General features: G+C 34.6%; 7 protein-coding genes and 2 long non-coding RNA genes across 11 annotated transcripts; 3 read left to right on the top strand and 6 right to left on the bottom strand.

The window, feature by feature from the left end:
• Positions 1-4,741: 4,741 nt before the first annotated feature.
• On the bottom strand, positions 4,742-5,564 carry LOC120329398 (uncharacterized). Its single transcript, XR_013479717.1, has 2 exons — positions 5,076-5,564; positions 4,742-4,938 (listed from the first exon to the last, which is right to left on the bottom strand). It is a non-coding gene; the product is annotated as an uncharacterized LOC120329398 (long non-coding RNA).
• A 13,816-nt stretch (positions 5,565-19,380) lies between these two features.
• LOC120329395 (uncharacterized) lies at positions 19,381-20,605 on the bottom strand. The gene is made up of 2 exons (XR_005567741.2): positions 20,001-20,605; positions 19,381-19,777 (listed from the first exon to the last, which is right to left on the bottom strand). It is a non-coding gene; the product is annotated as an uncharacterized LOC120329395 (long non-coding RNA).
• Positions 20,606-36,024: 15,419 nt separating this feature from the next.
• On the top strand, positions 36,025-36,912 carry LOC120330443 (uncharacterized). The gene has a single exon (XM_039397404.2). The coding sequence runs from the start codon at positions 36,025-36,027 to the stop codon at positions 36,910-36,912; it is 888 nt and encodes a 295-aa protein (XP_039253338.1).
• Positions 36,913-44,460: 7,548 nt separating this feature from the next.
• Positions 44,461-46,236, bottom strand: LOC120329363 (homeobox protein ceh-32-like). Its single transcript, XM_039395970.2, has 2 exons — positions 45,297-46,236; positions 44,461-45,004 (listed from the first exon to the last, which is right to left on the bottom strand). The coding sequence occupies exons 1-2, from the start codon at positions 46,070-46,072 to the stop codon at positions 44,542-44,544; spliced, it is 1,239 nt and encodes a 412-aa protein (XP_039251904.2). The 5' UTR covers positions 46,073-46,236; the 3' UTR covers positions 44,461-44,541.
• Positions 46,237-50,077: 3,841 nt separating this feature from the next.
• LOC120329362 (uncharacterized) lies at positions 50,078-52,010 on the bottom strand. Its single transcript, XM_039395969.2, has 2 exons — positions 51,196-52,010; positions 50,078-51,008 (listed from the first exon to the last, which is right to left on the bottom strand). The coding sequence occupies exons 1-2, from the start codon at positions 51,981-51,983 to the stop codon at positions 50,555-50,557; spliced, it is 1,242 nt and encodes a 413-aa protein (XP_039251903.1). The 5' UTR covers positions 51,984-52,010; the 3' UTR covers positions 50,078-50,554.
• Positions 52,011-61,908: 9,898 nt separating this feature from the next.
• LOC120329335 (zonadhesin-like) lies at positions 61,909-86,913 on the top strand. Of its 2 annotated transcripts, XM_039395933.2 has the most exons (44): positions 61,909-62,108; positions 62,593-62,710; positions 63,003-63,202; positions 63,455-63,600; positions 64,088-64,229; positions 64,414-64,596; positions 64,905-65,050; positions 65,152-65,253; positions 65,690-65,858; positions 67,587-67,713; positions 68,058-68,202; positions 68,394-68,523; positions 70,535-70,626; positions 70,705-70,852; positions 71,224-71,486; positions 71,841-71,993; positions 72,269-72,438; positions 72,894-73,038; positions 73,321-73,484; positions 73,565-73,683; positions 74,068-74,178; positions 74,605-74,724; positions 75,144-75,329; positions 75,737-75,913; positions 76,242-76,418; positions 76,898-77,086; positions 77,777-77,959; positions 78,251-78,439; positions 78,931-79,050; positions 79,321-79,370; positions 79,456-79,591; positions 79,935-80,111; positions 80,582-80,675; positions 80,935-81,118; positions 81,296-81,475; positions 82,232-82,387; positions 83,147-83,263; positions 83,563-83,668; positions 83,749-83,928; positions 84,153-84,207; positions 84,536-84,673; positions 84,850-84,976; positions 85,373-85,521; positions 85,701-86,913. In XM_039395933.2, exons 1-44 carry the CDS (start codon positions 62,030-62,032, stop codon positions 86,014-86,016), a joined length of 6,558 nt encoding a protein of 2,185 aa, XP_039251867.2. In that variant the 5' UTR covers positions 61,909-62,029; the 3' UTR covers positions 86,017-86,913. The 2 variants fall into 2 exon arrangements, with proteins under 2 accessions (XP_039251867.2, XP_039251868.2); XM_039395934.2 differs by lacking the exons at positions 83,147-83,263; positions 83,563-83,668; positions 83,749-83,928; ... (3 more) ...; positions 85,373-85,521; positions 85,701-86,913 and having other exon boundaries at positions 81,296-81,470; positions 82,232-82,374.
• Positions 86,914-89,298: 2,385 nt separating this feature from the next.
• Positions 89,299-95,000, bottom strand: LOC120329378 (popeye domain-containing protein 1-like). Its single transcript, XM_039395986.2, has 6 exons — positions 94,813-95,000; positions 94,489-94,690; positions 92,485-92,633; positions 91,104-91,212; positions 90,332-90,463; positions 89,299-89,666 (listed from the first exon to the last, which is right to left on the bottom strand). The coding sequence occupies exons 1-6, from the start codon at positions 94,947-94,949 to the stop codon at positions 89,523-89,525; spliced, it is 873 nt and encodes a 290-aa protein (XP_039251920.2). The 5' UTR covers positions 94,950-95,000; the 3' UTR covers positions 89,299-89,522.
• A 1,492-nt stretch (positions 95,001-96,492) lies between these two features.
• LOC120329371 (popeye domain-containing protein 3-like) lies at positions 96,493-102,875 on the top strand. The gene is made up of 7 exons (XM_039395979.2): positions 96,493-96,881; positions 97,710-97,844; positions 98,405-98,496; positions 99,589-99,697; positions 100,011-100,122; positions 100,321-100,497; positions 102,700-102,875. The coding sequence occupies exons 1-7, from the start codon at positions 96,504-96,506 to the stop codon at positions 102,729-102,731; spliced, it is 1,035 nt and encodes a 344-aa protein (XP_039251913.1). The 5' UTR covers positions 96,493-96,503; the 3' UTR covers positions 102,732-102,875.
• A 1,168-nt stretch (positions 102,876-104,043) lies between these two features.
• Positions 104,044-129,074, bottom strand: LOC120329266 (histone-lysine N-methyltransferase SETDB1-B-like). 2 transcript variants are annotated; one of them, XM_039395829.2, is made up of 28 exons: positions 128,882-129,074; positions 127,683-127,793; positions 127,124-127,262; positions 125,524-125,598; positions 124,817-124,986; positions 124,159-124,451; positions 123,287-123,368; positions 122,930-123,076; positions 119,825-119,948; positions 119,269-119,382; positions 118,154-118,431; positions 117,254-117,420; positions 116,796-116,939; positions 115,622-115,749; positions 115,270-115,397; positions 114,679-114,830; positions 114,089-114,255; positions 113,514-113,596; positions 112,799-112,920; positions 112,094-112,151; positions 110,866-110,946; positions 109,625-109,664; positions 108,236-108,328; positions 107,904-107,985; positions 107,306-107,381; positions 106,490-106,560; positions 105,902-106,060; positions 104,044-105,269 (listed from the first exon to the last, which is right to left on the bottom strand). In XM_039395829.2, exons 1-28 carry the CDS (start codon positions 128,933-128,935, stop codon positions 105,152-105,154), a joined length of 3,456 nt encoding a protein of 1,151 aa, XP_039251763.2. In that variant the 5' UTR covers positions 128,936-129,074; the 3' UTR covers positions 104,044-105,151. The 2 variants fall into 2 exon arrangements, with proteins under 2 accessions (XP_039251763.2, XP_039251764.2); XM_039395830.2 differs by lacking the exon at positions 110,866-110,946.
• Positions 129,075-144,179: the final 15,105 nt, after the last annotated feature.

Raw genomic sequence — 144,179 nt, 5'->3', positions numbered from 1 at the left:
TTTTTTGCAGAGTAGACAGAGATCTGAAAATGGCATTTCAATGTTACATAGATCGATGGAAATTTTCAGACCTACTTTTTTGAGATCGGAAAATGAATAATTATTTTAATAAATTCAGTATTTTGGTCTGACAAGAATACATGGTAGAACAAGAATACATTTTTGCAAAACTTATACATGATATTAACATACGTCAGGATCGAATGTAGCATAGAATTCTTCAAGATTAACTTCTTTCTTCTTTCTGTCCCCGCAGACTCCAGCAATCAGGAGAACGAAGATTACAATCTTCATTGTTTAATATTTTTTTTATACAAGCTTTCTGAAACATAAGTATAACATTACAAAAACAAGTCCTAATTGACTATTTTAAACTTATAGTCCGGCAGATAAAGGGCTTTTTTGGGCCCAACCTTGTTTTCAGACATAATTTTTTTTTAATTGTGATTATTCATCTTGGGGGTCGTTGCCCATCATTTCTACATGGGTGTGGAGTTTGCAGCCTTGTATTCGTACCAAGATGGCGCACAACCTGAACATTGTATGTGTACCAGGGTAGTGTTCAGGATGTGCGTCATCCTGGCACGAATACTTTCGGAGCGCCTTAATCCACTTAGAAAAAATTGCTCAACATTAAATATTCCACACCCACCTGGGTATCATTATTTATGTCATCGACATTATATCCAAACAATAAAAAAAAAACTCAAACTCAAAACAACCTTCGGCCACGATTCTTCCGGACTAATACACATTAAAAGCCAAATGTGCGTAAAACGAAATTCACAATAAATTTGATATCTTCTAATCAACTTTTTCTAGTAAATTTGAGCTAACTAAACGAATGGCGTTTATTATCAAAAATATCCATCGAGTCGATCCAATATGAATGAGTTATCGAGACAGACGAGAAAAATATTTAATATAGACAAAAAATACGACACATATTCGTGAGCCAATTGGAGACTGTGTCAGTGTCTCATGATTAGTTGGAGATTGAAAAAAGGTGATTTTCGTTGAAAGTTTCATTTCGTAGGTCGTGAACATCAGATTTTATTATCTTGTTGTCGATCAACTAATATCGTGGTTCTGAGGTTTCCTGATCTTATGGAACTCATCCTGTTGTGGAAATATTTAAAGTAGTGATTGCGGTATGATAAACAGATTTTTCATGAAAATGTTGAATTTATTTATTTAGAATCTGCATTCATAGCCACAGGGGATAAACAGTACACTGAACTGAAGTAATTAAGATCATTCTTCCGCATTCTCCCTACTATGTACCACTACGAGATAAGATAAATATAATTTTTTAATATATTATCAGAATGTCATACATATTTTAATATATTTGATAAAATGAAGATCTATATTTTCTTTTGTAAATATTTATACTTTTCTTATTTTTCCACCGAAGGGCTTTGATAAAATTCTCACGTTGTATCGTATAAACAATTTTAGAAATGCTGAATATTTTATCATTTTCCCCAAGAATATAACACACAATGAGGTAAAGTGACAACATCAATCACCCCATCCACAAAACCATCTTCTCGTATGTTTGTAAAATTTCTAATGCCTCATTCTTACTAAAGCAATTATTTGCTTTCTATTTGTGTGCAGTCGCAACCGCAGTGAGTTAAATATGTTCAAAACATTATACAGCTCATTCTTGTTGTTTAATATCGACCAGAATCTCCCTTAACGCTGTGTGCAAAGTTTCTTCATTAATTTCTGATCAATCATATGAAATAAGTAAGACGAGACTAATTACGAGACACAATACTACATTTGGTTGTAATTTGCAAATAATTCAAGTCATTCATATAGTCAGTCATAAATTGTATATGAAACAATATTCATACAGATATTCAATTTCTTTGAATATTTTATGTAGTCATATCCATGATATTCCATTCTGCAGTCGCAACCACACGGTATCCGAAAAAGGGGTGATATTTGGTAAGTTTGTTATTGGTATTAAAAATAGGATGTTCGAGACAAGCTGGCATGGGACATACGTAGTAACATTTCACTGATAGAAGTACATTTTAATTCAAAAGACTTAAGTCTATAATTGTACATGAAACAATATTCATACAGATCTTGTATTTCATTGAATATTTTATCTTTTCTTTTTGTAGTCATAATCATGATATGCCATTCTGCAGTCGCACCCACACGGTATCCGAAAAAGAGTTAATATTTGGTCAGTTTGTTACTATTATCAAAAATAGGATGTTCGAGACAAGTTGGCTATAGGACATACGTAGTAACAGTTTTCTGATAGAAGTATATTTAAATCAAAAAAAGATCCATATCGGAATAAGCATTCATATAGATTGCTTGGAATGGAAATGAAATTGAAATCCTTGTCTTAATTCTTTGAAATATTGATAATTAAATTTTCAATATTTGAGATGTCAGTTTTGATACCATTGTTTTCGACGCGACGGAATGTTGCAAAAAAGTGTTGTAAATTAGTTTGGTAAGATTAATTTAAATTGAAAAAGTCAAATATTGACTCTATCTTTCATGAATATACAGTGACATCAAATAATGCATTACTTAATTAAAAAATACACAAAATGTTCAGAATTTCTCTTTGCAATTGAAGGTTTCCATGAAGTTGATCTGATTTTTCTTGGAAATACTTGCTAAAAAAGATGCTTAGATTTTTAAAGTGTTGACTTATAAAAGCAAATTACTTTTTTGTGTCAACACAAGCATTTGTCACGACCTTTTGCAAACGTGGAAACGTAGGACCTTTGACAAAGTTTGGTTTACGCATCAACTGGAGTTAAAACTCCTAAAATAAATGCGCAGGTATTCGTCAATGCCTTTGCAATTTAGATATAATATTGCAATATATTTGGCAAACCGGCAAGTTGGTTGACGCGAACGCGAACCGGCGAAGGGCTCATGGACCAGTAGAGTAGGATTATTACTCGCAAGGACAGTAAAAACGTAACAACCCTCACCAAAAATAGGTCTAGTTAAAAATTTGTAATTCGTCTTCATTTCGAATATATATAAATAGTTGGTAATTAAAGTCTGAAAATGTTCATTGATCCAAATGTTCGTTGGTGCAAATGTACATTGCTGCAAACGTTCGTGGGTCCATATGTACATGGGTGCTGATGTCCACGGGTGCAAACTATATGCGGGTGCTAAAATCTATGGGTGGAAATGGATGGATGCAAATATAGCTGGATGCAAAGGTATGCAAGTGCAAATGTATTGAGTGCAATTTACGGGTGGAAATGTATGTGGGTGTATGAAAGTATATGGCGCTTTCAACAATTTAAGTTATTTGCGCCAGACAATTTAAATCAAACTTTGTATATGCCTATGGTACTCTTGATACTTCACAAAATCAACAATACAATAGCAGGGAAAATGCTAGGGTTGCTTAAGACAGCTCTGAGTTAAAAATCAATGCCATAATCGCGGCATTTCATCTTAAGTATGTGCCTTTCCTTTCCATATGCACGACAGTTCATTAGAAAATGTTCTACCGTCTCTGGAACATCACAGAAATCGCATAGTCCTTTACTATGACATCCTATTATATATATGATGTTGCTTATTTAAACGGCAATATCCTGGCTGAAGTCAAAATAAAATTTTGTCCAATATTCGTGGTGACCAAGTGGAATTCTTGATGCTGTCTTCAATTGCGGGGAAAATTGTCTTATAATTATAATAAAACGCTTGGTCACTGTGTATAAAATGTTGATCCCATTTATTAGCGCAGAATTGTCAAATTTGGGAATTGATTTCGTTTTGTGATTAAGATAATCCTTTGTCCACATCGACTTTCGCCGCTGATACCTTGCTATTTTGTCGGCGATATCATTACCCGGAATGACAACATGCCCTGGAGCCCATAGTAATGTGATTTTGCATCCTTGTTCCTGTAACTTAAAAAGACAAGTCTGAATATTTGAAGATATATTACTAATTTTATCCGAGTTATTATTTATAACATGATCAAGTAAGTGATAAGTATATTCCATTTATAGTTATTTTTTGACCATGCAATGGCAATATAGATTGCGAAAACTTCGCAATCAAACGAGGAACAGTCTTTGTTCAGCCTAAAACCCATACGAGAATTATCATATGAAACATAAACCGCAGCAAAAAGTATATTCGATAATGTATCGTTGATGTTAATTTCATCCAAATACCATGGAGGAATTTCTTCGTTTTCAATAATACTGATGTCCAATTTGTCAATATCGAAAGTCCTTGCAATCACACCAAATATACGAAATGTTGGAGAGTTGGGAAATATCTCATGCCATGAGTGTTCGATGACTTCGTGGCAAGGATGGTCAACAAATGTTAGCAGTTTAGCTTTATATAAGAGCCATAATTGTAGACGTCGTATACTCAACGGCATCTCGTAACAACAAACTTGTAAAGCAAGTTTAGGCGTACTCATCATGCCACCTGCAGCGATGCGTAAACATTGAGATTGGATAATTTCGATTTTTCTTATGTCATATATTGATGTTGAAAAATACGCTTCCATACCATATTCAACAAGAGAGCTATGCTCAAATATATGGACACGTAGCGCCACCCAGTGGCAATAATTTTGATGACGCCATAGCGAAAAAAAAAGTAATAGCCTTCTGGAGAAAAATTTTATCTTTAACCACTGAAAATATCAAAGCAATTGGTCCTGTATTCGAAGAGAAAAGCGATTTTTTAAAAATGGAGACGGAGACAAATAACAATAACAACAAGAGAGCAATGCTCAAATATATGGACACGAAAACTATTTGCAATAATTGCATCACGCTGTTAAACCGGCAAATATTTTTTGCATTGATGAAACCGCGACCACCATATTTCATAACATGTTGAACACTATTGGAAAGATTGTAATGCTTCTTTATTAGCATATTGATGTTGTTTACCGCAGAACTGTAATGAAAAAAGGCTAAAAGAAGAGCATAAACATTGCAGCTGTGCAAGCGTACAAAAAAATGGAATAAGTTAATTTGACTGCAAATGCAGTAAGAGTAAACATGTAAATAAACTTGATATGATTTGGCACATACCTACGTCATTGACTGTACAGTGGTCATATATTTCATTCTCACATCTGCAAATTGCAACAATTTGATTTTTAAAATAGGTGAGTAGGCTATCGATCAATTTATATTTGATAAAACTGAACAATATACCTAACTAATCCCATACAGCCATACCAGACTTGGAATGGTACCTTACCGGTAACCAGACAAGAGGCTGTGGTTCGCAATATGGTTAAGCCGTTCTATAGGCTTTCCTCTCCATCGGGATAATTATGTAAATCTTATCCTTTTTGTAAAGTCTCTTCCTCTGCATATTTCTGTATTTACTGATTTATGTACACTAACCTGCTGCACATGTTGAAATTTTTGTGAAGTTTCTTCCTCTGCATACGGTACCATACGTATTTATGCAAATGTTGTTTCCAAAAAAATGTAACGAAACAGCGAAAAATTAGAAAGGCATAGCAGCTGTGCAGACATGCTGGCTAATTACAAAAACTTAATTTCAATGCAGGCACACACTCTAAAGTAAACAAATATAATTAATGCAACTAGTACAGTAATACTGTACTAGTCTACCGATATCGTACCTGTACAGCTGTACCGGTACGTACCGTAACGGACTACGGTACCGGTAAGACGGTACGTGCCGTACAGGCCACAGGGACTGTCATAGCTTTCCCAGCTATCGTACCGGTACCAGGGTACCGGTATCACTTTCGCTTAACACGGGAACCACAGTCTACAAATACTGAAATATATGGAAAGTGAACATTGATTGATTGATTGAACACCGAGCGAAACAGTACCGGTAGTTTAACTTAACCTCAAAAACCTTTCATTGCGGGTACCGGTAACCCCAAACATCTCGATTCCCCATAAACAACTCTTAGCGGAGCAAGAATTACGATCGCTTCTCAGTTGATATGCCTTCGCGCAATCGCCACAAGGTGTCACTATTTTTTTATTCTGATCACTTCTTTGAACACAAAAAACGAATCTCTCGAAGTCCACAGGCAAATTTTAAAATAAATAAAAGTAATAGCCTTCTGGAGAAAAATTTTATCTTCAACCACTGAAAATTTCAAAGCAATTGGTCCAGTATTCGAAAAGAAAAGCGACTTTTTAAAAACGTGTCAAAGAACAAGAACAACAACAACAACATAATATTGAAACGATCGTTATGTCCACTTCGTGTCCAATAACAACAAAATTTTGAAACAATCGTTATGGCCACTAAACGTGTCCAATAACAACAAAATTTTGAAACGATCGTTATGGCCACTAAACGTGTCCAATAATGGGTCGAACCAAGGATCTGTACAATAACAAAAGGGGTGATTTGTTAGCTCTCCAGCTGGTTCCAATAAGCAAACGTAGCGGATTAATCCGTTTACTGCATTTTTGTACAACATATCCGATATGTCTCTTATAATTTAATCGCCTATCGAAATAGACTCCGAGGTATTTTACATCATTCCTGACCGGTAGTATTACTCCGTTTATGTGTAGTTGTATTGGTGGTAATTATCTTTTTCGGGTGAAGAGTACAACTATTGATCTTGTGACCGAGATCTTAAAACCCCATTGGAGCCCCATTCGCCAAACTTCTTAAAAAGCCGCGTTTACGAGCACGTGACCTTGTCTCTCAAAAACGCAGTTACGAAATCTCGTTAAGTGTGATTCACGAAACATCTCGTAAAAACCTTACGCACGATCACACAAGTTCTCTCAAAATCTTACGCACGGTTGAACAAAAACCACCGTATGATCGCTCAACCGTATCATTCACTGCCACTAGCCACCCGGCGCGTATAATCCTATTTTGCAACGATCTCTGTTCTACTTTTTGCAGCCTGTGATTCAAAATTCAGGGTATATAGCAGTAATCTATGGATAAATGAAATAAATTTTGAGATACATATTGTGGAACTACTTCTGTAACAGACAATAAAATAGATGAATATGTAATACCATATTTGATGTTTGTACGGTGTTTTTGTTGGCGTATATAGGAGGGTCTACAGCTACTAGACTACAGTCACTCTTCTCTAAGTTAGGCATTTTGATGATTTTTCATACCAAATTTTCACGAATTATGCAAACACCACATTATTTGTTGGGATGCATGTCGCGCCTACTTGTCTTAGGCCAGTAATGTATTGAACATACATCTTTACAAGACGTCTGTTTTGGCGCGCAAAAAATTCTCTCGAATCATTTCTCTCGAATATTAACGATACTTCGAGAATACCATTTTTGCCTTTTACCTTTAACGAGAAAGTGGGTGCTTTGCGAACACGTTAAGATTAAGCGATAAAGAAGTTTGGCGACAATCCAATGAGTTCTGAGAGAAAATGATTGAATCTTCAGATTTGAGCCCAATAGAGCGCTATCGTCTGCAAACAATCCAACATTATCTGATGAAATAGTACTAAGCATATCGTTTCTCATTATATTGAAAAGCAGTGGACTGATTACGCTCCCTTGAGAAATTCTGTTTTCTAATGAGAAAATATTTGAAAGACGGCCTACTCTAACCTGAAATGAACGATTTGTCAGAAAAGATGCAACGAAAAGCCAAATTTTCCCCGTGACACCAATGTTATATAGTTTGTATAACAGTCCTCTTTTTCCTACCATTTCATAAGCTTTTTCCGTGTCTAGGAAAAAGTACAGATCTTTTATTTGGTAAAGCTTTATATATGTCATCGTGTAATTTAAGATATGCATCAGTCGTAGATTTCCTTCACCTAAAACCGCTCTGTTCTCTACATAATGTGTCATTTTTCTCAACAAATCACTTCAGTCTGCGAACTATAATTCTTTACAAGACCTTACATAAATTGTATGTTTGAAATATATAGGCCTATATGAAGATGGTTGGTGTTTTTTGTTTGTTGAATTTAAGAATCGGAATTACAACAGAGCGTTTCCAGGCATCTGGAATACTCCCTTTTAGGCCGCGAGCCGAGGCCATGAAAAACGACTAGAAAGTGAATTTCGTAGCGCACATCAGGTAACTACCTGAAAATGATTTTAAAATGTTCCTTAAAAAAATTTAGTAACAAATATTGTCTTGTTCCCACTTCCAAAAGTTGCACGTTTTACGGAAAAGACGCTTTTACTACAAGAAATCTGTGCTATGATCTGTCCTATATTTTCTGCATTTTCGACAATGAACAATGACTTCTGCATGACGTAACAATTGAATCGAATCAGCTGTTAGCGAGCGGATGAATATTAGTTATTACTGCTCGACCTTGCGTTGAGTTGGGCTGCCTTTCCATAGTTCTGTTTAGTTATTATTAGTTAAGTTATGCTAAGACGTTGTTGAAAAATGTATAAGTAAATTATTAAACACTTGTAGATCCTTACCACGAATATGGGCCGTGAGACGAAGCCTTGAAATCGCCCAGAAAATGAGTTTCGTATCGCACATCTGGTAACTAAATAAATTCTTCAGTTTTGTGTGAAAATGAACATACTGAACGCATCACAGCTTGTTCCACAATCCTGATGCGAAATTGAATATAAGAGGTTCCCGGAAATTCAATAACCATAAGTTCACAACACATACATAAGAACTATGCAATTCGAGAGCTCTACAGCACACTAACACAAATGTATTCCTGTAATGTTTTGCCTGACCAAAATCGGACTTCCTCAGTCAATCATAATTTATTGGGTAGATTACAAAAAATATGGCATATATGTAACCAACAACAAAAAATACTTTAATTGTGTGATAGGAGTCGCGAGTGACCTCGGAAGCAGCGACACTAACAACGCTGATTCACATTAGCGAATAAATTTTAGGTAATAACCACAAGCAGTTTACAACAAGAACAGCATAAAAAGCTACATCCATTTTACAGAAGCTATCGAACGTATTTTTTTTAAGCAATGAAGTCACAAATTTACATTGTGAGCACGAAAACACAAATAAATCAGTTATTTCTCACTTAGAAATTTACCAGAAAAGTCAAGAAAATTAAATGAATGTACAATATGTACATAACATAGTAAACAGAAATATTACAATTAGTCTTTTTTTAGTTTATGTGGTTATGTTTAATCCATTTTATAGCACTGATATTAGCAGGGATTAGAGCCTGCGTTAGGTCGGATTGGTGGAACATTGCCGTCTTCGTTTGTAGTACAGTATCTAAAATGAGGAAGAAAATCATATTTGGAACAGCAGGAGTGAAAAATACCACTAAATACTAACTAATACCTCGAATACATACCGTAATGCATTTTATCTGATGTACTCAATGAGCGTATGTACTACAGTCCAGCAGTGTTTGCATACCATTACTAGACTATATCTACACTAAATTTTGATATATCACAGTCTGAAACTGCCCTATGACAGTATGGGTATGGACTATAGGCTTAGACTATATTTTAAAACATCAACTGTCTGTCTACAACTTGATTTCTTACCTCTCAATCGTTTCCAATGCTACTTTCTTTCCACTCCGGCATAACTTACCGTATCATTGCTTCCCAGGTTCTTGTCGACTCTATGAATTCAGATTTAGACCAACCGTTTAAAATTGATTATTTTCTTCTCTTTCACACAACCGTGCATTACAGAAACAGCCATTAACTTCTATTTACAATCATGCTGTGGCCTATATAGTAGTATAAGTCTGCTGAATAGTCAAGAAGAGTCATTAAATTAATCATAAACATTTCATGCAAGCCAGAAAATATCGTTGTTTGTGACATATTATTAGGTCTAGCCTTCCTTGGAGTTACCGCGCCGTACCTATTTAACAACGTCTTATGAGCTAGTGCTCAACTAAAATTGACATTTATGGTAAGGATATACAAGTGTTTAATATCTTACTTATACTTTTCAACACCTCCTTAGAATAACTGAACTAATAATAACTGAAAAAAAAAAAAAAAACTATGGAAAGGCTACTCAACGCAAAAGCGAGCAGTAGTAGTACATCTGATATTCATCCGACCACTGGGGATTCACCAACAACTGACTAATTTGATTGTCACCTCATGCAGAAGTCTGCGTTCATTAGCCCATGATACCGAAAAAGCAGAGAAAATAGGACAGATGGTAACACATATTTATTGTAGTAAAAGCGTCTTTTCTGTAAAACGTGCAACTTTTGTAAGTGGGAACAAGGCAATATTTGTTACTAAATTTCTAAGGAATATTTTAAAATCATTTTCAGGTAGTTACCTTATGTGCGCTACGAAACTGAAAGATAAATGGCCTCGGCTCGCGGCCTATTTGTTAAAAATTAAATTGAACAAATTTGAGTAATAAGTCTTTCCATTCTGCAGGCAATTTTATAAGCATCACGTAGCAAATCTTGTCTAGTCGTGGAGCAGTGCTTTTTCTTGGTTTTAAAACTTGTTTTTTCATTGTGATATTTTTATCCAATTTGTGATTAGCCTTGAAGATTGTTACGTCATGTGAGGATTCGAATGCGATCTTTCTTTGAATGAAATGTCGGGGTGTAGATTTCATTGCTACAGACCGTCGGGAACGAACTCGCCAGAAGCTCAGCTTTTAGGGAATCTTTGATTGCTGTTATACCATTGTGTTTAAGGCCGGGGATTTGTTCGTATACCTTGCTTTTAGTGAAGCGCCTAACCATTTTTACTTATCGATCTTAAGATCAGTAAGTAGGTTGATAGGTATTTGTCTGTCTGTATGTCTGTTTGTTAGATGCACGCGATATCTCACGAAAGCGAGGTTGAATCTGCTCCAAATTTTGCATGATAAGTCTTCGGTTTCTAACCGATATTCTAGTGTATACGTTGCTGAGTTTTTCATATTTGTCTAGTGAGCTACAGTAATCATCCAACTCTTTCTCTTAGCCTTTAATATTATTCTTCTTGCTTCAGATCTACGTTTTTATAAAGTAGCCTATCACACTTTCGATGGACTTCGACATCGACATCAATACGGAAACTCACAAGAAGTGTGATATTTTATGTCATTTACTCCTATGTTTTGGTTGGAACTAGTTTGCTTGAGATTTCGGTGTTGGAAATTTCTCGATTATCTTTGGTATCATGAATTTTTTATATCCGTATTGTTGTACACGTAGTGGACATAACGATCGTTTTGCATTTTATGCTGGTACTCTTCTTATTGTTATTATTCTTCGTCACCATCATTATAAAATCGCTTTTCTCTGCGAATACTGGACCAATTGCTTTGAAATTTTCAGTAGTTAGGGTTTGCTTTTTTTCTCCAGAAGGCTATTACTTTTATTTATTTCGAATATTTTTGTTACCTCGGTGAGATTTGTTTTGTTTGCTATGACGTCACCGAACGTTTTGCGGACGCATGATCACGTGCCATCGAACGTCGGCGTGAAGGCGGATTCTGAAAATCGTTGCTCAAAAATTGTAAGTTTTTTGAGGTTACCGGTGATGCTAAAGATACGGTAAACCGTACTGCACTGCTTCGCTTGGTGTGAATATATTTGTATACTGTGGTATCTGCTGTTATAATACCGTGATAAATCGAATTAGTTGGTTTTGCAAAGAAGAAGCGTCTGGCAGATACGGTACTGCGGTAAGTTAACGTAGCCTACCACAGTGAAATTGACTTATTCCTTTCGCGATCTTACTATTGTAATAATGTAGGTTTTCTAGCAAATTTAGCCTACTGTATTTGTTAATTTTGATAAGAGCAATTAAATGAGTTTTTATATGCCAGAGAAGAACAGTTCCACGTTCGAATAGCAGGCCTACATACAGCAACAGGTACTGCAGTACTGGTGAGGTACCGTGCGGTACCGCAGTGAATTACGCTCTCATCTTTTCGTTACAGTTCTGATGTAAACAACATAAATTTTGTAGCCTACCTCATTTTTTTTATTTGATAAGAGGAAATGAATTGATTTCTGATAAGACAAGGAAGAACCGTTCTGCGAACGAGTTTCGGGTCCTTGTAAGTTACCGTACCGCATATTATTATCGGGGAATCGATATTTTTTTTATTTTGCCCTGGTACTGTAATGGATAAGTGACTTGGATCACTTGGTATTTCAATTCACGTTGAAATTGGAAGTGGGACAAAACAGGCTTTTAGTGGCCGGAGTAGGCTACCTGTCAATCAAGTTATCGATCTAGTCACACTAGACTAGAGTGATTTTGGCGTTTAGAGGCCGTTAATCTCATCTCCGTTCTCGGTGCGGGAAAGCGTTCGCCCGGGTAATGGGAATTTTTTCAAGTGGCATTTGGGGTGAGGGCAGTGCCTCCGCCCCCTCAGTGGTGAGAAAACGTGTGGAAAGCCACGCCCACTAGTTACCTAATCCTAAAAAGTCACTTTTTCGTTTAATTACTGGACCAATTGCTCTGAAATTTTCAGTGCTTGAAGAAAAAAAAAATCGGTGCTCCCGAAGTATGCGAACCAAGATGGCGGACATCGGAACGTAACATGGGTAACAGGTTAGGGCAGTGTTTCCCAACCCGAGTCCGCGGTCTCAAATGAGTCCGCGAAGCGTTTGAATTAGTCCGCAACGAGCCAGAAATTCACTGCGAGTCGCAAACGTTTTTGCCAAAATTAACTATCAGCCAAGTTACGATTTACGTTAAAATTTACATAAAACATAAAACGCAAGTTTATCCACATAACATTAATCAAGTCAATTATTACTAGTTACTGAGTAGGGCTGGGCATATATTCGAATATTCAACTATTAGAATAGCAATTCACTATTCGAAAATTTGGTAACAGGTGACGCGAAAGGTCAAAACGATTGGATTTCACAACTCACTTGCGAATTTTTGACGAAAACACAGCACACGCGTGGTGTTTTTCGCGATTTCAAACAACAAGGAATAATTTTTTTTTATAGTAGGTGTCAATGGTAGAAACCCAAATTTTCTAAATTAAAAATAAAACGGTGAACCCCATAACTTTTGTTTTATGGTTGTACGCGACCGATTAAAAACGCTTCTTTAGAAATTGCAATTCGCAAAATTTCGGATGATACTGTAGTATACGTACCAGGGCATTTTCCGGAATTTCCGTAAGTGTTGTACGAATAGCTCAGATTTATTGAATTTGAATAGACGAAAACGAAAAACGATTCGAAAATACGAATCAAAACAAAATATAATCTGGCAAGGCGAGTTACCATGAACCCAATTAAAATAGAAAGACATTTTAAATTCTCGTCGTTGTCATGGATTGAAAATAGTGGGACGGAAAAGGCCATTACACTAAAAAAAGTCGGCTCTTTTAACGGACGCGTAATTGTGGCGAATTTCCGATTTTGAAATTCGTTCAAATTCCGTTGTGTTTGGTTTTATTGCTTCTTCGCATGGAGTACGGTTGCAATAAACGCACCTTGAGTTCGCAACGGTTTTCGCTGGTGAGAAATTAGTCTGCGACCAAAAAAGGTTGGGAAACGCTGGGTTAGGGTTAGGCAATAATTTTTTTCCAATTTTCCTCATTTTAGTCCTATTATCAGTTCGAAGACTAGCCAAGAGCCTCCCGTAGTATTTATACCTAAAATTATGGCCTAACCCTAACCTAGTACACATATTACATTCCGATGTCCGCCATCTTGGTTCGCATACCTCGGGAGCCCCAAAAAATCTTTAGAAGACTATTACTTTCATTTACTTCAAACGTGTTCATATAATTGAGCATAGCTCTCTTGTTCCATAATAATACTATTCTAGCGCATGCGGCATATGCTTCTTTCACCATGCACTTCACGTTTCGTTATACTGTATCGAATACCAGCTTCATTTTACTATCGGGTTCTATATTGCTTTGAAGCGGTAGTGTAAGTAGCCTACAACACCCATATGGTATAATTACTTATCGATCTTAAGATCGGTAAGTATGTTGCTAAGCATTTGTCTGGCTGTCTCTTAGATGAACGCGATATCTCACGAAGGCGAGATTGAATCTGCTCCATTGCATGTGCATTCATCATATCTCGGATCAGAAGCCTATTTATTTTGGATGAATTATGTCGTATAATTAGCGAGTTATTATTTAATGTTTCGATCTATAAGTCTTCGGTCTACGACCGATATTCTCGTTTTGGTTTTGTTAAGAGCATCACGTGAGAGCTGGGCATCTAATTAAACTTAAACTAACGTACGCCAGATAGGACCATCTCCATGTTGCGACCTAACTGGTTCATTTTTATTTCTTAGGTTATTGAATAATAAGACTAGATGAATAAAACATAAATTGGCAAACAGAAAAGATCTGGCTTGTTGTTCTATCACAGGTGTCTCAAACTCGCGGGCCAATTGCGGCCCGCAGGACGATAGTTTGTGGCCCCCGCCTTGGTATGAAAGATTAATGTTAGTGCGGCCCGTAAGTCACTCAGCTCAGTTAGAATGATTGATGCATTTAATATATGATCAGGACAACTAAAGTAAAACAAAATATTTTATATTCTATCCCCCGAAAGGCATATGCGGTACGGTAACCTACTAGTACCGTGCCTGTAAGAATGATATTCGATGAACCTTTGACCCCAAAGAAAATTATCTTATACCTCACCATTGCAAATTCTTGGTGCTTATTTTAAAGGTGGCTTCGCGAGTTAAAGCCTACAAATTGGGATATGTTTCACGTCATCATTTTGATTCAAAACATTCAACAACCTGTTTTTCAACAGTACCTGTAGAGAAGTTTAGCCTAGTCTATCACAGCTATTTCTAGACTAATTTTTGATTACTGCAATCAGGCTACGACGTTCAAGCAATCAGAATGATCATCGAGTTCTTTGATTCATACTTGAATTTCTGAAACAAAACCCAAAACTAACGAATAGCATGCAAAAACGAGGTAATGTTTACAAACATGCCTGAAAATCTTTTTGAGTGACAAGTGTCTGAGCGTTTGCGAAAAAGTCTATTGTTACGTCACTTTTTGCGTCGTGCTGATTAGCCAATGTTACGGAATAAACAAGTAGATGCTCGGGGAAAGGTCCATCGCGGAATTACTTACATTTATGTTTTGAGATGTTTTGCGAATAGAAAAATAAAGAAAAACATTCAACTTTTTAAGTTTAATGCTTTTATTGTGAAAAACCTGATGCGGCCCGGACCCACTTAGGCTCTGTCTCGTCAGCCCCCAGGTAAATTGAGTTTGAGACCTCTGTTAATAAAATATATCATGTTGTGTCATTTCTCGTGTTATCAACGATCAGCTGTTATGGTGTATTATGACATCATAGATCGGCGTCTATTGGACATTTATCAAGAGATACGCGTCCCAGCAGTTTTATGTTTTATATTTTCCATCATCGTTAATTTGATTATATAGTGGACAGTTTATTGCCAATAGCCAGATAAAAGTTCTCTAAAAAGCGATTTTCATCCGGCAAATTCTCGTGTTATCGACGATCAGCTCTTGTAAATGACCATTGTCTTAGTCTAGTTGCGGTGTTCAATCGGCAAACGCATAGGGATTAAAGAATAAAAGGGTAACGTAACCTTACTTTATAAAAATGTAATGTTTTGGTGCATGTTACGCGGGGTATTTGGAAGTAATGAGAAGTTTAAACTTCAGCTCAATGATTAAAATAATGAAAGATCTTGTGAAAATGCCTACATTTTAAAAATAGGTTAATTGTGAAAGGATGGATTTCTTTATAATTTCCGTTTCCAAAAGCTTGCGAAATACGGAACTCTTGTACAAAGCCCCCGCCAAGAATGCAACAATTTGGGGTTCGGGTTAGTTATTATTTGGAAATTTGAATTTTCAGCGTAATCTGCATTTCTAGCCACAACCCTAACTAGATCATTTCAATTTCATATTTTTTGAGCAACGGAGGTAATGGTGTTTTCTATGGCGGGGGGGCATAGAAATACTCATCTGGGACATTATTACCTATTATTAACTAAAATGAAAATGGAATGAACAAAGCAATTTCAAACAAAAAGCAATTTCAACATTAGCTCTTCACAAAAATGTGGTAACCCTACCAAAAAATTTCATTTTTCAGATTATCATTTAACGTGAACGTGGGCCATTTTACTGATTTTAATATTGAGTTTTTTGAATATTTCAGCAATATTTTTAACATGATAGATATGGTATGGATTTATGGTAAACGTTCATTAATTTTTTTTTGTGGACAGCAATATTAGGCCGCGAGCCGAGGCCATTTATCTTTCAGTTTCGTAGCGCACATAAGGTAACTACCTGAAAATGATTTTAAAATGTTCCTTAGAAATTTAGTAACAAATATTGCCTTGTTCCCACTTCCAAAAGTTGCACGTTTTACAGAAAAGACGCTTTTACTACAATAAATATGCGTTACAATCTGTCCTATTTTCTCTGCATTTCCCGTATCATGGGCCAATGAACGCAGACTTCTGCATGACGTAACAATGAAATTAGTCATCTGTAGGTGGATCCTCAGTGGTCGGATGAATATCAGATTTACTACTACTGCTCGCTTTTGCGTTGAGTAGCCTTTTCATAGTTTTTTTCAGTTATTGTTAGTTCAGTTATTCTAAGGAGGTGTTGAAAAGTATAAGTAAGATATTCAACACTTGTATATTCTTACCATAAATAGCAATTTTAGTTGAGCACTAGCTCATAAGACGTTGAATAGGTACGGTGCGGTAACTCCAAGGAAGGCTAGACCTAGAATATTATGTCACAAACAACGATATTTTCTGGCTTGCATGAGATGTTTATGATTAATTTAATGACTATTCTTGACTATTCAGCAGACTTATACTACTATATAGGCCACAGCATATTTGGAAATAGAAATTAATGGCTGTTTCTGTAATGCACGGTTGTGTGAAAGAGAAGAAAATGATCAATTTTACTAATGTCGGTTGGTCTAAATCTAAATTCATAGAGTTGACAAGAACCTGGGAAGCAATGATAAGTTATTCCGGAGTGGAAAGAAAGGTAGCATTGGAAACGATTGAGAGATGAGAAATCAAGTTGTAGACAGACAGTTGATGTTTTAAAATATAGTCTATAGTCCATACTCATACTGTCATAGGGCATTTCAGACTGTGATATATCAAAATTTGGTGTAGATATATTCTAGTAATGGTATGCAAACACTGCTGAACTGTAAGACATGCAATGAGCATATATTCGCTATTTGAGTACATCGGATAAAATGCATTATGTATTTAAGGTATTAGTTAGTATTTAGTGGTATTTTTACACTCATGCTGTTCCAAATATGATTTTCTTCATCATTTTAGATACTGTGCTACAAAAGAAAACGGCAATGTTCCACCAATCCGACCTAACGCAGGCTCTAATCCCTGCTGCTATCAGTGCTATAAAATGGATTAAACAAGAAGTCTTGAAGCGTAAAGGTATATGAGAATCATAATAGTTGCAAACAGCTTAGATGGGCTATTCATATTGAAATACTTTAGCACTTTTTTATTTGTTCACTGTATCAAGAGGATATCAAGAATGTAAATGATACCAGGGCACGTCTATTTAACACTGGCAAACATAAGGATTATACGTAGTAGTATATATTTACGATTATACTCTGCCACCCAACAATGATTCACTGAAGAAGCAAGTGGCCCTCAAATCAGTTCTTGAGTTGGCAAACTGCAAGTGTAAGAAAAATAGTCAAAATAATTTATGCAAGTGTGCCAAAATCAACTTGAATTGCACAGATTTTTGTTTTTGTATTGACTGCAAAAATCACAGTACACTTATAGAGGAAAAGTCGATTTTCGAGATAGTGGATTTCGAAAACAATTCAGAAGAAAGTGAATTAGATATTGCAGTTGTTCTATTAAGTATCATTTTTTTTTCGGACATTTGTTAGTGCCGTAGTCCTGTTTCTAGAAATAATATTGCCTTTGTTCAAATACATAATCACATAAACTAAAAAAAAAAAACTAATTGTAATATATCTCTTCACTATGTCATGTACATATTGTACATTCATTTAATTTTTTTGACTTTTCCGGTAAATTTCTAAGTGAGAAATAACTGATTTATTTGTGTTTTCGTGCTCACGATGTTAATTTGTGACTTCATTGCTTAAGAATAAATACGTTTGATAGCTTCTATAAAATGGATGTAGCGTTTTATGCTGTTCTTGTTGTAAACTGCTTGTGGTTATTACATAAAATTTATTCGCTAATGTGAATCAGCGTTGTTGGTGTCGCTGCTTTCGAGGTCACTCGCGACTCCTGTCACACAATTAAAGTATTTTTGGTGTTGGTTACTTGTATGCCATAATTTTCGTAATCTACCTAATAAATTATGATTGACTGAGGAAGTCCGATTTTGGTCAGGCAAAACATTACAGGAATACATTTGTGTTAGTGTGCTGTAGGGCTCTCGAATTGCATAGTTCTTATGTATGTGTTGTAAACTTATGGTTATTGAATTTCCGGGAACCTCTTCTGGAACAAGCTGTAATGCGTTCAGTATGTTCATTTTCACACAAAACTGAAGAATTTATTTAGTTACCAGATGTGCGATACTAAACTCATTTTCTGGGCGTTTTCAAGGCTTCGTCTCACGGCCCATATCAGTGGTAAAGATCTACAAGTGTTTAATAACTTATTCATACATTTTTCAACAACGTCTTAGCATAACTTAACTAATAATAACTAAACAGGGCTATGGAAAAGCTGCCCAACTCAACGCAAGGTCGAGCAGTAATAACTAATATTAATCGGCTCGCTAACAGCTGATTCGATTCAATTGTTACGTCGTGCAGAAGTCATTGTTCATTGATAGGACAGATCGTAGCACATATTTCTTGCAGTAAAAGCGTCTTTTTTGTAAAATGTGCAACTTTTGGAAGTGGGAAGACAATATTTGTTACTAAATTTTTAAGGAACATTTTAAAATCATTTTCAGGTAGTTACCTGATGTGCGCTACGAAGCTCACTTTCTAGGCGTTTTTCAGGGCCTCGGCTCGCGGCCTATTTTGGATATAACATTTTAACCTAATAAATAATGTGTTATTTGGGCCAAACGTCGTTCGGCCTCAAATGCTTTTCTGGCGTTGCTACTAAATATCTCAAAGGGATTGATATTTGGTTTCCTCCGTTCATTGAAATGATATAATCGTCAAAAGTTTGAATCATGTCTTTAAGCTTGCGTAATGATATTTCTGTTGCACGAATGATTTCTTCGACCCATTATTTGTTTTGCTCTGTATTTGATGATAGATCGGCCTATTTCTGTCATGTGCCAGAAAATTACATAGGTGGGCGCTTAAGGCAATCAAATATTTAGCTATGATTAGATTCAATAATACATTAAGTTGTTTATGTAAGAGGCGATTTCCGGTTTGCATTAATCTTTAACGTTTCCAAAGTTAATTAAATACACAGCACAACATCCACATGATTATAAAATTCTTTCACATTCTTTTTTCAAATTAAGTCTTATATCAAGATAATAGATCGATGTTGCTCAAATGATGAACTGTTATTGTGACGATAGTATATATTTATATATATATAAAATATGATTATGACATACGGCACGCCAATTGCACAATGTTACTTATCTATGCCACTGGTGAGTAAACATTTTGTTAATGAAGGAATTAATTTTATCAGAATATCGCCTAGCCATTGCTTTCATTCATGTTTATAAACACACATTAATTAACCCAAGTAGGTAGATTTCTCCATTCCGTCTCGGATGTGTGGCCTATACTGCAGATGCGTCTCGAACAAGGTGCTCTCAAATTGTTCATGCTTTCTTACGAAGTTGACGTAATCGCTGGCCTCTAGTAAAAATAGTGTATCAAAATATTTATTTATTGCTAAGAAAGTAGAACAAACGGTTTCTCGTATTTCAAATGTACACCAGACACTTTTCAGCTAGGAGAAGTAATGATCCAATTTCAAGTTATAGTTGGTGTAGGTTGAGTGTTTGCAATGGTAAAGTATATGAAGTAATCTGTGGCCAAGGATTAGAGAAATATCTCTAAATAGAATAAATATAAATACCTGGATACGTTACATTATCAGCAACAACGACAGTTCCCTTTTGAATTAATCCTGTGTCAAGCAATTCAATCAATTCTTTTTTATAATTTGGTGGGTCGTTATCGATTAACACCAAGTCGATTCTTTCTATTCCGTAATTCTCCTTTAATTTTGGTATAACTTCATGTGCATCACCCAGTATTACTTTCACCTGGAACGATAGTTTTTGAACGAAAACATCCACTTAGATCTATCCAATCCCGACCGAGTGCAATAGCTGGTCTGGTGCAATTGTTAAAGCAAATAGAGAAGCGGACAAGCGCTATCTTTACCCTATTATTGACATGCACTACAGACGACACAGAATCAATTCCCCCAAAACATATCACAAAGGCGCAAATGGGTACAGAAATACAGGGGTGTGTACAGAACTTCACACAGAAATTGGGAGTGTTAATGATGGATGTTTACTTTGTATTCACTGATGTTAATAATTCCCTAGATTACAAAAACCCCTTTATTACATTAAAATGGTGATTTTTCGTAATCAACAATGAAGCAACTAAAACTGTAATTACTTTGTCCTAAATGGTTAGTGAATGGGACGTCTTGAACTCGTGGGCATTGTGCTAAGTATAAATCGCCCAATCTTTCTCAGAATATAACTTAGTAACCCGTCGCCGAAAAGGCATTTAGTTGAAATGCAACAAGCGAGCATTACTCAAATATATGTAAACAAATGTCAATTGAATAATTCAAATGGCTATATTTTAGCTGCGAAAACGGAGTGCGAAGTAGTGCATTAACCTTATTCATTATGAGGTCTAAGGCTAAGAAATGCGAAGCCGGAAAGAAGTGAGGAGCTCAAAAGGAATGTGGAAAATCGAAAGCAAATGGACTAAGGGTCTCTAACTGATTCAAATAGCGAAACAAGCGACAAAAACGAAGGCGAGGAAACTATCAACTCTTCAAGCAACCAACGAACGAGAAGGAATGCGTGATATGTCAACACGTTGTTGTAAAAAACGTCGTCATTGTGTCGTCATAATTTCGGGGCTAGCCCCGATCGGCCCCGATGATTTAGTAAAAGAAACAGAAAACAAACGAGACAAACGCGGCGAGTGGAAGATAAAAGAGAGAATACGATATACAATGAGCAACCGGGGCAAAATCGGCGTCGCCCCGTCGACGTTCGGCGAAGGCTTTGCGAGCGAAAAATGAACCATGTCGGGGGAATATGGCTAGTGTAGACAGTCTGTGCAACCGATATTGAGGTATTTTTCGAATATTATACCGAAGCAACAACCGGGGCATTGCCCCGGTTGGCCCTATTGACGCACCGCCACTGCTGAATATATTTCCGAGTCTTAAATCTCCCGGCGCAATTTTTTTTCAATATCACCAATTTCAGAAATTGCTGTGAGTGGGCAAAGTACATTGAAGAGAAACTAAATTGAAAGCGCTAAAAGCAACACAAACGAACTATCTTGATGATTTATCTTTATTTTGTAATAAATTTTGTAAGAACGTCAACTGGAACTTCTGATTGACGCTTTGGAACAGCATAGAACATTCCTCCTGCTCCTCAAAAACAAACCCGGAGTCCTGTTTTTCGGACTCCGAATTGTGCTCAACACTATAGCACATGGCTACTCAACTATTTTTACCAAAGATCCGCATATGAAAAACTTCAAAAATTATTTGGGTCCGGTGTTTTCAGAAATTATATTTCGGCATCCTTAAACGCATACTTCCTTCACCGGCTAATGATTATCAGATAATCGAAATTGTTTATTATAGTGTTATAGTTCTTTTCATACATATTCAAATCAATAAAAGTCATTTTATAAAATGAAAATGAAGTGGGGCTAATGATCCAAAATAAAAAATTAGGTGCGGTCCGAATCAAATACTCGAAAGATCCGGGTTCGGCCCGCTAATGGACCTTTCCCCAACCTTTGACCCCCGAAAAATTCTTCCTATACCATTGCAAAATGTTCGGGGCTATTTTAAGAGTCCTTTTGCGAGTTGGTGCCTGTAAAACGGGGTATGTGTTTCAAACCATCATTATGATTCATCGCATACAACAATCTGTTTTTTAAAAGTACCGGTAATTTTTTTTAGCCTAGTCTATCACAGCAATTTATACATTAAATTTTTATTACTGCAATTAAATTAAAACTCCTAGGAAGACAGAGTGATTATTGAATTATCAGATTTATATTTAAGTTTCCGAAACACAACTGAAAACTAACGAAAAGAGTTCAAAAACGCGAAAACGAGGTAATGTTTACGACCACGATTGAAAATCTGTCCGAGCGGATGCGAAAAAGGAGCATTGTTACGTCATTTTTTGCATCTTGCTGATTGGCCAAAGTCACGAAGTAAACACGGAAGTCGATGCTCGGGGACCATGGACCTGACCCCGGCATCCATACATCCGTATTCCTAACCAATCACAAGCGAGCAGATGTAAACAAGCATTCTCCGCTGAAAGTCGCTCAGACTGGGTCTGGAAAGGATTGTCAGGGATCTAACCAGATCTGCCCTTGAACTCTTTAGTTGAAACTACCTCAAGTGCCGTTGATGAAAAGTACAGCGCTTTATCAGACAGCAGAAAAATGTAAGCAAGCATCATCATCATTTTATTTTGATTCTCTGGCATGGTCAAGTCAAGTTTATTTTTTCCAACCAGTAAATAAATAAAAAAAACAATTGAATACAGAAAATACAAAAAAAGGAAAATTACAGTTTTAATGGGGAAGGGAAGTCGTCGAGCAGTGACACCCAATGTTCAAATATCTAATTTGAATAAGTGAAATTTTAAGAGGTAAAAAACTACTGTTTTAATCTAAAATCGTTTAATAGAGATAGTTAGTTTCTTGAGAGTGCATTAAAGAGTCAGAAAACCAACTGCTGGACGGAGGATTTCTCAATTCCGTAAATTAATTAAAGCAAGGGGTGTTCCGACATTTATGAATATATATACATAAATACACTCAATTCAGTCAGTATTGAATAAAACAACACAAAAAGTCAACAGACAAACAAAATGCAGTGAAAACTGGAAGTCGAGCATAACTTGAATTAGAGTACCCTACCCACTAAAAAAAGAAATTATAATAATAAAAGTGCACGAAAGAATTAACAAGATTCGGAATCGGGCAACAATTTTAACATAATTCAGAATGAGAAAACACATACTTTTAGCATTGGTCATATTTGCTAACTGTAAAAATGATGAATAAAAAAGAAAATTAATATTGAAAACTTGGGACTTCATGCAGAATCTTTCACAGTAAATTGGTGATAGAATGAATGATGTTACTTGATGGAGTAAGCTTTGCATGCATGCCATGTCCGGTGTGACCCTGGTGATTGCAATAACATTTTTTGTTTATCACATCAAGGTGCTCCTGATACCAGAAGTTGGCCCTGCACTTGGTAGTAACTGTGGTGTGTGATAAATATCCTTATTTTGTTAGGTTGTTTTGCATATATCACTGTCATATAAATCACAACTTGTTCATAATCATCTGATAACTTAGAACCAAACCAAGTGGTGTTTGCCCATCTGACAATGAGGTAGTGCTCAGTGAGCGCAATTCTTCTATATTATCAGGAGATGAAACCAGGCAGTTTTACTAAAATAACTCAGTAGTAAAATCATTGTGATACATTATGTCTGTGAATGTAATTGTGAAATGAATCTAATTCTATTATTGTGACGCTCCATTGCTTTCATGGCTTTTGTTTGTAGTGCCTAAAAGCATATATAGGTGCGTCTTTTATCTTATACAACGCAATATCTGGAAAACTGTATAATTTGTAGTAATTTTCTTAGATTTACTTGCTTGTTCCTTTATCATATATATTTTTTATAATGCGTCATCATCAGTGAAATGTTATTTGAAGACCTTCAATTAAAACAAGCAACGTACCATTCTATCGCCCTGCACAAGTCTGAATATTTGCAAAGTTCGTCTGAGCGACCAAAATCAAAAGTGTTGATTTCATCACATGTGCCACTCCCATTCATTTTCTTGATTTACAATTACTTGAAAAAGAATGTGAACGAGTTCTGAAACCTCGCGGATGCTGTGCTGTTTAAACTAATATTTGGGGCAATATTAAGAAATATTTTGTAAGAAGAACTGACTGGAGACATAAGATAGTTTCACTAAATCCGATTGTTGCCGACTTCCTTGTCAATGTGAGAGCACATCTTAATAATTTTGCGGCATTAAAACGAAATTGACAATTTCATGATCAAATCAGAAATTCGTATAAATTATGGCATCAAGAAATTGTATGTGAAAGAGAAATGACCCTTCGTCAATTCAAAAACGTTTTTCGAACTTCAGGTGATTATGCTATTTTTATGAAACATGACAAGCCAACAACAGATCCTCTCGAGATTTTTGATTTGGACATCAGACAGGCACTCGAGCTCGGATATGTCTCTTCGAAAGAAGACCTATTTTTAAAAGTTCAAATGGTGTATCCTATTTTTGTGTTTACAAACATATCACTTCGTGACTCGACAATATATCATGAGGGGAAATTGACATATATATTTAGAAATGTCATATAAATTTTTCCTTTGAATTTACTGAGAAAAAATACCTCATACACTAAGAGGGTTTTTTCATAAATGTCAATTAATTATTTTCTCATATTTCAATACTAAATTGTCAGTCAAATTTAATGTTTTCACAGGATAATGAATTCGACCTTAGTTTAAAGCAGGGGTGTGCAAACTGCGGCCCGCGGGCCAAATGCGGCCCGCAAGAAGAAGTTGTGCGGCCCGCGGAGAAATAACAATTTCGAATGGTGTACCCGCAAAACGAGTATTTATTCTTTCTCGTCGCAAAGCCCATACCAGTCATATTAGCAAAATAAGCTAGCAAAATTCTGTGACAAAATACACGATTTATATTACAAAAACGTGTTTCTCACTGCATTCGTTTGAAGTCGGTGTGACAAAAAATTTAAATAGCAGTTTCTTCAGAAGTTTAAGCTACTATTTCTGCAAGAACCCCTAATAATACCGTAAGATCAATAGCAAATATAGACAATTTTTGTGCTTGCAACTACCAGAAAGCCTAAATTAAATAAAGGTGCGGCCCGCGGCATCACCCAGTTACTTGTATTTGGCCCGCCAATAAAAAAGGTTGCACACCCCTGGTTTAAAGTATAGAATTGTGTTTATACCAGCGAAAAGTTGCCATTCCACGGGATGGGTAAAGGTCTTAGATCACGAGCAAAAAATATTTTAAATTTTCCCTGACTAGCCAAGCAAGTAAAATATCGAAAAAAAGTATTCTTGAGAAGCAATAAGTCTTGTATAAAAATTGAATTTATTATTGATAAGGCTAGATTGTATAAAAGCTAGATTTTATAAAAGGTGACATAATATCATTTAAACTCTCTCCCAGGCATTGTTTATTCCCATTAATCAGATTAGTTCAGCAATAGACACTGCATCGTGAACTGAAACCGGTTGCTGCGCAGACTACGCTCATATCCGTCACATATTAGTGCAAAAAGCAAAAAACTGGGGTTCCGCAGCGCTCCAAGTTCCACCAGTAGCTCACTGTCCAGGGGGTCCGTAAGTTTACATTCAAATTCGAGAGTGTATATTATCATATATATTTATATATATTGCTCAGAAATAATCAAATACTACTATTATTAAACTTGCTTCATCTACAAGATCATTTGATTTGTCGGGAATTAGGTTTGCACATATGTTTATATATTGGAATACTGCAATTATATCTTATCAATCAAATGATGTTTTTCCGTATAAAACCATTAAACTATTGCACATGAGTGCATTGAACCTCGATGTGCGTAGCTTTGAGACATACATTGATGGTGTTCGAATCCAATAATGCATTAACATTCGCTATGAGCTCGTGAAAATCAAACCATCACACTCAGGAAGCTACAATCAATCGCCTCGTTCTCAAAATTTCGATATTGAATTTTGGATGGAATTTCCAATTTTGAAGATATACAAGGAAGACGGATTGATCATGGCCCATCTTGCGAAAAAAATGTAATTCGCCAAAAGTTCATAATTGTCCGGGTATAATTATTAGTATGTATTACAATTTAATTCTGAATATAGATAGGCAAATGACCAATGGGTATTATAGATAAAAAAAAAACATATTGATATATGCAAGAATATGTTATCATGGCTGCGTATTCACCGTTTCAGTCGAAATAAAACTAAACATTGACAACGTGGCAAAATTCGTTGTTTATGCAGGCGTACAATCATTGCACACTTTGTTGACTACTTTTTCTTTATGTGATTTTCTCGCATATTTAGGAATTGACAAGTGATTTAGGAGTAAACGAGTTGATCATAACAATTCATTTTCCGACTATTGGCTCTTTCCAATAATGCAAGATGCATCGCCCGAATCGCAGACTTACTTCGTACTGTGCTTGATAGTACATCAAATTATCAGGGCTATTATTAACTTATTATATGTATCATGGCTTGAATAAGTGAAGGAAGGACAAAACAAACAGTATATATCCATAAGATACTGTAGAATTGAAACAACGACGAACAAGTTGGTAACAATATATCACAATTGCGTCATGAAGAAGTCTGAATTCGCTTGATTCATGGCTGGGTAGTGATGATTAGGCAACCGCAAAAACAGAGTTTGAATATATAAGCCATAAGTTTATGAAAAATGATTTTGCCACGCCCATTTGTGGGAAAACAATTAAATGGACTTCGTCTAAAACCTAGTTCAGCACCATTGCAACTTTCTTTGGATTTACCAATGAGTAAGTACCAATTTTGTTTCGAAACAAGAATCGGGTGACAGCTGAAATAGGATTTAGGAGGAAGCCATTTTGACATCTGTTTGGAAACTTGTCAACGAACTTCCGTGGTTTAATGGAGTCTTATTTTGCAGTTCTCATCATGAACATGAAAGCACTTTGTTTGACATCACATCTGCAATATGGGCCACACATCCGGGATGAGAAATCTACCTACCTGGGTTAATTAATGTGTCCGCAGGGATGGCCAATACCGAATAGTTCACTATTTCGAATACATTCGAAATTATTTTTTTCGAATATGAAATTTCGAATACTTCGAAAATAAAATCCACTAATTGATGCTTATCTAAATGTATGTAGGAATTCCCATATATACAATAAGCAATGGAATAACTGCTATCTACAAGTTACAACCTAGCTATATTACCAGGCATTTCATATTTGCAGATTATTGCAGTATATATTTTATATACCATGAGTCATGTAAACAGAATTAAATTAATACGGCAATAGTGGTATCGATGATGGATTTGAATATTTGCGCAACACAAAATCATCCTAGTGAAACGCCCATACTTTTAACTACCAACCATTATCCAAATTATTTGCCAAAAAGCGGGATAAAGTATGAGTTATTTTTCCGACTCGTGACAATTTTTTCGTGAGTACAAAAATACGAATCAAAAATTAATTATATTCGGGAACTTTACCACACAATTTAAGTCCGCAGATCGCCGTTGTATGTTTGAGTAATAATACTTTTATTATTTTATAAATATGCAAATAGGAATAAAAAACTATTTATAATCGGGTAGTTTACCACACATTCTAAGTCCTTAGATCACCGTTGTATTTTGTAGATACGAAAATAGGAATCAAAAATTAATATTAATCGCGAGTTTTGCCACACAATTTATGTCCACAGATTGCCGTGATATTGTAACGAATATAATTAGTTTTTCATTCTTAATTTCGTAATCACGAAAAAATATGAAAATAGGAATCAATATTTAATAATATCGGTCAGTTTACCCCACATTTTATGTCCACAGATTGTCGATACAACCATGAGTTACGTTGAACAGAATTACATTAATACGGCATGACATTTTAAATGCTGGTATCAGTCATGGATTGGATTATTTTGCGCAACAAAAAATCATCCTGGTAAAGGATCGATACTTTTAGCTATCGTTATCAAAATTATTTGCCAGAAATTATTTTCTAATAAATCGACTTGTTTTTCCAACTTTGACATTTTATTAGATAAATACCGTATTTCCCCGGCTAATAAGTCCACATGGCAAATAGGACGATGTCTATTTTTAGCACTCAAAAAAGGTTTTTTTCCATATAGGCCTCCAATAAGACGGGTAGAAAAATTGTGTCCCTGTTGTTCAGTTATGATGATATGCGCTAATAATTTTATATGTTTAGAACCAGATCATGTTAGTTTGGTAGAATCATACTCACAGAATTAACTATTTTTAACAATTGGGCGGTAAATTTGAGTTGTAATGGGCAATCATTTTGGACAACCTATTAACCCGATTGTTGAAATAATTTTGGAATGTGATAAGTACTACACTGTGTGCACGGGTTATTTCGCAGCTGTGTCGTGTTCTGCTGAATCGGCAAAACGAAAGGGTCGCAAATCACTTTATCTCGGTGGCCGTGTTTCTCTTTAAAGTAACGATAACCGGCCTGCGATTAAATATCATATTTGGCAGACCCTGAGACCCAAATATAGGGTTACACAAATCATGCTTGAGAAGACTTATGCTAATAATAAGCAGGCCACATAGAAATATATATAAACATACTTTCTCAAATGTGTCGCAACACTATGCCACTATGCGACGCACGGTCGCACGGAATATAAACAATCAAAGTGCCGATTCTATTTCATCGTCATTACAATACGTGAGACAGCGTAATAAGTCGTTTAAAGATTCCCGTAAAACGAAACACCACGTTTACGGCGAAAAGTGGCTACTATTCGGAATTATTCGAAAATCAGCCGAAAAGGTATTCGAATACTTTGATATTCGAATACATTCGAATATTCGATTCGTTTTGGACAACCCTGAATGTGTGTGTACAAATATGAATGAAAACAGTAGCTAGCTTACATCAAATAAAACTTAGCATTCTAGTAGTAGCATTTTATAAAGATTGAAATGTTGATCCAGCAGTGGCATAGATTCATAGAATTGCGCAATTGCCGTGCAACATGTTTCGGGTACTAGAATCTGTTTTTCTTCACTCGCAACAAGCACACAACCTACAAATAGGCTACATCCCTTTATTAAGTTATAAACTCATCTATATATTATATCAGGGGTCTCAAACGCGCGACCCGCGGGCCAATTGCGGCCTACAGGATGATAGTTTGTGGCCCCCGCCTTGGTATTAAAGTTTAATGTTAGTGCGGCCCACAAGTCACTTATCTCAGTTAACATGATTATTGCTTTCAATATAACAGCGCTTCCCAAACTGTGTTCCGCTGAACACTAATGTTCCGCGAGCATCTTCCGAGTGTTGCGTGGGAAAGGAATCAAAAATACATCTAAATTGGTCGCCATGGTGATCTCAGAATCACGAAGTTGTTGCCCAACTGACCGTTTAAAATCGCGTCAACGTCGGCCTAAAGTGGACTAACTAAGTTAGGGTAGTGGCATTTTCGTTAACCGTCGGTTTAGCTTTTTGACTGTTAATTTCATTATCAAATTTACAGTACTTCTTTTGGTTTTTTTAAAGACAAACAAGTAAGTCTAAAGAATAAAGGCAAAAGGTCATCCGTTCTTCCTCCATCTCTACCTGGTTTTACTTCAAAATGCTGAAAGTTTGTCGCGAATTTTCAACTCGCCACGGCTAAACCATTGAGAATCCCTACATTGCACCGTTTTTCTTTATCAATTTAACCCTCTAATTTTTGGTGTTCCGTGGCTGAAAAAGGGAAACTCCGTAATATAAGATATAGTCACGTAGTGCAAAACAAAATATTTTATCATCTATCCCCTGAAAGGAATATGCGGTGCGGTAACCTACCAGTACCATATCTGTAGGCCTGATATTCGATCGAGGGACCACCTGAAATAATTTAACAGTATTCCATAATTTTTGACGTCACAATCACTAACGCTTAGTTTTATCTCGATACATTGTAATCATGTTCCCCATGTGGCGAAACATCACTGTCCATCGGCTAAATGCTTTGAAACATCAGCGCAACAGTTATTACAAGATGGAATTTTATAATTTCGCTAATCCCTAAACGTGTCGTTGGAAGTGAAGTTTCAGTAAATAGAAAGGTTGGTGATGAGCACAGACAATTACAAAAAAATGGAAAATGCAATATTTCTTTGTTGAGCATAGAAGCATCACGACATGTTTCATCTGCACAGATAAAGTTGAAGTGCACAAGGAATAAAATTTGAACGAGTTGCTAAGCTTTTGTTGTGGAAAACCTGATGCGGCCCGGACTCATCCAGACTCTGCATCAGCGACCCCCAAGTAAAATGAGTTTGAGACCCCTGTATTATATATAATTAGAATTGCCCACATGGCAATATCTATGTGTTTCGCTATTCCGTACGCAAAATGGCAGTAAAGTGTAATAGCCCTGTCGCACGCGATGAAGGGCTTCCGAATTTAAAATCGATCTCAATCGCAATTTTTTTTTATATTATTTGATACATCATTGCTATCTTGTCACATCAAAAATGTATACTGTTAATTTGACGAATTAATTACCGAATGAAGTAGATAAGTTGGATGACGATTTGTACGACTGAAATTCTTCTTGTCGTTTTGTTGTCGTGCATTTCTGTGAACACGCAATGGCGCTCGTTACCCTCAGGGCCTCAAGATAAAAAAAAAATAATTTCTTTGCTGCTCTTCGCTGACCAGCGCTCCCGGTCATAATAAGGCTAATTTCTTTGACCTGCACTTTTCCCTGTTAGTAGGCCTCGACCTATCGATTCTTGCCTTTTTATACTTACCTTTTTATACCCTCTAGTGGCGAGTATTTCGTCTTGACCAGGCAAAAAGAAAAGAGAAAAAAAAGATGCAGGATGACGAAGTTATGAGATTAGAAAGAAAATGAAGGAGAGGAGGATCCTATGAAGACGAGGTCGGAAAAATACCAGGAAATGACAAAAAATAAAATAAGCGATGGCCAATTAGGTGTATATGTGGCGCTATTATTGTATCAGCTGTGGCCGATCTCGTAAGCAAAACTTGTACCCAAAATTTAGAGCAACAGCTTTTAAATGGATCACTTTCCCTATTAAAAAAACTTGATTACCATTTCTGAAAACCCGACAATTAGCTAGAAATTTGAGTTTATATCTTGCGTAACCGCCCATACATTTCGACCAATAAATTAAAGATATAGGAAAAATTGAATGTCCAATATCTTCGGTGTTTCTCATTCTAACAATCTTGAGAACTGCACAAATTAGTATTCTTGACATGCTATTTCATCTTGATAATTTTATAATTAGACTAAAATGAGTTCAAATGAGGTCAAAAGATCATGAAAATAGGGACTCGGTGGCAACCTGGGCTCGGGATCCAAATAGAGACTGTCAAACAGCGACCGTCATAATGGCGTCTTCGTAATAGCAACGTAATCAAGTGAGCGATGTAATGAATTTTACTGCCAGAATGCAAATAAATAATTAGAAACAGATAAATAATTGGATTTTTTAAGTTATGAAACTTTGAAACGAACGATTCCGTCGCATAATGTAAGAAATATATTTCAACTCTTTGCTGCATCGGCAAAGCAAAAAAGCGAACAACTTAAATTTGTGTACCTTAAAATCAAAAACAGTGCGTAAATCACAAAATCAAACTGTATAGAATGCGTTCTGGCATACGAAACTACCACTCGAGATGCTACTGTAGCGTACCTGCAGTCTATGTAGTAATTATCCAAGTTCAGAATATTTTCCAATATGATCTGACGTCAAGTTTCCTCTCAATATTCACTTCAATTTATACTATTTTGTTCTATTTATTAATTAGCAATATCAACACAACCAAATACTCCAAACAAAACGACAAGCATACAATAAAGCGACAAGTACCAGGCAGCAAAATGGAAGAAAACAGAATATACGATAAAAACACTCTGAACAGTACTGATGATAGCTAATTCCATGACAGCAACCAAAAATACAACGCTCAAATAACTGCAATGGCACTGTACTAAAACAATAATATCGGCTTACTGCCTAGCCTAAAAACATCCAACAAATCCCCATCCCGCAGTCACAAACAAACATCCCTGATAACCCACCGGATACCAGAGGCACTCCGGCAGACACTCATGACCAGAATCCAAACGAAAACCAATCACACTCAGACAACTACCCCCTGCCAACCACAGCACACGCTAACAGCCACACCCAGAAGAACAGAACGACAGTGTCACAGCGTGGTATGCATCTCGTGCCAGTGGTATGCATCTCGTGGTATATGTGGTATGCATCTCGTGCCAGTTTCCTCCACAGCACTGTGGTCGGATAACGGCACCAATGTGGAAGAGTACGGAAATGGAGGATTATAGAAAATTGGAGTTTGATTGTTATTTATTCCCCGGTAGACAGTTTCGAGAAAACCCTGAAGTTACTAGGGGTGAGAGTAGATGAGACGTCTGGTCTGACGACAAACACTCTCGTCCCATCCTGTCGTTCCTGAGGGAAGGACTTTTTCCTATTTTAGATTAGTCCCAGTTCGGACCCGGCTCTTTGGATTTATGATGGCTGCGAATTTTATTACGAAAATACGCGAGATATTCATCAGAGCTCACCTAAAGCTTGGCGATGTTAAAAACAGCCAACTTCCAGCATCTTTCGGAAATCTCATCAATCTCAGTCGGGGGTTGGGTGGATATCCACCGTGACCCGAATATGAAAACTGCCACTATTATTATTAATATTAGAAAGCTCTTTTCTTCTATCATCTTTATTCTCCTCCACCTGTGATTATGGGACCTTTGTTGTTATCTTCGAGAAGCTGTATCTCAAAGTTCTCACCATGGGTTTAGTTGAATGTTTCCCAAGAGGGCTATCGCACGGGGGTTCGTTTTTGCGTGGTACATTATCTCTTGCTGTATTGGTGGATAGAATATTAGGAAAATCGGTGCACTCCCTCTGCACATGCCCGGACTTTTACACAGGCGGCAAAATAGAGGGTTTGAGCACTCACGGGCTAAGTGTCCTGTCCTAAATTAATTCAGACAAGATTGAACATACAAATCCGGGGAAGATAGGTCTTGCAGCGTGTGCCGCCGACGTTGATGAAGTCTGGTTTGGTCGAAGTCATCAACGACGGCCTGGACATACCCGTTGTACACCTGCGTGTTGACTAAATCTCGACTTCTCACCTTAATCATTATTACAGTTTTACAAACAATGCCATAAAACTTACTTAGTTCAGACTTTTTTTCTACTGTATTTGCTTCGCTTCCATACTATTTTTAAGAAAAATATACTAATATTTCATAAATAGACTTGCTTCTTGGAATTATATTTTGATTAACTTGACGACGTTTAATATTTAGCTTCGGGACACATATAAGAAATTAGATTCAACAGGTATGTTTTTAATTGGTACAATTCAATTATGGAAGCAAACAAAAATATATTGAAACCTCAAATATATTTCATAAATAGACTTGCTTCTTGGAATTATATTTTGATTACCTTGACGACGTTTAATATTTAGCTTCGGGACACATATAAGAAATTAGATTCAACAGGTATGTTTTTAATTGGTACAATTCAATTATGGAAGCAAACAAAAATATATTGAAACCTCACATAATTTGGCGCATTCAACGTTTTCACACATTTTACTGTGACATAATAGAGTGACAATAGATGACCTGGGGTGCCGCGGAAACCACCGCTCCAGGGTGACATTGTGTGCGCGCGTTATAATGTAATCCGCCAGTTTATCAGGACTGCTCTAGTCCACCTGTCTTTTTTCAGTCCTACACAGTGTCGCGATTCTGAGCATGCAACGATCGATTGCAGCTTCCTGAGCACGATGATTACAGCAAACGGATACGACTTTCACGACCCCACAGCGATGAAGAATGTTATGGGTATCGGTTTTTAAAGATAAATTTCATATATGATTGCAAAACTTTCAGTCATATGCACTATTTTATTCAAAAATCTCAGTTAGAATTATGGGTTAAGATCACGGTCATGGAAGACAAATGAAACGAAGACTGTTAATTTACGTCTCACAACGACACACAGAATATAAATAAATTGATTAGGTCCCATGTATGCTGAAAGATTGAAATTGTCAAAGCGTCACTGGTAAGTACCAGATTTGCCTGAAAGAATTACGTACGCCAGCGCTATATATCTAGATTATGAATAGTGCACCCTGGGATGTAAATGAAACTTTAAGGGTGTACTGGAGTATATCAAATGTTATGGGCTGTTCACTCATACACGATATGCAAAAAACGTATTTAAAAACAGTTGGCAACTTGTCACAAACAAGCACTCGTATGCCTTTAGTGCACTGAGATTTCGAATGACGATGGCGAAATATAAATTTAAATTAGGACAATTTTAAGTCTATTTTTTATTGTCAGAAATGGGTTTTCTTCGTGAATAATTGACCAATCGATTTTAAATATTCAGTTGGTTAATGATCAAAGTAGTCGCCAGGGGCTAAAACGTTTTTTCAAAATTCTTATGAGATCCGATATTTCACCTAAAATTTCGCCATATCACCAAAATTTTTGTTTCGTCAAGCATGACCGTCGCGGTTCTACTCCATTTCGTGTCGCAAAGATGATGTTGGACACAAACAGGCGTATGTACGCGTCTAACATAATTACATTCTATGTTAAATTACTATAAATCGTCAAATAAAAAATCTCGTATTGGGCTACACTTTTTTGAGTGGATCACTCACAATGCGGTAACGAATGCTACATTACAAACAAAAGAAGAAAAAACACGTATTCACCTTTGAAAACGATAGAACGAAATTAGACTCTTCTTCTACTGCTTTATGTACATGTAAAAAATGACTCGTATAGTACTGAAATTATAGTTTGCAATAACAACCACTCAAAGATAATCTGAGGTTAAAATTAGACTTGCTGGCAAATTGGCTGGCAAATTTTCATCAATTGCGTCTGCTTATCAACAGGTTACATTTGGCTTCGAAGTGGAGGTTGTACATTCTTGGCCATTTTTTGATTTAGGATTAAAATGATAATAGCAGCTCTTGGTTTCTGCTTGAACTGCAAATAGGTTTGACATCTGAAAGTTGTGCAGACCAAAGAAAACAAAAATATTGAAATTGCTTCTTCAGAGTCGTGCGCAAGTTTTTGAAACATTTGAATAAGTATTTGTAAATACTTTATGATGAACGTTTGAACCTTGATATTGTCAAATTCGTCTTTTAACGACAAAAAAAGGTACCCAATTCACGCATGAACTGAAATATCGCAATGAGTTGAGTTACTTCTTGCATACATGTGAGCAAAATAGTATTCGTCTTAGTCGTTTGTTTGCCAAATTGATAGCTGTGATAGCTTACAGAATATAAGCTTTTCTTTTCATTAGTCTTGGTTCTTAAGTAAACTTCGACTGCTAGGTATGCATGTTTCTTTTTCTTTCTGATTGCCTAATGAGTCTCATTCTTAGTCGCCTGCACACATTGTGTATCTTTAAGCGTTTCACAGAACTTTATTCATAGATCAGCTTCATTTTGATAATAATTATTATAAATATGGACGATTGTTGGATTTTGGAAGGTACGATTGTTGGCAGAAACAATCGTACTAAAAAGCGTACTTGGCGTAAAAAGGTGTTGCTTTATACTTTCAACACAGTTATTTGCCTATACAAAAATTTATGTGCAAACTATCATGCATTATACATGAACATTACCTCATACTGCATGAGATATCGTGACAATCTAACAACGCACAACGCTATTGCTTTTTCCTTTATTAAAGTTGGTTTCGTTTCTAACATTATCATTCAATGTCTAACGATTAACCCATCCTTGCCCATCTTCCTCGACCTAGATTGTCATCTCATGCAAGAAATACGTTGTAGAATCACGACAGTCTGTCTGCTTAACAAGATGTTTGATTTATCGTTTACTGAAAACGTGATACATAATTGCAAATAAATATATAGTCATTGGATTAGACCAGTCTCATTTGGCGTCAAGAATGTCGTCGGAAGGTAGCAGTACAAATTTCATACGATTGTATGAAGATCAAGAATTAGCATACATATATGCAATATATCGACCTCCCTACCCGGATGCGCTACGTGAAGCAATCATGAACTATCTAGAGAAGAATCAACATGCAAGAAGAAAAAAAGGAAAATTTGATAAAATGTTGGACGTTGGATGTGGAAGTGGAACATTGTCAACGCAAACTTTTACGTCGCATTTTAAATCAATACTGGGGATTGATATCAGCGAAGCTAAAATCAAAGAAGCAAAACGACTAAACAAATGTAGAAACGTTGCTTTCGAATTGGTAGATAGTTATAAATTTCCTGTAGAAGACAACAGTGTTGATCTCATCACATGCGCCACTTCCATTCATTTTCTTGACTTACAATTACTTGAGAAAGAATGTGAACGAGTTCTGAAACCGCGCGGATGTTGTGCTGTTTATACTATTAATTGGGGCAATATTACAAAATTTTCCGTTGGAGGAACTGACTGGAGACATAAGATAGTTTTACTAAATCCGATTGTTGCCGACTTCTTTGTCAATGTAAAATCATATTCTAATAATTTTGCGGCATTAGAACGAAATCGACAATTTTATGAACAAATCATAAATTCGTCCAAATTATGGCTTCAAGAAATTGTATGTGAAAGAGAAATGACCCTTCGTCAACTCAAAAACGTTTTCCGAACTGCAGGTGAATATGCTATTTTTATGAAACATGACAAGCCAACAACAGATCCTCTCGAGATTTTTGATTTAAACATCAGACAGGCACTCGAACTCGGAAATGTTTTTTTGAGTGAAGACATATTTTTAAAAGTTGAAATGGTGTATCCTATTTTTGTGTTTACAAAACACATCACTTCGTGATTCGACAATGTATCAACTGATTGAAATTGATGCTAAATGTTATATAGATAGATTTTTTTATTTGAGTTTACTGAGAAATAATATCTCTTAGATGGTTTCTTTGCAAATGTCCATTCATCATTTTCTTTATTTTAAACTGTCAGGCAAATTTAATGTTTTCACAGAATAATAAACTTGACCTTATTTTAATTATGGAGTTTTGTATATATTGATGAAAAGTTACCATTCCATGGAATGGGTAGAGTTCTTCGATCATCGGCCAAAAATATTCTAAATTTTCCACTGACTGGCAGAGAAAGTAAACTGTCGGAAAATAGTTATCGTTGAGAATACACAGATACACATTTGCAGAAATAGGTCACACATCCAGGATGGAATGGGAAAATCTACCTACCTGGGTCTGTTATTGTGTGTTTATAAACAGTAAGCATTAAAAACAGTGGCTAGCTCACGGCAAATAAAGCTTAGCATCCTAGTAGTAGCATTTTCTGAAGATCTGATCCAGCAGTAGGATAGATTCATGGAATTGCGCAATTGACGTGCAACATGTTTCGGGTATTGGGATCTGTTTTTTCTTTTTTGTAATAATCACATAAACTACAAATAGCTTACCTTCTCTTGATAAGTTATAAACTTATATATAATAAATATATATTATGAAAAATGCTTGCAGGGCAATAACTATATGCTTCGCTATTCCGTACGCGAGATGGCAGTGAAGTACAATAGCGTTGTCGCACGTGATGAGAGATTTTTGAATCTGAAATCAATCCTCATCTCAATTTTGATTATATTGTTTGATCCTCACTTACCATTGCTTTTTTGTCACGTCATAGATGCACACTGTTATTTTGATAAATGAATGAACTAGATGAGGATTTGTACGACTGGAATTCTTTTTGTCGTTTTGTTGTCATGCATTTCTGTGAATAAGCAATAGCGCTCGTTACCCTTAAACGAAAATAAAAATTATGCTCGATGGCCAGCGTTCCAGGCCATAAAAAGGCGCAATTCTTATTCCTGCACTCTTCCTAATGACCATCAATAACCTTCCAAATAATCGAATATTCATTTGTGCTGGCGACACTACTCTTTATTCTTGTATTGATAAGAAGTCGGATAAACAACTAAATCTTCCGAAACGGACTTGATTCGGGTGACAGGTCTCTCTGAACTCGGAAATACCTAAAATATTATCAATAAATCGTTATAATAATTCTGATGCAGCTCCAATTTCAATTTCGGAGGATATTCTGAGTGAATCATCTGTTTCTCGTCCAGCTAGGCTCAGCATCTCCACGGATTTGAATTGGAATGAATATAAAACGCGTCAATAAAAGTTGGATCTCTTCACCGTGATCCACGACATTTGTCTCGTGAGTGCATACATCAGTGCAGATCATCGATATGTACGTGTATGTAGTATTGTTGTCATATTTGGCCTGTAGCTTTCGTGACCGTACTAAACCTCCTAGACCAGGTGCCTGGGACATTTTTGTCGGTGGGCCATATAACCATCCCCCTACATCTAGCTGGGCTATACAAAAAATTAGTTTTTCCATGCACACAACGAATCAAAATATTAACAACAACTAGAGCGGCGCGAAAAATGCAAGAGAAGAGAAATGCAGCAATCGCTTAGCCTGTCAATAATCAAGGAACCGGGCAAATGGCGAAAGATGTAACGCAGCGCCAAGAGCAAAAAGCATTATGTAAATTTACTCACGTGATCGCTTTTTTAAACATAAACTGTCGGATTACGATTTTATTCTTGATGAGGAAAATCTGAGTGTTATAACGTCTACACCAAGTGGCTTGGTGGGCCGAGTTGTGGCCCGCGGGCCGCCTGTTGCACACTCCTGTCCTAGAATATATTCAAAAAATAATATCAGATATGATTGGCGTCCGAACTGCAAACTCTTTCCCGTCTACAAAATAATGCTTATTTTATAAATATTATAATGAATTGTGTTTTTCTGAACTTTCGGAACTTGTCCCTTCAAAAAGGTTCTCAGTATTCAAACTGGGTTTATGAGCATTGCACCTACCAGACCAAACATTTCATTTGCATTTTTTTTCGAAATACCCTCATTTATGCGGAATTCACTACTGCGTATAGCTGTTGGGATGATTGTATTAAAAGGAATCGCTTCAAACGGTAGGCTATTTACTAACGTGCAGTTCTACACTGAAAAATTATATAATTTCTTAATCGGAGTTGTATTATTCATGTCGTCCTCGTATATGTTTTCTCATTCAATCTAATTGTTAACGAATAACTAATTTCAAAGACTTGGAGTGACTCGAATTGTTAATATAAAGTAATTCTACTCGATTGCGGCCTGGACAAACTGACACACATTTCAACTTGAAAATTTTTTATTTCTCATAAATACTTGATTACTTGTCTACTCGACTGCTCGAGCTTTGAAATCTGTTGATGATAGGACTCGGTTGTTCTAGACAACATAAGAAGAAGATATATTCCGAATATTGCGTTTAATTGAGTACCACAAAAAAAAAAAAAAAAACAGAAGGAATATCAATTTTATTTTCGCCACATAAACTCTTTTAGATACTGCTTATGATATAGCTTCTGTAGCTATTGTTTAAATAAGATACGACAAGTGTCCAGTTCCTGAAGGTGCATACGATCATGCGCAATCTCTGGCAGAGACGTCGCTTGTTTTGTTTTCGCGTCAGACTTGTAATGATTACTTATATCGTCTTAAATTTTGTCCTGCTTCGAAGATACAATGCATGCTGCGTTCAGGTACTATAATCTTTCGAATAATAACCTATTATAGGGTTTAATCTCAATGCACACATGACCTCGTTTATTGATAAAAGTGTTATGTTATGTAGTGCAATTCTCTATTCCAGGCCTGCACAACATACGGCCCGCGGGCCGCATGCGGCCCGCTAGATACTTCTGTGCGGCCCGCGGGTAATTTGGAAACACGCCACTTCTCAGGTCTAACAGCCTAAGCCGGCATTGTTATGCAAGCGCGCCGCTACTCGTATTCGAAATCGTGAGATTTATGTTTTGCACTAGTTTCAATAAATATCGAACGTTGTGTGAAATTGGTGTGCCCTCCGCGACCCATGAAATTCGTCGCTTGACCTCTCGCCCCCCAGTGTGGAAAACCCTGATTTAGATATCTCAGTATTCAAACTGAATCACGCTTAAAACAATATCGGTGTACAATCTCACACCCATTAGTGCATATTAGCAACCTATTATTAGCCCCATTATTTTTTACTGGCAGGTTATGAAACTGAAGTTTTTTTTGAATCAAATTGATTTTTGAACAAAAGATATTGCTATTTATTGTAAAATTTCAAATAAATTGGAGCAGATTTTGTAAAAAAATGTAATTTAACAGTCAAAAAAGTACAACAGAGGAAGATCTATCTATTGCTACTAAACGGATTATTTGTCCAGGCTACAATGGAAATATCCAATAATGGTAGATCTGACTAAATAAATTGTCATACATATATTTGGGACGATTTTACAAAACGGAACCTGAGTGAAATATTTTCCTGCAGTCAGTTTTTACTGCAACACGCAATACCTAATTCTAATAAAAGAGAAATATTGAAAATGAAGGGTGGGTTTTCAAGGTAGATGAACCACTAAATACATATTTGTCATCTCATATGCAAAAATACTGTACCTTGTTTTTACTAAAGAGAATAAGATTTTTCATATTTTTAAGCTCCCCAGTAATGAAAGAGTTTCATTAAATTTAACTGTTTCACAATATTATTTTGATTTGTAGTTCATCTTGTGAAATATGTATGTGGCAAAGTTTGCGGCCCGCCGGGCCTTCAGATTTATGCTTGCGGCCCTCGTGGTAATTTGAGTTGTGCAGGCTAGTCTATTCAGTCATATATCGATCCAGACCTTGCGTAATATACGAGGAATTGATGAGCAAACAATATGAACTGAAGAAATAATAACATGCAAAAAACGGAAATATAGAATATATTGTACTAATTTCGACTTTGTATAACCAATGTAAAATCGAGATATTACATAAATCAGGAAACTCTCTTTCCTTCGTAATAGAAAAACAAATTGTTTTTCGTATTATATTCCAATAATTAAGGTAACAGGTTTCTCGTCCATCTAATATCATACTAAACCTTTCAAATTCAGGTCTAAACACCGAACTCTGGTGGTAATTCAGAGTTAATGAAACTCAATGAAATCTAATCTGTCGATAAAAAGATTTGGGGTCGATTGTAATAATGTTTTCGCTGAGGAGCAAATGTTTTACAGTTGGTAAAACGTTTTAAGCTAATTTGACTCCAACCATGTAATTACTCCCCATATTGACTCCGCACAATCATCGTATATATTGCTCTTCCGTCTAAATGAGATTAACGTTCTCGATGTTTTTCTGTTGAACGCGGATTGCAAAAAGAGTGCAGTAAACTCATCTTTGACAGTAATTTATACCGGTCGTTTTACCGGAAAATGTGAATCTGAAGATAAACCTTCTTTCAGGACAGAGCTCACACATATTTTATAATGCTGGTGAAAGCAGTTTTAATCATAACATCGTTTCACTGTTGATTGAAATTTTATTCCAGTAAAGTACGAAGTTTAAAAAAAGTTGTTTATGTTTTTTTTGGTGTGAATCGTTATAAATAGACACCATTAAGGATGTTTATGAATAACGTCAACATCAATTGTGTTCTGTTTTACGAATTTTTAGATAACAGACTGATTCTTCTCATTTCTCTGTCATTTGGGATCCGTACGACATAGTTCTCTTCTAGTATATTCCAGTTTTGCACCATCAAGTTCGAAACTAGAATTCAGATTATTTACATTAACAAGAGATAATGCGATTTTTATTTTGGGTTTTGTATTTTGTCAAAGGGTTGTTTTAAATCAAATATTTCTTTTCAATTTTTTTGTAAACTAATTTGACATATACGCGTTTAATAAAATATGGTATGTAATCTCCAACCCACAATGCCACTATGGCAAACGAATACATTTAAAGTTAAACCACCCATTGCGTGCACACAAATTTGTGTTACGATAATAACGTTTTATTGATCGAGTTACTCACTGACAAATATGTAAAATTGGCGTCACAAAACACAAATTTGTAACGCTTCTCTGATCCTTATTTTGAAATTACGATTAAGCTTGCTAAGTAGATTTGATAAATGAGCAAGAAATGACATCATGCTGCGACAATATTTGAAGAATATATATATAATATTTAGAGTAATAAGGGAGATATATTAAGCACAAGAATATAGAATATCGGAACGTTCGGAGAGGTATTGATAATTGAAATGTTCACCATGTTTCCACGATGATTATACTTGAAAGGAAACCTTAAAAATCCACAGGAATTTAATTATACCCGGCCTTCAATGTAGAGGGTAATTAAGCATTGCAGGGATATATTATACTTTGACTTCGTTTATTTTATAATTACAGCATCGATGAATTTTTGTTGTTAATCGGTAAAAACTCGTATAAAATTAGTTTTCATGATGAATTTGGATGCTTAATTTTCAAGATGAATTATGCATTAGGATGCTTGAATACTTTATATGTTTTCTATTATAATGTAAAATCTATATATTAGAATTTATTGAATTTTAAAATATGCCATAAATTGGTAATGAAACATATACTGACTAACATAATTAGCAAAACACAATTATATAAAATTTATTCCAGCTGTCGATGCGAAATCAAGCGATGTTTGTATAATAATTAATAATTAAAAGGGATAATTTTATGATAATATTTAGAGTAATAAGGGAGATATATTAAGCACAAGAATATAGAATATTGGAACGTTCGGAGAGGTATTGATAATTGAAACGTTCACCATGTTTCCACGATGATTATACCTGAAGGGAAACCTTAAAAATCCACAGGAATTTAATTATACCCGGCCTTCAATGTAGAGGGTAATTAATATGCATTGCAAGGATATATTATACTTTGACTTCGTTTATTTTATAATTACAGCATCGATGAATTTTTGTTGTTATTCGGTAAAAACTCGTATAAAATTAATTTTTATGATGAATTTGGATGCTTAATTTTCAAGATGAATTATGCATTAGGATGCTTGAATACTTTATATGTTTTCTATTATAATGTAAAACCTATATATTAGAATTTATTGAATTTTAAAATATGCCATAAATTGGTAATGAAACATATACTGACTGACATAAGTGGCAAAATACAATTATATAAAATTTATTCCAGCTGTCGATGCCAAATCAAGCGATGTTTGTATAATAATTGAAAGTAATAATTTTGATAATAGCGAATACGTAATTAACAAAAATAACAGTATAGGTGCAATGAGGATTTTAAGTTTTATTCGTATAATCGTTCAACTAACAAATTTCAAAAACCTATAAAGACTAAGAATGATTTTACTTCATCAATATAAAGTGTTTTGTAAAACTCACACTGAAATGGCATCTAATTATCTGTAAGTTAAACAGCCTTATATATATACATATAGAATTCAAATTATTTTCAAACTACAACCCGCTTTTAACATTCACTCCAAAATGGAACATGTACTTAATGTATTGATGGCGTTGAAAATATGCTTTATTTAGTGAAATTTAGTTCTATGTATTCGCTTGGTTTACTTAAATCAATAAATGCATATACCTATTGGTGCGAAGTGTAATTTGATTATTATTTTGAATAGTAAAAACGTTACGAACAAATCATGTGTGGAATAAATATTACTATTTGTTCATTGTCACCTAACACAAACGTCAAGGATAAATACGAAGATATTTAAATAGACTTTTTTTTATCGCAATTAGCCAATGTGTCCAGGTAAGAACAACAAAATTTCGATTCTTCGGCGTTCCGTTCCAACTCGAAAAAGGACAATTTACCCAGATGTACTATTGCTACTTAATTCCTATTTTATTTAAACTAAAATGCTTTTCTCGACTAGTATTAGATTATTGCATGCATACTAAACTATCACACAAAAGATTCCTACTTTTTCTAAAGAAGTTGAAAGAGAATTTGTGCGATACATCTTCAGTTCATTTTCGGAATTTGTATTAAATTTAATATTAAAACATAAAAATTAATAGTCGGTAATGAACCAACTGCCTTTCTTTCTTTTTTATGCAATCCAAGTGTCATATTCACATTTACTTTAGAGATTCATAGAGACCCATACACATTTTCATTTGTGTACTTCAAATAAATCGAAAGTAATGTTTTAGTATTCGAGGAAGGAAATATGTAATATCAAATGCACACAAAATCTTGTAGATAAAAATATACCAACCAAGAAAAGTATACTTAATGATGATTTTTATCGTTTAAAGTAAAACGGCGAGCTAAAAGATTTTCAAATAGTTTTTCTGTATACTGAAATAGACGTGGTTTCGTTCTGAGACATAATGCACTTGACAAACTGACTTTTTGCTTTGTTTTTATCTTAAGCTATTGAACGTTTTGTGATCGTTTAATTCCATATTCAACTGAAGTACGACCAATGAAAAAATATTAGACACAGTACACAAAGTTTTTATTCATTTTTGAGAAAAAGTTTCAATAATATTTAAAACTATCAAATTCAATCTAAGTCAAGCTCAAACATTTTTGTTGTCATTCATTTCTCGAGCATTTGCCTTGCTGTGTGCTGATTCCAAACATCTCAAGGAATTTGAAAAATGTTTATTGCTTGGATAATCAGATTTGCCGTGATAAGGTAAGAAGGAGTCGAAATTATTCAACACAGTTGATGAATCACAAGATTTGCGAAATTGCACATGTCGTGATTTATCTAGAATCATTGTCATTGGAGAAATACTACAATTGGATCGATATACCGGAGGCAACATTTCGCTTGATGCTTCTGCAAATCCCGCTGCGGCCAAGGAAGGTGTTAAATATTGAGTTGTATGATTCTCAACAGAGCTTTGATCGTCCGAGGTTGACGCTTGTCTTTGATAATTTAGCCGCTCTTCAGACGATTTTTCTTCTCCACCAAGCCTATAAATCCCCGACGTTGGCGAAAGTTGGTCGTCGCCATTTTGTTTGTGGTTCATAAGTCTGAAATAATCATGAGTTAGTTATAGAGTTTTTTTTTGTAGATTGTGCATATTTATTGATAAACGTAGTTAACGTCTTTATTTTTAAAAGTTTAAATATTTTTGGTGGTTGCACACTTGATGTGCCACGCAATCCATATCTCGTAAATTCAAAAAAAGAGCGGAGCTGTTTGTGCTGTAAGTGGCCATTCAACTTGTCACATTTTTGGTGACGCGATTATATTTTTGGAATGACAAGATATTGACATCGACCAGTTTTACGAGAAGCAAAAAAATACTTTTATACAACCAACCTGTTTTTAGCTGCAGCAGCACGGTCCCTTTGCCTTCTGTTTTTGAACCAATTTCCAACTTGAGTAGGCGAAAGACCAGTTAATCTTGCAAGTTCACGCTTTTTGCTCGGATTTGGATATGGATCTCGAAGATAAGATTCTCGAAGACAATTTCTTGTTCTCTCTTTGAAACAATGACTTTTTTGTTCTCCATTCCAAATACTTCTCGGTAATGGAAACTTTTTCCTTATTCTGTATTTGTCAACTGGACCAAGTGAACGGCCTCGTGATCTTTCAGCATCTTGATAATGAGCTTCTAACCACATCGCTTGCAATCGATGGTGCCATGCAGCATCAGTAAATCTATGTTGTTCCAAAATACCATAGACTTCTCTAAAGTTACCTTGATGAAATGCTACAAGTGCTCTTGCTCTTAAAATTGATTCGTCTGTTTGCAAAGCTTCCATAATTACTGGTGTTGCTGGAAGAGACCACAAAAATCTAGAAAGTCTCTCAATGTCTCCATTTTCTGCCAAGGCATCGCAAACTTTTGCAATCTGATTTGAACCGAGGGTCGGAACAGGGAAAGGAAATATCGGAGTTTGCGAAGATCTTTGAAGTAAACTCAACATTGTTCTAATTCTTTCCATGGAAGCAGTAATATTGGCCTGAGAAACCTTTTCTATCATAGGGAAAGTTGAATGAATATCATCGAAAGAGTTTGAGGTAGTTGACGATTTTCGAGAATCAGAATCTTCACTCGATTCTACGATTTCTACGCGTGGAAACAACTTCATGTTTTATAGCCAATATTTTCACTATATACTATAAAATTTTTTAATACAATACATAAAAGAGATTTAACATAAAAGAGATTCAATATATGTGCAAAAACCCCAAGTGACTAACAGTTCATAAAATGGCTGCCAAGCATTCTACAAATAAAACTACTCAGGATACTAATGTCGAAGAATTGCTCAATCATCTCAGAGATTTCGCTTAATATAGTCGAATTTTCGTGACGTCTAATCCCTATTTTTTCTCTCGTAAGCACTAATTCCTTTTTCTGCGTTCTCTTATTCCAGACCAAATGAGTCCTATTTACCGAAGAAAATATCACGCAGAGTATATACGACAGCAACTATAACTTATTTATAAATTTAAAAATCCAAAAAAAAAAATAGATGAACTAAAATGCGTAATAGTTTTTTAAACGTGTTCTCATCAGTAAGTTTTGAATGGGAAGTGACAATATTTGTTGAAATAAAAAAATGAAGCGAGCTTAAGAAAAAAAAAGTAACTTTCGAAAATTGAAATATTTTCATTAACAAACTCAATTGTACATAAAACTTATTATATTCTTTTTATGAACTTTCTTTGTTTTCTCGTACTTGTTAATTTATTTTGAATAAATTATGAAATATTAAATCATACTGATAGTAATTATCAATAACATACTTAGCGCTAAAATAAATTTTACACTTTCGACTTCGACACGCGTATCACTTGCAACTGATAAAAGCATTTTTGTAAATTCAACTGCGAAGACATTTGATCCAACATATGTTTTTGTGAATGTCAAGAGGATTAATTACTTATCTATACTTATTTCTAATTACCAGCACTGCACGATACATCACGGCACAGGGTTGACACGAGAGCTTTGTGTGACATCACACTTCTTACTACAAGTTTCATACAAGTTTATCTGTATATTATCCTCTTATTTTTAATGATGACAACTTGAAGAAGTCAATATAAGTTTACATCAACATTATTATGTATTGTTTTATTGATTAAAAACTCATCTGTTGTGAGGAATTCGAATCTTAGTTATCAATAATATTTACTATAGATAATAACCTGTGAATTGGGTAATACTTCATCAACTAACTTTGCAAAAGTAAAAAAAAACACTGCAGCAAAATCCAACTCCAGATATATCGAAAATTAATGTCTTTATAATCTAAAATTTGTGATTATTTCGTTAACCGAAATACATAAAATTTCGTATTGGGTATTTATATAACACAAGATTTAAAAAGCCCACTTTCAAAACTATGATTAGATGCTAATTCACATTCTCTGACGAATGGCAAAACAATGCCAACTAAGCTTGAAACTTTTGGTTCTGGTTACTTAGAAACATTTTTTTCATAAGTTTCGAACAAACATCACATGAAAATCAACTAAATTGTGAAATGATAATTATTATTCTTTTCACATTTAAAAAAACTCTCCTAGAGCTCATGCGGTGAAAAGATGTTTTGTAGTTACTATTATGCGTACAGTTATTGACGTATTTGCGAGAATACGTACAACAACTTGTATCACCAATAGTATAAATAAAGCAAAAAAAAACTATTTGTCTACATTAAATTTCTGACGCTAAGTTGATTACATTAGTAAGGCAGACGGGCTTCACATTCAACACAAAATTGTATTAGTAATGCAAGATGATAAAATAAAATAGTTTTTAGGTTATAACTTCAAAATGTGAGTATATATTACATTTGGTATTTAATTCATATTTGGCTTGCTCAGAGGTGCTGTTCTTTGATATTTTAATACCATTACTATTAATTAGGATTTTTCTCGCATTCAGATTATATGCCATGATTAATATCTAATCACCCGAAAGCTTTATAAATAAAGATAAAGCACCGTCGGAAACGTTTGTTGTTTTTACTTATTTTTGTTTGATGTCAAGTCGGTAAAACAACATGTTAAGAATTGTATAATCCTAATTTAAGAGACTTAAAATTCCTTAAGTTAGATTAAAACAATGTTCATTCCCAGAAAACTTTATTCACCGAATGTGTTATTGATAATATGAATATTCAATGGACTATCAAAATAATATTTTCTGCATGTATTTAACATGGCTGGTTTGTGCAGTGACAATGAATTTCCTCTCATAATTCGATAAGGACTTTCAATGGATACTAGTTTTAAACATTGTTGACATGATTTGAGATAGATAACTCGATCATCGGAAATTTATTGAAACCAGTATTATTCAGTTTAAGTTAACTTGATACAGTAAAACAACATTTTCAAACATCTTCAAAAACCATCCATTTTGTAAATTCCTTCAAAGTTTTAAATAATATCTGTCACGAAAAAGAAACTGAAAATTGTCTTTCAAATTTTTGTAACTTAATGTCCCACTGCGATAAATTAGCGATGCCTATTCGCTTGGTTTGACTAAATCGATATAAATAGAAATCGATGGAGGTGATGTGTATAAAATGCGGTAATTATTTCATGGGTTAAGTACATCACCTGAGCACGACATGTGTTGAATCTTCACAGCGGAAATAAATTTAAATCCCTAATACCTTAATCACGCATCAACGGTGTTAATGCTATTTATTTCATTTACTTCGAGTGGGATGACAACGGGACGGAATTAATTTTTATTGTGTTTTTATGGGATTAACTTGTTTTCCCAACAATGAAATCAAAATATGTTTAAAATCACAACAATTTAAAGTGTTAACTAATCATCCACAATATACATGTTTACATATTGTGGGAAACAACGAGATTTGGGGATAAATTGAAAAGTACAATTTTATTTATTGTGTATAAAATAAAATGATAGATTACTAATTTTTTATCGCATATAGAATATTGATGCGTTATTATATTAGGGCATGAAATTATGGCAAAATCCTGTATATAGATAATTTGACTAAAGTGTATTTTATTATGTACTGTAATTTAGCACGTTGTTGACATTATACATAACATACGATTTATCGTGTGAATTTAATTTTATAGCTAATTGTTTTCATTTAAAGATTATTTAAAGTGTAATAAATTTGTGTACTAGAATAGCTCAAACTAAGTTTCGTCAAAATAAAAATGCGTCAATGAAATTTAAATCGCAGTAGAATATAGTCAGATTGTCTATCTAAGAGACGAAGCCCTGTTGTTGGTGTTTTACTTCTTTTTTAACGCAGACTCAATAGAAAATCTGATGTCGTTATTACAAGCTCTATGACACATTATATCTGCTCTAAACCTGCTGAGCTCATATTCCCCTCCATTCAATATTTTGATGGAGAGACGCCATATTGTCGATGTTTAAATCCTCAACGACCTTTGATATTTAAGTTTTACGAAACATTGAGTTTGATCAGGGCTCAATCTCTTAACTTAAAAATACCGCCCCGCAACAAATTTAAAAGTCTTATTGTCCACAAACATGGCCGTGGACAGGATGCTATATTTTCCATTAAACTGAGAGTCGATTATTTTGTGAAATGAGCTAAATGTTGAGTGTGGATTGCAAGTTATACTATGCACTTTTGTTCAGCACAAGATACCAAATAAATTTTCCGAGCAGTATTCGAATTTAGGAAATAATTGACTGCGATTGATTGTACAGCAACAAAATAATAGATTATTTCATAAAGCTAAAATTAATATGAATTCTCAATTTTCGTCTGTGGGGACTAAACTTAATCTTTCTTTCGCACGCGTGTTTTAAAGCACTAATATATGTATGGTAAGTAACTGTATTCTGGTATACCTTCTGCTGATCTGCCTTCTCACCAAATAAGAGTATATAAAATCATATTATTAAAAGAAAAAAATATTAAATGATTTAGATACTTTAATAAAGTATTGACAAAAATTTTAGACTTCTGTTTTGGATTAGGTTACACAAGAGTTCGTGTCAATTTTGAATCAAACTGAGATAGAATTTGTGATATATCCTTACCCACTACACCATTACAAAAATTAATATTGATTTTGTTTTTCTGCTGCATGATACTTGGCCAAAACCCAACGTTTTGAATTCGAAACAAACAATTCAAGCAAATAGTTTATTCAACTAAATTGTGATTTTATTGTTATAGCTATAAACTAACGAAACCATTGAATCACGCCAATGCAACTTTTTTGTTCATACATCAGTATTTATTATTATAAAAGTTACCAGTTATATTACAATATGAAAAAAACATTCCAATGAGTGCTCCATTTCAAATTCGACATAATTCATTCAGAAATAAAATACGAATGAATTCTTTTAAAATCTGATAAAAACTACATTATGCAACGCATTCACGAATACAAACAACTCTCATATCTTATTATGACGATTTGTAGGTTGTATATTCAACGTGAAATTATTTTTATTCATTATTATTATTAATTCAAATTATTCAAAATTATTATTTTGAAATTATTCAAAGAAACAGTTCATCCATATGTTGTTATCTGGATATTTGAGTAAATTATACAATAACAAAAATCTTGTAGTATTATTTGTGAATATTCAAATTTTGTGCGTCGGTGTTGTCGATGGTTTTTTCCGGGGATCCGAAAGTATTTCTGAAGTTGGGATTGTTGCGGCTACCCAAAGTGTCTCCAAAGGGTAGAAACGCATGGTGATTTAACATAAAACTCGAAGATTTACTGAATTCAGCAAATGCTGAACGCTCTGAATTCTCCGAATTTTTTTGCGGTGAGGAATCATTAGTTTTTTGACGAAACATCGATGACATCATCAGTTCTGTTGACGTATTTTGATCATTAAGAGTTGGAGATGGCGTTGAAAATCCTAATACATTTTTAGAAGTATCGAGATCGCCTGGACTTGATAGCTCTCTGTAGTGATTCAGTTGTTCTTCGATCGAATTTTGTCGCGTTGTACCTTGCTGAATATTTAATGTCGACGACATGTGATCTCCGCCATTTTGTTCGTGGTGCATAACTCTAAAAAAAAGGTAAAAATATGTATGAGCCATAGAGCAAATACGAATATAGAAATGTGCAAATGGAATAAAGGTATTTATAGTCAAGCTTTTGCGCCATAAAGAAAAAAATATCAAAATTGAAATAGAATGATAATATGGAATTGATACGTTTCAAAGATCTTTTATGTTTATTTAAACAAGCTTACCTATTTTTCGCAGCAGCAGCACGATCCCTCTGTCTTCTGTTTTTGAACCAATTTCCAACTTGAGTAGGCGAAAGACCAGTTAATCTTGCAAGTTCACGCTTTTTGCTCGGATTTGGATATGGATCTCGGAGATAAGATTCTCGAAGACAATTTCTTGTTCTCTCTTTGAAACAATGACTTTTTTGTTCTCCATTCCAAATACTTCTCGGTAATGGAAACTTTTTTCTTATTCTGTATTTGTCAACTGGACCAAGTGAACGGCCTCGTGATCTTTCGGCATCTTGATAATGAGCTTCTAACCACATCGCTTGCAATCGATGGTGCCATGCAGCATCAGTGAATCTATGTTGTTCCAAAATACCATAGACTTCTCTAAAGTTACCTTGATGAAATGCTACAAGTGCTCTTGCTCTTAAAATTGATTCGTCTGTTTGCAAAGCTTCCATAATTGAAGGTGTCGCGGGCAGGGACCACAAAAATCGAGCAAGCCTTTCGATGTCTCCATTTTCCGCCAAAGCATCGCAAACTGTTGAAATTTGGGTTGATCCAAGGGTGGGAACAGGTAGAGGGAACATCGGTGTCGTATTAGAACGTTGTTGCACAAAATTTAACATATTCTTTAATCTTTCCATAGAAGCAGCAATGTTCGGGAGGCTGAGAGGGAAATATTTTCCCGAAACACATGGTGTTTGTTGAATATCTTCGGCAGACGAAATTGAATTGGCTGATTTTTCTGAATCAGAATCATCATTGCTTTCCGCAATTTCTACCCGTGGAAACAACTTCATGATGTTAAATATGTTTCTCGTTATTACCTTGAAAAAAAAGAAGAGAGTCAATATTGAGGAGCAACTTTTCACATTCTCATACTTTGCTGGTAGGTTGAAATTTATATTACATACAAAACTACTACTTGATGCGATTTGACTTCAACGTATGGCAGAACGCTCCTCAAAACTCAAAGTGATCAAGTTTCAATTTTTCGTCCAATAAAAAGAGAAAATGAGGTGACGTCATAATCCCCATTTTTTCTCCAATTCGCTCTGTCAATTCTCTTCTCCGGCGGGTTAAAATAGATTCTCAGAATGAAATCCATCATGCTGAGAAGTACAGGCGATTAATTTAAAATCGTTACACAAGACTTATGAAATTAAGATAGAAATCATAAATTAGTTTCACAGTATTTTGCTTCTTCCATTCCTGATTACGGTTGGCTGGATCAAAAACATAGGAAGGAGTCTTAGAAGGAGCATAAATAAAGATGAATCAATGAATTTGTTATGTAGAAAACCCTGTTTAATTGCATTTTTATTTTATTTTTGCTGTATTTCTACAATAAAAACAATTTCTTACTATGCACTATGCGCGGACTAATGAGAATATTTAACACTGTTACATTTCTTGCTATTCACAGAATGAAAATCTAAGTTTAATATCATAAAAATTATCTATCTATTAGCGATTGTGCTTAAAAAATACTATAAAATAAAAGTTTTGATAAATTCGTAATGTCTTGCTATTTTCGAAAATCTTTATGTTAGTCATGTCATTCTTTCACACCTTTCAATAGCCATGTTTTCACTTCACACCTTGACTAGTACGCGCGTGTCACCCGCTACTGATTACAGGATTTATGTATGTGTATCAACTGTGAAGACACGCGATCAAATCTGCTTTCGTGAATGGATAACAGATTTATAAATTATCTTAATTGATATCAATTAACATCACAACATGATATATACTGGATATATAAATTTGTTTCTGCAATGATATGTCTGAAATGTATAGGCTACAAACAAACTACGATACCTATCAACAAAAAGCCAACAACCGCCTTTGTTGCGTCAATATTAAGTTTGTCGAATTTTAAACATCATTTTGTGTTGTTCGTATTGTTTTACTAACGAAAGTGTCCCGACTACAAGACGGCCATCCTAATAATGTAGCCTTCATTTTAAGCATATTGATATCTCTTTTTGAAGTCATTGAATAGTCGTGGATTTATTGGAGTCAACAGATCGCACTTCAGACATCACATCTCACGCACAACTTCTATTTGATAGGCAGCAAGTCGATAAACTTAAATTTCTCACAGCCTAAGTGGATGACCAATATCTTATAAACCCTAAATCTTGTGATTCTGCACGTATATTATTTTTGTTGTATACAGTATTTTCATAATCAAAATATGTTAGTGCGAAAACATCATGATTCATCAATATGGAGTTACTGCGATGGACCCAGTATGCATTATATACATTGTCTTTTATACATGATTTTTACATGTTATTATGTTTGTTCGTCTGTTTTCTATTTGTGTATCTGCTCCATACTTCCACTTGACTGAAAAATTTTACAAGCAATAAATATGCTTTTGTTTCTAATTTTTCATTTGTTATATACCATTACCAGATAAACGTAACGTGACATCAGTGGCTATTGGCCACGAAAATTTTCTTACTGAGACAATATTGTCAATAAGTATTCACTTGGTTACCCTTCATGAATGGATGTGTGAAATTATTGATTCGCTATGTATTAGGGTAATTACCTAAAACTGAAAACCCTCACGCTATGACAGAAATATTCCGTTGGTCCCTTCCGGCACCAGATTTTTGCACGAATAAGATTTCAGTGGTGATCATTTATTAGTATTCATTCATTTTTAAAGCGACGAAAGTTTTTTTATAGTTTTTAACTAACCAAATCCGATACGTGAGGGAAGTCGGCATAGACATATATCACATAGATATATTTTCCGTATTTTTCCATTTGTTTTTTCATATTTAATGTTTAAATCGGTGAACTTATTTTTTATTATCAAGCTAGTTTCATTCAGTAGTACCAGAACGTAGCTATAGAATAAAATGTCTGAAGTTTTCGATCCTGGGTATACCGGTAATTCAAAAATTAGATCTAGTGTGTAAAACAATTTGAAGAAATGCCATGAATGTGATTACTGGTAATAATTGATGGTATTTGGAATCTATGGCTTTAAATATTCACGCCGAATTAGTCGTGTCTGCTGCATGGATTGAGATCAGAAAGAAAGCATTATTAAACAAGAGTAATAAATATAATGACCTATGGGGCAAACGGTGTTTTTGTCGATTTTAATAAAGTTTTCCAGTTTGTAAAAATGTTCGAAATCTATAGAAGATTTTAAGATAATTAGACGGTTACCTTTTGATTTATTTTTAGACGGATTCTATTTGAAAAGTTTCTGGTGTATTAGAATTAGATTACAATCAACATTTCAAACTTATTTCTATCAATCGTCTTGAAAAAGTTGGAATAAAATAAAACATTTGGTAATAAACACTATACTATGTGTGAAAACTAGATTCAATAAAGTGAGTTGGTTAGATTATTATGTCCATAAACTAACAGTTTTGTAAATCGACGGTATTCATTTTAAGCATCGGATCCTATAATTCTGTTTATCTCTAATTTTGTGTAAAATCAACATATTGACATTGAATTTATATTGCATGTTGATCATTTTTCATCGATGTGCATCAAAAATCTTAGCTTGTATGTTATACTTAGTGTGTGCTTTACTATTTTGAATAATAATTGTTGCATCAACGACAGATATTTCAGAAATAAATTGAGATTGATAAAAAAAATTATACCAATAATTAGAATTTGTTAAATTATCTTTCTTGATAATTATATTTTAAGATATTTCTACCCCATGCTTCGAAATTCAAATAATTCACTGAATAATCAACGCAATGCCGCTGTTCTATTCGTTGTTTCAAATGCACATATTTTATGAATTTATTTCAATATTGATTTTTTTTCTCACTTATTTATGTAGTGTTCGATTTAGTGTTCGAGGGCTGCATGCATGACGATGATTTAGTATGGATAAATTTAGAATTCGCTATATTAAACCTAACCGATATAGTAACTAATTATGTATATATATGACGTTTTAACCAAATGCGTTAAAAATCAATAAATGCATTTGCTGAAGATCATAAAATGATCAGCTTATCGTCGAAAACAACATGTTGATAATACTAATTGTTTTACATCAATGAACTAATAGATTCATGATATGAAGTATTTGTTTATTGATTGTATCATCTGCTTCATGACTTTTATCCCAATCGACTTTTTGAAAGTTGGGTAATAACGGTATGTTATATTTATGTTTATCTCATCCAATTAGTCAATGAAATAAATTAAAAATCATCGCACATCGATACTATTATGAAAATGCTAGATTTTTTTTAAACAGGTACCAGTGAAACTCATTAAATTGATGAAAATTTGATGAAGGAAAAGAATTAACGAAAATTATTAAATTACTAATACTGAAATAAGTTGGAAATATCTGTTAGCTTGGTTCATTTTTGTAAGAGTGTAAGCAGCCGAAACAACAAAGTAAAGTCCTTTTAATCTAGGATTTAGAGTTTATTTTCAAATAAGTATAAATATACGCTTAGAGGATGCTTATTTTTGCGGCGAATACTTGATGTTGTTCGATCTAAATTGTAAAATGAATACAAGGATTTATCCAAATATTACATTCTTATTCTGCTATCAATTTTTGTAATTATTAAATATGTAATTTCTTAAAGAATTGCAATGCATATGATGCGTATTCCCGTTAGTACATTAGTACTAAATTTAGACCATTTATTCATATGTGAGAAATGAACAACATCAATTTGTTTAGCTCAACACAATCGATATGTAATTCTACCTAAGCTCTTACTTCTTAACGAGGTCATGTGTTCTTTAAGATAATATTGGGTAATACGGTAATTATTTCATAGAACAAAACAACTCGAAAACAGCATGTGTCGAATCTTCTCGGCGGAAACTAATCCATAAATACCTTTATCGCTCATCAAAGGTATTATATTATTTACATCAATCGCTTCAGGTGGATGACAAAAGGATGGAATTGGATTTTGTTGTTTTCACAGGATTAGATTAGTCCAATTTCATTGCGCTTTAACAGTCGCTGCTGCTCACCTATTTTGCACAATCAACTAATGGTTTCTTACGCACTTTCATCGTAGTATTTCACCGTGAGCACGCAATAAATTAAAATTCAGTTTTTGTATAATTTTATCCTTTTGAATAAATAAAGCCGTATCTCCAAACATTCAATAATTTTGCAAAATAAATTATTGTAAGAAGACAAGATTATCTATCTGGCTGCGTTTGACAACCACGAAAGAATTTCGATAATCCACTCATGCGTGTAACTAATTGGATGACAAGGTAGGCCCTATTTTGCAAATGATGTCGAAATGGTCTCAAACAATTCACACATCGTCAGTTGTTCTAATATTTCGGATACAATTACCATGTAAACGTAAAAAAAATATACTATAGTAACCCCAAGTTATCTTAAAAATCTTAAGTTAATGAATATTTCAGAAAAACAATCAAGAAAATTGTAGTGCATTTCATTACGGCACAAATAGGTTATTGATGCAGGTTATATTTTTTCAGCAAATTAATCTTAGGGCATTTTTGTTCAAAATGAACTTACAAAATGAAAAAAGAAAAACGATATTTACGATTCGAATTGTTTGATTAAGGAGTTGGCAGATATATTACAACCAGATTATTTTTATATAGGTTCAAACCCGGAACTCAACAATTCCATATAGAATATTTCATTAAGTGATTTCAGAATAAAGCTCAAAGTTTCGGCAATAGCTAACCGTATCGGGAATATTTAATATGGCTACTGCTAATTAGCACCTAAACTATTTAATTACATTTTAATAGTAAGAAGTCCACAATAAATTGTCATATATTTCTATTACTGAAAAGAAGATGACAAAGTAGTTATGTTGTTTAAACGTCTATCATCTATGAGAATGCAAGTTTTAACTTTCTACAAGTGTGCCTGAGATTCATACGGCAATATCGGGAAAGCGTTTTCAGGACCACACAGACAGATTTCACTGAGTATAATTAACTTTTAAATCACGTCAATGACGCCTCATCTCCCAGCGTGATTTCGATTTATAATATTACACAATTTCCGTTTTGTAATCAAAATTAAAGCTATGCCTTTTGTATCATCCAGTTATTATATTATATGATTCAAAAAATATTAAAATACATATAAAAAAGTCGCCCATGGTTACGGTAATTTTTGGCGAATAACTTTATCCCTGGTATAGAGACGGATTGTCGGCATATTAGGTTATAATACGTTTTGTGCGTGCTTTGTTATTCATAAAAATTTAATGGTTTCAGATTCTCCAACTGAAACTTATCATACAATATATATTTATCCGTAACCCGCTGCGTTTGTATTCCACTAAATTAGTTCTTTTCAAGAAAAAGCGACTTCGAGTCGCCACGTGAACCTCAAACAAGTTTATAGATAGGGTATATTAAACCTAGTGACTCGAATTTTTGTTGTAAACAATATAATATAATGCCAATGGATTCATTTGTAAATATTCACATAAATATGGTTCAATAACAAATCAAAATTATCATTTTTACTAATATTTGACTGCTGAAGTTTTACAGAATAAGACTAAATCGAAATAGTTTTATTATTCTACAAAACACTGCAAGATATTTTTGGTTTTCTGTTTTTATTGTCAATTTGAATTTAGGAATGGAACATTTTTTAAGAAATATACAGAGGAAAATTCTTTTTATCTATTAAAATCACCTAAAATCGAACCTACAACTCCTTAATGTAAGAAAGTCATGAAGATTTTTGTAAGTGTAAAACAAATACAATTTATTGCTGGAATAGCAGAGTACCATTATTTTGAAGTTCGATTTTTAATAATGGTACAATTGATACGCTAAAATCCATTAGATTCGAAATAGTTCAATTTCATCATCACCATGGAAAATAATTTTGATGCCCAAAATCCACGTACAAATCCGTTGAAAATTATACTTTTATCGACTTAACGTTGACTCTCAAAAGATCACTATAATTTCACGGTCAGAAGATCAAATGCGTCTAGAGGTTTCTTAGTCAAGAAATGTGGAATTCAACTCGCCATACAGAGTACAATTTGAAATACAAAAAATAATTAAAGAATCTTAATAAAATAATAAAAGCCTTTTAAATAAACATTCAACATAGCACAGTATAGATCACGTGGGAGGCCAAATCTATTTCTTGCATACGTGTAGTTTGCTAGTAATTTTTCTATATTTCCTATAATTTTAGTATAGTAATTTTGACATTAGAGACAAAAACGGCTTTAGTATTTCAACGCCAGTTAAAAAAAAAAGGTTTCTTTTTAGTCTCATTTTTGGTAAGGTTAGAAATTTCAAAATTGGATCTAGCGTGTAACATAATTTCAAGGAAGCTGTATTTGAGATTATCGGTAATAATTGATGCATTTCAAAATGTTATGGTTTTAATATTCACGGTGAATTATATGTATCTGGAACACGTGCCTGGATCACAAATTGCCGTGAAAATACACCTACAGATTTATATATATATTTTGCTGTTAACAAAGCTGTTCCAAAATTATACGAAATAAATATACAGAATTTTATCACTTCATTAAAATACACAAATTGGGAGATGTACAGGATAAGCTAACATATATAAATTAGACCAATTGTTCAATACGTTTTATAACAAAAAAAATAATAACAGGTCAAAAGAAACAACTTTTTATGAAATAATGAATATGCAGACAAGCATTGCTGTTAACTATGACAAGTTGCAATCTTTCGCCACTGTTTATGGCGTACGACTATACTGAGAAAATCCCGTATACTTTGTATACTTTTTAAAAAAAAAATTGTATCTTTGTATAATTTGTACAAAAAAATAAATAAAATTCTGAATACTTTGTATAATTTGAAACGTACCAATGGCCAAAGATACCATTCCACGTAATCTACCGTGAAAAGGATAAAAGCATTTTCGAAACCTGGACTTTTACCCAAGCATCAATTATTACCGTTAATCTCCTCTCAAAGTTCCTTAAAATTGTATTACATGCTAGATCCAATTTTCGAATTATTATTTAGGATTATGATTTGCGAAGTGTCACGCCCTTTTGTGTTGGACTTTTGTTACTCTGTTGCAAGTGATATTACACCACTTACACCTCGTTTTACTCTCATATTCGTCAAGATATTAAAATTCTAAAGTTGAATACGCATTTTAGCATAAAACAGTAAACACGACGCAAACACACAATTAAGTTATATTTTTTTACAAACATCGTTGCGAAACTCTTGAAATTGGCAGGTAACATTTCAAGTCAACACTGACATGGAATCAAGTAGGTGATAGGAAGACCCATAAAGCGAAATTTCATGAAAAAAAATGAGTATAAAATATTATATACCGTATTTCCCGGCGAATAAGTCTCTTTTCTAGGCCCAAATTTTTGGCCTGAGTTTGAGGGGGTCGTCTTATTAGGCGAGTATGATAATTTTCATTTTTTTGGTGTCGCCTCATTATGTATTAGGTAATGTTCTTTTATGGTGGACGCAATCGCGACTTGAACACAAGTAGATTAAAATTTCAAGACAGTTTGAATTCCCTTAGTTATTGGATTGAATATTACGCTACAAGAAAACTTCATTATAGGCTATTTTAATCAATGCGCAAACGCGGCGACCGCTCAAAAGGCATTGCATGGTAATTTGAGATTCCGATGTTGATGTGATTTCACTACCCCGACTTATTAGCAGGTTAAATGCAAAAAAAAATTCAGGCTTGAAAACGGGCCTCGTCCTATTGGCCGGGTAGACTTATTCGCCCGGAAATGCGGTATCTATTTTTGTTATGACGTTCATGCCAATCAAACAAAATACAGTTCACTACAATTGTCTATAGTCTATACCAGGGCTACTCACCTGGCGGACCGCGGTCCAAATCCGGACCTTTCGAGTAATTGATTCGGACCACACCTAATTCTTTATTTTGGATCATTAGCCCTACTTTTGAAGTTTTATATTATAAACTGACTTTTATTGTTTTGAATATATATGAAAAGAACTATAACGCCAAATAAACAATCTTGATTAGTTGATAATCATAAGCCGGTCGAGGAAGTGCGCGTTTAAGAATGTCGAAATATAATTTCTGGAAACACCGGAAGCAAATAACTTTGAAGTTTTGTATGCGGATCTTCGGTAAAAATAGTTGAGTAGCCCTGGTCTATACTATAAATTAGGTATAAATATAGTTGTACATACCTTTGCCAAAACTGCAATTACTTACTAATAAGATTCATTAGTTATCATTTGGTATTTATCTGTTACAAGTTCAATATCAAAATACACACACATTCTGATCCAAAGGGATTATTTTTGTTAGGAAAATAATAGCATTTTGACTTTCACATGAGCTTACATTTTTCTCTTTTTCATAAAAATACACTTGCCAATATGCATTCGTGTATTCCAAACTTCTTGTATGCATGGAACGAGCAAACCTCTACATTACGTAGTAAAAGCGTATAGTATTGATAGATATGTGTTCTCTGGCAGAGATATCGTTGGGGGTTGAAAAAACTTCAATAATCCCTGTCACCTGAATGAACATTCGATAATCTTGCTCTTTAGTGGCAGCTAGAGGCATGATATATTATACAGTAGGATAATATATATAGGGCTCTGTCGTTTGGTTATTTGTTACAACTAACATTTAAATTTAAAACAAAAAGCGATATATTTTTGCCAAAATTTGGCTTATTGAACAATTGAACATAGAGTTTTAGTTTTATACCACAGACCAAAAAAGTATCCAAGTTACGGAACCTTGATTAGTAATATGCATTACAGCAACAAAGTTTTCGAATTACGCGTTTACTCTAAAATTCGGATTTCTTCTGGATATTATATTATATCAGGGAACTAGAAATCGCCAATTTACAAAGTTTACAACGATCGGTATCGCCACATATGTGTCCATCTTACACCCATTTGAGCTCTACTTTATTTCAATATTTCCAATATTCTCAGCTATTTGTGGTTCTATGTTATGGATTCAACAAATAATTTGAATTAATCAAATCAATGATGCTTTTGTATACATAAATACAGTATATTAAGCAGTATTAATTGAAGAATATCGAAATGGAAGAAATGGCGTTTATACAAGGGGTAAATGGGGAAAATTGTCACAAGTTTGTTGAGAAGTGAATTTGATAACTTATTCCTTTGTGTTCAGGGCCTATGTTAATAAAAAATTAAATAGGTTTCAGGTCTGCGACATTTACTTTATTCCCTCCGGGCTTCAAACGTTTATTTATTTTGTAAGACCACGCTGAAATATCACTAAAGGTTCTTGTCAAATTACGCGTTAAGGATGATGGGACGGATTATTCCTTTTAAATTCAACAGTACAGAATTAATGAATACTTTATTGTTTAAGTAACTATTTATAGTAAATGTTTATATAGCAAAGGAAAGAGAACAGTAAATTGAAGTTTTGAATATTATTTAGAAATAATTTATTTCTTTATATTACGATTAAAATATTTGCAATTTCTTGATATTTCTTAAAAATAAGTCAAAACAGAGTAAAATTGATCTAGATTTTCAAAAAAGATGAATATTGGGATAAATACCCCAAAAAGCTGCTTTTAAGTTGGTTTATTCAATCTAAAACGAACTTACAATATACAAATTGTCTTGAAATCAGTTAAATAGCTTTAACACCAATATTACTGAAACTTGTTTCTGTTTTATCAGATGAATTATTCCGATAAATGTGACAATTACTAAGTCTGAATTGAAATTTTGCCTGGGAGCTATTTCACGACGTATTTTGACAATAAAGCAGATTTTTATATGAACTTCCATGTCTAGATAAACTAATAAAATACATTTACAGTGGAATATGAATTACGTTGTTTATTTTCTTTGGACATTATTATTTGCTCTCACATCCTCTCAAAGGAATAACCCAGAAACTACAGGTTGGTAAAACAATAAATATGGAACATGACGAATGTGGTATTTCAAACCACTCATCTCCAGATCATATACAGTATACCTAGAAAACACTAGCTGCGGGCGAATTGTCTTGGAAGAAGCGTTGCCAACATGCTTGGTAACGTAAACCTGGATCTGATGATTATCTTATGTTTTCGATCGAATTATGTTGTGGAGTATTTTCAATCACCAATTATTAAAAATTAAAATTTTATATATAAAGTTATACTGGTTTTTGTTTATAATAATATGGTCGAACATTAGGCATTTATTTATTCATTTTAAACCCACTATAAACACTCTATGCTACTGCATTAAAACAACGAAAAGGTGCTGATTTTCGTTTTATTTTTTATGGTTGTTTTATGTGGTTGCTATGACAATTTTTATGACGGTATGGAATTGTAATAAAGGTACATCTTATGAGTAAATTACATTCACGATACCTATTTTTGATATATTTTCTAGAAAATGAAGTTAAAGTTGAATACATTTGCAACAATCAAAAAGCAACATTAGAATGCAACCAAGATTTTCATTTACTTTCTATTGACCATGCTTATTATGGAAGAATGGAAAGAAATGTGTATGTAACAAATATATTATATAACTTTTATACAATTTGATTTATACTCCGTTACAATAAGTACAAACAACATCTCATTGTCGTTTATAATATAAGTGTCGTAAATACCACTTTATAACATAGATAGCAACAATGAACTTAAATACTATAATTATGTTTTTTCGTGGTGATAATTAGCATTTTTCCGATCGTTCATTTATATATTATATATAATTCGTTTGTAATACAGTCAATCACATGTGTTTATTTTGAACTATGAAGTAATTTAATTTATGTTAATTACTGTTTCCAGGTGTCTGCAGCCAAAACCTGATATTATTTTAAAATTTCAAACATTCCAAGAATGTATGTCGTACTCATCTTTCAACACTATATGGAAAGTTTGCCACGGAAAGCGACGCTGTACTTTGTTAGCTAGCGAAGATGTTTTCGGCAATCCATGTTTGAATGGAAATTCTTACATCTTCGTTAAATATCGCTGTGCCCTCCCAGGTAATATTAAGTTATGTCAAGAAACATTGAAGTCATCAATTCATTTTTTGATACTATGTCAGTTCAGTGAAATTGTATACATGGTCACGTGAGCTAGCTCTTCATTGTATCCGACAAACTAATCAAATGACATCACGTATTCAAACTTAAATGACACGTATACGATTTTGAAACTTTTGGATATAGTTGTAATACACGTAAATAGTAAATAGAAAAATAAAATATTATTCGACTTTATGCATGATATTCTAGGCACCTCACAATTTGGAAGTTGCAAAACCGGGGCTTGGGGTTCGTGGGCGAATGACGATGATCCGAAAGGGGCAGGAGATTTTGAGTTATTCAGCAATCACAGAGCCGAAGGGGTCGTTGAATGTGACAAACCGTCCGGCATGGAGGTATTTACATTTTTAATTTACGCTTTCATCCTATTGTTCCGTAGCGAAACACCGAAAGATTATCGCAAATAAATAAGAATGAATTTCTTAACACGGCCTTTGGTAAACGTATTACGATGATATTATATTTTCAACAACAGTGTGATGCCTATATTTGTCGGACCAGGTTGTTGTTTATTAAATATGTTGCTTCAATTTATACACATGTGTCAACATCTAAACACAGTTTAAGTATTTGGAACGATGCAATTTTGTGATGCCCATTTAGTACAAGAATGATTTAAAAAAATCTCTTCGAAATTTGAAATCTAGGAGAATAATAAAATAACCAACGTAAGTGTTTGAAAGAAAATATGATTGCAAAAGATTTAGGTTCCTGAATGCGCCATAGCTTACAATCGTGGCTATAGGCTTTATTTTGTAGTTTTCTTACAATCTTGCGTACGGAAGAGCGCAAGTTGTTTGAGTGATTATATACTCCTCGCAGGTTCGACTTTTAAACGGGGATCCTTATACTTTGGGAGAAGATGTGATCAAAATTGAGAAAAATTATGGGGCAACTTGTATCAATCAACAACAAGATGATAGAGTTTGCAATGATTACAAAATTAGATATTGTTGTGATTCAAGTGAGTGCATTTGAAAAGTCCTTTGTATATTGTACATAACTGTAAGCCAGAACACTTTATTCAATAACTCGATATGTATATGTCTTAGATAACTAACATAAGTCAATTTGCGATGTTACCTATTATTCCCCTCGGAGGAAAAATTCAAATTGATAATATATACTCATTATTGTATGTTTTACAGAATGCGAACGACCGTTACCACCGACAAATGGTTATATGACTTCTACTGAGACTCAAACATTCTCCGAAGGAGATAGAATACAATTTGCTTGTAATTCAGGATATGAACTTGAGGAATCATCCGATTTTATTTGCCTCTCTTCCTCAGAATGGTCCAGCAATGTTCCAACTTGTGTTGAAAAGGGTGCAACTTTTTATTAAACATTATAGTTTTATGTGAATATTTTTTCGAAATGCATAAGTAATCGTTTTCAAGCAAACTTTTCGTATATACACGTATGTAGATTCCATGAATGTCAGAAAATTATCCTATACGAAAAAAAATCATAATACAATACACAAGTGGACATTGCATCGAAATCATTCGACATTTTTAAGAGAAGTATGGAAAATTAACATGCCGATCAATTCAATAGTTACTCAAACTAACGAACGCTGTCGTGTCTATATTGTAAGCTAAATATAGCATGCATTTTATTTTGTATGTTTCAGATACTAATAATATCAAATACTGCTTTACTACTGGATTTCCTCACTATACAACATTTGATGGAAGAAACTACAAGTTTGGAGGAACTTGTAGCTACACCATGGCAAAATCTACACGCAATGTTTCAATTGAGTCATTTTATGTATCAGTAAGTAAACCACTTGCACTTTCATATGTTTGTTGTTAGAAACTTGTCTTTCTCCTATATTCTTCATTGCACAATATTGAAACTAACATTAAAATTTTCAGATTGAAAATTCAAGAATTTTGAAAAGCGAAACATGGATTCGAAAAGTTACAATTGATATTTTCGGACAACAAGTTGAAATGCAATATGGAAAAAGAATCTTGGTAAAAACAAGAAAAACATTGAATCATCCATTATTAAAAACGTTTGACGCTATCACTACTTACAATGAGTATTGGAAATCAAGGTTTTCACTTTACAATTTAAAAATATTTCAACAAAGAAAATCGTTTCTATTAAATAAAGTTCCTGAATCTACCCATTTTATATGTGCATTTTTTGAAAACTCTGAAAAGACCGAAGTTAAACAAACTTCTGGTGTGCAATTTTAGTACATAATTTGAATACAATATATTGTAAAAGGAAATATATGAATGTGGCTGATCTTATAACATGAATGCCGACTTGCAAAAGTATTGTGACTCCGCCTGTCAGAGTATAAAGATAATCTATCTTATTACATATATATATATATACACTTTTGATATGTACTATCAAGTCTTTTTACATTACTTTTTGTTAAACAAAAAAAAATTGTAGGTGGACAAAGTTGTAGTACGTCTTCCCTTCGAAGTCGAGAACAAATTTGTGATTCGAACAAGCGGAAGATTTATAGAACTTTCAACAAATTTCGATATGACCGTTACATATGATGGACAGGGATATGTTTCATTAGGTCTACCAGACAAATACTCCGGTAACACAGAAGGTACGAGATAGATTCTTTTACATATACTTTAAACCTAATTATGAAGCCTAAACTGTTGATATTGGAGTAACAATACATCAGGTGACACAAAAGGTCTATTTGGTATATATTTTTATTCAAACATCTTATCATATATAAAAATGGCGAAATTATAAACAGTATCTGAGACAAAGAGATAAATTTATTAAACAAACCCACCGAAAGTTGGAATGCCACATCAAATTACAAGCCTGTATGAATAGCGATATTATCTGTTTTACTACAATGATGTGGTAGATTAATTGAAATTTCACACCGAATAAATTGATGTAAAAATAATATTATAATACCTGCAGGCACAAGTGATATTTTGTTATCCTATAACCCAAGTATCAAAATATTTTGATGAACACTACGTACTTTAATTGTTAAAAATTGAGAACCATACAAGTTTTAGAAGCATCCGTTATCAAATAATCGTGTGTCTGCTTTTTTGATTTTATCTTTTTAATTAACACTCTGTCCTTCCTACCTTCAACAGCGAGATTGATAAAGTTAACCTTGATCATGATAGCAAGGTTTCAAAAAATGCAAGAAAACTATTCGATAATGTATGCAAATTCTTGAGGCATCTATTCTGTTATAATTCGATAGCATGTGACATAGATAGTGATATGTGCCTCCAATTTAACTTTGAATTTATTGTCATGATTATAATAATTGCATATACATAATCATATGTATATACCATTTGTGTAGAATACATGTGATAATCGTTCTTGTTGTTTGTACAATTTCCATATAAACACACAAGCCACATTTACCTCCGTTACCACTCAATTACGTGCCGCTGCATTTAAAACAAGAGAGCAACACTCAAATATATAGACACGTAGACGAGGGCGAATCAGTCCTTACCGGTACCTTTGACGCTACCGGTACCGATAGAAAAATCCAAATTTCCAGTAGCAGGAATTTTGCAGAATCAAAACGTACAGCCAGTCATCACGCGGACTAAAATCCATGTTCCTTCCCATGGATGAAAATATTACACAGAATATCGAATTTCATGGAATTCATACAAAATTTAGAAATCAATAAAAGTAATAGTCTTCTAGAAAAAAATTTCATTCTCAATTACTGAAAATTTCAAAGCAATTGGACCAGTAATCAAAGAGAAAAGCGACTTTTTAAAAACGTGTCAAAAAACAAGAACAACAACAACATAATATTGAAACGATCTCTATGTCCACTACGTGTCCAATGAGTTATGTTGAGATGTTCTACTATCATAGTATTGATTATATTTGCGATTGGTATATGAACTGAAAATATATCTCACAATACTTTTTTTTTTCTCTTACGTTTTTTCGTCTTATGTATACATAGATAATAGAGTATTTTGCACAAGCATGTTTGTATATGTTTACGTTTACATTCAGTATCTATTAGGCTACTTTAAATACCGACGATGTTTACACTGCGCCACGTGATGGTACCGTCCGTCGATTTACATTTTTTTTTAAATAAATACAGGTGACTTAAACCTGAAAACCTAATCTCACATTCGGTTATACGAGAAGATTGGGCATTCTCTCAAAAACACAGCGGTTCGATCCAAGAATGAGCAAAATTATTAGCAAGTGAACTAATAATATAATTTTTTACGAGTAGTGTTTTGAAATGAAAAATGCGCCTAGTTGTGTCTGATAAGGTTGTATAGTAAAAACCGTTTATTCCGTTTTGAAGGATTGTGTGGCAATTACAACCATAGTCCTGAAGATGATTTTGCAGTTCAGGGTGGATTAGTTGTTTTAACTGAAACAAACACGTTTGGAAATCACTATCTCATTCCTACCACGAACCCGGCAAAAAGGTGATATGGCTTTTTACAATGTCTCAGCATTTTATGAATGAAAACTAGAAAGTTAACACCTATTTGATGGATATCTTTTAACAACCTTGTCAAATGAACCAGATTTTATCAATTTAATAAATGTATTCACAGAATACATAAGTGAATAATTAACAATACAGTTTTGCATAGTTCGATTGTTATCTGTATTCAAAACAAGATGTGTAATGATTCATGGCATACTTCATCGAAAGTCTGATTCATGACTAGTTTTGAAAAAATTCCAACGAAATTTTACAGAAAATGTTCCAAAATTACTGTTTATACCGTTTTTTTCTAAAGAATGCAATTATTTTGATTTCAAGTTGTAACTCTGTTGATGTCATGATTGAATCATCTTGCTTGGATTCAAATAATTTGATGCAATTTGAAGATGAATGTTCTGTCATCACAAATTCAGATGGTCCGATTGCTGCTTGTTATTCTGTTGAGTCAGAAACTTTTCATCAGGTTTACCAATAACTTATTTTCGTAGATTTGTTTGACTTATTTTTCATTGTATAAATAGAATAACAGATTGCCTGTTTTATAATACGTTAAACAGTGTTATGATAACCGAGAAATGTGTTAATCTTCTTTTAATTGAATACCCTGTAAGAAGATTATTATACATATTACATTCATATCATTCTATTGTTCAGAACTGTCTTTATGACGTATGTTATCACAATGGATCAAATGATGCTTCGGAATCCTCAATAGCTGCGTATGTTGAAAACTGCCAGAGAAGAGGAATTGAGATAAATGAGTGGAGAAGCTCACTCAATAAAAGTGAGTTTAATTTTATTTTTAATACATAAATTACCAACATAATTTATAATAATAATAATAATAATAATAATAAGTTATTCACATGCAGTAATGAAGTGTCAATCACATTCTTCGTACTCGCATTGCACTAGTCGTTGCCCAAACACCTGCTTAGATCCCGATGCCGCTGATTATTGCTTTTCTACAACGTGCGTTGAAGGTAGATTAAAGGTGATATTGGGTGCCTGACGTACTTTGTTGTTTGTAACGTAATCACATCATTTGCAGCAATACTAATTTTGTCAAACTTTCACAGGGTGTAAAAGCATTAAAACATATAGTTCTGTGGTATATATGGATATAATACGCATAAAATAAAATCTTACGAAAATTACGGTTGGCGAATCGCGTCTCTGGTTGTTGTGTGCGGGTTCAAATCTTGTGGTCGTTAATTATGGGCACGAGGATTACTGAACTCCTTGCTGTATTAGGGGGGTTCACATGAACTGGATGGGCCACACGGCTACCATCAATCACATACATCTGAAACGAATAATAACTACTGAAGTAATCACTTGCCCAACTTGGACTTGTAACCGGACGAGAAGCAGTAGCTGTTCGCTATTTGAGTAAGCCGTTTATTCGACTGTTCTCTGCTTCCGGATGAATATAAATATCAATATCTCATATCCTAAATATCATTTTATTCAATATCATCTCATCTCATATCATAAATATCATTTTATTCAATATCATAAATATAAATATCATTTTATAAATATCAATAATTTGCCATGGTTCATTTTTTTGATCGTATCCGGATTTAAGTTAATTTGTATGACGCAGTTAAGTGACGTCATAATGGCGCACTGTGACTTAGGCAAAAATGTGTCTATGACTTGGGGACATACGCAATTTTACAACTGTACTATACGCACCAGTCCTAAAACTGAACATTCCAAAAACGAATGTAATTCTCAGTATCTACAATGTCTAATCCCCAAAATAGCTAATCAGTTTCAATTACATTATTTTTCATGTTTAAAAATATATATTGCATCAATATAACACGTTCTGCACACCCACCGAAATAAGACTAAGATCAAATCTAAGAAATAAAACAGCAATGCACCCAATATAAAAGCCAACCCAGGTGAATTGGACTCGGACAGTGAATATCACAAGTGCACGTCTTCCTATACTGTAGTATAAATTCAAATTAATACGCGCAAAGCTAGAATTTGAGATGCAAAAACTCTAAAATACTTCGCCGAGGTTATTTTGCCTTTGTGATGTCACGTGCATGTCATACTAAATCTCCATTTTTATGGGTTTCAGAATTCTTAAAATAAAATCTGAGTTAACAGACAGGTGCGCAGCATTACATAAATACCTATTTTATAAAAAACTCAAAATCGCCAAAATTGACTCACGCAATTCGGTTATTAGCGTGACGATATGATAAACATATGAAATGACACTCTCAGGAACATTTTCATAACATGATATTGTGTATATTTATTCGAACAAACCACAAATGATGTAAATGTAACAAGATATTATAATGGATTAAAATATTGGGCCGTCACTGCACTGCCAGCATCTGGTTTAGTTTATACTAAACGTCATTCACATCTCACTTACCTACACCTCTGTTTCTTCCAATAATTTTATTTTAAATTTTTTTCTGGCAAATAATTTTCATATTTTACAGATTTTAAGTATTATATATCATTTTTAGTTAACAAGCTTGCAAAATATACATATCATCTGATACTTGTAAACTAGCCTAATATTTAAAAGTTTGAATCAACAATAACAACATCTTCATATATATTAGCATTGTATGTTTAAAAAGTGAAGCATAACTGCAGTTGCACCTACAGTCGTTATTTATATACTTTTTATTTGTCATCCTATTCCAGTGTCACCAAAAATTGTTATTTGCTAATCAAGGATGATTCAAACGTCAGTAAAAAATAATTTTTTAATACTTAATTGTGAAATATTGCATATTTTCCAATTGTAACAGGTTGCGTTTGCGATAAAGATAACGTGCAATCAGATTTAGAATGTGTGCCGCTGTCGGATTGTGGCTGCAAATTTGAAGGAAAGTATTACAAGGTGAATTAAATAAGTGCTAAAAGTTTAATTAAATATTCACAATCGAGTGATGTTTTAACGTTGGACTTTTATATTTAGAACAGAGAAGCACAATTATCTTGGCAATGTACAAGAAGATGCGAGTGTCTTAATGGAGTCACATTTTGTAATTTACATACTTGCAATGAGAGTGAAACGTGTAAGAGAAACATTCTAGGACAAGAAACTTGCGTGAAAGATTTTGAAGGTATCCTGAATTACATGATTTCTGTTTCTACGTTTTCATAATATGTTCTATAATAACGCCCTATACGCGCTCTGATTGACATGTAGGGTACTACGACAGAAGTTTTTTTTTGCCAATTGGCTCGTCTGATACAAGTTTTCAGTAATATTAAAATTCACAAATTTCTCCGATTTCCAATTGGATTGATTTTAAAATAGTTAAACAAGTTAATGATCAATACTCAAACATTGGATCAGTACCACAGAAATATGCTACAACAATATCAAACTTTTTCCTTTTTGAGTATGATAATTGGATCACATCTTAGGAGTCAATTAGTAGCTCATAAAATCTACATTACCATGGTTACCAAATAAAACCTATATGTTTAGATTCGGCACATGTTTGCAGAGCCTGGGGATCACCCCATTACACAACTTTTGATGGAAGTGGTTGGTACGACTTCAATGGTCGATGTGGATATATCATGTCAGCATCATATACCCTACCACCTAATGACCCACGTTGGTTTCTTGTCAGTGCCAAAGGAGGTTCTAGAGATCAAACCCAAAGGATACTATTTCTAGAGTCTGTACAAGTACAACTTCAAGACAAAGCGTTGGACATAGTTATGTACAAAAATGGCACAATCACGGTAAATATACAATAACTTTTAGCGTTTTAACACAAGAATTGTAATTTTTAATCTCCGATACAAATCAGTGTGACAAGCACTGAATGTTAGTAATAATTAAACTTATACTCCGCTGAAAAAGAATAACAGCTAATTTTTTTAACCTGAATGTCGTAACAAGTTTTGCATTATAAAAATATATATATGGATTTTCATTTTAAAACTAAATTTATTTTGTTATGTAAATGAATGGCGATCTCTAGTAGAAATCCCAGTGATATTTTACCATTAAAGCTAATATTACATCTATGTACTATCTGAATTGTAACCTGAATTTACATATCGATATTGGAATATGGAAACTTAAATGTATAGATGAACAATGATCGTGTGTTGGAGGCAAGAACAAAATTATTTACAATATCACGTTCCGGGCGCTCTGCAATTGTTTCAACACCGTATGGTCTGGAAGTATCATTTACTGGACAAGTTATGTATATCAAGCTCAACGAAAGCTATAAGGGACAGGTATGTATGTATATATAGAGGCTTTTTAAAGTAGTTTTAAATATGCTTGTTTGTGTTTCTTTCTCAAATTGAAAATAGAATAATCAACCAGCCAGACATTAGCTTTCGAAACTGCTGAAATGTTCGTCAGTGCTTGAAAACCCGTCGCCAAAGGCTTAGAAATACCACCAACCTAGAAAAGTCACCAACTAATTTCAATTGACATTGTACAAACAACGTATGCTTGCGCCATAATAATTAGTACTGTGATCATATAATATGTTTTTGTGCATTAGGTTCGTGGCTTATGCGGAGATTACAATGGAGACCCGTCGGACGACCTACTCTTACCTTCAGGATCCATGGCAAGTTCACATGATCAATTTGTCGGTGGATATCAGTTGGGAAGTTGTTTAAGTGATCACGCAACATCATATGTTTGTTCTCCTGAAAGAGTAGATATGTGGTGAGATTTATTTGCTAGGCTATATTAATATTTAGGATTTACACATTTATTACAAGGAGACAAAAGCCGATAAGACGGCTTAATCATATGGCGAACCACGGCCTCTCGTCCGGTTACCAGTCTATGTCGGGTATAGGATTAGTTATCCAGTTAATTGATTTCGAAAGCATGGACTTGATGATGGAGGAAGCCGTAACTGACCAGCGGTTACGTGAACCCCACTATGACGGCCCCATTAAGAGTCCAGCAATCCACTCTTGCATAACTATCCCGCATGAGATTCAAACTTGCGATCCAGCCTAGAGTAAGGAGAGGCGCGGTGGCGAGCGTATTTCTGACGCATACCACGATGCGCCACATAACCGAAGAAAATATGATGGCATACTTTGATCGGCTGCCTCGTAATAGATTAATCATAATTAAAACTCTGCCTGAAATTTAACATATTTTGACAGGAAGTCTATTGATTACTGCGGAGCTTTATTAAATCCTGATGGCCAGTTTTCATCTTGTCATCAACATGTTGATCCAGAAATGTTCACAGAAAAATGTTTATTTGATGTCTGTGTAACTGAAGGAGATAAATCCGTTCTTTCACAAGTAAGTTGAATTGTACATTAATCATTATTTTAACAAAAAAGGAAAGGAAAACATTTGAAACTGAAGTAGGTAAACTGAAACTGAAATTTCATCATTTAATTCAAAATAAGTTAGTCCAATATGGAAAAGTCTCCATGAAAACTAGCCAACTAACGAAACTTACGTCACCAAAAAAGCTTTTTTTTGCCTGCCAAATTGTGTTCGCTTTTATGTATACATAATTTATACGGTAATAGTTTGCGTTTTGTGTTATAAATTGTCGAGATTGTTTTGCCACACCAGGTATTTGAAGAATATGTAGATGCTTGCAAAAGGGAAGGAATAGATCTTTGTAATTGGAGATCAGTGACAGGAATATCACAGCTTCAATGTCCCTCACATAGCACTTACAACGGGTGTTCATCATCTTGTCAAGACACTTGTTTTAATCCATCAGCGTCAATCAAGTAAGAAATTTTCACATCGAATGAGAGGTAATTTCTTTCTACACTGACCTCCCCCATTTAATAAATTGTTTTATATTTAGCTGTCGTAACACAACAGTTGAAGATTGTGTGTGTGATGCTGGTTATTTGCTTGAGGGAACAAGATGTGTGACTCCAAGGGAATGTGGTTGCACCAAAGACGGATTGTATATTTCTAACGGTATTTCTTACAATAATGGTTTAAACGTTATTCAAAGAATAGCGCATATAACATAATTATCTGTGTGAGTTTAAATCAACGATTTCTTAGTGCTAAGTGAAAAGCTATATAGCAAATAAACTATGAAAGCTCTTTACGGAGAATTTTATTGCGCCACTACAGGTAAAAAATAAACTGAACTTACAAATTCAGGGTTCTGAATTTAAAAAATATTTACTTAAGTAAGCTCGCTCGATCAAGATTCCGTGCAATCAATATGTATGCGACTTTGGGAACATCATTGATTGTTACAACACTATAGTTTTTGTTATTTTCATGGCAATTGCAAAAGCGACGTCTGTTTGATTCGATATTTTTTCATATCTTTTCTATTTTCAAACACAGGCGATATTATAGTCAATTCTGACACAAATGTTGAATGCAAATGCAACGGACTAGACGATATATCTTGTTATTGTTTACCAGGCTTTTTAATGCAAGATGACATTTGTGAAGGTATTTTAGAATTGTATAGGAGACGTTTAATTTGATTTTTGCTCCCAAACGGGATATTTACATTTAACTTAACTTCATAAGAAAAGGAAGCATATTTAAAATAAAAATTAGTGGCCAACAGCTTCTAACAAAAAATAACTGTTACAATAATAGAATTGGACATGCAAATCATATTCAATTATCGTTGTACTCCCCTTTACCACAGACAAAGTCATAATTATCTTACAAAGCAAATGTTGATAGACAACTCGGTAATTAAAATGTTTCCATTTTGTCATATCATATCCTTGACCACAGCTGGGGAGAATTCCAATTGAGTATATTGTATGTAATATATTATCAATGTGCTGCATTTAACCAATTACATCACGCATTTAATGAAGTGATACATTATCTTGGGACCATTTTTGTTTTTGTTTGTATAAGATGTGAATGAATGCACAGGAGAAAATACTTGCCATAAAGATGCTGATTGTACTAATACCGTCGGATCTTATTATTGTACCTGCAAGGAAGGCTTAGTTGGTGATGGCGCGGAATGCATAGGTAATCACAAATATGTTTGTTTTAAGTATTAAAAAAGTAGTCGGCCAACTTGTTGTTGTGCCTCCTAAAAATGTTATTGTGAATAAAATTAAACTGATGATAGGATTTTTTTTTCAAATATTAGAAAATCCACATAGATATTGTTAATAAAATTAATTTTGGTGTAGAGCGCCTCCCTATTCAATTTTCAGTAAACCTTTCACGCTATTTTTGATGTGCGTTAGGATTTTTTCACTTTAAACTCATATTATTAAGTAAATTTGTGTTATTTTGAGTTACCTCTAACCTGAACCATATTTTCGTATTTCCCTGCACGTAATTTCTTCAATGATTCATATATTTAAAAATACATTCAGTTAAAGAATTTCAGGTGAAGAAACAACTCGTGATGAATAAATTTCTTTTCTTTTTAAAATCAGATGTCATATGCCCGACACCGAATGTAATGGAAAACACAAGAATCTACCCGGAAAAAGAAAGTTATCGAGTAGGCGACAGAATTTTATACTTTTGCACAATGGGTTACGAATTGAATGGATTTCCCTGGAGAGTCTGCGAAAGCAACGGAACTTGGGCGAATAAAGAACCGACATGCAAAGAAAAAGGTATTATTTCGGTATCTTAAAGAAATCGTGTCACACACTCGGATGTACCCCATATCACACTTGGCCATACTATTCCCAATTGTCCCACACTTATTTATCCGACTATGATGAGTTAGGTTAGATTGTAGAGAACGAGTTGAGGTAAGATATGTTCTGGGTTAGGATAGAAATATTACGTTGGCAGAAGGTCAGTGTATTCATATGAATTCATACAACTGGGCCCAGTGTGGTATACGTTAGAAAAAAACTTGGGACAAGTGTGGCACAAGTGGGAAACGTCGATTTTGACACACCCTTTAAAATTCTTTAACAAAACGATAGTTAGATTGAATTTTCGATTACTTTGAGTCAAGTATAAATATCGAAAATTATTAACAACCAAATTTGTTTCCATTCCGTTTTTCCAGTTGTCTGTGCCCAACCAGATTTTATCCGAAATGGCAGATTTACGCCAGAAAGACCGGCATATTTGGTAGGTGAAGCGATTGCATATAGTTGTTATAATAATGTCGACCTAAAAGGAGACAAAATTAGAACGTGTTTAGAAAGCGGACAATGGGATGGTGAAGACCCAACATGTCGAGGTGAGTAAAGATTTTGTCTCATGCAACTCAAGAATTTAATATTACATACAAGTAGTGTTCAGAATTCACATCTTAGCTTATTGGTCTAACATAGCATTGTCAAACAATTTAAGAACGAGCTATCTCGTATTCGAATTTTCTAGTATCTTTAATCGTTGACAGCTTTTGAATTCGAGAGAAATTGGTTTCTTTTAAATTGATTCTGTAACAGACTTCAATATCAATGATGAACGCATTATTTGACGACACACACGCCATACTGATGAACTGAAAATAAGCACTACTTAATACCTATGTGACATAAAATACTTTTAATATATGCATGCAGAAAGATGTCCAACACCGAATGCTCCAAAAAATGGTTTGGTGATTTCCATGAGCGACGGATTTGTGGAAGATGATATTGTGGAATATCAATGTGATAAAGGTTTTCAACTGACAACGATACCGTTCCGTACTTGTTTAAAAAATGGTAGTTGGGCAGGACCTGAGCCCTATTGTGAAGGTATGACAGTAGAACTGACATGGGCAATTCAATCTGGCCCGCCTGATGCTGCCACAACCAAAGTAAAACCTAATTATGAAGTTTTATTTAAAAAATAGCTTAAAGAATTTGTTGAGATTGTGATTAAATTTAGGGTTCTCCAGAAGTATGCGCACCAAGATGTCGTACAACCTGAATCTTAACCGGTACACACACATACCATTTTCAAGTTGTGCGCCATCTTGGTGCGCATACTTCTAGAGGTCCAAATTTAGCTTTGACACGAGGCTTATTGTTTTCCATTTTTGCTTTTGTAACACTGTAAATATTCTTCATAAAATGTAACCTTTCACGTCACACTTACATGGCCGCCAGTCTAGGTGGGCAAAATTTTGGTCCCTTATCCAAAACCCACCCCTGCAGTAGAACCTGTAATATTTGACTTAATGACATGGGCATGTCAAAATTCGAGTGAATGCAATTAGAATAATGATTTTCAGAAAAATTGTGCGATGAACCTCCTTCCATTGATGCGGGGTTCCACATACCGAGAAACCAGGACGATTGGAAGATTGGAGACACGATTGAATACATTTGCAGTTCTGGATATGGATCACCAGTCATGCGAGTAATGACATCAGAATGCTTAGAAAGTGGAAAATGGTCATTCGAGCCTCCGGCATGCTTGGGTATGCATATTTAGGTGGCAATATTGTATGCGATCTCACTTGCTGAACGTGGTATGCGTTTGATCTCATAAAGATATTCTCATGGAATTCCACTCAACCACACCCATCTTTAAACCATAACAATCATTTTGATTATTTTGGAATTCAAGAAAAATTATCTCAAGGGTTATTCTGTATACCAAATCAAAATCACTTTTTAAGCATTGTACCAGGCCCTGAAGTTCGGGCATATTTGATATAATTGAAAGATGATTTATAGCAGGGGTGTGCAACAGGCAGCTTGAGGGCCACAATTCGGCCCGCCAAGCCATTTGGTGTGGCCGTTTTGCCCTTTATTACCGTAAGACTATTGCCTTCTTATTGTGGGCATTTTTCAAATCGTTGTGTATATGAAAAAACTGAATATTTTGTGCGGCCAAGCTAGGTGTCTGAAGTTGGTTATAAGACCCTCAGACAAAAATGCTGCACACGCCTGATTTATAAAAATAATTCTATTTAATAACATCTTGTCTTGAGACATGCACAGTTTAGTTATCCATTCTTCATTCCAAGTCTTCTTATTGATGCAGATTTTTATTGTGCTATTGTAGACGTTATAACTTGGGTGAAAATATTACACATTCAAATCATGACCACAGCTGTCATTGCGATAAAAACGTATTATACCCATTAATACAAAAATATCTTCAGATATTGACGAATGTCGTACAACAATATGCGATATGGAAGGCACTACAAACTACACTAAGATTCGAGACTGCTTGAGGACTGTTCATGACTGTCATCCTGACGCAGATTGCATCAACAGTCCCGGAACTTTTCATTGCGTCTGCAAATTAGGATACAAAGGAGATGGACGTGAAAATTGTTCATGTATGTACGCAATTCACTTCCAGTTAACACTTCACACATCTTGCAAATTTGTTTTCTTGTTGCTGACCTGATGTCACTTATATATATATTGTCGCTCATAATCAGTTCCCATTCTAATTTTTTGAAATTTATTTTCAGTAGGATGAAATAATCAGTACCTGACATGACTTATAAATAATAACTTTACTATTCCAAAAGGCCTGGAAAACTAAATCAGTTTTCCCAACTACAATATAAGTGTTTTGTCCATGTCTTAAATAAAATATTAATAAATTAATTACTATTTTGTAGTTTCTGTTCCTTGTCCTATTCCACTAAGTATTGAAAACGGAGAAGTTGAATTTTGGGCGGAAGGCACATCAGCTGAGGCAGGAGAAATCATATTTTTCAGTTGTAAAAATGGATATGAATTGGAGGGAGATTTTGTCAACACTTGCAGGAATAATGGAAAATGGTTAAAAAGGAATCCAGTGTGTAACGGTAATTGTTTATTCAGAACACTCAATTGGATTAAAACTCTTAGTTGGCAATTCAGTGTGATCTGTGATTATGAAGAAACGAAGAAACAAAAATAGTTTAGATTTAGTAATTTGCAGTTTGACAGTACTGATCAATGTCTTAGATTTAGAACATGAGAGCATTGCTTAAATAAGCAGACAAGATTGCAAAAACGCAGTAGTATCAAGTCTTTCACGGTACCGCTAGTCTTCCTCGTCGATAAAAAAACGAATTTGCTGACCAAATGATCGCTGGAATGATATCGTGGAACCGCCACACGGTGCGCAAATTTCAATTTTGATGACGTCACACACCCAAATAGGCCACCACAACAACAATATTTAACCACTGAAAATTTCAAAGCAATTGTCTCAGTAGTTGAAAGGAAAAGCGAAATAATATCAAGAAGAATCAAACAACAATTTTGAAAAAATGAAAAAAATATTAACAGAAGTACATTCATTATATTGTAGATATCGACGAATGTGCATCACAACCTTGTCACGCAGATGCTATTTGTGTCAATACTCCTGGGAGCTACATTTGTTTTTGCAGAGAAGGATTCAATGGAGATGGATTCAATTATTGTTCAGGCAACATTACGCTTAAAGATTTGAACGAATATGTTATCCAAATTGAAAAAAAGTGAAAACTGTTCGGTTATTGTCGAATAAATCTTTTTCAAACGTTTCACTGATGAACTATTTCCAAAATACTCTAAATCAAATTATATTTTACTCACAAACAAGAGAATTGAGTACATTAGAAGTACATTCATTTGTAACTGCAAATTATAAAAGTTATTTTGAATTTTAGTTTAATTAAATATTACTGGTAACATTCTTACTGATTTTACTTTTCAGGATGTCGAGTTGAAGGTTGTGGATGCGAAAGAAATGGGATGATTTATAAAGTATAAAAAATTTTTTATACCATTTTAGGTATAATATAGAAAAAATTGAAAATGATATTACTTCAATTTATTTTTTATTTTTCAGAATCTTGAACTTTTTTGGACGAAAAACTGTGAGAACCAATGTATTTGCGAAGCAGGAGGTATAAGATGTGCAGATATTCCTTGTGATGAGGACCAAACGTGCGTCCAAGACCCAATCGGATCATATTATTGTCAAGGTAATTTTTAGCTGATTCAGTTGAATTTTGTTGATCAGCACTAGATTCAAAAACCCCAGGTTTTTATGCCTTTGCAGATCGAACTATAATTACTAATCCCAGGTCATTTTAGAATATAGATCCGAAGTTTTAAAAGTTACTAGTTTAAACGAACAACTGCAATGTCAAATTTTCAAATAAGAAAGCATGGGAGTTGTCATTTTGGACTCTATCGTCGACACTTAAAAGTATGATATGGAGGTATTGTATATGTCAGAGGGAAATTATGACGTTGAGTAATTTCCACAATATATCTAACCCCAACAAAATTCTAATCTATATCTTATTTTATATTATATTAAAGGAAAATCTGGAAAATGTGAATTAAGACCTCATTTAATTGAAGTTCCGTATTGCTTCGACAAATACAACCGCACTGTACAATATAATGCCGGGACATGTTCGTATACAGAGTGTTCTTCAAGACAAAATACCTGCTGTGGGATTGCTTTGGAAGATAATGAAATTCTTGAGTGTAAAGGTGAATATGCCAAAACTTCGATATAATTTAATACATAATGGGACTGCTTGGATGGAAATGAATCGCCAGTGATCGAGTGTACGGCGTACATGTTTCTCGTTAGAGCATCGGTAAGGCCTGAGAGCACCAGTTTTCTCTAAATATCGGCAGATAACCAATAGCAATACAAGTACTGAACATTTGAAATCGATCAGCCTGCTAGTTTTGGAAGAAGATTTTTCTCAATAAAAATTACAGGAAAAAACGATGTGTAGATCCACTTCTTGGCCAATAGCTTTTATTGTAGTAGCAGTAGCAGAACAGTTTGATGACTGGTTAATGATGAAAGGTAAATGTAACTCAGGCTCGAACCTGACTGCAACTCTCGAGATACCTGAAACCTGAACTTCCACGAAATCATAGATTCGGCGCACAAAATACGATTGCTAATGATTATACAGAAATTCATACTTCATTCCTCTATACTACAGATGCATTCTACAACGACTATACGATAACTGTTCAGAAGGTTGCCCGGTGTCAATGTCAACAGTGCATTAATTCGAGAACATCGTTCCATGGAAGGTAAACGTGGAATGAGAGAAACGTTTAGTTGAAAGAACTGCAATTTACATTTTTACAAATGAGTTTTTTATAATCCGTATATAGTGATATACTTTCTCGAAATAATTTGATTTATATTTGGAAGAATAATGCTGCAAAATCGTAGAACAAGCATACGTTTGCAATTTTGCACTCCAATTTGACGAAAAACTGGATATGAATGAAAATAACACATTAAAATATATTAATAAAATGAAAGCATTGCTGTATTTTGTTTTAGAGCTTACGGAATCAGTGATAAAGGAAACTATGTCCCATTTTCACACGGTTTAATATATCATGATGGTGAATTTCTCACAACTACAAATGTAGATGGCACATTTACGATATATTTTGAAGCCGGACTACAAGAGTTCTTACTTAGATTTGAAGACAACCAAAAATTATTCTTAACAACAATGAAGGTAAATTTATTAAAAAGGTAAATTTTATCTAATAACCGACTTTGAAAACTGGTTTATCAAAAGTGTTTCACAACCTTGAAAAAAGGTTTGCTAACGCTTAATTTTCTCCTACGGTATCACCGTTGAAATAAAACGTTCATTCTATGTGTTAGATATTTATCAAAACTATATTAACAGATATTGAAATTTAAAAAGAATGGCGGATCCATATTCATAGATATTCAAATACCAATGATATCAGAAGAACTAACGGAAAATAATTCCATGAACGAGTGGACAATAAACTTAGAAAAAGCATCAATGTCAGTCAATCCCGTGTCGTTCTACAAACTGTCCGGTCAACCATATGAGGGTAAGGTGAGAGAAATAAAAAAAATAAAAATAAATATATTGAAAATATTGTGAAGTATACCATAATATTTTTTTTTATATTATAAACACATTTATCAGTTTAGGCAAGTGGTTTAGGCAACGCTTTTTCACCTCGGGTGGCGCCGTGAACCTCCTCTGCAACTGTTTATTTACATTCTATGGATTAAATTAACTATGTCTCTGATACTCTGATTCCCAGGTTACTAGTTCAACTTCTTACATCTTTTAGCTTGGATTTTCTTACCTAAACAATATTAGGAATAAAAACTAGAACGACTTAAAAACACGGAAGAAGAATTAAGAGTATGTCTTTCGCACATTCGTTCACAAATTGCAGCAGTAGTAAAGAAGCACCAGGCACAACAGTCCCACTGACATCCGCCATTATTATTCTATATATAACTGTTACTAAATACAGGGTATGTTGTATTTACATGAATGAAATTCGCTTATCAGATAGATCTTCTTTGTTTTATATTATTTTATAGCAAAATGGCCTTTTGAGTAGAAAATGTTCATGTTTTGTGATGAGTGTGCTGCGAATATTTAAAGAGCTCAATAGTGTGCCGCGATATAAAAAAAGGTTGGGAACCACTGGTTTAGGCGAACATTATTAATAAATCCCATATGAAAAAACAAAATGATTCCAATTACTTGTACTTGCTTATTGCAAAGCAACAATTTGTAAACAACTAAAAATAAATGTAACCTTTAGACTCAACTAATTGTTTTTCTCTATAGGTCACTTATAATGCAAAATATGTCAACGAGAGGGGATATGAAATTGAAACAACACCAGGAACGTTTTATTCACGCAGAGGAGAATTGATGTTGTTCTATGATATTTTGTATTGCATGTTCAGAGGACAGAGAGATGAAGCGTTGATGCATTTGAAGGTAAAATTACAGTGAGCCGCTATTTCAAGGATAATATTCTATTATGTTTAAGTAAAACCAATTTGCTCACTTGCCGCAGTGTTTATTACTTTATATATAAACAAACAAGAGGGCGATGCTCAAATATATGGACACGAAGTACTATGGGAATGCAGTTTGTCATAGTAGCCTACCGCTACCATACCGCAGTGTTCACGACTACGCCCGAACGCGAAATCGCTAACGCGAAGCCGGAACCGCCCCAATAAGCGCCGTTTTTTTATTTGAATACGTCATCTCACATAAAAAACAAATCTCATCGGGGCGACAAAAATTTTTGAAATAAATAAAACAGTCTTCTAGCGAAAAATGTAATGTTTAACCATTGAAAATTCGGAAGTGATTGGTTTAGTAGTTAATGGGAAAAGCGATTTTTAATACGGTCGCAACAGGAATATTACTAACAACTTGATCAAAAACAATATAATATTAATAAAAAGAAAACGATACTTATGCCCATTTCGTGTCCAATAAAACATAAAAGTATGCTCGCACTTTTCGAATTTGACTAAATTTTAGGAGAGCTAGACTCATTGTTAGTATCTTTACCATTGATAGACCGATTGTGTAAAATAGCTGTGTTATAAAGTACGTTTTAAAATCCTCTGTCATGAACTGTAGTTCAAAACAATAGAGATAACTCATTCATTTGTGGAATTTCACACTCTCATTTAAAGGTCTCTAATAGAATTATTTACTAATAAGAATACTCGAATTTAGGCGGTGATATATCCATCAGTCAATCATATATCAAATCGTAAAGATAGAGATGAAGATTTGAGTTTATGGGAATGGAGCTCCTTTTTTCAACAATGGGATCAGAGAGAAAAGCTGAAGGTTGTAACTTTATCCCTATCATGATAATTAATACAAAATAAATTTTTTGAAAAAAAAAAATTAAGAACATCAAAGATTTGAGGTTTGGGATGAAGCTACATTGCAGCATGGTATGACGCTGACAATCCGTCGGCAAAAAAATTACTTAATAAAATATCAAGTCAAAAGGCTTATTTGATCCTGTTTTTTCAAAACAAAAACCGATTTTAATTAAGAGAATTAAAAAATATATCGGAGTTGCTGTTTGATAGCTTTCGAATTGGTTTATTCACTTATTTGCTAAATATCTTAATTATCAGAAGAAAAGCAGAAATGGAAAGGATCTCGTCTGTGAATATGACTTCACAGAATCTCATAATTATCTGGCAATAGCACGAGCTGCAAGGAAGTTATGCTATGTCAAAGGTAAAGATAACATGTTCAACGGAGTTTTCAAGTTTAATTATTGGAATTCATAAACAACAGACATATATTTCTTCGTTCAGTTCGAGGATACAAAACTAATGACTTCAGAATTGCTGAACAAATAGATGATTTGATTGCAAAGGGAATTTACAAAGCAAATAATACTTGGTATACATCTGTAGAAGATATTACGACACGATCTCAAGGAGTTTGTCTCCCTTTGCCGTGCGATGAAGATCTATTTACAGCAAAATTTAAAGGTGAATAAATAAATTTTTAGTACTCATCGAAAATTACAACTTTATAAGAAAAAATTGCGCACGTGATAAATATTGGAACCTTCTGCAAACGTTGATTTTTCTAACGTTCCAAATTTGTTTAATTTGTGTTTTTGTTCATAAAAGAAGCCACATTGAATTAATTTTAACTTATTATACGCTGTTTTTTTCTCAATATAACATACATTTTTGTTGCCTATTCTCAGTTTATATCAACGGAAACACTACGTTAAATCCCGAGGAGCTGAAGAACATTCAGGGGTATGATATGTGTTTCTGTTAAACTCATTTTGCGTATTTCATACTTGACAGAATAACAATTTTTTTCTGCAAATATACTATTTATTTTATTGTACCACCTAAAGTATGACATCGATCTTATAAGTAGTTATTATTTGCTGTCAGTAATCAAATCATTTGAAATTTAACTATTGAGTAAATTTTACACCGATTAGATTTTTGTAACATTTTTTTGTACAAATGTTTACAAAGGGTAAACTATATTTGTGTTTGATGGTGGCACTCGATAACTACAGTAGTGCCGACATGCTGTTTATAAATCACGCTTTTTTTCTGTGCTAACTTTTAGAGTATATGTCAATTCCGAAGACAATTCTATTAATTTCGATGTTGATTCAACAAAGGAAAATTTGAGAGGTCCTATATACGAAACGAAAGAGGAATGCCAACTAGCATCTATCAGAGAAGATCATCACCGCTTTTATATGTAACTAATATATATATATAGATTTATGATTTTATCTTCAAGTAGGGGACAATACATAAATATTTTCTTTTTACTTCGAATGTTAATATTGTTATTCAAAACAATGCTTCGTTGCATCATTTTTCAAACTAATTTGGCAATGATATACTTTCTTCTAATTGAATTTGTGTTTTCAGACAGTCAAGATACGTAAAAGAATTCAACACAGCTCCAGTAGAAGAGACTAATCTTCTCGGTACTTGGTATAATACACCCTTCAACTGGTGGTCGAAACCTTTTGATTTCACAACTTGCTACATTAAGGTGATTGATTTCTTCATATTTATACTCAGTACAACTTATACTTTGAAAGTCTTTAATACCTTTAGATGATCGAGTAAGATAGTTGTTGATCAATGTGCGGCATTGAATCATAAAGTATATTTTAAATAGTAATAAAAGGGATTTCAACATTCAAGTACCATGGAAATCCTTTGGGTTCACGAATTCATTTCTTAAAATAAAAGACAACTTTCGAGCGAATAACAGCTCACTGTGAGAAAACTTATTCTATGTATGTATGTAACGTATTGACGTCAGATAGCTTTTTAGCGGTAAATTAAAGATTAATGTAAGACTATGAATCCGTGGTATGCATTTATAAGAACAGTAGTATATATTCATTGTCTGGTTTCGTTAAAATATTTAATAAAACTGCAGATTGGCATAAGAGGTGACCGAACCAGGATTTTGGCAAAAAGTTTAGTTGGGCAGAGACTAAATATGGTTGGAAAATTGTACGGATTCCGAGAAGATATAAGTTGGGGAGATAGAAACATGTCTGCTGCTTGCATAGAGGTGAAATGCAGGTAACATACGTTTTCAAATCCTATTTTATTTCGAAATCTATTTATCTTTGAATACAAGCAAAAATATTAATAAATGCTCACTAGCTATTTAAAAATGGAAGTCCGAAGTGCACGACCACTATCGACCATATTATACCATACTGAGATTTTGTGATTCCAGTTACTGATTGTAATTTCAGCGGAAATTTGCTTGATGCAATAAAAGATATAACATTTGTGGATATCGAGCCAAAAGGTTCCTGCAAACAATCTGGAATCAATCCAAAAATCAAGCAAATGAATCAAAACGTATACATAACCCAGAGAAACGAAGGATCGTATCGAATGTACTACCCAGAAAATGTTAATGGACAACAGTATGGACTTTACACGCATTCGAGCAGGGATCTTTTTATCAGCAAAATGACTGCACTAAGAAAATGTTATGCCGGAAACGGCGGAATGTCTAACGTTATGATACCTAGTCAGGGCTTAGGTTTAGTTTTTGATTGTTAGTGAAGAATTTTGATATATAAATATGTATATACTGCTACAATTTTTGAGTTGTTTTAATTAAAGGGCGCTTCAATATGTTACAATACATAAATAGTGTTATTTATGACAATAAACACCAATATACAAAAAATAGCTAGAAGAGACTTTGAAAGTCTAACATGGGACGAAGAAGAGAAATGCAGCATAATAGTAATTTGACGAGTTAAAATACGATCTTCAAGTAATCACGCGGAATTTAATTTTGATCATAATGCCTGACCTATTCAGATACATTTTAACATAAAGAATTAGGTGGCCTTTGCTAGCCTAATTATTTATTCTCTGATGTATGTTAAAAAAGTTAAATAAACAAGATTAGATAATTATACTAGCTATTCTAAAATTTAAATTATAGGAAGAAAATTCTTCTCGATTCTGAATGCAAAATGGGAAATGGGATGAAATAAATGGGATAATTTCGATTGAATCACTAAACATTAGTGACAACAATGGTATTTGAATTTGTCTCGTTGAGCTTGCGGTTTGACTAGCACTTTTATCCTTGTTTCCGTGCTCGGAGATTGCACAAGGCGATGTAACAATATTTCTAATATTCCTTATGCTATCTGATTCTAAATTTGAGAAAGATAAATTCAGTCTAATTAATGTCCTGTTATATAATTGTTGATTCAAGCAGTTTATACCATACATTTTTATTTATATACTCAAAGGTTATCTTTTGGCTATCAACTTCACCAGCTCAGATACCGCAGGCGCACAGGGTGCAAATTGCCGGTTAACTAAACATACCTATCTCGGCGAATGACGCGCTTAGATAGGATATGATGGACTGATACCACCATTCGTATCAAATACAAAATTACTAAACTGTTAAAAACCATCAGAAATCATTGTGCCACTGCATCAAATATGAACATTTCTAGCTGTCTGACCCTTTCACCTAATATAACATATTTAATATATAATGAAACTACACGAAGCCATATGCTTGTAAATACTTTATGGATTCATATTCTATCTTCTTCTGTCCGTGACAGCTTCATACTGAATAGCGTTGGAGAACTATACAATATTTGCTAACCGCGGCAGTGAAAACAAGTTTTGTTGTTGTGCAATCACGAATCGGCAAAATGCTTTTTCCAACGAACCTGTTGTTGAAAGTAAACAATATTGTGATGTAATTATTACCAATCAAGATTCGAGGGTCCTCAATCAGGCCGGTTGTGTCAGTATTAGCCTATCTGTTGATACTGAGATTAGGAATAGTATTTTCTTCAAACACAGAGGTGAACTTTGTGGGTTGAGGCTAAAGTTGACGAGTTGAAGGCTGCTTCTCATCGAAAAAATTCAGTGCTAGTATATTTTGCCACCGTTACCGAAATCATGAACATTGTCGATAAAAGCAGTAATGGTGGGAAAAAGGGGGTGTCTCAAAACTGGCGTGCCCCAATTGTCTCACTTGCCCCACGTGTCTCACTTGATATGACACAGGATGAGGGTCAAGTCAAAACTAATGTTCACAAATAGGGGTCCGAGGCCAAAAAAGTTGAGAAACCCTGGTCTATTCTATGGTACCGTTGCTGGTAAATTTAGCTGTAGGTGTATTACGCAATAACACCGTTTTGACTAGTAAATATTACTGAATGTTCAATCTTGAAATGAGGCCCTTCAACTACAACTTGTATACAATCAGACAGTAAGACTTGATTTGCAATTTGGTTCGAAGCCAAGCATTAGAGAATTGCTCTCTTAATTCCGAAGAGGAATGATGCACGCCGATAAAAGGTGGAAGAAAATAAGAATAGATTAGTCCTAATAATTACCCATTCCCTAGATCCGATTCAATATCGCAATAGAGATGTTGGCTACCTACAAGTGTGTCACCCGAGAAATGTAGAATCGATAAAGCATAGAAAAAAAGCTATGACAAATTTTCAGTGTGACTGTCTAATCGTTTGTGGGAGGTAGCATATATAGGCATATATAAGCCCCTCCCCCTCCCCCCTGCGTGTTGCCATTTGTCTTACTGTAATTGAATTGTAGGATCGTTAAACGAGTAGCTTCACTAAATTGTTAGGTTATATTATAATTTAGTCCAAACGTGTCTCACAATAAATTCTGTTACGTAAAAATATATTCTAGTTCTCGAGCGTAGATTATAAAATTAATTCAGTGAAGCTTCGCGGGTCGGATCTGGCCCGTGGGCCGTAGGTTGCCGACCCATGGGCTACGCGAACTATCTTACGGACAGAAGTCCAGAAATCCTCTCGTGTGTGGTTATCGCCCACGGGATTCAAACCTGCGAATGCACGCAGAGTACAGTAATCAAATGCGTGATGCGCCAGTCGCCGAACAAAAACTTGTTTCGTGAAATCGCCCCTTTTTCACCCCCTTCTGTATCGTTTTCACACACCGGGGGCGATATCGCCCACTCTGGAATCACTTGTTTAGATGGTAGTATCTTAGCTGTGTAGCCCTCACGAATGAATATGAGGGTTTTGGTAGAGGGACCTGATTGTGGATTGTTCCCCTGAATATTTTTCAACATTTTTTGTTTTTAATTTTAACATTGACAATATTGACCACAACTATAGGCTAAGTTTAATATACAAATTATTCAAATGCTACGTTCGTTGCACAAGGTGCTGGTGGGGTTAATGATGACGATAAAAATCTTTTTTGTAGTACACTTGAGTTTCTCGAATATATATTCGCATCCAAAAGTTTGGGAGCAATCAGAGTTGACTGAACTATTACGACATCTAGCCTTTTAAACTGCGAAGCTAATCCATATAGCCTACACGTACATAAATTTCATCAACGTTCTAAAATTGATAAGAATTGAAATATGGTTCGTGATATAGAAGGGTTCCCCACGCGGTTTCCGACTTGCTCATGTTTTTTAATGCATTTCACATATTCTTTTTTGAATTTTAATTCAGCTTTAGACCGAAGTTGACATAATAAAATACAGCAATAAATGTCGAAACCCTCAACACCACTTTGTCCTGGTTGCAATAAGTCGATGGATACTCCCGTAGTGTGTGTACCAGGTTAGGCCATCATTTTATTACGATTTTCCATATTTTAGTTCTATTGCGAGTTTTGGGACTGTCTGTGTTAGCCTCGTGAATATACCCCCGCCCATAGGCTTCAGTCCCTTTGCACAACTTGATATAAAGTAGGCGAACAAAATTAGTTACCTCCTGTGTTATTTTCTTTGATAAACAACGTTTAAAAATAATTAAAAATCCGATGTTGAAATCACGGCGCAAGAATAGATTCATTTTCCAATTTTTTTTTATTTAAGCTAAAAACATAATTCTACAAGTTGAAGCTACAATAAATAGTGTGAAACAGAATGCTACTTTATAAATAACACAAAAGATTAAATACTATGTCAAGAGCATCAAAAACGTGTCCCGGTCAAATAACTGTGTCACGTACAAGAAAGGTTTCGTAAAAGTCCATTGCAATATAAGTAAATTCACACAAATATAAGCTTTCTAATCTTGTTTATTATAAATGTAGTTCGGGTCTTCATCAGCAATTCCTTGTCTTATATTAGTGACTGAGATGCTGTCGACTTCTTCGCATTGATCAATGTCTTTCAGATTTATTCGGTAGGAATTCAGTGCAGTTTCTCGAATCTATTTATGCAATGTTATTTGTGGTTAGAAGCTTGGATTGTTAAAAATGGTTCTAAGAAAATTTGCGCGGGAAATTTCGCCGTAGGAAATCTCGCTGCAGGAAATTTCGACGCATAAGAAAATTCGCCGCATGAAAAACTGCCACAAGAGCATTTGGCTGTAAAACAAGTATTTGTGATAAAACAGTTAGGTTTTCGGAGTACCTTTTTATTTAAAAAATATTCGTTATTTAAGAGCAAACCCTAACCCTATAAACCTAACTGCTTTTATCACAAATACTTGTTTTACAGCAAAATGCTCTAGCGGCGATTTTTCATGCGGCGAAATTTTCTGCGACGAGATTTCACACGGCGAAACTTTCTGCGGCGAATTTTCCGGACACGTTCAAACTAGTGCTTCTGTTTTGCTTCAATATACGCCAGCATAGCCGCCAAATCCTATATTTTGAACTTTTTTTTTTATAGGATTTTGTATGTGGACGGTCGCATTATTTTTTCCCGACGGCCGCAGGTTGTGCACCGTTGGTGTAGATTAAAAAATGAACGGCTTATAAAGATCATTCAAACATACGCATTTCGTTAAACGATTACAGTAAATTAGGCCCAAATTGAAAATGAAATTTTTTACCTCTGTAGTTATTTAATAATAATGATAACAACTTATACCTTCGACAACACGTCTTTTCCTCGTATATATTGGAAAGCAGTCATCAAGTCCGAATTAGCTTCAAGATAATATTGCAATTTTTCTCTATTCCAACACAAGTAACTGCAACGATCGACAGCTTCAACAGTCACCTTAAACAAGATTATAATTAAGTGATTGGGCACGCAAAACGCTATGGATCGTTACTACCACAGGAGAGCCGCATCAGAGAGAAATTTTTCTCGACAGAGTTTCAAGTCAATTCATGCTATCAGCATTATCAAACATCTTAACGCTTTTTTCTTGTAAATGGAAAGTGAGCAGAACGGCATTAATGTCGCTAGAAACGTATTTATAAATTTTGGGAAATATAATGATTACGATATCACATGTGACTTTATCATTCAGAAAATTATTCGAGAATATCTGTATTTGGATCCTTCCAAAGTCTGCATTGAATTTAGCATAAGATAAACATATCATTTCAATCATTACTAGAATACACGAATTTGCCTCATTATTGAGTTTTTCAAAAATAGTCCCAACTCCCAACGCTCCAATTAAAGTTCATCAATGTTGTTTGTGCCTCTCGTTAACCAGATTTGGGTACTATTACGCCAATTTTCAGTAGTATATATGATAAGTTTTAAACTCTAATGATATAGTTCATACAGTACCACTGTACTGATCTGAATGAAAAAAGATGCAAAATTGCAGCGCATCCAAATGGAAGTAGTTTAAATCTATAAAAACTAAAATTTATTGAATGATTTTATAAACAATTATATATACCTGAAAGATTTCACCACGTTTGATTTTACATCCTTCCCATTCAACGGAATCAATCATTTCGCTTTCGTTAATATCATGAAGAAATTGGCCGCGAAACATGACTCTCATTCTATAGTGAAAATCATGAATAAATTCACACCAAATATAAAACTCTAAAACCTTTTTTTAAACACGAAAAATTCGGCGCTCCAGAAATGTGTGTACCAATATGGAGGTAACGAAATTTGTTTGCATACTTTATATCAAGTTGTGTAAAGTGGAAGCCTATGGGCAGGGGGTATATTCATTTGGCTAACACAGACATTCCCCGAACTCGTAATAGAACTAAAATAAGGAAAATCGGAATAAAATTATGGCCTAACCCTAACCTGATACACACACTACGGGAGTATCAAAAATTCTGCCTGACAATACTCTTAGGAATATATAAAACTAATTCATAACCATTGAGCGCATTCTCAGATAATTTATTAACTGTCAATCATATAACAAGTTTTGATTCTCCCGTCAAAATACAGCTGTCATGTTTTGACAACAGAGTACACGGTCGATGGACCATGTCTCTTTAATTTTGACTGCATATCATACAAAAAAAATCTTCAAATCGGACCGACTCAATATGCCGTAAATTTTATAAATTATTCATATTGTGGAACATTTTTTGCATCATCCAAAAAAAATCTTGTAGATATTGTCCAATTTAGCAATGACTGCTCTTTTATTAACGTTTAAAGTTCAAACCTTCAATTATACAATCAAATTGTGACCAAGTTGTGGCATTCAAAATTTCCCGAATAAAGTTTGTCGATAAAAAATGCTGTGGGTGTTATTAAATTTCGACAAGAATCTTATCCATTGATGTATAGATTAGAAAACTTTTGATCCAAAAGCTTTTGCGCAAGCGTCACTATATGAACTGCATATAAACTACAGAACGGTGTATTCCCATAATTTTATTCCAATTTTTCCTATTTAGTTCGATTACGGGTTCGGAGACTGTCTGTGTTAGCCAAGTGAATATCCCCCTGTCAATAGGCTTCCGTCCACACAACTTGATGTAAAGTACGCGAACAAAATTAGTTATTTCCATATTGGTACACACACTTTTGAAATTCTCAGAACGAAACAAAAATAGTTATTACTATTTAAACAATTGGTAGTTGTTTGGGATTCCAGAGGCGTTCAAACTATTTGTATGACGCATGCGTGATTTTTGTCTATTCAGTTTTCTACAAGCCGACTGAAAACTATCACTATGGTATGTATATCATCAACATACTTAAACATAAAACTTATTTAGTAATATTAAACATCATTTATTATTATAAAATGCAAAATCTCAGGACGTGCTATGCAATATATAACTACATATACCACTTACCGACCAGTTACTAGAATTGATACTCTCTCATCGACAGAAGTGCAGCCTTCAACGGCATATTTATCTCCTGAGTGTATTTTTACCAGTTTGCAATGATGTTGCATCAGAGTTTGAAAATCTTGTCGAGTGACTCCAAATGGCTGGAATACCTAATTGAATTAAAAAAAGATATTGCTTTAGGGGGAACGTGAAATATTGAATGCTCTTTCATCTGTCATATAGTCAGTCTCTCATTTGCTTTGCTTTTATATGACTATCAGAAAACCTATGGGAGACTTAATCGTAGACAATTGTAAATCGTGCTAATCGGAAGCAGTTTTAAGATCCCATTCGATTGCTAATAGTATGGTTGCTCAAACATTTCCATTTGAGTCTTCAGACAACACCTACAAGCATGCTGACGAATCAATCATTTTTGGAGTCCCGTTCTTCCCATGACATGCAAAACAATAGCTTTACGTCGATCAAATTGTTTGAATATCCCTACGGGCTGTATGTTATGTAATATCGACTGCAAAACGATTCTGTGTATGGGTAAAGTATGAATGAACAAGATTGTGCAAAAGCGATTTGCAAATGAATCAGTTTGATTGCATAGCAAAGCTGATCAAACACTCCGAACATTCTCAGATTATTTCCAGATATCGTAGGGAATTAGGTGAAGAACATCATCTGAAAAGCTATGTAAGCTTTAGAATGAAGATACTTTAAAATGTCGTTTTTAAGACGATTGTCAGAGTTGGCGATCTCAGAATCTTACAATATTTGACTACATAGTAGCAACTGTTTTAGAAGTTGCGAGAAACCGTTTTTACGCGAAATAGAATTTTCGTGATTAATCTTATGATTAGTAAGATAGTAGTTTGCCACTTATTGTACCACGATGATTTTTGAAAATTCGACCACCTTTACTGCGTCGAAATTGAATGAATTGCAGCAGAATTAGATTCTGGTCTGCTCTGAACGAAGTCATAAATCGCGACCACCAATTTTAATTATGTATGCAAATTATGGGACTACAATGCACCGCTTGATCATGATATCATGCAATGTCATCATTGGTTCAATATGACTATAGTATATATTGATTACAGAGATCAATAAGTTTTGTTGCAATAAAAACACTAAATGCCGCAATATTGATGATTCAGTTTATTTGAAAAGAAGCAATTCCATTAAAGGTAAAACGTTTGAGACATTGATCAAATCTTTTATTTTTATTGCACATCATATAACTGCAATGCTTATTGTGTAGGCCAGCAGAGCATAATTTTTTTTGTTCTGCAGCACACTGATAAGGTCTGAATTATGAAGTTGACACTCGCTAACTGGTTGGTGGGATTTACATGAAATGATTTAGAACTTAAATTATATGTTATTTTTCATCAAAGCCAAAAAGATGATTCATTTTAGCATGTTAGATTAACGATTGATTACGATGTCGCATTGGCGGTTTTACAATGTCGCGTTCTATACGTCTCGAACGGCGCGCGATGGTGAAGTAGAATAAAAGGAAAACCTAACAAGGAAAAACTTTAATACAACATAAACAAAACTTGTCCGGTAAGGTACACTTTGGTCTACGCACTTGGATGGGATGAATATTGTGGTAATATATATGACTAATCGTTTCAAAAAATATTTACCATATTATTCTTATATGAACTTTTAAAATTATTCCCAGATTCATATTACAACTTGGTTTGAATGCTTTACTTTATTTAGAAGCAATAATTAATATTCATATCGAACTTCATATGAACTCTATATCACGAAGGCGGAGTGTGAAATTCAGTGAAATATATTATCACCTTATAAAAGTGCAAATTGTGAAAACGACCAGTCGATAGAGTTGAAAAAGAAGTCATGGCCCTGAAGTTAAAGGTCACATTGAGGTCACGACCTCTTGGATCTTGATTTCATGTAACTGGTTACACATTAGACTATAGTATTGTGAATAGGAAACGAGCAGTGGAACTCTACAAAAAAAAAATGAAAACGTACCTCGGCAAATAATATTTCCAAATCTTTCGGTAGGCCAACTCGTCTCATGTTGTACAATATATAGACAAGCTGCGCAAAGTTTTGAATGAAAAACACAGCTCCCCACATCAGAATGTCCCAGGTGCACCAATATAGAGCTCCCCACAGCATGTACAGGAAAATACCTACGATGAAAGAGGCACGAATGACCGGAGCATAGTACCTGTAACAGGAAAACAAGTCTAATCTTGATATCATTTTTCATATAGCCGCTATAATATATAATCACGAATATACCAAGCATCTATCATTACACAGTTATTTAGCAAGGGTTATTTTACTTACTTGAATGCCTGTGGGACCAAGAAAGCAACTAAGAAGGCGGCCATAAACAGATGAAAAATGGGGCTTTGAACTTCGGACCAGTGCTCACAAGTAACACGTTCAAAATATAAGGCATCTTCTGATCTTCGAACCTCCATTCTGCAGATATAATCTATGAACTAAGCCTTTATATTGTGCTAATAAAGATTATAAAATAAAATGTCTTAATCTCAAAATATTGTGTACATACATGACTCAAAAAACGAACCCATATATTTTTTAATTACAGTACGAAAATGATGACAATTTAATCAATACTTGAACTTCTGTTTGTGTATGATTGTGCCTAAAAGTTTTAGTAATCTGGAATATTTTGCAAAAAAGTGATGTTGTTTCTAGAATATGATCCAAATGACCTGGATTCTGTTTTAGGTCAACGTATAGGTACAAAGTCGTATTTTTACTAACTAAAAAAAAATAATAAACGTTCAATTTGATTTTATTGCGAACTATCAGTAATCATATATAAGTTTTACTGGTATTCACTGACCTTTTCTAAAATTTCTGAACTTAACGCAAGTCTTGATTTATATAAATGTTAGTCATGAATAATTCCATATTCTCCACCGCGAAAGCTACACATTAGGACAATACATAATATATTCATTGATAGCACGAGCACAGGAAATAATACACCTTAATATCTGCAATAATGTCAGGCTGTCTGGAGCAAATAGAATCGCAATTCAGCTTTATGATATGATTTACAATCCTGTTTAGCATTCGACAGCAGCAGGCATTCTGTTAGCGAGACAGTCTTCTCTATTTTCGTCGCCTCTTGAGGATTGGAAAGGTCATATCACACTCCAAAAGGCTCTTAGGGGGCAATTAGCAAGATCTGCTCTCGCAGTTGTCCTGCGTTTTCAGCTAGCTGTCTTCACGCCAAGTTTGTTCTGTCGTTCGACTCGTTTATACAAATATCAGGGTGCACGCATTCGTCGAATTTAATTATCGCTCTGCTATAATCAGATCCCAACGCCGTGTTTTCAGGATATAGTTGTTCAGTTCACTTTTCAGTAAAGTTATTTTGTGACCCGTGAGTGTAGATTTACAACAACGCAGCAGCGCGCAGATATATAGAAGAATGGTATTTCATTACAACAATGATACACTTTAAAGAATGAAATCGAAGGTTGATCAATAAATATACAGCATTAAATCATCTGCGCCAATACGCAGAGTAAGCAGCAAATAGCAAATGATTAAATCGAGGCAATGCATTCATTAGCGACGCGCGGGTAGTACTTATAATATTTAATTTCCAATTCAAGAAATTCGCGATAAAGTCTACAGTAAATGTACTTGATTTTCTGGAAATATGTTAGCTCTGCAGTTAGATATATGACAATATACGTCGACGAGCATAAAGCGTGTACCCTCGATCTTGTTTATTTGTCGAAGGCCGAAAGACTGATTTTTCAGAGTGTTCTTTCACTTTTGAATGCAACTAATGTTGGTGGCCTTCTGTTCTATTGGAAGCTTTATTCTAGCCTCATTCTATTTTCCGATTTATATGTGTTGCATTAACGAGAGGCTTAATTGAAGGCAACTTTATATATATATATATAACAGTATTTGCATTTTCCTCAAATAACGTGACAGCGATTTTATTCACAATTTTTCTTTAATTTTTATTTTAAGGTTAGTCTAACATGGCGGCAACGGGGGTAGAAGTTGCTCCCCGTGGAGACACACCAGGATCTATATTTCCCGATATTACCACGATTGGGTATTCTGAAATTGTGACCACCACTGAAGTCGGAAACTTTTCGTCGTATGGACCCAGAGGAGACACATGGGAAGAATGTATTTATTGGTTCAAGACAATGCCCGGTTCTTTTTTCCAGCTGGGAAATCTATTTCTTTTGATGATGTTCATGGCTGGTGGAACTTCCGTAACTTGCGCTGTTTTCACTCATTTTTTGGGGATTCTGTCTTTCACCAGCTTTATACTATGGGCATACATTGATGCCTGCTCTCTGGATATCATGTGCTGGTCGGGCGTGATAATTTTAGTGAATTTGATTCAGGTAAATATATTTGCATTTAAAGATAACAAACTAACAATCAACTTAAATTTTGTCTCACTATTTACACTTTGTCATCATTTCAATACCATCACGATTCCAACTAATACATCTGATTTTTTTATCAGGATACCAACTTGTTTTAATAACATTAAAGCATGAAAGATACTCTGTCCGTGGCAAATATATTGATTTTATGATTGGCATCAAACCTCGATAGACATATGTTATGCTGACGAGATCGTCCATTAAAAAATATGTGGCTCGCACAAAACACATATCGCTGCATCATAAATCAGGGAAATTAGGCCCGATATAAACGCGGGCATAAACAGACAAACGAAAAACTTCGGATAGATTAAAAAAAGATAAAGTTTTACAATAACATCAATTATAAATCGAACAGATAAATTTGATGAATGAACATTTTCCTTGCTTAGAGAATGTGAAGATACAATTATCTTATAGATTGAATACCTACTTCTATCGTGTATAATTTAAAGTTGAAAAAATTTCGTTCGAGAATGTTGATTAATTTTGTGAAATATCTGTGTTGCAGTCGGGATTATTTTCTAATAACTTAAAACAGAGCTGAACACAAAAATTCAATCTCATCATGGCTTGAAAAAGATTTATTTTGAGTAACAAAACAATATCGGTTATCAACTTAGGCACAGTTTTTGAATCAATTTTACAAAATAATGACATTGAAATCATCGTTCGAAAAAATTATTTTATTATTAATTCCCAATTTTTTGTAGTGCCAAATAGATAATGTTTAGCGATTGACGATTCACAAACTGAATGATATCAAATCCTTCAATATTTCAGCTGATTATCACCTGTAGAAGATCACGTCGGATTCAGAATATCATGGGAAAGGATGGTATGGGCCATTTACATAGCATTCGCTTTTCCCCATTCGGAGTACCTCCAAGACTCTTTGTGGAATTAGTCACGTGCAAGGTAAGATAGAGTTCGCTCCTTCCAAATGAGCATGACGTCATACGCAGCTGTTAATTGTAACGGCGAATCAAATGCATGCAGATGTGTAACCTATGTCGACGCATAATCCAGGAAATATCGTGGAATATATATCAGGCTTACACAAAACCAAGCGTTTGTCGATTGGTGAATTCTCGATACGAGACATCAAATGTAACAGACAACATGCATGCATAAGCCCACTTATATTTAATTCGTCCTGAAAGGTAATTTTAAACCACTTGGGATCATATTTAAATTGTAATCCCGCTTGAACTTAGACGTGTTGAGATATATGAGTATAAATCAAAGACATCGTCCACTACATTATATATGGCTTAAAAAATTAATAACTGTAATTCAATATGTAGAAAATTGTTAAGAAATATAACTCAAAATGATGAACATGATTTCTTAAAAATATAATATTGGACTGTGTTATATTTTTCGATATCAAAGAGAAAGATCGCATATTAAATGGTTAAATTATATCATTCCCAAATCATAAATATTATTGAAAATACATTTATTTCATTTTTAAGGGATGTGAAATAACACATATGGAAGCCGGACAAAATTACGCCACGGAAAACAAGACACCGATTGATAAGATCTCGTTACTTCTAAACGGAAGGTTGGTAAACATGTTATAGCGAGTTAATTAAACGATTTTCCAGGAGTCATATTCTTGCACTTTTTGGTGTATTTTTACTCGACGAAACGTTACATCCTTCACTCTTTTTAATGCAACTATGGTGTGCGGTGTACCACACTATAGCGTGAGACCCCCCTCATACCTGTTCTATAGATGTTTCCGCGACCCTTGACCCAATAAAAATTCTCACTATACTTTACTATTGCAAACGTTCGGATGCTTATTTAGCGAGCGTTTTGGAGAATTGACACCTACCGTCTGATTTGCATGATCAAAATCATTATTTTTATTAAAATATACAACCACGTGCAGCTTACACGTAGCAATAGCTGATTTTAGCCTAGTCTATCGCAGCTTTCCCGGGACTAATTTTTGATTATTGCAACTAAACTAAAGCTCATCGGAAGACATGATGACAATTGAAATACTTCATTTACAACTAACATTGGAAACACAGCTAAAAACTGACAAATAACTCGCAAAACTGCAAAAACGAGGCAATGTTATAACCATGATTGAATACCTGTCTGAGCGAACGAAGTGTCTGAGCGGCTTCGAAAATTCAAATTGTTACGTTTTCGTTGACTTTTTGCTAATTGGTCATTGTTACGGAAGTAAAAACGGAAAAAGTGCTCGGGGAAACATTCATAGCGTGACGTCTACCGCTGCATTTTCCATTCTTTATGGATATCATTTACTTTAATTAACACTACTCCCAGACTGAGACTGGGTAGACGATATATGGCGGTAAACCTCACGATATAGTAACAATCATTTTACTCCCTGCCTAGACTATTTGGTATCAAACACTGCGTATTAGTCGTAGTCAAATAATGGTATTTTAATGTAAGTAAACATATATACACAACAGCAGTTTACACAGAGATAAATGAGTAATCATATGTTCACACTGAAAAAGCGGGTAAAAAAATCTTTGACTTTCGAAAGTTTCGAGTTGTTCAAGCAAGACTAAGGCTCGTGGGCAATTTAGATATTTTTGGAAACCTGACTAATTTACATAATTCTGATGTTTTGTAAATTTTTACTGATCTGATAAAAAATATTTTTCAGAATGAAAGTGCTTTGCAATGGAAAATTTCTTCATTACATAACACAAGACACATTTATTGATTCTCCAGAATGGACTGTAGCTGAACCAGATTCTACACGATCGTTCAAGGTTGGTGGTTTCAACGTTTCCTTTTTAAGCGCTAGTAACTCTAAAATAGTCTATCGGAGATACCGTAATAAAAAATAACGCTTTTGACTTGTTATTTCTAATCACTGTGCAATAAAACGGCATTAATTATAGAATCATATTGCTCGACTTGGCAAGACTCTATTTGGGTGAATTTTATTTCAGTTCGTTTTCTCCATGATTTCAGTAATGCAATGAATGACTTTGGACAGACACATATTAGCTACTGCTAAATTTTCAAATCAGAAAAATAAACAATTTTTCACCTGTACAATTATACTTCGTTTTCATTTAGGTGACCATCACCTCTGACGCGGCTTGTACGTATATATCATGGAAACGAAAAGGACTGATTGCGCTTTTGTCGAAGCATAAAAGCCTCAAAAAGATCATGTACGCTATGATTGGTAAGAAATAGCAAATGTTTTTTGAAAATTTGAAAATGGAATGTACATTTTGAGGGCATGGAGGTCAATCGACCAAATACTTTTAAGAAAAACGATCGAATATCTCATTTTATAAAATTTATTAAATTGGTGATACGGATTGTTTCTTTTACCCTTTCTAAATCACCATTTGAACTAAGCTTGACAAAATCATTGCAGCGAAGGATGTCACAGCAAAATTCTACGACTTGAATGACCGTTGCATTACGGAACGCGGATTCCGATATGACATTCGTTTACCATGTGTGATGTCACTACCTGAAGACGTAGAAAAACGGAACAAAGCTTTCGTTGCGTCTCATTCAGCACCTGGGACACCTGGCTTGGATTCGGAAGGTATGTTGTTACTAAACAATTGACCTGATTCATCAGATTCCTATTTTATCAATATAAAGAATTAAACAATGATGCGATAATCTGATAGGCTATATATTCAACATTGAATTAACTAGTCGCATAAACTGTGAACAACAAGTCTGCCTATATATTAGTTTCATAATTGAGGCAGCTTAGCCAATGTTTTTCCTGTTAATGCAGAAGTTTATACCAGTTTTTCTGCGGTGTATTCTCCAAGAATTAGATGAATTCACTAATAAACATGTTATAACGTAGACCAGCGGTTTCCAACCGAGGCCAACAGAGCAGTTGGACGGGACCACAATGCTAGGCGCAAAACTGATTTTACTTTCACTTAGCAGGAAAACTCCCCGTCCTTCCTAGTTTCATTGCTTGATAAGGTTATGTCTAGGGCTGGGCATTTCGAATCGAATATTCGAATCGAATCGAATAGTAAATTATTCGAATCGGTTCAGAGCTAAATTTCGAATCGCCGCCATCTTGTTTTTATCTTTCCGCTAATGGTCGAGGTGAATTCCCCAATTTTTTTTCATTAGAGTCATATTTTTCAACGAAATTCTAACATATGACTATTTTCTGTAGTGAGTTATTGATAAAACGTGTTTGTTATTCTGTGTGAGCGCTCAGTAATCTATCTATCTGGGTGATTTAATATATGTCTTCGGTAATTCATGTGTTGGGAGGACCAATCACTATAATAAAATCGCTTACAATTATATATTTTCAAGTATTCGAGATTCGATTCGATTCGAAAAATATTATTCGATTCGATTCTGAAATCACAAGGTATTCGAAAATGCCCAGCCCTAGTTATGTCACAGTGTTTTCAATTTGTTGAGCATGAATTGTTTATACACAATGGGATTTGGAAACTACCAATCAAAATAACACAATATATACCCCTAGACTAGAATGATAAACATACGGGACGGACTATGAGTGCTAAAACCCTCCGTCGGGGGTCACAAGCCATAAAAGGTTGAGGACCACTGACGCAGACTTTAACGGCACTCCTGGCTTGTTTATGCTAAATGTCAATAGAGTAATTTCTAAAACTATATTGTGTACGCACTTAGTGTGTAATATCATCGATCTATTTCACATTTCTTGTGATAATCAAGATTTTCAGGGCTATCCATCTTACAGTTTACGCTGTACTAGAATGAAACACCAGACCGCTTTCAATACCACAAAAGTCTTCATACCAGTCAATTCAATTTCATATAACATCCAAATGTATGCAGAACACAGTTGAGGCAGATTCCACATATGCATTGCATAATATGCGATGGCTGGAATGAAAAATCTAAATAAATTTGAAAAAGATTTCAAGGGTACTAAAAAGTGAAAGTCCAATGAAATTATTCCAATTTTAAATCAAACCATCTGATTGGGTTTTGTACGTTTTCAGATTACTTACAGATTACAGATGAAAGAGTAAGGGGTCAAGTTTGATTTTATAAAATTTATTTAGCGTAATATTCGCCCTTTCGCAGAGAGTGGTTTCCTATGATCGAGGGAATTCATTTTTCGCCTCAACTTAGTGTTCGGTTGCATTGAGCTGTGAATTTTAAAAATTCACTAATCCAAATTGTTTCAATCACAAAAAGCTTTTTATACCACAATTCGGTGTGAAACTGGTCGAAGAAACATGGTTAATGATGGCATCACACTTATGGGCCACACATATAACCTGAATTGTTAAAGATTCGTGAAATAAGGCATTTGTCGGTGAGGCGATAAGTCTTATTAAATGTCAGAGTGACGGCTATCTGACTCAAAAGACCATATTTGATTGTATCGATCTGGTCCCGAGTTGGAATTGAATTATTTTTTTTGAACTATTTTTGAATTTGATAGAAGTGAATATATTTCATGAAATCATTACTTATAATTAATAGTCTAAAGATATTGCTTATAATCGCGATTTTGAAGTCACCGACAAAGATTATAACTCGCAATGAATTGTGCTAATTAAATAAAATATATTTTATATTCGCAAACAAAGGTAGAGAACGTCGCAAACATACCTACACGTTTTCAAATGATAAAATTGGATGTAAATTTGGAATTGTCGTGTATATCACGTTCCGCCTAAATCAGAATAACGAAATTATAGCAAAGTCATTCCGGACTTAGCACTTTTATAAATATTCAACTGCTTATCATTGTTCATTGCAGATCATCAGAGCACCACACAACAAGCTGCTTGAAAGTCATCATCATGTCATCAATCTCAAATACCATGCATCATATTTTTCTGTAGGAATCTTCGACGTCCATTTCATATTTTATCATAAGAAGCTACATTCATTCCCAGGCTCACACTAGAAACTAAATGCTTAACTCGTTTTTATGACTCAAAATTTAGGACGCCGACATCGACAAAAGAAACTTGGGAAAACAGCGGCCGCCAAATATGCGAACATTTTTGCCAGCAAGCTCCGTGCCCGAGTTAGCATGAGAGCGATGCAAAGGCCCGTCGTCAAGGTCAGACGGGAGCCTCTGAAAGAAGAGGGCTAAAAGAAATAGAGATCTATAATGTTAATATCCCCTCCAATTATAAATTTTTGAATGTGCTTCAATTTCAAATAAGTTATACGAATTTTCATTCAATTTGTTAGGTATTTTTCTCTTTCGGTGTTAAATATAATATTTATGATATAGCGGAAAACAGTTTACTCATGTTAGAATTGGAGGATAGATTATACACATTCATCCCGGGAAAGAAATATGGCGGCTTAATCATATGACGAAGTATGGCCTTTCTTGCCCGGTTACAAGTCCATGTCGCGTGTGCGGATTAGTTAACCAGATTTGTTTCAGATGCATGGACTTGTTTGTTGGGAAATTTTGATAATCACTAAATCAGAGTTTATATATATGCATACGAGGTTGTCTGGATCGGAACGCAAGGCGTGGATAACAACTTTTTTACAAATTTTGCGTCGTCACAAAGCACGGCAAGAATCGGTTGAAGGTTCTCGCCGGTACCTTAGCTTTCTTGGTCTCACATTTGATGTTCAATCAAGATGAATCGATCGCTTTTCACATACGTCTTCGCGGTGAGTCCATTTTGCTTATTAGGAATCAGGGACATATGCGTCTCTAAGACACGTCAATTATAAATTAATCTTCTTGTCAGTTTGAGCCAGCTGCTATAGAGGAGATTAAAATTAGGGTCAAGCTCAGAAATAGATTTCGGCTCTTCTGTCAAGCTATCGTCAGGGCAATACAAACCTGACGAATCAAGATATTCCACAGACTCGCCACACAAATCTTCAAATTGAACAACGAATCCCACAGGAATTTTGAAGTAAATAAAAATCACAGTGACAATAATCTTCAACCACCAAAAATTTCAAAGCAATCGGTACAGTAGTAATACAACAAAACGATCCACCTTGCGTACAATAAAATATACTTTAAGCTTGAAGTAAAGCCCGGAATCATATCTTTTTTCAAACGCCAAAACTGTTCTTACCGGCCCTCCCACCCAGCTTAGCAACTTGCAAGAACGAAAAGTATCAAAAGAAGTGTATTAGCTGACAAATGCGGCAAAACCGAATGAAAAATGCAAAAACAAAACGGACAAAAAGAAACGGGATCACATAACAAAAAAGTTTGGGTAATACGGCGCTGGCAACCCAATATTTTCATTGGTCAATGCCGCGCTTTGACCAACCAGAAGACAAGAGTCACACTATAGAAGCACCAAGTTTACATACCATCCTAGCTAGCTACATTGTTTGCTGTTTGTAGCACGATATTGTATTTATTAGTTTCGCATCAACGTGGCGAGCCAATTCCTTTCAAATCCAAAGACAGCTGCGGACTAAGAGTCGCGTAAGTAGCAATATAAAAACCATGGAAGAATAAGATATGATTGAATGTCCCTTGGCCTTGATACAAAATATGCAATAAGTACTAATACAAAAGCGCCAAAAAATGTAGTCTTATAGTTAGCTAATATGTAGCAATTGGAATCAACATTACTAATTTCTGCATTGGCAAGTCATGCAAAAGACTTAATTGAAGTTTATAGTATCGACCCACACAGAAGTTCTTTTTTGGAGTCTGACCTGAAAACCCCAGGCTGTGTATGAATATACTTATGAGAATGATTGATAAGTAAATAGTTTGTTATTCAATCACCAACAGGTAATTAGAATTGCAGTTTTGCATTGCTTCTCATAATCTAAAGCAGGGGCGTGCATTAATACAGGAGGGCCAGGTAGAAATGACTGGGCGAAACCACGGGCCGCACCTTTATTCAACATAAACTTTATCTAGTAGTTGCAATCAAAAAAATGTTAGGTATTGATCTTGTGATATGCTTTGCTCGCACAAGCTAGCTGTTAAGGCATTGTAAAGTCATGGGCATAGATAAATTGGGATTCAGGTACAGGCTCAACACCGCAAAGGGATTGGAATTACTCACACATACCAAATTAAATGAAAGTGAAAATCTGTTACAAAATTCAAAATTGGCACCGTGGGCTGCATAAATTGTCCTTGAGGGCCGCATTTGGTTAGCGGGCTGCAGGTTGCACACCACTGATCTAAAGTCTTCCAGCTGCTGTAGTGCGTACCAATCATAATTGCTATACAATTGCTCAAAAGATGATTCTCATCACAGCAGTCTCTTTCTGCATTTAGTTGCCCCACAATAGCATTGTATTTCTCGACCTTCCACGCTGCCAATCTCATAATTATAATCCCAAGTCAGTTCTGTACCAGCTCGTATTGTCCTGTTAAAAAAAATCATTGCAATTGGGATTTTCGTATTTAACCCTGGGAAGAGGAAAGTTGATAAGACGACTGGAGCATATGGCGTACCATGGTATGGCGTTCATGTCAAGTGTGGGATGAAATAGACAGTTAAAAGATTCAGATGCATTGACTTGATGGTGGAGGAAGCCGTAACTGACCAGCGACATGTCGACTCTCGTCTAGTTTCCAGTCTATGTCAGGTGTGTGAATAGTGAGCCAGTTATTTGTTTAAGATGCATGGACTTGATGGAGAGAGTCCAGCAATCCTCCCACACATTATTATCTCCAGCAGGATTCGAACTTGCGATTTATCGATGATCCACGCACGCTAATCGACCAGAGGTGCAATGACAAGCCCAATCCTAACGCTCAGTGTGATCGTAGTATGCGACCGTACTTGGTTTAAACAAACATAACTATCAATATAAAACTCAGACCACTAATATTTTAGAATAAAAAACAATACGAAATGTAGTCTTGGATTTTATAGTTATATAGGGCTGAATAAAAATGTACCTCAGAAATTACACAGGAAGGCAATAATACCTGGTGGCGAATCCTACAGCTCAGCCTACAATTTCACCTACAGTATCAGAAATAAAGTACTTACGAAGTAGCAAAAAATGCGACCCATGGAAATCTGAGATCGTGTGTATCAATGAAAACATTTTGTACCAGTAGATTAGGAGCACATGAATGATTGAGATATCGACCTAGGTTTCCAGTCTGTTTAGCATCGATGATAAATGTATCAGAACAACCAAAATATCTGAAAATAAAATTATTCTTAGTAATCGGCAACACCGTTAGAAAAATTCGATAGATACCCAAGTGGTGTTTCTTAGGCGCTCCAGAAGTGTGTGTACCAATATGAAGGTAACTAATTTTGTTTGCCTACTTTACATCAAGTTGTGTAAAGGGACTAAAACCTATGGGCAGGGGGTATATTTACTTGACTAAAACAGACAGTCCCTGAACTCGTAATACAACTAAAATATGGAAAATCGGACTAAAATTATGCTCTAACCAAAACCACTATGGGAGTACAGTTTCTCGTGCGTTTGAATGGATAATTTACAGAAAAAAATCGACCCCATGCAAGAACAACAATTTGGCAAAACGATCCATATGATTCAAACTATTTCATATAAAACATCTTTATTCCTAATTTGTTCAAGAAAAACCAAAGATGATAAACCTCCTAGTATTGTTCACATCTTCTTCATCATCGCTGCTATCTCCAGCTAATCTACTTGTATCAGAAGTCATCTATAAACAATAATACATCAGATCAGAGTATGATAGAGCAGTGGTTATACCTTTTTTCAGCGTCCCAAATTTAAAAAAAAAAAGAATTTTGTAAAATCTCGCGACCCAAGAATATGCTCGAAAGCCTCGAATACTAAACATGTACCTTCATGACCAAAATTAAATGAATAATATAAAACAATCAACTTTATATAACAATAATTGGTACTCTCAAAGTATGTGGACCGAGACGGCGGACACCGGAACGTAGTGTGTTCCGGGTTAGGGTGAGGCTAGGAGTAACTTGGCTAGTCCCTGAACTCGTAAAAGAACTAAAATAAGGAAAATTGGAATAAAATTATGGCCTAACCCTAACCTGGTACACATACTACGTTCCGGTGTCCAACATCTTGGTTAACATACTTCGGGGAAACCCATTTTATTTCCCCAGAAATAATGTGGCTTTACTAAAGCAAATAATTGCTTCCTAGTTTTTACGCAGTGATTCTCTCCACGAATACAATTACTATTGAGAACACTTCGATAACAAATATAAAATAAACAATAAAATTATTACCTTGTAATTTTTTATTGAAAAAATCAAGCCCCCAGGAAAATTTTCAGGCGACTCGGTTTCGGGTCGCGACGTAAAAATGCTATTTTCAGGAGCGTCAAGCTAACCTGATAGCCTGGCTACCCAGAACTAAATTTGGGGTTAAAACAAAAAATTTAGTGAATTAAGGTTACGTTAAAACGTTAAAAATACCTTCGATGAATGTAGTCCTATAGACTGTGAAGATCGCCTGTCTGAATTTTTGCTCGATGGTCCACATGATGGAGGTCTGGAGTTGAATAGAAAACATTTTAATTCAGAGCGCAAGATTAAACTATATAGCAAAAGACATGATCTATTTTTAAACAAACGAAGAAATAAAATCTTCGCAATCGAATAACAATTGAGCAGCTCAGAAATTCCTGTGCAAGATTTCTACAACACTTGCCTTGGGAAACCCTGTACTGTCCAATGTACATGACTGATAAAAACCCTCAAAATGTCAGGAGTGTTTCACCCTTATTTGTGCTTGTTCCGACTTGCAGTACGCTATTTTATAAGGCTTTCATCTTCAGTATCTGTGAGCACTGCTACACAACAAACCCACGCAATAGACAGAAACAAAAATGCAGGGTAAACTATCTGATAATATGAGTTTTTATTAATATCTTCGCAATATTGCGAATTTTTGCTATTCTTGCAACACCAGCTAAACACTGCACACTGAATGAAATTATACCTTGCAAACACATTTTATTAACAAAATTATACTAAAACCAACCGACCCAACATCCAATAAATATTTACAAACCTTTCATTATTACTATATTCTGAATCGGTATCCGTTGTTACTTCATCTTCTTCACCAGGTGGGGCCAACCGGGAATTGAAATCTGAAGTATAAAAAGATCTGTGGGTTGCTCGAGTAATTGCCGAGCATACCTAACATGTAATTCAAACAGAGGCTAATAAGCCTGTAACAAAATTACATGAATTTAAATATCTTTTCACATAAAAATAAAATGTTTTTGTCATTCTGATATTCAAATTTGTGGCTTAATTGAAACATTTTAAATAAAATTTGAAACGATCAAGAAAACAGCATGTTCGTAAATCAAATGTACCTCTGGCAATTGTATATACCTGTCACATCTTCATCTGAATCAGACGATTCTACTTTCATATCGCTATACTTCGAAGACATTTTCCGATTTTGCCTGCCATTGGATGGTCGATCTATTTAAAAAATGAATTAGCTATATCGATTGAATTCTATTTGGTATTCTACAACTAGGGCTGTCCAAGCAAACCGAATATTCAAAATCGAATCACAATCAATCAAAAACATATTTCTCTCACTTTCTTTGCAGTAAAACAGTCTTTCTCTTAATGCTCGGTAACGTGTAATTAGCCATATCATGCATGGCCATAACTAAAAAGTTATGTTATTATAGACAATGACGTTATTTGAGAGAGTACACAAGAAGAAAATGGCAAATTTAGCAACGACAGAAACAATAAGTTCTATAAACAATAGTTCTCAATACCTTTTCGCAATAGATTTTGTAATTTCTTTTAATGGCAATACTTCGTATTATAAGTCTATTACTAAGAAAAATAATTGCACTCGTGCATTTTGATGGCTGTTCTAAAGCAACAATACAGTCATCAAATAATAATGAATATACTAGCTTTGAATTCATGACTACCCTAAATGAAATTTTTAAGTTCATCGGAAAAAGTTTTATTTATATTTAATGGTTGCTTATCACAGTATCATTTTGCTGAAAATTACACAAAAAAATCTTGAAGAGGTAATTAGACTAACGATGATGGGTTTAAAATGCCAACTACGAGCTTTGCGTTCCCTATTGAAACTGAATTCATTGAAATTGAGCAAATAACGTAATGATGAGACTGTGCGATTCCAACTTTCCTAGTTTTCGAGACCCTAATTTTTTGATCAGTTCATAGAGGTATTTGATCTCCTTTTATTACTCTGGAAACATAATTATGCAAAATATCAGAAGTAATTTAGATGTAACTGCACATACGTTATCACAATTTCGAAAATGAAGTTATTATTGTATGAAAGAGACAGATTTAGAATTGCGCAATAATATTCGATTATTCGGTTCGATTCGAAAAAAATATTCAAATTAAAAATCAAAAAAATATTCGATTCTGGACAGCCCTATCTACAACACAAGTTAAAAAATGTCCAAAAGAACGTAATTTGGGATGATGTTACTGTACATTACAGTGAGTCTGACCTGTATATATAAGGAAACAATTCCATGATTCCTGGAATATATATAATGTCTGTAAGCTTGAAGACAAAAGACTATCCAAGTTATAAACTGCTAGAATGCATATTTCCCAAAGGATAAATATCGCTCAATACAGGATGCAGCATTTCCTGTTTTCAAGTTATGTGGCTAACTAATAGACCCGTAAACGATGAGATGAATATCAGCAAGCAGTCAACTAATGGCCACTAGGCCTGAGACAATACAGAAATGACCAAATTACCTTTCTTTGTTTCTGTATCAACTTTTCCATTAATTTTGTCCTGCAATACAAAGACAGAAAATATAATTAGATAAAACAGAAAAGCAGTATCACTTGAAGAAGTAACATATAGTTATGTAACTTAAAAAGTAAGAAATATGTGATTACAGCAGGGGAGTACAACCTTCAATACAGGAGGGCCAGATAGAAATAACTGGATGAAATAGCAGGCAGCACCTTTATTTAACATAGGCTATATCAGGGTGGTCCAAACCCAGGCCCGCGGGCCACATGTGGCCCGCAGCGTCATTATCTGTGGCCCGCGTTGCCTTTGCTGAAGGATAATCAAAAATTCACATTTGGTGTCGTTTCGTCATAAAAATAATCAGAAAATCTTTTCGACATCTTGTTACATCACTAATGTCACTAAATTGACTAGCGTCACGGCTAGCCGAAGCAACTAGCGAAGTTGAATAGTGTGCGTGTGTGGAATCCAAATTGTTCACTGACTATCTATCTTTTTGGTTGGGAATATATTCCAACCGGTATAATAATTAAATATAAATGTTATGGCCTGAGAATATAATTCCGTCCGGTGATGTTTTGAAACCAGCTTATACAGTATTACAAAAAATGCGTCTAATATGTCAGAAAAATTAATAATTACTCTCATGCACCTTACATTTTGTAAAATTTGATAATCAATCAATCTGCAGTTATGGAAAAAATAATCTAAAACGGCATTTTGCTATCATGGGAGCAATGAGCATTTCCAAATTTTCAGGGATTTCGCTTTTAGAGTGTTTGTTGTGAATTGCCCTTTTTACTTATTTCTGACACGATTGTTGCCCGCGAACAATGCAAAAAAAATTTTGTGGCCCGCGAAGGCGACAACCTTGGACCACCCTGGGCTATCTAGTAGTTGCAGGCACAAAAATGGCTACGCAACGCAAAAGGATTGGAATTACTTGCATGTACCAAATTGAGTTAAATTGAAAACTCGCTTCGCGGGCCGCATATCATTAAAAATTGGCACTTCTCCTTGGGCCGCATAAATTTATCTTAGGGGCCGCATTTGGCCCACGGACCGCAGGTTGCACACCCCTGGAATACAGCATTCAAACAACTATTTTAATGTGGAGATATATAGAAATTGAATCAAAACAAGAGCTATATGTGATCAATATTCATTACTACCGTGATCAAACTCAAACTACAAAAGTTGTGCAGTTGAATCACTGTGTGACAAAATAAAAACAAACCTCAAACGTAAAATCAGTGTGTTCATTGTTCTTGACCGTCCATTTAGAATCAGGTGCTCTTTTCAGAGTTACAGTAACATGCTGAGAGAATTGTTAAAGAAAAAATTAAATTAAAGTAATTAGGAATGAGGAAAACGAATTGAAACGAAAATCAAAAACAAAACTCGAGACTGGAATGTTAATAACAGTCTTGGAATTGGAAGAAATTTGAAATTTGAAGAAGCATATAGGATAGGATTTACTTATTTATCATGGGGAAAAGCCGATCAGACGATCATTTTATATGACAAACCATGGCCTCTCATCCTGTTACCAGTCCATGTTGGGTATGGGATTAGTTGGCCAGTCGTCTGTTTTTGAAAGCTTGGACTTGATGATGGAGGAAGCCATAACTGACAAGCGGTTATGTGAACCACACTACGTCAGCGGCGACGAGTCCAGCAATCCTATCCCACATAAGTATTCCTAAATGGGATTTTAACTCGCCAACCCACGCAGGGTAATCAGAGATGCGGTGGTGAGCGGATTCTTTAACGTTTAGCACGATGCGGCACACTGCCGAGCCAGGGTCAAATGAAATATGAGTATCTTCAAGAACAAATGAAAAAAAATTTAAAATTTTTGACATGTTTTGGTATGGTAATAGTGAATATTTAAATAATAAAAACTGAAATCATTTCAGATCAGATACAGACAAACAAACTCAAATCTACTTGGAAGCAAAACTGAAATCAAGTTTACTTACAATCACTTAAAAAGTGCATGCAAACTTAAATATTAAACACATCTCCATTTTTCATTAAAAATGTAAAATCAAGAAATTATAATGCTGCCAGGAACTGAATCCCAGAGAATATATAAACACAAAAAAAACCTAATTCTACTACATTGCATGGGTCTTTGTCTAGGTTACATTATATATAGTGAATAAGATAATACAGCCAGTCCAACAATATTGATATATTCATGTGGAATTACAAATTGTGGCAAAAAATCTGGATGATTCCCTTGAGCCAGCCACAAACATTTTTGATTCAAATACTCAAGCCCGAATAGAACAAAAAAAAAATTAAAGAAAAGCAATATTTTCAGTCGCTCAAAAAAATAGCATGCAAAGATATTTTTTCTTCTATTCAGGCAAGTCAAGTACTAGCAATTAAAATTTCATAGCAAAGGCAGTAAAATGAACGTGAAATCTCACGACCAAACAATGTATAACACAGGTTACCTTCATTACTCTGTCATCATTGATTTCACTATCGGTTGTGTTAGCTCCAGAGTCATCACTGTAAAAACAATATTTCCAATAAACATGATGATTATGTTTATATTTATGGTAGTAAATGAATGATTGTTTGTTCTGAAACTTTGGTACAAAATAAGAATAATTCTATAGAAATTTAATACATTTTTATTAGTGTCAGCTCATATTTATTTTAAATGATGCCTTTTTCACATCTTTCAACATGGCCCTGTACAGCCACTGACATGTGAGAATCCTGTTTTTGAGATAAGCATAATCTTAACAATGGAGCATAATCTTAACAATGTTACATAACAATGGAGGCAGACACTACCTAACAAAAAGTAAACGACATAGAAAGGTAAAATGAATTTATTGTTTGATATAGACAGCATTTAAAATACGAAACAGTAAACGTTTATAACACAATTCTGTTAATTTTCGTGGCGCACATGACATCTCGCTGGCCAACCTTCTGGGAGCTGCTGCATTAGGTCATAGACGCAGTACTATTACTAGATCACAACTAAAGTTTAAGTGATAATTGTAAATTAGTGTTCAATTCTTTTATTGTTTGGCGAGCACTTATTCTTTATCACAAACCAAATTAAGAATTCTTCATAACAGAGGAAGTTTTTATCAGTTTCCAGTTGTCTATCCCAAAGTTTCTTCTCATGAAAAAGTACTCACCTCTGTCCCCCCTCATCTTTTTGTCTCTCAGTTCCTTTATCTTCTTCCTCTTCCTCATCCATCTCACTATCAACTCCACTCGAACTCCCAGCATCTTCATCATCCTTGTGTCTTTCTGCAACCTGAGTCAAGAAAAAATCATAGTTTGACACAGTGTGGACATAGGAATAGTTTCGCTGAACTGTCAGTGGTTGTTATGAAGTGGAATTTCTCCTAACTAATGGGCAAACCGGTTTCAAATTTTAAATGCTTGTAAAGATGGGAGTCGTCATAACAATGTTTTTAGAACTTTCTATGGGACCCAATGTTACACCCCATATTATGCTGTTGCCCTTTGACTCATGAGTAGGCTTACTATCTATATCAGGGGTGTGCAACCTGCGTCCCGCAGGTCGAATGTGGCCCGCAGGAAAAACTTATGCGACCCGTGGAGAAGTGCCTATTTTTACTGGTGTGCGGCCTGCAATACGAGTTTTTAATTTAGTTTAATCTGGCAAGTGTGAGTAGTTCCGATGCATTTGGGTTGAAAAGCCTATACCAATTCATCATTCATGCCTATGTTGAATAAAGGTACGACCCGCGGGTTCACCCAAGTAAATGTATCTGGCCATCCACTACTAAAAGTTGCCCACTCCTGCACTAAATTAGTATGTGGTTTGTTAAAGACTATAAAAGTCTTTTTCTATTGATAAACATCCTCAAAATTATAACATACCTCAATATGATCAAGTTCAGCAAGATATTCGTCTCCATTTGCTAGACCTTCTTCATTTGCTTTCGCTTCGGTTTGAATTTTTCCTAAAAAAAATGTTTTTTCAATTGTGAAAATCTTTGAGGGCACTACCTTTTAATGAATCTGCTTTCTCTAATAACTGAATCTAGGCAAAATTAGAATTCTGTGATATCTTGAAATTTGAATAAATTATTACACAAAAATTCTATATTTTCATGTTTTTACATCATGTCTCGAGTCTCTTGACTGGTATTAACCAAACTTTATTCAGTTATGAACATGCGTAGGTCGAATAATTTATTTATATCATTAAAGTTAGTGTTTTAGCTCAGGGGTGTGCAACCCGCGGCCCACGGGCCAAATGCGGACCACAAGGAAAAATTGTACGACCCGAGGAGGGGGGCCAATTTTGAATGGTGTGCAGCCCAGAAATCGAGTTTTTAAATCAATTTAACTTAGTACATGTAAGTAATTCCAAGCCCTGTGGGTATTAAAGATTGCACACCCCCGTTTTAGCTTATCATACAAAAAAAAGCATGGTCTAATTGTGTAAATACCTGTGTAAACACACACAAAAGTTCCTTTTGCAATGTCATCAAGGCATCTTATACCCCAACCTTTTTTGTGTGTTTTGAACATCTGCAGCCTACATTGAAGACCTTTTTGCACAACTCGATTAGGACATCTGGAGTTGCATTTACATTTAGGACTGCATTCATAGATTCTGAAATTGACAAGACATAGTAAGATTAGATACTAGATGATGAATAAAGGGTACTCCTGTAGTATGTGAACCAGGTTGGCGTTAAGTCATAATTTTATTCTGATTTCCCTTATTTTTATCCCTTAAAGGGTTCAGGGACTGTCTGTGTTAGCCAAGTGACCCCCTGCCCATAGTCCATATACACAATTTGATTAAAGTAGGCGAACAAAACAATTACCTCCATATTGGTACACACACTTCTGGAGCGCTAATATATTTAACAGAAGATACCCTCATTGTGAACAATTAGCCAAATTTAGGAATAGTCGGCAAAATCGTTTCAAATTAAAATAAAATGAATCCGATACAATGACAACCATAAAATAAATCACACAAAAAAGATTAGAAGTAATATTATTATCCTCGATGACAACAGCAACATACCCAGTAGGAAGGAAACCATACAGACGTTTGTATTGGTAGCCAGCATCGTGCTTTATTTTGGCACCTCTGCAACATGAGGTTGCTGTCACAGTAAGTTGTTGGCATGGACACGATGAACGATCTCTGCAATTATCTGGACAATCGCAGCATACCTGCATTTTAAAAGTATATAATAAGATATATTCATGTGAAACTATGTTACAAAATAATGCTAAATAAATGTTAAAAATAGCAAAAGTCTCTTGTTTCCTGGTTGACGAGTGTTACAACTTCAACTCCAGTTTCGAGAAAACAAAATTTGAATAGCGAAAGCTCTTGTAAATGCCCAGTTTTTTTAATTGTGTGTTGAGAAATGCTTGGTCAACATTTTTTTTTTGTCAAAAATACAGACTTCAAATATCAACATTAAAAAGACACAGGTAAAAAATATGTAAAGTTTCAAGGAGTTGGAAAATAACGATTTCGGCTTCAATGTAAAGAGAAACATACAAATCTCGGGCTCAACATCGCCATAGTAGTCAACAAGCCATAAAAATAGTCCAACAAATCGCGAAGCAAACGGCAGCAAAATTGGATTGAATCTGATATTACCATGAAATCGGAAGAAGTATTGATAGTAACGTTTTCTCCCTCGACTCTAGCTTTTGTATACGGCATAACTGGAGGTCTCTCCATATTGATTTCATTGACACAAGGAATCGGTATATCTTCTTTACCCTCTGTATTAGAAATAAGAAATTTTTTTTATAAAAAAAAACGAGATTTTTCAATCAAACTGAAAATCCATATTTAATTTGTATAGGGCAATATTGTGTAAATTGTGTAATAAAAAAGTTTATTATGCAAACCTAATAAAACTAAAATAGGAAAATTGAAATAAAAGTATGCTAAGCCTCAAACCCTAACCTGGTACACACACTACGGGAGTACCTATTTTTGTTACCTGAATAGTCTTCCATAAAAAACTTTGTGTCTCGAGAATGTACAGATATGTTGCTGTGAGTGCGTACAGAATAATCAAAACAAAAATGGTCGTAGTCAACATCGGGCAGATTTGTTTCAAGGATGTATCTAAGAAAAAACAGTTCCAAAATTAATAATATAAATGCTTCAAAACTTTAAAACAGCAGTATTTTTTTGTACGCTCATAAGTGGTAGCTTCCAATCATCATGATTGAGCTGAAAAATTGTTTTTGAAACATTATTATAGAATTATCATAAAATTTAAGGCTTGAAATCAGAATACAAAAATCCACGATTAAGCACATATCTTGCAAGGATATGAAAGCGATTATATGTATGACAACCAATCACAGACTGTTAATGCTGTCATAGCGTAAACGCGCTAGCGATCATGTGTATGACAACCAATCACAAACTGTTATTGCTAGCATAGCGTATTAAGCGCTGCTTCAGGTGTGTGCACGAGAACTTAGCGTGTATAAGCCGTCCTTTTAGTGCAATAGGAGTTATGCACTTATAAGCTGACCCCTTAATTGCCACCCTTTTGTTCTGAGTTTTTAACTCTGCTTATATATAGGATATCCAGTAACTAATGAACTATTCCCATATCCATCACAACAAAACATAAGATCATGGTTCGGCATAACCTTAAGTCTTGTTATCCGTGGAATAAACAGGAAAATCAAATCTTAATATTTTAATATGGACATTCACAATTAAATGATATGCGCATTGGTTGATGAAGAAAACTGAAGAAGCGCCACAATATATAATGCTCTTCTGCCAAATGAATGGTTGCTGCCGATTCTCCTTTCCTTGATATGATTTTCTGTGCTCAGAAATCTCTAGAACAGTGATTCTCGAACTGTGGGGCGCGCCCCACAAAGGGGCGTAGCCCATTTTTGATTTGATCCTAACCATATTATTTTGGATATTTACATATGTTTTATTGTTCACATTTTTTTTACGTCCACATATTTTCAGCATGTTTTTTGATTAAAAATACTTTCGCCTTACTATCTGTTATTGAAGCTTATTGTTAGCTAGTTATTTTTGAGGTGGGGCGCGAGACTTGAAAAGTTTGAGAAACACTGCTCTAGATGGTTTCCAAATACATGGATCGTTATTAAGAAACCATTAATGATTGAAGCTACCTGTCAACATCTGACATATTTCTGCACATTCGTCCACAAGGTGCTCTGTAATAGACATGAAACGCAGGTCCTCGTGTACATGGTTTCATTCTAGAAACTTCTCTGGTCCATCCAAGCAATAGAGGTTTCATCAAAGGGTTGGTACTGTAAGAATATACATTGGATTTAGCAAGAAGAAATAATAGTAAACAATCGAAATGAAACAATGAAAGTGTTAGAGTAGAGGATGTTGAATTAGACTAGCAAACATGCAGACAACCTTACGAAGGAATTGAGTTAAGCAATCCTTTCCTACTTTCAAGTTTCACTCAGAAAAAATAGTTTGCATTAGCAATTTTTTGCATGCTAATATGAATCTATGCCCACCGATGATCAGAGCAGAATGATAACGATGACGAGCGTTCTGTGAATATATATTGCAGTCAGTATTGTTTTCAAAATGATTAAAAATCATTTACCCTTTCAACTTGGAAATATCGTTCACTTTGAATGGTTCAACACATTTTGGCCCACAGATATGTTTCCTGTATGATGCAGATGATCTGGGTGCCATCATATAGTAACCTGGTATCCTAGCTCCCTGGAATGATCTTTTCCTATCAGAGCTTGATCTACTATCGTCAAACTAGAAAAATAATTGTTTTTTTTTATAATTATATAACTTGGATGCCCGGCCTAATTTGAAAAAAAGTTCAATATTGGCCACTGATGAATATTATATGTCCAGGTCAGGGTGCTCATTTATTTGAAATTAAGGTCACGCCATTATTTTTGTGCTTTTTCAAATGATTATGATAACTAGGAATGTATCGCAGCATTCGCAGGTTAATAAATAAGGTGCAAATACCATGCACACTAACTTCACCTATAGTGTAATAAATTGGACGATGGACGTTTCCCAGACTCTTGATCCCTGAAAGATTCTCCCTCTACTTTATCAAAGCGAAATTTTCATCGCTGATTTTGAGAGTGTTTTGGAGAGTTGGTGCTTACAAACTGGTTCACATGTTCAAAACTATCATTTTTATCCAAAACAATAAACCCTGTGGCGCTTATGGGTCCTGGTAGCTAATTTCACTGTTAATTGTTACGTCATTGTTAACTTATTGCTGATTAGTAATTGTTATGGAAATAAACAAGAAAATCGATGCCCGGGGATACATCCATGCCGAAGCAAAAAAAAGTTGCAAACTCGCAACGTTTTTTCATTTATCGCAAATATTAAAGCAAATTTTATTACAAAACTGCAGATTTGACTAATGAAATGCAGCATAATTCATTCCATCTGCTGTTTTGGACTTATTCTTTACCTTTGATTGTTGATCATTTATAGACAGAAACTTAGAAAAGAGACTCACCATATTCTCAGAAGTTTGTACATCATCATAACTTCTACTTCTTTTATCTCCATATCCCCGTTCAAATCGATTTGTCTTTTTTTGTTGCCTATTCTGTTTGTTTGACATAGACATTCTGTCAAGTATATGGCTTGCAACATCCACCCCACCTTTTATTTCTGAAAATGACTGAGGGAGTCGCGTCACTGGAGAATCACCAAGATGGGCTTTTTGAGCAGCAAGGGAACGAGACCAAGGTGCTTTCCATTCCCCACTGTAACCCCGATATGCAGATGTGCCTGTGAAGATTTAGAAAAATTATGTACAATAACCAGTGGGGTAGTGGATGTGAAATCTACACACTCGGACTGTTGACTACCTTGTAGTAATTTGGTTGTATTTTTATATTCTTTGATAGTGTCATAACAGACATTAGGTCACTTAGATGCAGATTGAAGGCTTGAACAAAACGATTTGACATGCTTCAGCTTCAAGTCTCGTGCCAATTATCATTATTTTATTAGGTATCTATATAGCAGAGTCTACCAACCTTTTTGATCGCGGGCCCCTATTCTATGCCATACAAATTTCTGTGCAAAATTAACGAGAAAAGATGTTTCATGTTGTAAGTGTTTCATTTACAACACAACAATACAAACGACAATAATGTGATGAATGAAGTTGCTTTTCACTGCACAATTATTGATTCTCGGAGCAATTTGTGACAAGCAAACTCGTAGATCCGACTCTACGACAAGTCTCCACTTGTATTTTGTCATCATATTGGTAAGAGTTAAAAATGATGTCTCACACATTCAAGTAATGGCAAAAAGCCATAAATTTCAATTGTTTTTTCCCACAGCAATGGATATTCATCCGCAACGCTCAACCAAAAATGACGCAATGAATTTTTGATTAAAATCAATCAGTAAAGACTGATCAGACTCTTTCCATATCATTGCGGACTCCCTGTGCAGTCATCACCCCCCAAGAACCCAGTTTGGGGAACCCTGCTATATAGCATGATGAAGTCATAAGTCATTCAGCATGCAAATAATTGATAGTTCCTCTATCAATAATTTTTTCTTTTGTATATGAATGTCTTTGCTTCTGAGCGGAAAATAATGCTGACAAACCTGGAGATTGATATTTAGGAACTCCGCCTGTACTTTTCTTTCCAACATTTTTCTTTGAGTCTTCCGTTTCTCTGAAAATTAATTGTCTTCCAGCGGCATCTCTAATGGGAGAATCTAAAAAAATTTGGAAAAGACTCCATTAAAAGCGCTAATTGCTGAATTCTTTTATAAAGTTATTCAGGAGTAATGGCACTGGAACACCATAATAAAATGAAAGTAGTTTTTCCTAAATGGTGCTGCCTATCCGAACTATCATTTTGTGGGAGCATTGGCTCAGTGGTCAATAAAGCAATATACTCGACAATGATGGTGTTGCACTCGTGGCTCGCGTATATCACATCGTATAAAAAAAAATTCAGTCATTCCAATATCATTCAGGGCTTGTTCCGTGCAAAGAGACTTATAAATATTTCGTATAGAAAAATACAAAGACATTAGTAAAGCAATATAAATATTGCTATTTGCAACACAAATACTATGAAACATTTTTCTGATTTTGCACAAACTGCAACAAAAATGCAGAATTTTGAAATAGCAAGACAGCAAGTCAACATACTTGTAGGACTTGGTGATGAATCTCTGGTTAAATCTATGGTTGTATATTCGATGTGTGCATTACGCACTCCCGTATGTGCTCTTGCTAATCGTCTAGGTGTCTTACTTTGCATAGCTCTCATTTTCTAAAAAATATTGCACTTTATTTATGATGCTGATAAGATTATAAAAGATCAAGATACTTATTATACAACTTCAATTATACAAAAGTGTTTCCTTTATTTAGACAACATAAATCGTGGGTGGACATTGCCGACATTCGTCTACGAGGCTTTTAATTTACAAATTCATTTCCATTACTTCGAAAAAGTGACAATTACCGTATTTCCCGGCTAACAAGTCGCTGGGTCTTAGGGTCTGCCAATCATGATATTTAATCGCAGGCCGGTTATCGTTACTTCAATTAAAGAGAAACACGGCCACCGAGATAAAGTGATTTGTGATCCTTTCGTTTTGCCGATTCAGCAGAACCTGACAGGTACCGGAAAACACAGCTGCGAAATAACCCGTGCACGTACGGTGTAGTACTTATCACATTCAAAAATTATTTCAACATTCGGGTTAATAGTTTGTCCAAAATGATTGCCGCTTTACAACTTAATTTTACCGCTCAATTGTTAAAAATAGTTAATTCTGTGAGTATGATTCTACTAAACTAACATGATCTGGTTCTAAACATATAAAATTATTAGCGCATATCAGCATAACTGGACAACAGGGACACAATTTTTCTACCCGTCTTATTGGAAACCTATATGGAAAAACCCCTTTTTTGAGTGCTAAAAATAGACATCGTCCTATTTGCTATGTGGACTTATTAGCCGGGAAATACGGTATTTATAGCCGTCATTGTTACAGTTACGATATCCAATAAATTGTCAGAGTTGGAAAAGCAAGTCGATATATTAGAAAATAATTTCTGGCAAATAATTTTGATAACGATAGTTAAAACTATCGATCCTTTACCAGGATGATTTTTTGTTGCGCAAAATAATCCAATCCATGACTGGTACCAGCATTTAAAATGTCATACAGTATTAATTTAATTCTGTTCAACGTAACTCATGGTTGTATCGACAATCTGTGGACATAAAATGTGTGGTAAACTGACAGATATTATTAAATATTGATTCCTATTTTCATATTGATAAAATAATGAAAGTATTAATACCAAATACCACGGGTATTTGTGGACATGAAATGCGTGGTAAACTGCCCAATTATAATTAATTTCGGATTCGTATTTACAAAATAATAAAGCTATTATATTTTTAAAATGCAACGGCGATCTGTGGCCTTAAAATGTGTGGTAAACTGCCCGATTTACCAACATTTGAGTTATGATAATAGAATTAAATTAACACGGTAAGGCATTTTAAATAGTGGTATCAGTCATGGATTCGAAAATTTTGCGCAGCACAAAATCATCCTAATAAAAAGTACATACTTTTAAATACAAACCAATGGCAACCATTATCTTATTATTATACCATTATACCATTATTTATGAAATAATAAAAGTAATATTACTCAAACATACAACGGCGATCTGCGGACTAATGTGTGGTAAAGTTCCCGAATATAAATAATTTTTGAATCGTATTTTTGTACTCGCGAAAAAATTGTCACGAGTCGGAAAAAGAACTCATACCTTATCCCGCTTTTTGGCAATTAATTTGGATAATGGATGATATCTAAAAGTATGGGCATTTTACTAGGATGATTTTGTGTTGCGAAAATATTCAAATCCATCACCGATACCACTGTTTAAAATGCCTTGCCGTATTAATTTAATTCTGTTAACATGACTCATGGTATACAAAATATATACTGCAATAATCTGCAAATATGAAATGCCTGGTAATATAGCTAGGTTGTAACTTGTAGATAGCAGTTATTCCATTGCTTATTGTATGGAAATTCCTACATACATTTAGATAAGCTTAGTGTATAATTAGTGGATTTTATTTTCGAAGTATTCGAAATTTCATATTCGAAAAAAATAATTTCGAATGTATTTGAAATAGTGAACTATTCGGTATTGGCCATCCCTGGCGATAACCTACCGCAGCTGTTCCCAAATGCTGAGTGTTATTAAAAAGCAAATTATTCTGATTACAACAATTAGATTACAAGTATAAAACGAGAATATCGGTTGGAAACCGAAGACTTATCGATCGATAGTTAGGGGATCCCCCACAACAGAAACTGCAGTTTCGATTCATCCGCTCTTGTAACTTGCGCACTGCGCATCTCACACACACACTCGGCGGGTTTCAAAATTCTCTCGCTTTACAAAAATCTAGATCACTATATCAATAATTGATTGATAACTCGCTAATTATACGACATAATTCGCCCAAAATCAATAGGCTTCTGGTCCGAGATAAGATGAATGCTCATGCAAAATCTGGAGCAGATTCAATCTCGCTTTCGTGAGATATCGCGTGCATCTAACAGACACACACATAGACATACAGACAAATACCTATCAATATACTTACCGATCTTAAGATCGATAAGTAACAAAATGTATTTGATAATGAAGGTTGCCAAATAAAGTCAAAATCTCTGTCATATTTTACATAACAGACTTAAATTGGGATGGTTCAAGTCAGGGGTTTGCAACCTTTAATAAGCCAGGAGGGCACGATACAAATAACTTGGTAAAACTGTGGGCACCTTAATTTAACATAGTCTTTCTAGTAATTGCAGGCGCGAAAATTTAGGTAATTGATCTTATGACATGCGTTATTCACTTCGCAAAAGTTTGTTAGCACATTGTAACATCATAGGAATAGATAATAAATTGGAATCATGTATAGGCTTTGCAGCGCAAAGGGATTGAAATTATTCGCACATTCCAGAATAAACTAAATAAAAAAACTCGTTTCGAGGACCGCACACCATTAAAAATTGGCTTCTTCACAGGTCGCATAATTATTCCTTGTGGGCCGCATTTGGCCCGTGGGCTGCAGGTGGCACACCCCTGGTTTAAGCTTTCAAAAAATGTCTTGCAACTCTTAATGATTTCAAAGTTTGTTAATGAACTATCTGAACATTTTGATCCATCAATTTGTCATATAGTATCACAATAGAAACTTACATTATGTGATTGCTTAAACAACGGCTCAAGACGTAATGATCCACGATATATCCATTCTCTACTGTTATCTAACAAATACATGACCTCTACCAAACTGCAGTCAACTTTCATACATTTTGCTCTATGCCATTCACCTTGAAATTCGACCTAAAAAATAAGGATATTAAGAAATGGAATTGGATTTCTATGAATATCCTGAAAAGAATCAAGTCTAGGTAGGGTGTGACAAAAGATAACGTAATGTAAGAGAATTGACATGTTTTTTGAAAAAAGGTATAATCACTGGTAAAATATGACATGCAAGAAATGTGAAAAAGTAGTAAATTTAGTGTTTCAATGTATGTTTAAAAGTATGACCTTCAATATTTGATGTACTTTCATTGTTAGCATTGGTCTTTCTGGAGTGGATAAATATTCCTTGATATATTCCGCAGTATGCCTAGAAAGAAATCATTGCAAATTCATGCACAATAAACAATTTAACACTTGATTCTTATTTCTATAGTTATTATTTTAGCCCTATGCCTTTACTAATTGCAAATTTATATCTATTCCAGACCTATGAAAATAATATGTTTCATTGTTCCAACATTTATTAAACGTTTCTGTTGGAAATAGACAAAAATGGGCAATCAATGCCAATCATAAGTATGAACATACAATATTTCAGATGCTTTTATAAAGTTTGGGAGGTCCGGTTACAATTTCAATGTTGCTATGGGTCAGCTCCTAATATCTTGACCAGTGACACAGACAGAGGGGTTTTCAGAGTCGAACTTTTGAAAATCCTGGCTGCGTGCCTGATTTTAACCAATTTTGTTTTATTTTAATCAGTGTTTATTTTAGTTATTTTTCTTCGTTTTTATATGCCTGTAGACGTCAACAAACTGTATAGCAGTGGTTCCCATCAGGGGACCACCGAGTGATTACGGGGGTATGGGGGCCAACGTACTAGCAACTAAATTATGTTTGCATAATTTCCCATTCATAAGGAAATTCCCCATTCTTCGTATCACATGAAAAGACCATTTCCAGTCACCGGGTATTCTCACTTTTATTGTGCATGAATTGTTTCATCATAATGGGATTAGGAATCTACCAATCAAAATACCAATATGAGTACTTCAGTGCACAGCGGACTTTAACCTTTTTATAAATAACATTGCAATTTGCAAACTTTCAAGACTTTATAAACAACCTGGGTCATATAACACACATGATTACAATACCTGTACGATATATCATCCCAAACGTTAGCAGGAGGTGCATAAACAAGATACACTGTTCTTAGTTGACAGTACATTGCATATCCATCATCAAAAAATATCAAATATCGTCCTTTATTGGTTTTCCTGTCCGGAGCTTCTGCAACAATCCCAGAATAAATCCCTTCACTTCTGTAATGCGCGGCAATTCTAGATCCAGTCTGTATCTGTCCAGGTGCACATTGATGAGGTGTATCCAAACAAGCCAAATGATTTGCTTGTACTTTACTTTTACCTCTGTTCATGTCGTAACGTACCTGAGATACACAAATGTAGTAATTTACCAAAAAAGATTAGGGATCCAGTGAGATGAAAAAAGCGTTCCCATATAAAATTACAAAAATAAAATATCGGGTCTATGAGACTGAAAAAAAAAAAGAAAAAAAGAATAGACTTTTAGCAGCTTACACCAGTGGTTCCTAAACTGCGGGTCGCGAGCCCGAGTTGGGATCCACTGGCTCACACCACCATTAATAAGTACTGAATATTTAAAATTAATTGGGCCATATGTTGCAGAAAAACGAAATTTTCTCGAACAACAACAAACACACAGATAACAAGAAGTTAGCAAATGATGCTACTGTGCTCTTATCCATAAATGACCAAGGTAAAAAAAACATACTTTATATTTTGTTTTAGAATCTTGTTTGAATATATCGATGATGGTAGCAGGAAACCACTGTGTTCGTTTCTTTGCTAAGACTCGAAGTCCTGTGTACAAGCCCAAATCATCAGCTTCGTTTTTTTTGTCCAAATTTTCAGATTTCATTTCTGGCTTCAGTTCAGGAAGCTCTAAAAAAGGAGAAAATATGACTTTATATAAATTTTATCTATGATATATGTTGGTTCTACTGATATTACTTTATTTGGTGTGTGTACCAGGTCAGGGTTAGGCCATAATTTTTTTCTGATTTTTCTTATTTTAGTTCCATTACAGGTTCGGGGTCTGTGTTAGCCAAGTGAATATAACCCTGCCCATAGGCTTTCGTGCTTTTACACAACTTGATGTGAAGTAGACGAACAAAATTCAGTTACCTCTATATTGGTACACATACTTTTGAAGAGAACCCAGAAGGCCAGCCTTTGATTAATCTAACATTACTTGAAGTACGATAATAGATCCAGTTACCCTTCCGGCAACAATACCATCACGACATATACTGCATAAAAATATAATTGAGATTTTTATTTAATAACTTCTGGGGTTTAGAATCCATTTGAGACGATTATTTCACGACTGCAGTCAATCTTGGATGTACTTTCCATGGCATGATATATAATGTGTGGCCAATCAGAAAATCACCATTCCTTTCACAACAAAGATATCACCTGATGTGGCATTCTGGCTTCCCTCTTTATTTTTCCTTTCTGAATCATTCTTTTCTGGTTCAGGTTCGTCATCATCTATTAAAAAGGATAATATTTCGTAATATTTTGAAAAGATATCCATTCAAGTTATCCAAAACTACAACTGTCCAGTCTGCCGTTTTCATTATTAGTCTCAATATATGTGAAAATGGATATAGCAAACATGTAACAATTCAGCAAATGTATATTTAAAATAAAAGTATCTAAGCTAACAATGAGTAAAACAAGAATATCGTTCGGAGACCGAAGGCTTATCGATCGAAAGTTAGGGGATCCCCCAAAACTGTGCTCTTACTCCATAGTGACACCGTGTGTCCTATCATTAATTAATCAATAACTCGCTAATTATACGACATTATTCATCGAAAATCAATAGGCTTCTGATCCGAGCTATGATGAATGCACATGCAAAATTTGGAGCTGATTCAACCTCGCTTTCGTGAGATATCGTGTGCATCTAACAGACAGACAGACAAACAAACACCCAATAAAAATACTATCAATCTTAAGAGCAATATTTAACGAGAATATCGGTCAGAGACCGAAGACAAGAGTTTTCAGTCTTCTAGTAAAATCCGAAAGAAATGAAAAATTTATTGCCACGACGATCGTTGCGGCGGCCCACTATTAGTGTTGTTTTAAATTACAATACTCATTATTCGGTAAATTCCAAGTACGGTAATAGTTTCCCATTTCATGCATTTGATCGGCGCTACATGCGGATACCTGCTGACTACGGATTAAGGGTTGATGTTTGAAATAGGACTTATTCACCAAACACCGTTAGACGGGCTACACGTAACTGTGGAATTTCGCTGTGAACGACCATACATTTTAGTTTATTAAGCGCCTCATGTCAACGTGAATTGCACTTTTGGTGCAATATTTTAATTTCACCAAATCCTGGCTGCGCCCCTAGCCTTAATAAATAATTATCCCAGGATGGGAATTTGAAACAGCGAACCAATTCAGAGTAATTGGAAGTGTGTGTTCCTGACACTCAGGGTGATGCGTCCACGGCTGAGCCTATTAGTACATTTTTACATCCTCTAAATTTCATTTTAGCCTGTTTTGTGGTTGCCAGTCTCCCATAGACAACTCTCAAACAAAAGATAGTTATACAAATGTTATGATTAGTGTTGAATATTAGCGCACTTTTTTGCGATACCGGTGAGGCAACTTTGCAGTTATTTTTAGAGTCTGCAAAATTGCCATTTTTTTAGTTTCTGAATCGAAAAAATTTTGAAGTTGACAAATAATTTGTGTTCGAGTATAATATTGACAAATAAACTGTGTGCCAGTAATTCTGTAACCCAATTTTACGACATTTGCAGCAATTATAGGTTATGTGGTGCACATTAAGGGTTGAGGCCATCTGAGATTTTGCATTAACCGCAAAATTCCAGTTTATAGTATGTTTTATACAAGCACTCCTATTCCACTTCTCCCACAAAAACGCTCGACGGCATCGACCAGATGTTGGAATGCAACACCTTGGCGCCTCTATAAACGAGAGTGGTCATGTGTTATGATTATTCATTTTTTACATTTTTAATCTTACCATCAAGTACAATGACATCAGCAGCCATAAGTGAGTGAATTTCTTTGCCGAGAATTTCTATGCCGAGAATTTTCTCTTGTGCTTCTAACTCCTCAACCTCCCTCAGAGTTTCGTCAAAAATAACTTGAGTTTGCTTCATCTAATCATGTACAAAATAACTTAGAAATAAATTTCAAAAAGCACATACTTTCTCAAGTTTTAAGAGAAAAGAAATTAGGTAGATTTGGTAGTTCAGATTAGATAAACTTTTTCTAAATCATTCCAATAGGTTTTAATTGATAATATACCAATTCAAGCATCTACAATATACATTAACCTACAAGTTAGCAATCTCCATTCAAAAATAATTTGATAATGGCATTAACAAATGACAATTACATTTGATTTAATTAATAGTAAATTTATATAAAGATCAGATTTCTTTAATATTTTATCCAAATTCCATGTTGATCATATGTAAATTTTTTTCTATGGCCAAAAACTAACCAATGCTAAACTTGATTAAGTAGAAACAAACTCGCTCAAAGATAAAGAGCATAATGTAATGTGCCATACTCACAATAGGGGTGAAAGTATTATCAACTCCCATATTCAGTTCTTCAAATTTTTTATTCACAAGGTCACGATATCCAACATTTTCAAGTTGTCTGGCTACAAGATCATCAAATTCCTGAATATAAAAACAAGAAAATCTTTGATAAATCATCAAACAGATTGCATATATTGGATTCAAGTCCTGTGATAATGTTGTGACTGGTTACAATTACAATAACTGCCCATAGATAAAGTGAGGTAATATAAGGGAATATCTGATATCTATTCATTGTTACTTATCGATTTTAATCGGTGAGTATGTCTTTTTGTCTGTCTGTCTGTTAGATGCACGCGATATCTCACAAAAGCGAGGTTGAATCTGCTCCAAAATTTGCATGTGCATTCATCATAGCTCGGATCAGAAGCCTATTGATTTTCGATGAATTAGGTCGTATAATTAGCGAGTAATTAATTAATTAGTGATAGGACACACGGTGTCACTATGGAGTAATAGCGCTGTTTTGGGGGATCCCCCAACCTTCGATCGATAAGTCTTCGGTCTCCGACCGATATTCTCGTTTCTAGATTGTCAAGATTCCGTCATGTTCTCATTGTATTTCGTGTACATTTGACACATTTGTGCAAGGGATGGGGATACAAGTATTTCCTATTGGTCTTATAACATTTGCGACCTTCACAAGAGTGCGATTACAATTTTTTCTTTCCGATAAATAGCTAGCGCATTCATGAAACAATGAAGAGGGAATATCGCAACATGGTTGTACAAAATATTTACCGAACACTGCCTGGCGAAGCTAGAGGAGGTAACTGTGAAACTTCGATATGAACACAATTTTTTAGTCCTTTAAATGCCTTACAACGTCGTGTCGTCGTGGATTGCACTTTTGGCACACTGTTTAATTTCCCCACACGACTGATTACACGTCTCACACAGGGCATAATAAATTGGGTAGACAGTAGACACTGCCAAAACAGAAAAATTCTGGTCTTTTCGATTAATCGCATCTCCATATATATAAGGTTTGATATCAGAGTTATTTTAAAGGGACTTTTTTCGGAACAAACAGCATGAATAAGCATAGTGAAACAAAAATACCACAATCTATATAGGAGCGCAGTTTAATAATGAAACAAGAAACAACTGCAGCATTTGAAGATGAAACTTTCAGCGCAACATTTTCTAGTAGAATTAACTAAAATCACCTTTAAAATTTCCATTTCCTTTCCTGTGCTGAAATCCAGACTTCTGCTTGCCATCTCAACGAAAAAAATATAGTCCAACTAGGTGGTAGCAAAAATGATTATTCACGCACTCAAATCCAAAGAAAATAGAGAATACAATTGTTTTGTAGTTGTACCGGATTGACAAGCAAGTTGTCCCAATAACATTTGCCCAATATCTTTTATCTCGTTGTATTGATGTAATTTCTCAATATATACTTGAATGTCAGCCTCTTCAAATCCCTCATTCCTATAAGTTACAATAAATCAGGTCGGGAGTTGTTGTGAGAAAAAAAAAAAGAAACTAGTAAATATCTTCAATCTTGATGATTGAATCAGGTCAACTTGAGCAGAGGTTTCCAAAGAATTGAGTTCAACTACATACCAAATTGATGTTATTGAAATGCCGGTATAATGATTAAATTTTTTATTATGTTTGCCAAGTAGAAGTTTATAAAAATTAAAATTTGCTACAGTTAGATGAAATCAAAATATTATATGAAGTGCACAATTGGAAAAAAGTTATTGAATTGCCGGTATATTGATTAAATTTTTTATTATGTTTGCTAAGTAAAAGTTTATATAAATTAAAATTTGCTACAGTTAGATGAAAAAAAAAATTATATGAAGTACACAATTGGAAAAAACAAAGTCAAATAACAGAATTTCAAGATATTCAGATATGGACATGCCTAATGCATTTACGGTAAGCTTTTGTACAGTTAAAAAAAAAATTAGCAAAGTATGATGACATGGTCGCGGAATACTACTATTTTTAATTTTTTTTCAATAGAAAGCTATAAGCTATAACACCCTTTTTTTTCAAATGGAACCCATGGGACAAGATATTGACACTAAATATTTTCTCTGTATTATTTTACAGAACTACAGAAATGATTAATACCGAAGTAAACAAAGATTCAGTAAAATATCATCTTTATCTGCTTTCATTTTAGAACTTTCAATTTTAAATAAAAATATTTCAAATATTTCAGAAATGTAGAATTTATTTTTTCATTTCATAAGTAACTCCTTATAAACATATGATAAACAAAAATTGACTTTGAACATGTGTGCATTGGGCAAGAATATTTATCTTTGCAGATTATATAAGTCGCAAAACAAATACATATTAGAACAGAGACAGAAAAACATGAGGTTTCATAAATGTGAGGTTAGCATCAACATCAAAGAACTAGTCAGAGTATGCATCTTCTTAATTTCATTGCATTGAGTGAAGTAAATTTTCAGTCAAATTTGAATAGTGTTACCTCAATAACACGATTTCAGCATCTAGTTCTGCGTTTTCTTGTTCTAATTTTACTACTTCCTCTGCAAGACTCTCATCTAGTTGTTCGCAGGTTTCATTGTTTGAATTAAGAGGAATTTTTGCAACAACTTCTTGTAACTTTGACGCTTTGGTTGGGGTGCGAAAAGCACCTATAAAACAAAATTCAACTTTGATGATCTTATTCACATGTCTGATTAATAAGTTTACATATGTCTAACCCACTCATATGTGCCATTGGTAAAATTGATGGTATACCAGCTTGCAGGCTACTGGTAATAATGCTGTTTATAATGAGGTTTATAACATCAATACAACTTGTATTGTTGTTATAAACAGCATTATACAACTGACTGCATATTTGAAGAATCTGTAACAGGCTAGGATGTGGTTTCCTGTCTAGTTGTATAAATCAGAAGGTGTCAACAGAAGGTTTATAGGGAAATTCATACTCCCTAAAACTTTGGAAAAAGGTTACAAAGTTATAACTACAACCCAGATAAATTTAGACAGAAACTTTGAAAACCTATGACCTATATTTTTTTTATTCATGACAAAATTATAATGACCCATTCAGTTGAAAGGTTAGTCATTCCTGTACTGAGGAATGCTTTGATTTCTAGCACCATTGGCTTGGTGATGTAACTAACACAACACATAAATAGAACTCATGCAACAGAGCTTAGAGCTGTTTTAAAAAGTTTTTGTATTATTGCAATGTAGTGGGAAAGTGCACCAGGGACCAGGGTATTATAAAATTTCAGGCAAATTGGAGAAATGAAATTTACCTCATTTTAAAAAGAACAATATAGCCTACATAACTATTTACTTTGAAATGTACCAAATCAGAACATCAGATACAGAACACATACAGTTTTTTTGTCTTTTTCGCTTGTATGTTGTCACCACACAGGCCGTGTTTTCGACTGTACTAATGGTCAACTCATCAGTCGGTTTTTGTGGTGTTGTCTGTTCAGTTGCTTCGTTGTCTGAACAAAAGAAAGGTAATTTAAAGTAAGTTGGCAGAAACTGAATGGTGATACGGGCAAAGAATATGAAAAAACTTTTGGAGCAAGGAAGGCTCAGAGGATCAGTAGTAAAGATTCAAAATGTAGCAAATTTGCATTTTAAAATTTCTAAAACTTTGTTAAAAGTAAACTGCAAAAAATCCATCCTAACCCCCCATCTGACTACGTCACTACGACATCACAATCACGTCATGAGGCTTGGCAAATATATGTATCATCACCCGAAATGTATCGGCGTCGACGATAAAGAACTGACTAAGTCAGCGATCTCTCTCATAATAACTCATATTGTGATCGTTGCAATGAGAAAACGAGAGAAATAGCTGTTCCATTTCGGGTGCTCGTCATGGATGACAGTTCGTATAGTTTGAAAGGCTCTATTACGTCACTGTGAGTCTGTGACGTCGTAGTGACATAATTTCTGGGTGGCATAGTCGTGTGGGGGTTAGGATTGACATGTGAAAAATTTGTTTTGCAACGCCCACTAGAAGTACGTTAGGTACGAAACTACATGAAACCCACCCGAACCTGGTACTACACACTATAGGAGTACCCTAAATAAACCCCTAATGAATGAACATTGCCTATCTCAATTTACGAGAATAATAACTGATATTGTAGATAAAAGTAGTTCAGTAACACAAAAAAGAGAACATACGCTTTGGAGCTGTGGGCGATCTCTGTGGTGATTTGAAAGCAGATCTAACTTTTCCAGTTGAAGTAAAAATAGCTGATCTTCGACGAAAATGAGCGACTGGAGTTTTACTTTGGGGTTTTAATTCTGCCTCATATGGCATTACAACAAAAATATAGATTTCACTTAATAAATGTAGTTTTTGAATATATGCCTTTTATAATTGTAAAACTTGAAAAAGAAAGAGTCAAAGGTCACAAACCAACTTAGAAATAATTTATGTGTGAGACAGGGATGACAGAGTTACAATTAAATAAAAATAAATTTTGATTTTACGATTTTTGTTAGTATTGCGTAAAGGCTATTTAAGAATATCTCTATTTAATTAGCCTACACATTTTTACAAATGTTCAAGATATAGCCTACGCTTTTAACAAATTTTAAAGAAATGGAGATAACAGTCGCGGAAGCAAAACTGGATTCTATGAATTATAAACATGACGCATATAATAACACACCTCTAACCAATGCGGTGAATAAAGAATATAAAATGTTACATATAATTACATTGTATCAAACTGTTTTAATTAGTGGTAAATCAAGTTATTCAACATATAATTTTGAGATAATGTCAAACTAGATATAGGTTTACCCTTCCTTCCCAAAAAGTATAGCAAATTATAGATTGTTTTTGGAGAAGTCATTATCATTAATAATAATATTAAATACCAAAATAGATTGAGTGCACAAACAAAACATGATAGAACAGTGAACGAAGAAATTAATGATATTAAAATAAACAGCATACAAAAATCTGAATTTTTTTCCGAGCAGAAAAAGTTACCGGTAAGTATCTTGTTACAATCGTATTCTAACTCATCAGACAAGAAGCATTATATATAAAACAAGTTTGATACAGCAATATCTGACCTTTCATTAGCCTTTTCCTATGCTAATTAGAAATAGCATTAATATTGAGTTTTGCTTCAGAGTGGCAAAGAATGCAAAAAACACTTTTGACTTGGAGTTGTATTTCAGTAGTTACGCTGACGAGAGCTATCAAAATGATCAGCATAAACAGTTCTGCCATGAAAATTTCTTGCATGACCACCCCTTTTTGATCTTGAGTTTACATTTTGAGTCACTCTAACATTATTTTGCATAATTGTGGTAAATTTTTTATCAAGTGACCTAGAACTAGAATTAATATTATTTGTGAAAACTTCCTGAAAAGTGTCAACAGTGTTTTCTTCCTCACTACACAGGTTGATGATTTCATTATCGACTTCCATTTGTTCTCCTTCGTATTGGGTTGCATTATTTAAACTACTACTAGGTCTATCAGATTCTCGTGTTACTGTTCGCTCAGAGTTTAATCGTAATTCTTTGCCACTGTTCCGACTACCACTTGGCAAAACAGAGATTTTATGTCTCGTTTCGCCAGCATTAGTTGAACACAAAATAACAGGTTTATCTTCTTCATTCTTTCTGATTGATTTCAAATACTTTTGGTATTGATAATTTGGTTTTCTCCGTCGTCTATTGAAGATTCCGCGTCTATTATTTTCAATAGTAACTTTTAAGATGCCACTATTTTCTCTTTTCACATTGGTGTTGCGGTTTTCGGAGAATTTAAATCTTGATTGGTTCCATCGTTTACCTCTGAATTTTCTTTTAGAACCTGTTCCGCGTTCTAAATAATCAGATCTCAGTGTCCTGTATGACATTTTGCTATACTACAATAAAAGTGATACATAAAAACAGAAAGGAAAGGATTAGATACTGAGTCAGTGAGTTGAGTCATTTGATTGTTATCATTCAGCAATAGCAAATACCTAGTCCAGTTGCGACCCACTATTTATTACCACAGCTTATGGCGACCCATTTAACTTTTTATGAAATAACACAGAACACAGAAATAGCTACTCAAAACTACCATGTTTCCTCAAAAATAAGACCTGGCCTGAAAATAACACCTAATTTGAATTTAAAAATGATTTACCCTTAAAATAAATTTAAAATGTGTGGGAGAGGAAAGGTTCAATGACCTGAGGTAAGCTGAAGATCACACCACTATTCATGATTGTGTGATGTTACAATCACAATTATGATATTTGTCACTTGATTTTTGTATAGAAAATACAAATAAAAACAATGGATGTCAGTTTTTATATAGTGTTTATTAAAAAATCTCGTGATTTTATACAATGTAATTTTATTTCGATAAATGAACTCAAAAGACCTCTTCCAAAAAAAAACATAGTGTTATTTTTCAAAAGAAAATAAATCTAAATCCTGTCTAAATTCCGGGGAAACACTTTTTTTTTTTTTTGCCAAATATCATTCCATAGCCAATGTGGACATTTTTATGTTATAATTTTTGTTTTTAATTAAATCAATACATTGATTATAAATAATTTGGTTTCGAAGATTTGTTTTTGGAAGACAATCGCATGATTTGCATTCCAGTTAATTGCAATATGAATAATATAGTTTTACCATACAGATACAATAAATACATTTATATACACAAGTATTATATTTTCATCCATTTTTGATAGTCCATTGTTTATCATAAGTCCATTTGATTTGACAGTTGTCCATAACGCCACCATAGTGCAGACACATAGTTATATATTTTAGATTAGCATGGAAAAACAAGATACATTGAAAAATTAGACAGGGAATTTGAAAAGCCCATCATGCTGTTAGGATTTTCCTATTTCCCTGCCTATGTTAACACTTGACCTAAATATTAATGTGACCCATAAACCTATACAAATCCACACTTAATCAAATATAATCAAACCATTATAGATTTTTGAAGGATTTCATCTAGTTTCATCAAGAAATAAATTTTCTCGATCACAGCTCGGCTTTAATTTAATGATGCCTATGAGTTTGCATTTGAGAATAGCCCTCATGTTGCACTGCATCTGATAAACCTCATCGTATTTAACACTATTTCTGAATTCCCAAATCGTTGACTTTGCACAATTTATAATTAATAGTTCAACTTCACTTTGAATATTATTGAAAATTATTTTATCATAATTATTTTTATCCAAATTACACCATTCCCAAAAATCGGAAACCCATTCACAATAACAAAATAAATGCATGCACGTTTCTTCATATTCATTGCAAAATACACACAATCCATTTTCATTGTTAAACCAATATTTCAATTTGTCCCCTGTTGGTAGGCCATTATGCGAAATTTTCCAAGTTAATATTTTGTAGTTGTTAGGAATTTCACCTTGCCAAATCTTTGACCAATCAATTGGCGTATTCAGATTAAATTTTTGTTTAATGTAATTATCATGTGTGTATCAATTTCTCTGATTTTTTTATTTTTGAATAATGTACTTATTGTTTTGGTAGTTAGGTTTTCCGAATCAATATACCTGTGTATTCCAGGTCTGTTTTCTGTTATAATATGATTATTTGCTAAAATTTCTTTCCAACTTAAAGGCAAATTGTTCCAAACTTGCTGAATTTCAAACGAACATCGATTTAAATAAAACAGCTTTCTCTGGTCATTTCTGATTATATCAACCGAGTATATTTTATTTGTTAAAGTTTGTAGGGTATTATCTAAAATATCTGCGACAGAGATGACTTTCGATTGAATCCATTTAGATGAAAAAGTAAAATTTTGATCCTGAATTAATGGATTATACCATAATATTTCCTCTTTTACTTCACTGACATTCAATGGATGATTTCTTTCCAATTTCAAGTCCTTGAAAGAATTTACTATAGCAGTATAGTGGTATAGAAATTTGGTATTGCTGTTGTTTTTTCAATTCTTACCAACAAGTGTAAGCTTTCCAAATTATCATTAGTCAAAATATGGGTCTAGTATAGTTTAGTACCACAAGTACTAAGCGTTAGGAATACGCTCGCCACCGCACCTCTAATTACTCTGCGTGGGTTCGCAGGTTCGAATCCCATGCAGGGATGGTTATGTGCGAGAGGATTGCTGGACTCCTCGCCGTCGTTGGGTGGTTCACGTAACCGCTGGTCGGTTACGGCTTCCTCCACCACCAAGTCCATGCTTCCGAAAACAAACAATACAGTAAAAACTAATCCCATACCCGACTTGGAATGGTAACCGGACGAGAGGCCGTGGTTCGCCATATGGATAAGCCGTCTTATCGGCTTTCCTCTCCCCCGGGATAAATATGTAAATCCTATCCTATCCTAAGTACTTTCATTGGGCGAAGCATAACGAATTTTGCATATTTTATTCCTAACCATCACCTGACTATGCCATCCAAAAATTATGGTACGTCACTACGACTTCACCATCACGTCATAGGGCTTGCCAAATTATAATTACGATTGCCCGAAATGGCATCTGCGCCTCCGATAACGAACTCGCTAAAGCCGGTGATCTCTCTCCTATCGTGATTGTTGTGACAAGAAAACGAGAGAAATAGCTTGCTCGATTTCGGGTGATCGTCTGCGCGATTTGGATGACCATCCGCATACTTTGGCGGGCCTTATTACTCCACTGTGACGTCGAGATGACGTAATTTTTCGGTGACGTAGTCAGGTAAGGATTGACATATGCAAAAATTGTTGAGCCAGGCTAACTAGAAGTGCATGTGGTACTAAACTATACCAGACCCCAAAATATTACAATATGCATTAATAAAGTATCTTGCTCTTCTACTCCATGGTCTAGGCTATTTTCATTTTTAAGTACTTTTAATATCCATTTCACCTGTAAGGCTTTCATCTGGCTTCTAAGGTCCATCATATTTAATCCCCCTTTACTGTACTCTCCAGTTGTAATTTGTCTAGCTACTGGGGAAACACGGGCAACCCTAAAATGCGGGAAACGGGAACTACGGGAAATGCACTAAAATGCGGGAACTACGGGAACGACGGGAAATTGCTAAAACTAAAATGCGGGAACTACGGGAATGACGGGAACTGCGGGAAATTTCACTAAAAAGCGGGAAATTTCACAAAAAGCGGGAATGACGGGAAATCGCTTTAAGGTACGGGAAATATTCATTTTGGAGTATGTTTAGGGGAAATTGTTCTAGAAAGCGAAAGCAATGGTGTATATACGCTTGGGGGTGTATGTACGTGAAAATTTATCTAAAATGCGGGAACGACGGCAAATCGCGTTAAAATACGGGAAATACTCATTTCAGAGTATGTTTAGAAGAAATTGCACTAGAAAATGGTAGCAATGGGAAATATACGCTTGGGTTGTGTGGATACGGAAATTTCACTAAAAGATTCTAATAATATTCGGATTCGGATAATATGTATTTGGATAATATGTATGTTAGTACAATTACCCCGTACATGCACACTCAAGTATAAACGGCACTCCGGAAGTATGTGCAACAAGATGACGCACAACCTGAACTCTAACCTGGTATACATACTATGTTCAGGTTGTGCGTCATCTTGTTGCACATAATTCGGGAGCGCCGTATAAACTTGCCGTTGCTTTTGCTATTCAATGCAAAATTACCCCACACATACATAAGAAGAACATGATAAATTACATACTGGTAGTTAAAAAATATATATGAATAAATGAAAAATCACTGGCCACACCATATTAATAAATTTATATTGTTTTCCACTGCCGAATTGATCGATTCTATAAATAGGAGTGAACAGTAAAGATGAATTTTTATGAAAAATATATCGCCAAGCTGATTATTGTACACTTTTGTGGACATAACGATCGTTTCAATATTATATTATTATTTTTCTTTTGCTTGGTCATGATAAAATCGCTTTTCTCTTCGAATACTTGACTAATTGTTTTGAAATTTTCAGTGGTTAAAGATTAATTTTATCGCCAGAAGGCTATCACTTTTACTTATTTCAAAAATTTCTGTGAATTTCTGTGGAGATTCGTTTTTTATGTGTCAGAATGAAAAATAGCGACACTTTGTGACGTGTTCATATATTTGAGCACAGCTCTCTTGTTATATTTAATTTAGGGTAGGGCGATTGGGTAAAGGAATATATTGGTTACCAAGGTAAGGTTTTTTTAATTTTTAGATATTGACTTCTGCAAGGATAACGGAATTAGGATTGTTACTTAATTAACAGGATCATTTCTTCATTAAGTTATTATGACGCAATTGATGTCAATTCAAATTTATCGTGGATGAGACATCAGCGAATTTTGTTGATGTAGACACCATTTATATTCAATAAGCTAGCCAATGAATTGATCATCACGAAACGACCTGAAAAACGGAAAATAAATCTGCGAGTAATAGAATATTCAAGGGTTACATATTAGGAAACAACACTACCCTACCTACACTTTTGTTGAGAAGAAATTATTATTTTGAGTAGATATTGATCATTAGTTATTTATCTTTAAAACGCTAGTTGAAAGGCACGAGTTGAATTCTGGTTGGGATACAGGGTAAATTTCTCGCAAACCATGCAAAAACTCTCAAACCACACTAACCATTTGCATGTTTCGTTAACTTTAACCACTTCTAATAGTCATATTTTACTGTGAACTTATCAGCGTAAACTTGGAGGGAGCTGACTCCGATGACTGCATGATCGTATCACTCCTTCCAGTCTATACCGAAAGAAGTGTATTTTTTCCTTAGCCATTATTTATTGTTATGAATGTTTTTTCTGGTGCGCGAAATAAAATCTCTCTCTCTCTCTGTTGGCCTTCACGTTCATTTCACAGCAGAACCTTAACCTAGAATAAAATTTTGTATACACACAAGACAAATCATAGAATACCACAACAAATTAAAACCAAGGGGATAATCCAATATATCTCTACTGGTCGCCTAATTACAATAGGAGGTACAGGAGCTAAACTATACCGTCTACAACCCTCATAAGGTATTACACCGCCCAAATAGAAACAAAGACCATGCATGTGTGATGTTAAAAGTTGGTTCATCGGTTGATTCGTTTGAAAAAGGGATTATTGATAGCAAGCCGGGGAACGTCCGGTTTTCAGTAAATCGTTCAAGAATATAGCACATTGACGTTGACAAAGTCGTAAGAATTTATGTATCACTGCAAATGTCGCCAAATTGCATTTCAAAAAATGTTGAAAGCTTTGGGAAGGGCCCATGGAATTTCGTTTCATCACATATAGTTGCATCATTGATTTAAGTGTATTTCACTATCTGTTGTTCGGAACAATTCAATTCGATCGTACAACTTTACACTATATGAAAATTTTGCATTACAATCCATTGCGTTCCTATTTGATCTCTGAGGGTATTCGGTTAATTCCACTAAAATACCTTTAAAGAGAATCAGAAGGAAGATTCAGATTATAGGGAGCATTAAACCTATACTTGCATAAGACAATATTGGGCAACACCCTTCACACAAATAAAACAGCACTGAAATGATGCTAAGTTAACAGGAAATATCAATTCACTGAATAACAAAAATATACAAGTAACACTCGTAATAAATTACGTAAAACAATGGAAGACGGTTTAGATCGCCAGCTAAAAAACAGCTAAATACATATTATTTATTTTTTACGCGATGCTCTTACTCTTCCGACTCTCCCCGTCATTTGTCAATACGTTCGCTTTTCATTGCCGTCATCGCCATCAATTACCGTTGTTCCCGTCATCGCCGCTTATTTAGAGAATTTCCCTTATACCCACTTGATTTTCAGTAAACTTCCCAAAATATCACATAGTTCCTACTCATGAGTAATATTTTCCGTAATTTCCGCATTTTAATACAATTTCTTGTACCTACACATTCAAGTGTATATTTCCCGTTGCTCTCGCCTTCTAGTACAATTTCCCGTACATACACAATAAAATGCCCATTTCCCCCATCTTAGAGCAATTTCCCGTCATTCCCACTTTGTGTGAAATTCCCCGCTATTAAGTGAAATTTCCCCTACATACACTCTAAAATGCATATTTTCCCTATCTTGGAGCAATTTTCCCTATTTCCCGCATTTCGTAACATTCTCCCGCTTATTAGTAAATTTCCCCGTTTCCCGCTTTTCAGGGCCCTGAATGTATAGGCCCTAATATGTATTTTAGAGTATGTGTGGGTTAAATTTTCACTCAAGGACGAAAGCAACGGCAAGTTTATACAGTGCTCCCAAGTATGTTCATCAAGATGGCGCACAACCTGAACCAAGTATGTGTACCAGGTTAAAGCTCAAGTTGTGCGCCATTTTGTTGCAAATACTTCCGAAGTGCCAATTATTCTTAAGTGTGCATGTACGTAGTAATCGTACTATAATACATATTTCCTTTATCTTCAAGCGATTTTCCGTCATTCCCGCTTTCTGTAACATTTTCCCGCTTGTTATTAACTTTTCCCGTCATTCCCGTTTCCCGCATTTTAGGGCCCTAAAATGCGGGAACTGCGGGAACGACGGGAAATGCACTAAAAAGCGGGAACTGCGGGAACGACGGGAATTTGTCAATTTGAAATTGCGGGAACTACGGGAAATTTCACAAAAGACGGGAATGACGGGTATTTGCTTTAGGGTATGGGAAATGTGTATTTTAGAGTATGTGTGGGGTAAATATGCATTGAATAGCAAAAGCAACGGCAAGTTTATAGGGCGCTCCCAAAGTATGTGCAACAAGATGACGCACAACCTGAACATAGTATGTATACCAGGTTAGAGTTCAAGTTGTGCGTCATCTTGTTGCACATACTTCCGGAGTGCCGTTTATACTTGAGTGTGCATGTACGGGGTAATTGTACTAACATACATATTATCCAAATACATATTATCCGAATCCGAATATTATTAGTCTATTAATCTTTTAGTGAAATTTCCGTATCCACACAACCCAAGCGTATATTTCCCATTGCTTCCGTTTTCTAGTGCAATTTCTTCTAAACATACTCTGAAATGAGTATTTCCCGTACTTTAACGCGATTTGCCGTCGTTCCCGCATTTTAGATAAATTTTCACGTACATACACCCCCAAGCGTATATACACCATTGCTTTCGCTTTCTAGAACAATTTCCCCTAAACATACTCCAAAATGAATATTTCCCGTACCTTAAAGCGATTTCCCGTCATTCCCGCTTTTTGTGAAATTTCCCGCTTTTTAGTGAAATTTCCCGTAGTTCCCGTCATTCCCGCAGTTCCCGCATTTTAGTTTTTGCAATTTCCCGTCGTTCCCGCAGTTCCCGCATTTTAGTGCATTTCCCGTAGTTCCCGTCGTTCCCGTTTCCCGCATTTTAGGGTTGCCCGGGAAACACGGTAAAAAATGCTGTACAGTGTTCAAAACGGGCAACTCTAAAATGCGGGAAACGGGAACGACGGGAACTACGGGAAATGCACTAGAATGCGGGAACGACGGGAAATTGCAAAAACTAAAATGCGTGAATGACGGGAACTACGGGAAATTGCACTAAAAAGCGGGGAATTTCACAAAAAGCGGGAATGACGGGAAATCGCTTTAAGGTACGGGAAATATTCATTTTGGGGTATGTTTAGGGGAAATTGTTCTAGAAAGCGAAAGCAACGGTAAATATACGCTTGGGGGTGTATGTACGTGAAAATTTATGTAAAATGCGGGAACGACGGCAAATCGCTTTAAATTACGGGAAATACTCATTTTAGAGTATGTTTAGAAGAAATTGCACTAGAAAACGGAAGCAACGGGAAATTTACGCTTGGGTTGTGTGGATCCGGAAATTTCACTAAAAAGCGAAAAATTTCACAAAGAGTGGGAGTGACGGGAAATCGCTCTAAGATACGGATAATATGTATGTTAGTACAATTACCCCGTACATTCACACTCAAGTATAAACGGCACTCCGGAAGTATGTGCAATAAGATAACGCACAACCTGAACCCTAACCTGGTATACATACTATGTTCAGGTTGTGCGTCATCTTGTTGCACATGCTTCGGGAGCGCCGTATAAACTTGCCGTTGTTTTTTGCTATTCAATGCATATTTACTCCACACATGCTCTAAAATACATATTTTCCATACCCTAAAACAAATTCCCGTCATTCCCGTCTTTTGTGAAATTTTCCGTAGTTCCCGCAATTTCAAATTGACAGATTCCCGTCCTTCCCGCAGTTCCCGCTTTTTAGTGCATTTCCCGTCGTTCCCGCAGTTCCCGCATTTTGGGGCCCTAAAATGCGGGAAACGGGAATAACGGGAAAAGTTACTAACAAGCGGGAAAATGTTACAAAAAGCGGGAATGACGGAAAATCGCTCTAAGATACGTATAATATGTATTTTAGTACAATTACCCCGTACATGTACACTCAAGTATAAACGGCACTCCGGAAGTATGTGCAACAAGATGACGCACAACCTGAACCCTAACCTGGTATACATACTATGTTCAGGTTGTGCGCCATCTTGTTGCACATACTTCGGGAGCGCCTTATAAACTTTCCGTTGCTACCGCCTCTCATTGCATATTCACCCCACACTTACTCTAAAATACATATTTCCCATACCCCAAAGCAAATTCCCGTCATTCCCGTCTTTTGTGAAATTTCCCATCGTTCCCCTTTTTCAGTTCATTTCCCGCAGTTCCCGCATTTTAGGGCCCTGGGGAATGACGAGAAAATTTACTAATAAGCGGAAGAATGTTACGAAATGCGGGAAAGAGGGGAAATTGCTCTAAGATAGGGAAAATATGCATTTTAGAGTGTATGTACGGGAAATTGTACTAGAAGGCGAGAGCAACGGGATGAAAAGACGATGGATGACGGCAATGAAAAGCGAACGTATTGACAAATGACGGGGAGAGTCGGAAGAGTAACAGCATCGCGTAAAAAATGATTAATATGTATTTAGCTGTTTTATATAGAAAATTGCAACAAAATATGTAAGTATTGAAAATGGCGGGACGAGCGGAAAAGGCGGGAAGAGTAAGAAAATTTCGGAAATGCGGAAAATAAGTATTTAAGTGTTTTATATAGAAAATTGAAACAAAATAGGTAAGTATCCTGAGTAATTCAATAAATAGTCTTGCTGCACACTAACACAAATATATTTCTGTAACGTTTCGTCTGACCACGGTCAAACTTCCTCAGACATACATATTTCAACTAAAGCAAGAACAGCAATTGCAAGCATATTTATACAATGGGTGCCATGGCAACAAAACAATATCATAACAATGTGAGTTAACGAACTCATGTAGGTGGTGATTGAAAATTTAATTAACAACACTAAGTTTAAATATTTAAAATTAAAAAACACATGAAAGTTTCATGCACATTCATAAAATGGGTGTCATGGCAACATAACAAATCACAACAATGGGGTTTGAAAGATAAATAAATTGGTGATTGTATTTTAATTACCTGCACTAAAAAATACATGGGGGAAAATAAAAAGTAAATAAAAAAAAATAATAATACAAAATTCGGTAAAATTACGAAAATATACGGTGTATAAAATGTTCCTAAATGCCCTAAACTTCTTTAATGTTCATTCCCAATGGTTCATGCGTTCCAAGTAGGTGAATGAAATATGATTCTTTAGTTTTTCGGTAAATATGGTCTTGAAACAGTTTTTCAATTCCAATTACATTAAAGTCTTTCAGTGAATGTCCAGGTTGGTTGAAGTGAGCACCGACGACCAGGTCTCTGTTTTTTGATTTTATACTTCTAATGTGTTCTGAAATACGATATTTCAGATGCCTCCCTGTTTCGCCAATGTACTGCATGCCACATTTTTTACAGCTTATCAAGTAGACGACGTTTTCCGTATTGCACGTTATTTTTTGAGTAATTTTTAGTTGAATAGTTTTTTGTTTGTTTGTCGCTACTTTCGTTTCATCAGAATGTTGGCAGGTACTGCATGACTGTCTTCCACATTTAAAAAAACCTGGATTGTTGCTGACAGGTGATTTTGGCTTTAATTTGGCTCTGACTAGCCTATCTCTCAGTGTGGGACATTTTCGGTGAGCTAATTTGGGTGGATTTGGAAAAATTTCTTTCAATCTCTCGTTATTGTTTAAAATGTATTGGTAGTCGGAAAAGATTTTTCGAACATTTGGTAAGGTTGGATGATAGGTTGTAATAAAAGGGAGCAAAGTTTCATTTTTACTTTCCGTGTTGGGAGTTAAAAGAAGTTGTCTATCTAATTTTTTTACAAACTGGACGGCATTGTCAATTAAATTTTCTTTATAATTTCTCTTCATAAGGTATCGTTTCATTAATTCTGCATGCTTATCGAAATACTCGTTAGTTGAACAAGCTCTTCGTATTCGGATGAAAAGGCTTTTGGGAATATTTTTTGTAATATGTTTAGGATGACACGAAGATGGTGAAAGGTATTGGTGTGAATCTGTTTCTTTGCTAAAAATTTCAGTTTCTAATTT

The sequence above is a fragment of the Styela clava genome, chromosome 12, assembly GCF_964204865.1.
Source record: "Styela clava chromosome 12, kaStyClav1.hap1.2, whole genome shotgun sequence".
NCBI classification, from domain to species: domain Eukaryota; kingdom Metazoa; phylum Chordata; class Ascidiacea; order Stolidobranchia; family Styelidae; genus Styela; species Styela clava.
This window is presented reverse-complemented; position numbering and strand designations above follow the sequence as displayed.

Coding starts and splice junctions, on each gene's coding strand:
- LOC120330443 (XM_039397404.2), top strand. CDS start 36,025: ATGTCGTCGGAAGGTAGCAGTACAAATTTCATACGATTGTATGAAGAT.
- LOC120329363 (XM_039395970.2), bottom strand. CDS start 46,072: ATGAAGTTGTTTCCACGCGTAGAAATCGTAGAATCGAGTGAAGATTCT. Junction 45,005..45,296: donor GCTGCTGCAGCTAAAAACAG/GTTGGTTGTATA, acceptor TGATTATTTCAG/ACTTATGAACCACAAACAAA.
- LOC120329362 (XM_039395969.2), bottom strand. CDS start 51,983: ATGAAGTTGTTTCCACGGGTAGAAATTGCGGAAAGCAATGATGATTCT. Junction 51,009..51,195: donor GCTGCTGCTGCGAAAAATAG/GTAAGCTTGTTT, acceptor CCTTTTTTTTAG/AGTTATGCACCACGAACAAA.
- LOC120329335 (XM_039395933.2), top strand. CDS start 62,030: ATGAATTACGTTGTTTATTTTCTTTGGACATTATTATTTGCTCTCACA. Junction 73,684..74,067: donor CGGATTGTATATTTCTAACG/GTATTTCTTACA, acceptor TTTCAAACACAG/GCGATATTATAGTCAATTCT. Junction 74,725..75,143: donor TGATGGCGCGGAATGCATAG/GTAATCACAAAT, acceptor TTTTAAAATCAG/ATGTCATATGCCCGACACCG.
- LOC120329378 (XM_039395986.2), bottom strand. CDS start 94,949: ATGGAGGTTCGAAGATCAGAAGATGCCTTATATTTTGAACGTGTTACT. Junction 91,213..92,484: donor TCAATTCTAGTAACTGGTCG/GTAAGTGGTATA, acceptor TTTTCACTATAG/AATGAGAGTCATGTTTCGCG. Junction 90,464..91,103: donor AACGTGGTGAAATCTTTCAG/GTATATATAATT, acceptor ATCTTGTTTAAG/GTGACTGTTGAAGCTGTCGA.
- LOC120329371 (XM_039395979.2), top strand. CDS start 96,504: ATGGCGGCAACGGGGGTAGAAGTTGCTCCCCGTGGAGACACACCAGGA. Junction 97,845..98,404: donor TGGAATTAGTCACGTGCAAG/GTAAGATAGAGT, acceptor TTCATTTTTAAG/GGATGTGAAATAACACATAT. Junction 100,123..100,320: donor GATCATGTACGCTATGATTG/GTAAGAAATAGC, acceptor AAATCATTGCAG/CGAAGGATGTCACAGCAAAA.
- LOC120329266 (XM_039395829.2), bottom strand. CDS start 128,935: ATGGCAAGCAGAAGTCTGGATTTCAGCACAGGAAAGGAAATGGAAATT. Junction 125,599..127,123: donor TGATGTCATTGTACTTGATG/GTAAGATTAAAA, acceptor CCTTTTTAATAG/ATGATGACGAACCTGAACCA. Junction 117,421..118,153: donor TACAAACTTCTGAGAATATG/GTGAGTCTCTTT, acceptor TTATTTTTCTAG/TTTGACGATAGTAGATCAAG.